The sequence below is a fragment of the Syngnathoides biaculeatus genome, chromosome 12 (genome assembly GCF_019802595.1).
Source record: "Syngnathoides biaculeatus isolate LvHL_M chromosome 12, ASM1980259v1, whole genome shotgun sequence".
NCBI lineage: Eukaryota > Metazoa > Chordata > Actinopteri > Syngnathiformes > Syngnathidae > Syngnathoides > Syngnathoides biaculeatus.
In genome coordinates, this window is record NC_084651.1 from 22,500,360 (window position 1) to 22,640,950 (window position 140,591).

The 140,591-nt window shown below is 41.4% G+C and overlaps 1 protein-coding gene and 1 long non-coding RNA gene across 7 annotated transcripts; one reads left to right on the top strand and one right to left on the bottom strand.

Annotated features, from left to right (window-relative positions):
• Window positions 1-14,151: 14,151 nt before the first annotated feature.
• On the bottom strand, window positions 14,152-114,722 carry LOC133510003 (cilia- and flagella-associated protein 46). 6 transcript variants are annotated; one of them, XM_061837639.1, is made up of 61 exons: window positions 114,430-114,722; window positions 113,944-114,000; window positions 113,726-113,847; window positions 113,416-113,547; window positions 113,144-113,208; window positions 111,107-111,271; window positions 110,440-110,563; window positions 108,557-108,651; window positions 108,099-108,224; window positions 104,296-104,395; window positions 103,911-104,009; window positions 102,204-102,394; window positions 97,994-98,219; window positions 96,222-96,339; window positions 95,351-95,480; window positions 92,400-92,524; window positions 91,853-91,968; window positions 85,041-85,127; window positions 84,823-84,929; window positions 81,792-82,004; window positions 80,900-81,089; window positions 80,468-80,617; window positions 67,870-67,974; window positions 67,025-67,206; window positions 66,587-66,718; window positions 65,512-65,677; window positions 62,051-62,117; window positions 61,755-61,890; window positions 61,487-61,670; window positions 61,025-61,178; window positions 60,913-60,927; window positions 58,080-58,303; window positions 49,808-49,906; window positions 49,534-49,692; window positions 48,902-49,050; window positions 48,430-48,528; window positions 48,290-48,350; window positions 45,374-45,514; window positions 45,093-45,293; window positions 44,913-45,019; window positions 44,535-44,717; window positions 42,100-42,238; window positions 40,416-40,610; window positions 39,127-39,315; window positions 38,774-38,893; window positions 38,231-38,413; window positions 37,884-38,057; window positions 33,616-33,713; window positions 31,307-31,377; window positions 30,560-30,732; window positions 30,362-30,468; window positions 29,916-29,992; window positions 24,454-24,627; window positions 22,154-22,224; window positions 21,480-21,585; window positions 20,742-20,844; window positions 20,526-20,638; window positions 17,047-17,125; window positions 16,736-16,872; window positions 16,551-16,628; window positions 14,152-16,395 (listed from the first exon to the last, which is right to left on the bottom strand). In XM_061837639.1, exons 2-61 carry the CDS (start codon window positions 113,990-113,992, stop codon window positions 16,286-16,288), a joined length of 7,791 nt encoding a protein of 2,596 aa, XP_061693623.1. In that variant the 5' UTR covers window positions 113,993-114,000; window positions 114,430-114,722; the 3' UTR covers window positions 14,152-16,285. The 6 variants fall into 6 exon arrangements, with proteins under 6 accessions (XP_061693623.1, XP_061693622.1, XP_061693624.1 ...); XM_061837638.1 differs by having other exon boundaries at window positions 49,799-49,906; XM_061837640.1 differs by lacking the exon at window positions 85,041-85,127 and having other exon boundaries at window positions 49,799-49,906.
• Window positions 105,522-111,090, top strand: LOC133510004 (uncharacterized). The gene is made up of 3 exons (XR_009797489.1): window positions 105,522-105,703; window positions 105,776-105,894; window positions 110,978-111,090. It is a non-coding gene; the product is annotated as an uncharacterized LOC133510004 (long non-coding RNA).
• Window positions 114,723-140,591: the final 25,869 nt, after the last annotated feature.

Consider the following 140,591-nt stretch of genomic DNA (forward strand, 5'->3'; position numbering starts at 1 on the left):
CATAGTGGACTTCAGGAGAGGGCACAGGCAGCATCCCCTGTTAACCATCAACAGTGCGGCAGTAGAGCGTGTGAGCAGCGCCAAATTTCTGGGTGTACACATTTCTGGAGACCTGTCCCGGACCACTAACACCACAACTCTAGCTAAAATAGCTCAGTGGCTCACTTTCTGTGGAAACTGAAAAGACTGAAAGCCCCGTCCCCCATCATGATCTTCTTTTTACAGATTGAGAGCATCTTGTGCAGCAGCATAACCGTGTGGTAAGGGCGATCTAACCATCTCCTGCCGCAAGATCCTGCAACACACTGCGAGGGCAGCTGACAAAGTGTCTCCCCACCATCCTTTTTGGACATTTATCATTCCCGCCTCATCTGCAAGGCCACCAGTATCACAGGTGACCCCACTCACCCATCCCACTCCCTCCTCAAATATCTTCCATTAGGGAGGAGCATGTAGAGCCTTCGGCCAAAACCAGTAGGCTGAAATACAGTTTCTTCCACAAGTGTCACGACCCATCGGAACGGGAGTAGGACCCAAATGCAAGGCTCGGAAGATGCAAGGTAGTTTGGGGAGAAACGTTTATTATTCCGTGGTCGGGGATCGGGCAGGCAGTCAAGTGCAGCAGCGGTAGTTGGGACGTCGGGCGAAGAGAGCAGGTGAGCGGGCAGGCAGGAGTCGGTACACGGGAGAACGATCAAAGCAGGCAGAAGTGTCAAAGGAGTCAGGCTTACGGGGTCGGTCGGAGAATAGGCGCAGGTCGGTACACACGGGTTGACGATCAGGGATACGGAAGTACTCGAACGGGGCATGAAGCTCAACGATCTGGGCCGGACCAGTCGTCATCTGGGTCATATAAATACACAGGATAATCAGCCCGCATGAGGCGCAGGTGTGCGCCTCCCAATCAGACAGCCCGGGCTGGAGCGGCAGGATCATGACAACAAGGCAGTCAGGATGCTCAACTCCCTCTCTGCTTTGGCCTCATGAATATTGTCCATCCCTGGTACCCACCACCATTGATTCTTGACCAGAAAGTAAGCTCATGCACAAGCCCACTTTAAGCACAGTATTTGGCTTGCCCTTGCAGTACGGTGTACATTACCCAACTGATTATTCTGATACAATGTTGAGAAATGTCTATAATTTAATACACTATCCTCAACCATGTACATTAATGCTCATAATGTCAATACCAGACTTATATGTATACTGTGTATATGAATTGCAGTTCTTGTTAGCCGATTGATTATATTGGTGATAGTCTACAGTATACAACACAATGTATACATGTTATTTATATTTTATGAATTTTATTTTTCACTGTTGAGTATTATTGCACCACACGTCTGAGAGGGATGCTATTTCAGGTATGTTGTGTGTCATGTATGTACAAAACATCTGACAATAAAGTTACTTAAACTGGAATTTGAATATTAATCAACTGCATTGTATGCTACAGAAATGTATAACCAAAGTAACATTAGTTGTTAATTTATTATTTTATTAATAATCAAAGTCTATGAAGAAGTGAAATAAGGGAAAATAGATTAATGGATGGAAGTCTGTCCTTTCAGTGTGTTGCCTAAACATCATCCCTTGTTGACATAGATTTCAAACCCACACATTATGCAACTATTTTATACTGTATATTGTCTCATGCACTCTTGTTGTTTGGGGTGCTTAATGTTTTGGTGTGAAATCAAATTTTTCCTCCAAAACCACTTGTTAATTATACAGAGAGCTTCATGTATGCTGTTGAAAGGACTGAAACACAACTGGATTATAGCCCCAAATTTGACAATTTGAAGCTCCCCGCCGATCTACTGGGTATAATTTGATGTTCGCACTTTCTCGGGGAAGATTCCTGGTCAGGAGTCATGCCCTACTCCACTATTGCTATGTTCAACACAGCCATGGTTTACACAGGTTTCATTAATATATGCCTGGAAAAAGGGTGACATGAAAATAACAATGATATACTGTACTGCCAAACAAATATGCGTTCATCTGCGATGAGACGCTGTGGCGACGCATAACGGGACAAGCCAAAAGGAAAAAAAGAAGACAGTAAACACCCATACGGTTAACTGAAATGGAAAACAGGAAGTCAGATGTAGTTAAAATTACTTCAAACACTAAAAGGATTCAGATTAGTCTGTTCATACATATATTATATTACATACAGGTAGAAGGGAAAACAGCATCATCCTCTGGATCTCTCGCAGACACCCTCATTCACTCATAAAAGGTTGCCACAGAATAATTGTATGATATGCTATCCATAAAATAGTAGTAATACGGTACTAAATGTATTATTCAATACCACACCATATCAAATTTTAAAAGGTTCCAGTTGTTAGTGGAAAGTATGTTATGGTAGCTGTACATGGAGTCTTATATAAGCTCCAAGTTGGGAAATCTGCCAGCTGAGCTACCAGTGTTGAAAATGAAACATTCACATTCCAAATTAAAGCATTACACAGGCTGCTCGGAAAAAAAAAAAATAAAAAAAAAAAAAATATATATATATATATATATATATATATATTAAACAGAGGAAAATAAATTTGTTACTCATGTGTTTATATATATCCTTGAATTGACTTGAATTTTTGGAATCAACCAACGGAATTATCGTTCGTAAGGAGTATCAAATTTCTAATGAAAAAAAAATACGATACCGGCTTTATTTTTTTCTTTGAAAACAATTGAGAGTTTCCTTCGCAGTATGTTTTACATTATGTCCACCCTCATTTCACGTTCATTAGCTTTATAGATGGACGCAGGTATTGTCAACAATGTCTCTCTACATTTGCCTATTCAATCGTCCTTCAATAATGTGACATTTACTTGGGTTGTTGCCAAAACCTGGGGACATTTTCAATGACACCTTGGAAATCTATTTAGAGAGAAAAACCGTGACATGTTAAACTTTTATTTCAGCCACTGCATTGCATTTGAAATGGAGCATTGTATATTGTCAGATTTCTGCAATGTGCTCAAATGGTCATGTTATATAATGCAGTTAACAAATTGAAAATAAAATCTGTTCAAAATCATCAAAGTTCTCCTTAATTGCATATCATATTTATCGAGATGAAGTGTGGCTGTTAGCTCTGTGAGACATTTTTAATCCCAGAAAGTCATTGGCTTTCCACTGCTGCAGAACAGTTTTTTCTGAGAATGATCAGTCTATATCAGTGGTGCTCAATGCGTCAATCGTGAGACAGTTTTAGTCGATCGCAACGGGGTACCGCGGAAAAAAAAAAAAAAAGACATCAGCCGTATTTTTCTGACCTTTAGCTCACCGCACATGTGCAAACGACAGTACAGGAAAACACGCTAGTCAGTGAGTTCACCCCTATTTTAAGCCCTTGCTTAAGAAATCTTATCAAACATGAATATGGATGCTGGAGTAAAGAAGACAAAAACGTATCCCTTTCATACGGCATCCTTTTTTTTTCACAATCTCATTTTTGAAGTGTGCTTGCCTCATCTGCCAGTGTAGTGAAATGTGTTACGGCATTTTTGGACTGTCACGAGCCATCGGTGCGGTAGAAGACCCAAATGCAGGACTCCGAGGCAAAGGCATAATATCCAGTGGGTTTTATTTCAGAAGTAGTGTTCGCACGGTAACACAGTGCAAACTCACTAACGCAAGGCAGCGGACTGGCAAATGCCAGTGACAAAAACTCCAACTTGAAAGCCTGTCTAATTACAGTCCCAATGTGAAACAGCTGTGAGCAGTGACAGGTGTCACCACCCAGAGCAGTAGCGTGGCAATGCCCCTCTTGGCAGTGGCCAAGCCTTGCTCATGACATAACCTCCCATTTAAGGCGTGGATCCCAGATGCGAAAAAAACAAAAACCAAAACAAAAACATGACCAGGGGATGGCGGAAGTGGGCCCGGGGAAGAGCACAAACCCCCCAACTCCAGTCTGTCTGGTGGTTTCCCAGGCCACCCAAAGCGAGGAGTCTGGTCGAGCAGGTCAGGAAGTCAGCCCGGAGGAGGAACTCAAAGGTGAAGCAGGAACCAGACAGGAGCAGGCGATGGCTCCAGACGAAGACCTCCCAGGACGTGGTCATGAGATGGCCGGGGATCGTGTGTCATGGCAGCGGTTCTGTTGCCACCTGCAATGTGAGCTTGGTTCTGAAACAGGTCGGTCGCTACCTTGGCATGAGCGTGATTGGTCAGGAAGTCGTTGCCACCGTGACGTGGGTGTGGCGTGACAGTGGGCCTGTTGCTACTGCGGTGTGAGCGTGCTTCACCAGGAGATCTGTCGCCACCACGACATGAGCCTGGATCGGGAGCGAATGTGTGGCTACCACGACGTGGATCTGGCTCGGTAAGGGGTCGGTTGCCACCGTGGCGTGAGCGTGGGTCAGCAGTGAGTCTGTAGCAACAATGACGTGGGTGTAGCTCGGCCGGTTATCTAATTCCCGCCGAACCTGATCCGTGAGGACCTTAAATTCGGCACTCTGCCACTCTATTTCCGCCTGAATTTAGCGAAGTCCTCGTCATCTTCGAGTCCCCTCCTTCCTCTGGACTGGAAGTTTCGCCATCAGCTCCGGGTCCACTGGCTTGGTCACCGCTGGAGCGGTCGGCTGAGGCTCGGTCGCCAGCGAGAAGGGGATGGCCAATGGCGGTGTCTTGGTCACCACGCACTGGGGGCCACAAGGGGGCACCCTGCTTGGGCGTCTCCTCTGGCCGCCACGCAGAGGACCCAGATAGATGGCCCAATGGGTTCCCCAAAAAGGGTTAGAGGAAAAGGACTTGGACTCACAGGGCGAAGCCACTTGGGAGCTGGAGGCGCGGGACTGCGAAACAAACTCATCGCGACTCATCAGGGTAAATTCACATTCATTGTCCGAGTCAGAATCAGGCACCCGGTCATATAAATTTAGGTCTTCCTCATAATCCGAAAAATTGGAGTCCAAAAGGATATGCGGTGGTGAATGGGTCGTGGTTGGCATGTAGTCATGATGCATGGGTGGTGTGGGTGAAAATAAAAAATAAGGGGGAAATATTATCTTCAATAAAATCTCTACACCTGTAAAGGAGTACAGTTACACGATGCTGTGAAGCCAAGGCTTGTGTGTGGAAGGACATCGGCTATTGTGAGTGTTTCTCACTGCAGTTGGACTAATTGACTGACGTGAGTGACACAGCCCAGGTGTGCATTTTCATTCATATGGTGTTTAGTGATCATCAATGTGAACTCAGATAGTTACAAAAAATGTTTATGGTTCACTATGTTGTGTTATGCAATATTGGCTCATGCGGTGATACAAACAAACATACATTTACACATAAAGAATCCTCAATATACTTAAAAATAAATATGTTTTGCATTTTTGTAGTGGGTAGATCTTTGTGGCTTGGTCATTCGATTTCATCATTGGTCATTCTAAAAAAAAAAAAAAAAAAAAAAAAAGATGCCAGCCCCCCAAGCTCACTCACGATTGATCACGAGAGGCTGGCTGCTTGAAAAGTTGATCTTCTTTTAAAAAAGTCTGGACACCCCTGGCCTATATGATAAGGATTTCTGTGCAGGTTGTAATCCTGTTGTCTCCTTAGAAACTGAAAAGATGATTAATGTTGGAGTTGTCTTAATTTTTTACTTTTAAAATATGAGAGAGAATGTAAAAATCCATCCATCCATGGCCTAACCAGTTGTTCCACCATTTCAACAGTCAAATCAAATCAATATCTAAAACATCACTTTATGATCTGAAAAAATATTGAGAGTTTCATGTTTCAAACAGACCAGGAGAACCACATCCATCCTTTTATCTCAAGTAGATTTGACTATTCTAATGGTCGTCTGACTGGACTCCCCAAAAAGTGCATTAAACAGCTGGAGCTCGTACAGAATGTTGCATCTTGGGTTCTGACCAGAACAAAGAGGTCCGAGCATATCACTCCAATTTTAAGGTCTTCACACATTTTTTTTTACACCAATGAGCATATGTGCTCTTGGTTGATGAAATACTCACCCATGAAAACATTGGTTTCCAGTCAGTTTTTGATTAGATTCAAAAGTTCTGATAATGTTATGTAAATCACAAAATGATTTTGATCTTGAATACATGAAATAAAAACATTTTTGAAAGTTTAATTTTGTCTTGGCCATTTACAAAATGGCAGGAAGGCTGAGTTGAAATATAAAAAGGAGTTGCTCCTATGGATGCGACTCAGAAATTTCCAAATTGATGGTTAACATTTTTGACACCAATTGAAACAATGACAAATGCATGAATGAAAGCAGGATCATGTTGAATTTGTACCACTTATTAATGACTGCCATAAAAAAACTTCAGAACTTAGCATAGCAATCCACATATTATAGTTAACTTATATTTCATTTGACTGCATGACTCCAAATGATTAATGTTAGAAATTATGTACAAGGATTCATTGGATTGGACACACCAAGTTCAGACCTTAGCAAAGCTCCCGAAATATTCATAAAGAAATCAAGATCCATTAACGTTACCACACACACTATAATATCAATTTTGCACAACAGAAATTTCCCGAAAGGCATGATACATTTTGCACATGTATACAATGGGTATGGAAAGTATTGATTCACTTAAATGATTGACTCTATTATTTTTAAGCCATTTCCTGAATTCATTTAAGCTCATATTTTTCCATCATACAACAGACAACAGACAATGCAGCCCTATGGGGGCACAAACCAGTGCAATCTGTAGGCCGGTCCCAAGCCCGGATAAATGCAGAGGGTAGCGTCAGGAAGGGCATCCGGCGTAAAAACTGTGCCAAACAAATATGAGCGTTCATCTAAAGAATCCCATACCGGATCGGTGGTGGCCCGGGTTAACAACGCCCGCCCCCGGCACTGCTAACTTGCAGGGCTTCGGTGGAAATCCAGCTACTGTGGGTCGAAGACAAAGAAGAGGAGGAAACCGGATCCATCGTCAGAAGAAAAAGAGGAATTCACAGAGCCTACAAGTGAGTGTAGGGACTTTGAATGTTGGGACTATGACAGGAAAAGCTCAGGAGTTGGTTGACATGATGATTAGGAGAAAGGTTGATATTCTGTGCATCCAAGAGAGCAGGTGGAAAGGTAGTAAGGCTAGAAGTTTAGGAGCAGGGTTTAAATTATTCTACCACAGAGTAGATGGGAAGAGAAATGGAGTAGGGGTTATTTTAAAGGAAGAGCTGACTAAGAATGTCTTGGAGGTGAAAAGAGTATCAGATCGAGTGATGAGACTAAAATTTGAAATTGAGCGTGTTATGTATAATGTGGTTAGCGGCTATGCCCCACAGGTCGGATGTGACCTAGAGTTGAAAGAGAAATTCTGGAAGGAACTAGATGAAGTAGTTCTGAGCATCCCAGACAGCGAGAGAGTTGTGATTGGTGCAGATTGTAGTGGACATATTGGTAAAGGAAACAGGGGCGATGAAGAAGTGATGGGTAAGTAGGGCATCCAGGAAAGGAACTTTGAGGGACAGATGGTGGTGGACTTTGCAAAAAGGATGGAGATGGCTGTAGTGAACACTTATTTCCATAAGAGGGAGGAACATTGCGTGACCTACAAGAGTGGAGGTAGAAGCACGCAGGTGGATTATATTTTGTGCAGACGACGTAATCTGAAGGATGTTACTGACTGTAAAGTAGTGGTAGGGGAGAGTGTAGCTCGACAGCATAGGATGGTAGTGTGTAGGATGACTCTGGTGGTGGGTAGGAAAATTAAAAAGACAAATGTAGAGCAGAGAACCATGTGGTGGAAGCTGAGAAAGGAAGAATGTTGTGCGGCCTTTTGGAAAGAGGTGAGACAGTCTCTCGATGGACAGCAGAAGCTCCCGGAAGACTGGACTACGACAGCCAAGGTAATTAGAGAGACAGGCAGGAGAGTACTTGGTGTGTCTTTTGGTAGGAAAGGGGAGAAGGAGACTTGGTGGAGGAACCCCAAAATACAGGGAGTCATACAAGGAAAGAAATTAGCGAAGAAGAAGTGGGACAGTGAGAGGACTGAGAAGAGGGGAAAGGAGTACATCGAGATGGGACATAGGGCAAAGGTAGAGCTGGAAAAGGCTAAACAAGAGGCATATGAAGACATGTACACCAGGTTGGACAGGAAAGAAGGAGAAAAGGATCTCTACAGGTTGGCCAGACAGAGGGATAGAGATGGAAAGGATGTGCTGCAGGTAAGGGTGATTAAGGATAGAGATGGAAATGCGTTGACTGGTGCCAGTAGTGTGCTAAATAAATGGAAAGAATACTTTGAGAAGTTGATGAATGAAGAAAATGAGAGAGAAGGAAGAGTTGAAGAGGCAAGTGTGAAGGACCACGAAGTGGCAATGATTAGTAAGGGGGAAGTCAGAAAGGCACTACAAAGGATGAAAAATGGAAAGGCACTTGGTCCTGATGACATACCGGTAGAGGTATGGAAGCAATTTGGAGAGATGCCTGTGGAGTTTTTGACCAACTTATTCAACAGAATACTGGCGGACAAAAAGATGCCTGAAGAATGGAGGAAAAGTGTTCCAGTTCCCATTTTTAAGAACAAAGGGGATGTTCAGAGCTGTGGGAACTATAGGGGAAGAAAGTTGATGAGCCACACAATGAAGTTATGGGAAAGAGTAGTGGAGGCTAGACTCAGGACAGAAGTAAGTATCTGCGAGCAACAGTATGGTTTCATGCCTAGAAAGAGTACCACAGATGCATTATTTGCCTTGAGGATGCTATTGGAAAAGTACAGAGAAGGTCAGAAGGAGCTACATTGTGTCTTTGTAGATCTAGAGAAAGCATATGACAGAGTACCAAGAGAGGAACTGTGGTACTGCATGCGTAAGTCTGGTGTGGCAGAGAAGTATGTTAAAATAGTACAGGACATGTATGATGGCAGCAGAACAATGGTGAGGCGTGCCTTAGGTGTGACAGAGGAATTTAAGGTGGAGGTGGGACTGCATCAGGGATCAGCTCTGAGCCCCTTCCTGTTTGCAGTGGTAATGGATAGGCTGACAGATGAGGTTAGACTGGAATCCCCTTGGACCATGATGTTCGCAGATGATATTATGATATGCAGTGAAAGCAGGGAGCATGCAGAGGAACAATTAGAAAGATGGAGACATGCACTGGAAAGGAGAGGAATGAAGATTAGCCGAAGTAAAACAGAATATATGTGCGTGAATGAGAAAATTGGAGGGGGAAGAGTGAGGCGACAGGGAGAAGAGATAGCGAGGGTGGACGACTTCAAATATTTAGGGTCAACAATTAAGAGTAATGGTGAGTGTGGTAAGGAAGTGAAGAAACGGGTCCAAGCAGGTTGGAACAGCTGGCAGAAGGTCTCTGGTGTGTTATTTGACAGAAGAGTCTTTGCTAGGATGAAGGACAAAGTCTAGAAAAAATTGGTGAGGCTGGCCACAGTGTATGGATTACAGATGGTGGCACTGAAGAAACAGCAGGAAGCAGAACTGGAGGTGGCAGAAATGAAGATGTTGAGGTTCTCACTTGGTGTGAACAGGCTGAATAGGATTAGAAATGAGCTCATTAGAGGGACAGCCAAAGTTGGATGTTTTGCTGACAAGGTTCGAGAGAGCAGACTTCGATGGTTTGGACATGTTCAGAGGCGAGAAAGTGAGTATATTGGTGGAAGGGTGCTCAGGATGGAGCTGGCAGACAAAAGGGCGAGAGGAAGACCAAAGAGAAGGTTTATGGATGTGGTGAGGGAAGACATGAGGCCAGTTGGGGTTAGAGAGGAAGATGCAGAAGATCGGCTAAGATGGCAAAAGATGACACGCTGTGGCGACCCGTAACGTGACAAGCCGAAAGGAAAAGAAGAAGACACAACAGACAACAGACAGACAAAACAAGATTTGTTGGGACTTTTGCAGCCATAAGCATTCAGACCCATTCCTGTGCCAATCATGTTTAACTCTGGTGCTGCCTATTTCTTCTGATCACTGAGATGGTTCTACACCTTCAATCCAGCTGTTTTTAAAGGGCTACTGACACAGAAACCATGATTTTTAGTTTGTTTTTAATTTAACAAAGGCAGACGGAATGGACCCATCCTTTTTTTTTTTTTTTTTTTACCACACATCATGATGTTGTCGTATATGGATTTTTGGATCTCCCGGCATGAAAATCCTCTCCAGGCATTTGTGTTGGAGAAGAACCAGGAAATTACGTTTTTCTTGCAGATACCCACATTGGTTGGTTTGTGTCTTTATACCTGTTTTACCGGCAGGAAAGTAGCTGTTTTTATCTGCGTGTTCGCCAAAATGTCGGCTCGTTGTATTGCTGGATTTTGCTCGAACCCTCGGGAGGATGGATTCACTCTTCACAATTTTCCAAAACACCCGGTTCGTTGTGAAAAATGGATTACACAGGTGGAAAGGACGAGAGCTTTGTGGGTTCTAAATGACAGGTGTATAGAGCTATTAAAAAAATAATAGTTGGGGGGGGACTAATTTGTCTGTTTATAGCATATGTTACGTGTGAATTTAGAATAAATCCCCTTGTTCAAACATATAACAAAGCACATATAACAAGGCACTTGTATTGCGCTTAAGACGATTTAATCACACACAACTGTCGCACACACAATACAACACAAAACAATAAAATAGAAGTACAAAGACAGTTTAGTAGTGTGTTACACTAGCTAAGAAACTAACAAGACATAGTCAGCAAACTCAAAACAACTTCTCCGAAAGCAGCAATAATAAAAAGCTCCGTCGACGTCCAACGACGTAATCCTTTTCTCAGAACGTAACAAAAGATCCGCTTCATATTGGTAGTGTCCATTTACTTGTTCGTTAGGAGCAGGATGAATAAAAAGCTCCGTAGGTGTCTGATGACATAATTCTTCTCTCAGAACGTAACAAAAGAGCTGCATCATGGCATATACGAGGCATATATGTATTGAAATGTACTCAATATTCTTTCCAGAATTATTCACCTTCGTTTTAAGGTTTTGAAACACATTTAAAAATACAGTATTGAATACGTGTGACTTTTTAAGACATACAAATCTGATGTGGTAGGACAAACAAGACAGTTTTTGCAACATGATTAAAATAATAAAATTATGAGCATTGAAATATTGATTACATCATCATGATGTGAATAATATTCAGCTATATAACTGCTTCAATCCCACAAACTAACAGTGATTGACTTAAAAGCATTGTTAAACATCACTTGAAAAAACACAATTAGACCTGTGCTCAGAGCAGAAACATTCAGCCTCTAATGTGATTATACAATCTAATTACAATTTAGCACAGAGTAACATGATTGTGGATACGGATCCAAATGTGAGGGGCAAAATTGTTTTCTTGCCATAAAACTGAGGATCATGGTTGGCCATTGGATTTCTGTTCTGTTGCAAGTGAGAATTTAATCCAATTTAGTGCCATGTTTGAGGCATGAGAACAGCTTTAAAATCCACCTTGAGGCATGGCAGACAGGAGCCAGATGCTTCCAGGGGTTAAGTCAAGATCAAGTCTAAACATATGAAAAGAAATCATACAACATTAGTCTAAAAAGACAGGGAAATGTTCTCATCATCATTTATGGCCTCTCTTACAGGATAATTCAAGTTGCACATTACATTTGAATTACTGTGTGGCCTGCACACAGTCAGGGCCTTTGAACACTTCTTGAAAAAGGAATCAAATGTTTGTGTATACTGTACTTCAGAGTGCTACAATTAGTCTGTCAGGGGAGCAGTCTGTTTAAGAGCCATTCAGTACAACATTTAGACTTAAAGGAGCTACTTAATACTGTGAACATTGGTACTTCTTCTATAATTGTAAAACTTATGTCCACAGAAGAAAATCCACCCAATAACTGCAATAACCTTAGTTCTGTTAAGATATTTGAATTTCTGACAGATTTACACATTTAGGTCGAAACCCGAATGATTAGCACATCAGCCTACTGAAGTCAGTGATGACATTTCCTAGTAGTATGTGTTCTGGGTTGTTTTACAAATCTATATTATTAGTCTGTCCCCACTTCATCAATTAGTTTTACCTACTAACAAATTTAAAGTAATGAAAATATGTTGGCAACGAACCTATGAATGCTCTTGAAAACTCAAAATGTCTGAGAAGTGTTGGAAAATTGCCCATTTTGAAAAGTGTTGTAAAATGCTGCCTATTTCCTTGTTCTGCAGAAGCAGGCTGTACGGCGCCGCCATTGGCGCCTATGTTGAAATTCTGGGTGTTTTCGTTAAACAATAATGAGGGAAAATTGTAAGGTTAGATACATTTTCTGTTAAAATTAATCATGTCATGCCTCAATGAGGAAGTACACCGATTGCGTTCGCTTATGGCTCAAGAACATTTGAAAGAAGTAATGGTAAATTGGAAAGATGATACGACACAATGACGTGCTTGTGTTTTAAGGTCTTTCGCGCCGTTGGTGGCATCATGGGGCTGCAGCGGACTTTGATGGGCATGCCTCGGGTTGTATTTGTACAATTTTAATCAATGACATCATAGAAAATGAAATTATTTCGATGAATTATATTAAATTAGCGATTGAACCACCTTTTGGGTTGTGTTGTGTTGATGTGTGTCACAGTATATGATAGCAATAAAAGGTATATTAGCAACTTGCACATAGTGGTATTTGGAAATCCAGGTAAGATGTTTATTTTTTATTTCTGAAAATGTGTTATTTTGGAGGTGGGGGGATTCTGGCTGACAAGGACGAAATATAAAGTATGAGTAAATACTATAACTTTATAGGATTGTACAGGGGTGTCAAACGTACGGTCCGTGGGCCGGATCCAGCCCGCAAAAGCGGTTTAATGAGGCCCGTGTGGTGACTTTGTTAAGTAAAAAACGATGGCATTGACATGGACACAAAAAAGAGCTGCAATTTTTCAATAAATGCAACTGATTGCATCCACTGGATGGCACGATAACAGTTGTGTTCAGTGAGCAAACTGTTTATACCAGGGTAGAATAAATAGGTGTTGCGGGCAGTCTGGGTGAGCTGTTTTGTGTGTTCACAGTATGTTGCAGTGGTGACAGAATATAACCTTCGTCGCCCCTATTTGAGTATTCATGCCAATAAATCAGACAACGTTCAACAACAGCGGAGAAGAAAGAAGGTGAATGCATTTTTGGTGGGTCTGAAGAATCTGTCTGTTTGCTCACAGCAGTGACATCAATAATGCTGCTATGAAGGCTAGCTATCTCATTGCTGATGAAATTGCAATGGCTTCAAAACCATTAAATGAGTGAGAATTTGTAAAAACATGCATGATGAAGGCAGTGGAGATTGTGCGCCCTGAAAGCCTGACGAGAAACACGGATGCAGACGGGATTTCCGATCTTTCAGTGGATTTATAGGCAACCAGTTACAGCCCAAAATTACGTTAATTTCATTTATTTCGTTTTCAGTTGCAATTGATGAAAAAAAAATGTTGCACACTGGCCATTTTCATCCATGGAGTTGATGACACATTGACCATCACTGGAGAGCTCGTGGAGATGGTTCAAATGAAAGCTACGACGATAGCGACTGATATTTTCACCGCACTTGTCGTAGCGATGGACAGGGTCTGAGTGGACTGGTCCCACAGTCAGCCTGGCTACAGATGGTACGTCCTCAGTGATCATGAAAAAAGCGGGTGTTGTGACAAAGTTACGAGAGAGGGTGTAATCTACAAATACAGGATGTGATTTTTTGAATTTTCATTGTATTTTGCACCAGGGGGATTAGTGTTGAAAGCCATTAAAAATGCATCATGTCATGAAGGTGGTCATCAAACGTCAATTTCATCTGATCCAAAAGCATGAATCACCATCAAGTTTGACAAGCCTTCTCAGAGAGAAAGATGATGTCTGCCATACCACACTGAGGGAAGGTGGTTAAGACAAGGTGCTGTGCTGAGGCGTTTCTTTGATTTACGAGAAGAAATTGGACAGTTCATAGAAAAGGGCAAAGCAGGGTTAGAATTTCATTCCGCAGAATGGATGCAGGACCTTGTGTTTACCTGAATAACTTGAAAAAACAGTTTCTAGCACACAACTAATTTATTACGCAGTATTATGACAGTATACGCTCTTCTTTCACTTGGGAGTAAATGTTTTATGATTAATAGTGATGATGTGCCCGTATTATTTTGGACTGTAATGAAACAAAGAAACAAACATGAAGTTTTGTTTTTTTAGTTATAAAGTACATTATACAACTTGGTATATAAAGGCCATGAATTACCGGTCCGGCCCTCTTGGTAAAAGATTTTTCTCTGTGTGAGCTGGAATGAGTTTCACACTCATGCTCTAAAGTGTACGAAAAAAGATTGCAGACAATGCAAAAGAATAACTTTGATGCACATTCAAAGCAAAAGAATGAAAAAGGCTATTCTGTGCGTGCCTAAGTGGGATAGATGCAGTGTGCACTCTGGACCAGCGAAGTAAAATTAATTTAATTTCAACACTTATTTTCTCTCTTGTGACCCTCCAGTACAATAGGTATGCATACTGAGTGCTTTTGTACTGACCCACATGCATACATGAAGTGCACGCAAAGGTCATAGCTGATGTTTCACTACATCCTCTGGATATAACTGGCCAAAACAAACAAGACTAATGTCAACTCGGTGTTTTGAAACCTGAAGGCTTGGAACGTATTAAAAGAGAGTTTGAATTAATATCTTCTCTACCTATCGCTGTTTCACTGTTCCATTTTAGACCAATTAAAAATGTTTTCTAATTTTCCTGATGTGAAACACAGCATCGAGTAAAATTCAAGTTATACTGTACAATAAAGCAGCTATCCATTTTTTATACCACTCATCCTTTTAACAGTTGCTGGGAGATGAAGACTATCCCAGGCGACTTGGGTGGAAGGAACACTACATCATGGAGTGGCCGGCAGTCAAACATAGAGCTTACAATGAGACAACCATTGACATCATCACATCACATCATCACTGAGTACGAGCTGAACCCAGATAGCCAGAAAACCCTACTACACTAACATTCTACACGATGAGTGACATAATAAAACAGATCTACAGCATAAAATACTTTGACACAAGTTGTATAAAGATTTTAGGCTTACCTCTTGAAGCGTACAGATGAATCTGTGCATTTTTTAATGGTCAAAGGCAACAAACCCATTTGGAAGTGTAATTCGCTTCTAAACTACCGTAATTTCCGGACTATAAGATGCAACTTTTGTCACATGCTTTCAACCCTGCTGTTTATGCAACGATGCGGTTAATTTATGCATTTTTTCTAACGGCCACCAGGGACACTAAAGCAGAAAAGGCAAGAGTGGAATGTAGAATGTATGTGGAATATATATATTATATATACAGGTGGAATATATGTGTCAAGTAAGACGCAAGTTAAATGTAACTTCGCGCTTTGTGCGTGAATAAAATTTGCATGAACAGACCCTCTTCATGGAAAATGCAATAAGAAATGTATATGACGCAGCTTTCAAAGAAGAAAGAAAGGAAGAAGGAAGAAGGAAGAAGGAAACAGAGCTGCTGCACGTATACTTGGCATAAATGAATCAATGCTAAGACGCTTGAATCGGCAACAGGAAGAACTGGAGCAATGTAAAGACGAAAAAAGCTATCAGAGGTAATAATAGCAGTATTGCTGCTGTGTTACTGTTCCGTCTGAGTGACTTTTACCAGTATGTTTTTTTACCCAGCCCTGTTAGTGCGGTGTTACTACCGTATTGCTTCCATGTTAGTGCTGCGTCACAGGCACTGTTTGGAAAGAAAAGCTAATGTCTATTATTAAAACTTAAAACTCTTTCTGTGTCCCATCTTTCTTTGTAAATATCTCATGTTTCAATGTGGGCACATGCGGATTATAGACAGATGTGCTTTATTTATGTATTAAATGGCTTTTTCTTTCAAAAAGTACTGGGTGAAGCTTATAATCAGGTGCGGCTTATAGTCCAGAAATTACGGTAATGCATAGCCCACAGCATGTTTTGATGTTAGGTCTTCTACGTGAAACAGTAAATGCCATGAACACTGTATAAGAAAGGTGCAAAAGAACTTTAGAATTTCAACTCGTAAGCAACTCTGCAGGGAGCATGGCCAACCTGAAACGCTTCCTGTCAGACAAATTGTGTAGGACATATAGCACATTGGTAGAGAGGATCAAGAGCTGCAAGCCAATTTAGTTCAGAAAAAAGCATTCTAATAAAAGATAAGTTGGTATCACATTATTAGTACTGTATGTATTTGGAAATGCAATGACTGAGTGCTTGAAGTCATCCAACTTATCCACAACAAAATACGAGTTAATTCAATTGCTTTATCCACCAATCATGATAGGGAGTCCGTAAAGAACACAGTTGAAGGCTGATGGTGTCAAATCAGGTTTGTGCTGAATATCTTCTTCCAAATCAGAGATAGAACTGTCATCTGCAGTGATAAAAAAAATCAATAATGGAAAAAAAATGAGAAGAGGTGACAATATTTTTTACAAGATGACCTTAAAAAACACTATTGTATAATTGTACATGCAGAAATGCAAAACTATTTGAAAAGTGAGGTGGAAAAAAAAGAATGTACTCCACCATTTGATCCCATGGCCTCCTCATCTTGCCTGAGGAAATGAACGATCTGCCCGGAGGTCTGTCTGCTGCTCAGAAAATCTACAACACAGAGTCTATTCTCATTTCCCAAGGTTCAAGAGAAGCAAATCATGCAATTAGCTTGGAATATCAAATCATGCTTGAATGACGGACTGTTTTGAACATACTGTCCAAAAAGTTAGTCATATATTCTGAGTTCTGTTGAAGGCTACTATGCCACTGGTTGAGGACAATACAGTTGACACCATTCAAGCTCAACAGTAGAGCAACCTCTGAGGGCTTCTCAAGGGTGCGTTGTCCTGCCCTGGAGGAATACAGTAGCAAGGTCAGGCTTGGGAGGGAAATATGATGCATGCATCCAATTTTACAACAACAAAGAGAAATGTGTGATGTGATTGGACACACATTCAAAGGGATACAAAATGTCAAGAATAAAGAGCTGAATGGAAACGTTTTAATAAAGAAAGACTAATTCTACCTTTTGTGTATGTTAAGGTTCGATGAGTGCAACACATTGGTACTCTGGACCAGGTCAAAGAGAAGAGCTATGTGGCATTCTGAAAAGGACAGAAAATCATCAAGAATGACTGTTTGCCATATGTCATCTACATTTTAAAAGCATATTCATTTTGGGATTATGTGTCACAGAAAAGAGAGAAACAAAAATAAAGGGATTGAATCAGCTAAACAAAATATAAGCATGAAAAACAAATTAAAAATATGCCATAGAGGCTGGATCATATTAGCAGGTATGCTGCATCTGGGCAGCCTAACAAGCAAATTGTTAGGTTTCCAGGCTATTCATGGAATGGATTCTAAGTCTATGAATTCATCGAATATTCCTATAAACAAAAAGAAAATTCACACAATAGTTTATCAACAGATTTATAGTCAAAACAATTGGTATAGTTTTTTTGTGGTGACAACAAGTTGTTGTCAAACAACACGTTGAAACAATGGCTTGCTGCAGCAATGTTGGGGAAAAAAAAGAACACAAAAAGGAAGGATAACTGGACAGTGTTTGCTCAGGTGAAGATGTTTTGTGCTGTCCTTTCAAGGTGGACTTAGGGCACTGTATGTTCGCATACTGTAATACGATAACCAGGCAACAAAATATTAGTGTTATCACTAACATTTGTCAGCAAATATAGGCGGTTCTGTCCACTCATACTCTAAGGCTTCGGTAAATATTAGTTTGTTGTGTAAATAATTGTGGACAACGACGATCAAGTATTTTGACAATGGCCAGCACAAAAGGAATTACGTTGGTGACCGTCAAGGTTTACTGCCGGACAGTTGTCGTTGATACCTCACACTACATGGACCGGATCTGGGAAATCGCCCGCTATGGCAAGTTGTGCCAATATCGGTGCTAAAATCATGTAGTGTCATCAAGGAATAAGACGTGTTTGTTTTCACTTACGGTCATTTCGGTTTGAAATGCTTTGTAAGGAAGAAGGAGAATTGGGACAAAAACGCTCGGCTCATCGGTGGCACACGTCTCTCAGCAGGCCATACGTATGGGAAACTTGACACTGACATGTCATCTGACTAGTATACTTTTCTCATGGAAGGAGGATATTGGGAAAAAAAAATCCAGTGTCAGAAATTCCCGGTACACTCACGTTAAAGAGCTGATTAGGACAGGCTATTTTATTATGCTCCCCAGCTGCCAGACTGCGGAGGCCATTTTGTTTTATTTTTTTGGGTCCGGTGACAATGCATTGTAAATTACTGATCACTGCCTCCATGGTAACAAATAAGTTACACTTCTTAACACAAAAGTGTCATGAGAAGAGGTGTAGGTAGGCGAGACAAAATTTTGAAAATATAGTAATTCACACATCCATCCATCTACACCCTGAACTGGTTGCCAGCCAATCGCAGAGCACATAGAGACAGTTAACAGTCGCACTCACAATCAGACCTAGGGACAATTTAATCTCCAATTAATGCTATTTTTGGGATGTAGGAGGAATAAAGGATAGAGATGGAAATGTGTTCACTGGTGCCAGAAGTGCGCTAAATAGATGGAAAGAATACTTTGAGGTCGATGCATGAAAAAAATGAGAGAACGAAGAGTGTGGAATTATTTTGGAGCGGTGGCTGTGGAGTTTTTTTCACCAACTTGTTCAAGAGAACACTACTGGGTCAGAAGATATCTGAAGAATTGAGGAAAGCTAGTGGGAAAGCTAATTCCCATTTTTTTTTTTAGAACATAGGTGATGTGCAGGGCTGTGGGAATTATGGAGGAATAAATTTGATGAGGCACACAATTAAGTTATGGGAAAGAGTAGGGGAGGCTAGATTCAGGACAGAAGTAAATATTTGCAAGCAAAATTACTGTTTCATGAAAAGAAAGAATACCACACATGCTTTATTTGGCTTGGGGATGCTAATAAAAAAATTACAAAGAAGCTCAGAAGGAGCTACATTGGGTCTTTGTAGATCTAGAGAAAGCCCATGACAGAGTACCAAAAGAGGAACTGTGGTACTGCATGCGGTAGTGGAGTGACAGAAAAGTATGCTAGAATAGTACAGGACATGTATGAGGGCACTTGAACAGCAAAGTGTGCAGTAAGTGTGACAGAAGAATTTAAGGTGGAGGTGGGACTGTAGCAGGGATCAGCTCTGAGCCTCCTTTCAGTTTGCAGTGGTCATGGATAGTGGGATGAGTAGATGAGGTTTGACTGGAGTCCCCTTGGGCCATGTTGTTGAAATTGTGATCGGCAGAGACAACAGGGGGACGACCAGTTAGAAGGGTGGAGGCATTCACTGGAAATTAGATGAATGAGGATTCGCCAAAGTAAGACAGAATTATGTGCATGAATGCGAGGGGTTGAGGTCAAATGCTTGGGCTACAGGAAGAAGAGATACCAAGGGTGGATGACTTCAAATATAGTACTTGGAGTCAACCATCCAGAGCACTGTCGAGTGTGGTAAGAAAGTGAAGAAACGGGTCCCAGCAGGTTGGAACAGTTGGTAAGGAGAGGAATGAAGATTAGCCGAAGTAAAACAGAATACATGTGCGTGAATGAGAAATGTGGAGGGGGAAGAGTGAGGCGACAGGGAGAAGAGATAGCGAGGGTGGAGGACTTCAAATATTTAGGGTCAGCAATCCAGAGCAATGGTGAGTGTGGTAAGGAAGTGAAGAAACGGGTCCAAGAAGGTTGGAACAGCTGGCGGAGGGTGTCTGGTGTGTTATGTGACAGAAGAGTCTCTGCTAGAATGAATTGCAAAGTTTATAAAACAGTGGTGAGGCCGGCCATGATGTTCGGGCGAGAGACGGTGGCACTGTAGAGACTACCGGAAGCAGAACAAGAGGTGGCAGAAATGAAGATGAGATTCTCACTTGGAGTGAGCAGGTTGGATAAGATTAGAAATGAGCTCATCAAAGGGACAGCCAAAGTAGGATGTTTTGGAGACAAGGTTCAAGAGAGCAGACTTTGATGATTTGGACATGTCCAGAGGCGAGAGAGTGAGTATATTGGTAAATGGGTGCTGAGGATGGAGCTGCCAGGCAAAAGAGCGAGAGAAAGACCAAAGAGAAGGTTGAGGGATGTTGTTAGGGAAGACATATGGGCAGTTGGGTGGAAGATACAGGAGATAGGCTAACATGGTAAAAGATGATGTGCTATGGTGACCCCTAAAGGGACAAGCGAAAAGAAAAATAAATATCACCGTATGTCACAGGTTTAATAAAAAAAATACCTTTTGTCCACTGAGACATTTTGAATTCATTGTGCATTAGTTTTAATTTAATTTCAGTAAGGATTATTGTAAAAAATAAAAATAAAACTAACTAACAATAAATCCATAGCTGTTTCAACATGAAACATGCTTTAAAATGCTGCCCCAATAACTTGACCGTAGTTGGAAGGAATATTTTTCAGCACAATACGCCCAAGTACATTAATAATAAATGCCTATCGTACAGTGTTAAGGAACAAACTTTACCTGACAGATTTAGGGCTGCTAGTTTGGCAGGTGGGATTGGAGACAAGAAGCGTTCAGTTCCTAGGTACATGAATCCACTGCATTGGCACAGCACCTTCTCTATCTGACTCAAACTTTTAATAAATTAGGAGATGGGATTAGGATTATTTCACTATGACATGTACATCAACTCCTTTGTCACAAAGTATACAAAAGTAAAAAATGTGCAGGACACACCTGGGTGTTTGTTTGATGTCCAGAAAGCCAGCCAACAGATGGTTGAAGTGCTGGCCGTAGACTCCCCAGTTCATCTTCATGCTCTCAACAAGACTAGTCCCTTCTGGAAAAGATTTGAAAAACAATTTTAATTCAGTAAGCAGTTCTAAAAGTTAAATAATGGACAGTTGATGTCAATTCAAGGCTGTAAAGATTCAAAAAGGAGGACAAAAAAAGTCACTTAGAGATTGAATGTTAGAAGAGGGTGATGAAGGAGTACACTGTGAAGAATGGACAATGGACTATTGTTACAGCATGTTTTTTAATTGCAGCAATCTAGAGAAATTAAATAAATTTTAACCAAAAAATAAAAAACTGCGATATTGCAACTGTGTTTTGTAATGTACTAACAGGCCCAAAACATTATAACATTAACAAACATTATTTGATCTAAAAGGATCTAATACAAGAGCATGAGAAAAACTTTATTAATGTCCAGTTTAAGATTGCCTTGATACCTCATTTACATAGTAAACTAATTTTAAAGAATGGAATACTATGGCATAGCCTACTGTAGTCTACAACCATAGGACAAACATACCATGGAGAAATGAACACGTCTTTGACAGTGTCAAACCTTTTTTGCTGTAAAGGCAATGAAGTCGATTTCATTTTACAGCGTAACCATATTTGTCCCCCTTAGTGTCTGTTTCCTGTAATGTAATAAAAATACCTACTTTGGAATGAAATTTTACTCACCAAAATTGCTGAAAGTGTTGACAATATCTTTGTCATTGAAAATGCATTTGAAGTTCCGTGTATCCACTGGGATGGTGTGTTCGGGCAGAACATGACTGGCAGGTGTCTGTGTACATTGGAAAATAGTGAAGATGCCTTGAACCCACAAAAAGTGGCCAGGGGAGTTTGTTTATTCAACTGTATATGGAGGGAAGCTGTTGTTTGTACAGACACATATTACAAATAACATTAAATAATTACAACATTAATCTTTCAAAAAATGTAAGACCATTAATTTGTGTAAGGTTTATGCAACATATCTAAATTTAACTGCTATTACCCATTTTATCTGTGGATAAAGGATGCATGGATTGAAATGGTTCCATTGGATGATGCAATAGCCACTTATTATCTGATAACACTATTCCATCACTTTTAGTAAGACAGCCACAACTTGAGGACATTAAGTTTGTGTAAGATTTTCAACTAAAATACATTCACCCTGTATGTGGCAAGATGGTAAACAAGAGGTGAGAGACAGAAGTTCAGAGTGTGAGAAAGGCAGTATTTATCAAAAATGTATTTGGGAACGGAATGATAAATACTGCCTGGCGCGAGAAGATACACTAATTACCAATGCCAACATCAGGTAAATATAATAGTCACTATCAACAGTCCCAGATCAATTTTCTCACCGCTTTGATGACTTGGCTTTGATCGGTTTTCCCCTTCATGCCTTTAGCTCCTTTGGGGTCCTTTTCCACTGCTACGAACAGGAAGCAGAATGAACAAATGCTTGTTTGTCATCTATATCATGCAACATCTCAGTTTTAAGAATATCTGCAAAATCATTGGCACTTCTTTCATTTCTTTCTACAAGTCTGCTGCTGCTCACGTTTTTCAAACAAACAGCATTGAAAACAGCTTGAATTATTTGTAATATTAATGGGCTCGTTGATCATCATCAAGTTTTGTCAATATCTGTGGTTGAATAGAATTTGCACACTAGTTACATTTTTTTCACCCAACAACATGTTTGAATAAAAGTATTAAACATTACCTAATAATAATGTAAATATTAACCCATACAACGTAATAGATTTTTGGGGCAGAGTGGAAGCAAAAATAACAGAACATTTTTCTGCACAAGTGTGCGCACCCTTAACTGGCAATGTGGCAGTGTCCAAAATTAACCAATAACATTCCAATTAATCTTAAATGCTACTCAGCACACACCTGCCACCATTAACTGTTACTCAGTTCAGATGTTCTAGTTTTTTTCTGACATTTTTTTCCAGCAGAAGCTTGAAATTACTAAAACTGGTATCTATTCATAATTCCCTCCAATTCAATTAAAGTCTTGTCCATGCTGCCACCTACATTGACATTGATGTGAATAATATTACATGTAATTTTCATAACAATATCTATTTTACAATGTGTATAGGGATGTCAGTGGTACTTTAAGGACATTATCTTGTGTCTGTCTGGTGTCAACTGCCTAGACCTTCAAGTTCTTGGGAATTACAGCTTTTAGAGGACGTGAAGTGGGAGACGAACATTAACTTCATCCTCAAAAAAAAGCTCAGCAAAGGGTATACTTCTTGCGGCTTCTGAGGAAGCATGGCCTGTCACAAAAGCTGCTGAGACAGTTCAACATAGCGGTCATCCAATCAGTACTGTGTACCTCCATCATGTTTTTTGGGGCTGCCACAAAAAAGGACAAACTCTGACTGCATTGAACAATCAAACCGCTGAACGTGTTGTTGGCACCACTCTACCCACTATTGAAGACTTGCACGCAACTCAAACTAGGTCCAGAGTGAGCAGGATCCTTTCTGACCCTATGCATCCTGGCCACAAGCTCTTCCAGCTCCTTTCGTCGGGAAAGTGCTACCGATCATTGCAAGTCAAAACTATCAGGCATTGAACAGTTTTTTTTCCCTCTGGCAATTAAGTAATTAAATTCTTGATCAGCGAACCTCCCATTTTCTGCCTTGTGCCATTGTTGGAACAAACCCTCACATCTTGCTGATCCAATCAGTATTGGTATTAGTAATATATTTTTTAGACTGTCACACGATTCACCACTTTTGTCATGACCAGAACATGGGGTTGGACCCAAATGCACGACTCGGTAGAGGTAGACATCCAAGCAGCCGCTGCCTAACGTTCCAGGGACACGTATTGAAACACCTGCGTCATTGCACACACAAAGGAGGTCTCGGTGCAGCAGGTATCGGAACCGCGGCTCCATTCGTCTGTGGCCCAGGCATCTGCTCTCCCCGTCAGGTGGGATATCATGAAGGCTATCCGGGAGCGGTCAGTGGGGAAGGCTGCAATTCAAAATGGAGATCACATTGGGCGGGGAAGGGTTTAATATTACCCGTCTCGCCGGAGAACCGCTCGGGTCGGGAAAGTGGCGTGCACACGGTCCGCTGGGCGTCCGTGACGGGTAGGTGTGTGCCTAATCGGGGGACCGGTATGGCCAGGACAGGGACCGGCAGGGCCATGACACTTTAAACTGCTCCCTTTACACAATGGTCATTGCACTGGTCTATATGGGAACCGTAAGCGGGTAAAGGCACTCTGTACAAGCTTAACACAATGTGGGTGGAACGTTGAACACTCTTATCTCTTACCTGTTCAAGACTTTACATCTTGCACATCTGTGACTATTTATAGTCTCTCTAAACAGAAATGTTTGTTGTTCATAGTAGTCACTTTATTGTTCTTTGTTCTGGATGTTGTACTAGGACAGCAGCAACTGCTGGAGAAAAATTCTGTGTGTAATTTTACACACTTGGCCAATAAAGCTGTTTCTAATCTTTTTTGTGTATTTTTACTCCCCCCTCAAATATGTGTTTTTGTTCTCAATTGAGTTGTGCAGGTTATAGATCACATTAGGTGAAATGTCTTGTTAAATAATTTATCGTAGTGTTGTTTTTTATTTGGCAATTGGAGAGGCATGTGTAAACATTTGAGTCTTTCATACCTTTTACTGGCTCTTCTCTTGGTATACGACTGCAGAGAAGCTGGAGGGAGAAATCTCGTGATACAGAGTTTAGTCTGCCTCCTTCAAGGACTGGCAATGCCTCCAAAGGCAGCTCCATCAAATTCCAGTCTGCCAGCAACACCACAAACTCCCCTGATTTTTCTGGTGTAGCTTCTAATGTACATGGACCCACAAAAACACACACACACAATTTTGTAATCATGGTGGCTTCAATGAAGAAACCAAACATCTATGTATCCTTTCAAATATAAGTTGTTAATACTATGAGTAATAGTATTGTAACAAACTTGTAAAGAATTCCAAACTACAGTATATTTAAAAAGAAACAAGATCCTAATGGTTCATTACCACGTTTTCCATCCATCCATCCATCCATCCATCCATCCATCCATCCATCCATCCATCTATCCATCCATTTTTCCATTAGCAATTATCCTCACAAGGGGTGTGGGAGTGCTGGTGACTATTCCAGATAACTCCGGGTGAAAGGCAGACTGCACCCCGGACTGGTCGCCATTCTTGAGTATGCTAATATTGCTAGTGTGAGTCAACGAACATTATATTAAATCTTAATCATCAGAAGAATCGGGAGATTCTCAAAGGGCCTGATTAACTAAGAGTCCATATGCACAAAAATCTGGTCTTAAATCATGTGTACCTATTATTGATGCATAAATCTGTGAAACATCAATATGTTCATACTTGAATTTGTAATAGACCTTACACCGATTTGATCTGATTGGTGTTGGTCGATAACCAGCATTTTAAGCTGCTTCTTTTTTTTTCGGCTTGTCCCGTTAGGGGTCGCCACAGCGTGTCAACCTTTTCCATCTAAGCCTATCTTTATCACCCACTGTCCTCATGTCCTCCCTCACAACATCCATCAACCTTTTCTTTGGTCTTTCTCTCGCTCTTTTTCCTGGCAGCTCCATCCTCACCACCGTTCTACCAATATAGTCACTCTCTCGACTCTGAACTTGTCCAAACCATCGAAGTCTGCTCTCTCTAACCTTGTCTCCAAAACACCCTACTTTGGCTGCCGCTCGAATGAGCTCATTTCTAATACTATCCAACCTGTTCACACCAAGCGAGAACCTCAGCATCTTCAGTTCAGCTACCTCCAGTTCTGCTTCCCGTTGTTTCTTCAGAGCCACCGTCTCTAATACGTACATCATGGCCGGCCTTATCACTGTTTTCTAAAGTTTGCATTCCAGCAGACACTTCTGTTACATAGAAGACCAGACACCTTTTGCCAACTGTTCCGTCCCACTTGTACCCGTTTCTTCACTTCCTTACCACACTCACCATTGCTCTGTATTGTTGACCCCAAGTATTTGAAGTCATCCACCCTCGCGATCTCTTTTCCCTGGAGCTTCACTCTTCCTCCTCCGTCACCCCTCTCATTCACGCACATATATTTCGTTTTACTTCCGCTAATCTTCATTCCTCTTCTTTCCAATGCGTAGCTCCATCTTTCTAATTGTTCCTCCGCTTGTTCCCTGCTTTCCCTGCAGATCACAATATCATCTGTGAAGATCATGGTCCAAGGGGATTCCAGTCTAACCTCGTCTGTCAGCCTATCCATTACCACAGCAAACAGGAAGGGGCTCAGTGCGGATCCCTGAAGCAGTCCCTCCTCCACCTTAAATTCTTCTGACACACCTACGGCACATCTCACTGTTGTTCTGCTGCCCCCATACGTGTCTTGTACTATTCTAACATACAGTATTTCTCCGCCACACAAGACTTCCACATGCAGTAGTACCACGGTTCCTCTCTTGGTACTCTGTCATCGGCTTCCTCTAGGTCTGCAAAAACTCAATGGAGCTCCTTCTGACCTTCTCTGTACTTTTCCACGAGCATCCTCAAAGCAAATAATGCATCTGTGGTACTCTTTTAGGCATGAAACCATACTGTTGCTCGCAGATACTTACTTTTGTCCTGAGTCTAGCCTCCACTTTCCCATAACTTCATTGTGTGGCTCATCAACTTCATCAACTATTCCTCTATAGTTTCCACAGTTCTGAACATCTCCTTTGTTCTTAAAAATGGGGACTAGCACACATTTTCTCCATTCTTCTGGCATCTTCTCTCCTGCTAGGATTCTATTGAATAAGTTGGTCAAAAACTCCACAGCCACCTCACCAAATTGTTTCCATACCTCCACTGGTATGTCATTGGGACCAACTATCTTTCCATTTATCAATCTGATCAGTTTCTTTCTGACTTCCTCCTTACTAATCATTGCCACGTCCTGGTCATTCACGCTTGCCTCTTCTACTCTACCTTCTCTCCCATTTTCTTCATTCATCAACTTCTCAAAGTATTTACCACACAACTGGCACTAGTCAACACATTTCCATCTCTATCCTTAATCACCTTTACTTGCTGCACATCCTTCTCATCTCTATCCCTCTGTCTGGTCAACCTGTAGAGATCCTTTTCTCCTTTTGTATCTAACCTGGTGTACATGTCATATGCTCTAGTTTAGCCTTCACCACCTTTACCTTTGCCCTACGATGCATCTCAATGTATTCGTTTCTCCTCTCCTCAGTCCTCTCTGTGTGCCACTTCTTCTTTGCTCATCTCTTTGCTTGGATGACTTCCTGTATTTTGGGGTTCCACCACCAAGTCTTCTTCTCCTCTTTCCTACCAGAAGACATTCCAAGTACTGCCTCTCTGAATACTTTGTCAGAAGTATTCCATTCTTCTGGGAGCTCTTCCTGTCCATCTAGAGCTTGTCTCACATCTTTCCGAAAGACCACGCAACATTCTTCCTTTCTCAACTTCCACCATCTGATTGAAAAAGAAGAAGACTGGCACCAATCAACACATTTCCATCTCTATCCTTCATCATCCTTACCTGCTGCACAACCTTGACATCTCTATCCCTCTGTCTGACCAACCTGTAGAGATCCTTTTCACCTTCTTTCGTGTCCAAACTGGTGTGCATGTCGCCATATGCCTCTTGTTTAGTCTTCGCCACCTCTCCCTTTGCCCTACGTGACATCTCAATCTATTCTTTTCGCATCTCCTCAGTCCTCTCAGTGTCCCACTTCTTCTTCTTTGATAATCTCTTTCCTTGTATGACTCCCTGTATTTTGGGGTTCCACCACCAAGTCTCCTTCTCCCCTTTCCTACCAGAAGACACACCAAGTACTCTCCTGCCTGTCTCTCTGATTACCTTGGCTGCAGTAGTCCAGTCTTCTGGGAGCTCCTCCTGTCCATCGAGAGCCTGTCTCAACTCTTTCCAAAAGGCCGCACAACATTCTTCCTTTCTCAGCTTCCACCACATGGTTCTCTGCTCTACCTTTGTCTTCTTAGTCTTCCCACCCGCTACCAGAGTCATCCTACACACCACCATCCTATGCTGTCGAGCTACACTCTCCCCACCACTACCTTACAGTCGGGAACCTCTTTCAGATTACATCGTCTGCACAAAATATATTCCACCTGCGTTTCTACCTCTGCTCTTGTAGGTCACTCTATTTTCCTGTCACTTCTGGGAATAAGTGTTCACCACTGCCAATTCCATCCTTTTGGCGTAGTCCACCACCATCTGCCCCTCAAAGTTCCTTTGCTGAATGCCGTACTTACCCATCACTTCTTCATCGCCCCTATTTCCTTCGCCAACGTATCCATTGAGATCTGCACCAATCACAACTCTCTCTCTCTGGGATGCTCAGGACTACTCTGTCTAGTTCCTTCCAGAATTTCTCTTTCAACTCGAGGTCACATCCTACCTGTGGGACATTGTCGCTAATCACATTATACGTAATACCCTCAATTTCAGATTTCATCTTCATCACTTGATCTGATACTCTTTTCACCTCCAAGACATTCTTAGCCAGCTCTTCTTTTAAAATAACCCCTACTCCATTTATTTTACCATCTACTCCATGATAAAATAATTTAAACCCTGCTCCTAAACTTCTAGCCTTAATCTCTTTCCACTTGCTCTCTTGGATGCACAATATAGCAACCTTTCTCCTAATCATCATGTCAAGTAACTCCTGAGCTTTTCCTGTCATGGTCCCAACATTCAAAGTCTCTACACACAGCTGTATGATCTGTGCATTCCTCTTTTTCTTCTGCCGACTAAGGTGCTTTCCTCCTCATTTTTGTCTTTGAACTACATTATCTGAACTTCTACCTACGCCTTGCAGATTAACAATTCCGGTGGTGGGCGTAGGAAGCCCGGGCCACGACCTAACCGTTATGGAATTCGTATGATGAACGCTCATATATCTTTGGCTATGTTTGGCACATAATTTTATGCTGATTGGCTTTAATGTCAGAATACACGATACAGTTTTTGATCAGCTTCACAAAAGTCATTTATGAGTTGCCATCCTGTACAGTATATTTGAATTCAAAATGTAGTTCATTTTTAACATTGTTGCATGCCTTTTGACATAGAACAGTACTATAAATATCTGACACCCAATAAAGTTACAGTATATAAAAAGAAAACGAGAAACGGCATATAACACGAGGATCACTCGACAAGACACATTTGGTCTTTCTTGATTGAACTATGTCCAGCTATTGCAATAAAATAAGGATCTGTGTGGATGAGTGGGCCAAAATCCCTCCTGCAGTGTGTTCAAACCTGGTGAACAACTACAGGAAATGTTTGACCTCGGAAATTGCAAACAAAGACTACTGTACCGAATATTATCACTGGTTTTCTCTGGTGTTCCAGTACTTATTTGCAACTGTATCACACAAATTAATCGTTAAAAATCATACATTGTGATTTCTGGATCTTTCTTTTTAGATTATTTCTCTCACAGTGGACATGCACCTACGAAGAAAATTTCAGACCCCTGCATGATTTCAAAGTGGGAGAACTTGCAATATAGCAGGGTGTTCAAATACTTATTTTCTTCACTGTATCTATTATGACATACAATGTATTGAAACTACATTTATAAAAAAAAAAAAAGATAACCGTTCCCAGGAATTTGCTGAGTTGAATAATTGACTTTAAAAACGTGAACTGGACACTCCTTTTTATTTTCCCCCTCGTTACTTGCCGGACTAAGTTATTCTTTGAAACTCCTACAGTAAAATGTTTTTCTGTCACCCTGCAAAATGTGATGTAAATTGATCATTTTGTGACATAACTGTTTTTTTTTAAAAGTGATTTACACGTGAACATTATTTCAACCCCACATTCAAATTGTTCAACAGTTTGAGTCCACAAAAAGGAACAAAAAAGTTCCTTCTTGTTGTTCATGTGTTCCCTTTTTGGAAATTCATTTCTCTTTTAAGATTAAGAATGTTATTAAAGTTTTGACGCTGTCTCTCGCAAGTTTAAACTTCCTGGCCTTTACTATGATGCACCAAACGGTTTCCCTTTTATAGGAAAATGGGGCACAGTGTAAGAAGACTGCAGCCTGGCGGGTGCAAAGATTAGGATACATCATTCACTGTACCTTCCCCGGTAGATACTTTCTTTTCTTCAATTTTGGTTTGGAGCTCTTGAGAAACTGGTTGAGATGACTGTTGAGAACTGTTAGAAAAGGATAAAATGGCACAAAACCACAAAAAGTACTGTACTTTCACAATCTTATGAGAACTATCACAAAGTTAATCACTGTACTACTACACACTACACCATGATGCAGTATACCAAGGAAACATGTTGAAATAAGTAACGTCCAGCATTCATCATTTTCTGTACTGCTGATTACTCACGAGGGTCGTGGAGGTGCTGGAGACTACTCCAGCTGACTATGGGCGAGAGGCAGGGTGTACCTTGAACTGGTTGGCACCCAATCGTAGCACACATATCAACAAACAACCATTTGCACTCACATTTACACCTGTGGGGATCAAGGGTAGTACAGTTACCCTGTAATAACCTGTTGATATACTATACCTCAAGAAAGTGAAGTCAAACTGAGAAATGAGTGGATCCAGGTATTCCTCCATTTGGTGAACAATTTCTCTGAAGTGAAGTGTTAAAGGATTTTCTTCTTCATTTTTCTGCTCGGTAAGTAAAAGAACAGTTTTTTTTAATTATACCTGCAAATGCATGTGTAAAATAATATTAAAGTAAAGGAGGAGGAGGACATACAGGATGAGAACTGTTGTCCTCTTCAGGGGTTTTTTGTCTTCCCTCATTTAAACACGCCTCCTTCAGGAGTGCATGTCTCATCTTTTGGTCAAAGGCCCGTGTCTGCTCTCTAAGTGCAAGTAGAGCCCTTGGGCAGACAGAAACCTTAGCCACTTTAGAGCATGTCAGTGAACCTAGAACAAATAAATTAATGCTCAGTCAGAAATGTATGCCCGTACACACATATGCAGTACAGGAATTGTAATTGGTCCCAGTGAGCACCTTCACAACCTCGTGCCAGTGTTTTCCTCCAATCCCTGTTTTTGTTTGTCTCATTCTTTATTCCTCACTAGTTTTTGTTTCATAAACTGGTCCTATTGTTAAGAAATTACAATAAGATTATACATTCCTATACTTTTCTGACTGCTGTTTTCACACTTGTCCAAGAAAAGCTAAGTGATGGAAGTATAACAGATATAATGGCCTATTAGCTAGTCATGAGTAGTGGGGGATAAAAGGTAACACGGGATACATGATACACATCTTTTTTTAGTTGAACTTTTAATGTCTTTTCAAATACCAAGTAGCTCTCCATCGAAATAACTAAAACTAGTTTAAATGCAAGACATTGTTACATTTCATTGTGTGTTACAACATATTCCAAAGAGTATTCAATTAGATAGTTGGTGTTGGTGTTTAAATGTTTTAAAACTTTTTATGAACATGTAGGAGTGGCCATAAAATTTTCTTCACTTCAACGATACGAACCTTCTGATGTCTTGGCTTTCTGATTTTCTTGCGATTCAGCCACCTTGCAGAGTGCTCCATAGAGTTCTGATCTAAAACACAACACACACAGAGGGATGTTATGTAAAAGTGATGCCGAGTGTTTTTTTTATAGTATTGCTTCTTCCACCACAATTTGTTATTTAAACATTTTAACAAGGGATTTAACCATACATTATTTAAGCTCTTTGAATACAGCCACATTTTTCCATGATGAAATAGAAAAACAGAATGAAAAAATAGATAATACGCAAAACAGGTTAATTTAACAGGAGCAATGTGATTTATTAATCCTGGTGGCCTCTTTAAATACTATGTCTGCAAGGGAGGTGCCAACTGGCATGCACAGTTGTGCCGGCAATGTGCGGGAAAAATTAGACGCCGCAGGGATAACCTTTTTATTTGTTGAAACATTATAAAAATATAAGAAATGGAAAATATTGCAACATATCTTCTATTTAGCAGTGGAACCTCTTCAAGAGCTTCGACTTGATTTAAGCGCTGACTTGGCAGCTGTCACAAAAAGACGTCATGTGAAAAAGCCGACAAAATTCTTTTCAATTTTGTATTGCCTTGGGCTTGGGTCATTTCAGCTAATTTTGCCAAATGGTGCTGACTTCTACCTCAGCAGTTTTTAGGTGTCCATTCTATTTTCAGTTATAAATGCAATGGGGAGACACAGTACTTCCAATTCACTAGCACTCACTTAAATCAAACTAAACAGGGCTTTTTTTTCGGTTGCTGAGGAAGCCCCAATTTATTGGACTAAAACATTCCTTTTCTGAAAACTTTTGTCTTTCACTATCACTTTAAATTGCAACATTTCAAACTTTATTCTGAAGCTCGCAGTAGTCTGCTGAATTTTCGAATATGAAAAACATCAGCGTTACCTGGCGCGCAAAATCGTCTTTCATGAATGGCCTTTCCACCTGTTGCCAACAGTGTCCGCAATGTGTTGAGAGTGAGTGACGAATTTAGGAATTTATCATCTGCTATTTGGGATCCAAATGAAATATTGCAATCAAGTTACACAATGTAGGACACAGCATGGCCACTAACATCACAGGAAATCTGTGAGTGTGCAATTTATTGCTAGCTATTTTGAATTTTAGTAAATTAGGCACTTTGTAATTTATTAGCCTCAATTCTCCAAATAAAATATAGGCAGTTTTAGCTTTCAGAAATGCCTAGGCTATGCTGAAAAAAGATTGTACCGTACTAATATTAATAATTATAATAATTAATAATAATACTGTAAGGACAGAATATGCAAAGGTAGTCTAGTATGTGCTAGTGTTAGAATAATTTACAGATGTGCAGTTGAAGCCAGAGACTTACATAAAATGTGCAAAAACACATTTCATTTTTTGTCTCACTGTCTGAAGTCAAATCAGACTAAACCCTTCCTGTTTCAGGTCAGTCATGATCACCAAAATTATTTAATTTTGTCAAATGCCACAATAATAACAGAGAGAATTTCTTAGAGAAGTTCATGTAATTTTCTTTGAGGTCAAAAGTTTACATATGTTTCCATTTCCAGTATCGGGTAGCATTTCCTTTGAACTGCATGACTTGGGGCACACGTTTTGGGTAACCTTACACAAGCTTCTGACAGTGCTTTGCTGGACTCCTGCCCATTTCTCCTTACAGAACTGGTGTAACTGAGTCAGGCGTGTCAGCTGCCTTGCTTCCACAAGTCTTTTCAGATCTGCCCAGAGATTTTGGATGGGGCAGTATGATGAAGCAACTGGTTAGATTGTTTGCCTCACAGCTCTGAGGACCAGGGTTCAATCCCGGTCCCGCCTGTGTGGAGTTGGGATGTTCTCCCCGTGCCTGCATGGGTTTTCTCCGGGCACTCTGATTTCCTCCCATAAACCCAAAAACATCCATTGATATAAGAATCAACATTTCTCCAAGGTGTGATTGTGAGTGCAATTATTGTTTGTCTCTATGTGCCCTGCGATTGGCTCGCAACCAGTTCAAGGTGTAGCCCACCTCCTGCCCAATGATAGCTGGGATAGTCTAAGCACTCCTGCGACCCTTGTGAGGATAAGTGGCTCAGGAAATGGATGGATGGATTTTCGATGGGATTCACATCAGGGCTTTTTGATGGTCCCTCCAAGACATCAACTATGTTATCCTCAAGCCACTTTTTAACCATTTTGGCAGTATGTTTAGGGTCATAGGAGAGGTTTAGTCTGATTTGACTTCAGACAGTGAGGCAAAAAAAAAATGAAATGTGTGTCCTTGTGCAGTGTATGTAAACTTCTGACTTCAACTATAGAAATTACCCATCCTTAGAATGCTGAAGTAAAATAATCTTCAGGTCAGATGAAAGTTCTGCAAGAAGGTTTAGGTGTTCGGGGTTGATGGTCAATTGGGAAAAGGCCTGCGAAAAGAGATTAGATTTTTTTCACAGTTGTAATCACAACATAGGGTTGGCTTTAATTTATATCAGTTTTTGTCTGTAATAAATTGTTCATAGAAAGAAAATAGTAGTTTTCAGTTTCATATCAGGAATCCGGAAGACTCATATCAAAAAAGTTGATATACAGGTCAACACACCTACACCTACACCAAAAAAAAACCTGACCTATAACATACACAACTTCCATTTAAAATATATGCTTGCGAGAGGCGAAGTGAAAATTCCAAACGGAGAAAATGTGGTTCAGCACACACTTGCCAATTAAAGTGGTTCTGATTAACCCAAAGGAACTTCAGCTGTTTTAGTAGGCTTTTCCTGAAATTAGTGTAGTCACACCTTACAGCAAAAGCCAATTTCTGTGAAAAGCTTCCACAGCATCAGTGGAATCTCATTTCAGTCAGCAGAGGGGAACAAACATATTTCCAAGGCCTTAACTATACCATTAAGCACAGTGAAAAATGTAATTATGAAGGGAAGAAAATGTCACAACTGCCAGAACTCGACATCTCTGCAATACTGAAAAAAGACAAGAAATAAACTGGTGATAGAGGAAGCCAGAACGCCGACAACACTGAAGGAAGTACAGAATCTTAAGGCAAGTTCTCACTGTGTTGTGCAGGTGACAACAATCTCCTGTATTCTTCATATACAGTGCCCTGTGAAAGTATTCGGCCCCCCCTGAGCTTCTCAACATTTCGCCACATTTCTGGCTTCAAAAATAAAGATATAAAATGTTTTTTTTTTGTCAAGAATCAACAACAAGTGAGACACAATCATGAAGTGGAATGAAATTTATTGGATATTTTCTACTTTCTTAACAAATAAACTGAAAAGTGGGGCATACAATATTATAAGGCCCCTTTACTTTCAGTGCAGAAAACTCACACCAAGAAGTTCAGTGAGGATCTCTGAATGAGCCCATTTTGACTGATGACGATAAATAGAACCCACATGTGTGTATCAAGTCTCCGTATAAATGCACCTGCTCTGTGATAATCTTAAGAGTTCTTTTTCAAGTGCAGAGAGCATCATGAAGACCAAGGAACACACCAGGCAGGTCTGAGATACTGTTGTGCAGAAGTTTAAAGTCGGATTTGGATACAAAACGATTTCCCAAGCTTTAAATATCTCGAGGAGCACTGTGCAAGGAATCATATTGAAATGGAAGGAGTATCAGACCACTGCAAAGCTACAAAGACTCGGCCGTCTAAACTTTAACCTCGACCAAGGAGAAGACTGATCAGCGATGCAGCCAATAGGGTCATAATCACTCTGGATGAACTGCAGAGATCCACAGCTGAGGTGGGAGAGTCTGTTTATAGGACAACAATCAGCCGTACAATGCACAAATGTGGCCTTTATGGAACACTGGCAAGAAGAAAATCATTTCTCAAAGATATCCATAAAAGGTCTCGTTTAAAGTTTGGCAAAAGCCACCTGGGAGACACACCAAACATGTGGAAGAAGGTGCTCTGGTCAAATAAAACCTAAATTGAACTTTTTGGTCACAATGCAAAATGATATGTTTGGCGTAAAAGCAACACAGCTCATCACCCTGAACACACCATCCCCACTGTCAAACATGGTGGTGGCATCCTCATGGTTTAGGCCTGCTTTTGTTCAGCAGGGACAGGGAAGATGGTTAAAATTCATGGGAAGATGAATGGAGCCAAATACAGGACCATTCTGGAAGAAAACCTGTTGCAGTCTGCAAAAGAGCTGAGACTGGGACGAAGATTTATCTTTCAACAGGACAATGATCCAAAACATCAAGCCAAATCTACAATGGAATGGTTCACAAATAAACTTATCCAGGTGTTAGAATGGCCAAGCCAAAGTCCAGACCTGAATCCAATCGAGAATATATGGGCATAGTTGAAGACTGCTATTCTCAAATGCTCTTCATCCAACCTCACTGAGCTTGCAAGGAAGAATGGGTAAGAATTTCTGTCTCTCATTGTGCAAAACTGATAGAGACATACCCCAAGTGACTTTCAGCAGTAATTGCATAAAAAGGTGGCGCTACAAAGTATTAATGCAAGGGGGCCGAATAATATTGCATGCCCCACTTTTCGGGTTTTTAGCCAATAAATTTCATTCCACTTCACGATTGTGTCTCATTTGTTTTTAATTCTTCCCCAAAAAATGCTATTTTTTATCTATGTTTGAAGCCTGAAATGTGGCGAAAGGATGAAAAGTTCAAGGGGGCTGAATACTTTTACAAGGCACTGTATCTAGGCTAAGAGGTACAGTAGCAGGATGGAAGCTTTGGCTCACAATGGAAAACCACGCCCAGCTACATTTCCCAAAAAACATTTCTCTAACGCATGTGGGGAGAAGTGTTTCAGTCCATTTGAATCAAACTTAACTTTTTGGTCACAATTCCAAAAGGTATTTTTGGCACAAACACAAACCCTACGTCGAAGCTTGGTGGCGGCTGCATAATGGTTTTTGGGCTGCTTTTCTTTTGCTGGAACTTGGGCCTTTAGGCTTCTTTATTCTCACGGGAGGAGCGATCCCCCTTACGTTACTGCAGCTACCCCGTGCACAGTTTGCCCTTGTACTCGAACACAACCCTCAAGCGCAGTTTTGAAAATGTACAGCAGTTCTCCTCCAGGTTGGGGGTGTACCTAGAGCTGGTATTGGCTAGGACACCACGAGGTGCAGTTTCCTCTGCATTTTTTTACCATTTCCGGTCGACGTTTTTACTTTCCTTTCCGTAATATGGAACAAAGCAACAACAATTGCGACCATGGAACAAAGTCTGCTTGAACAAATTTACCTAGATGACCAGATGATACATTTAATCAAGTGGCAAAATCGATCAAGAAGAAGGCAACGTAGGTGGTATGTGGAACCAAGGGGAATTGGGAGTACGTCATCACCCCATGTGACTAAAATGGGCCAATTAGAAGAGATGATGTCCACGAGACTCTATGCACGGCAACAATTTTTGTCAAGTCCGTGTGATGCAAAGAGGCTGCATATGGGCCGCATGGGCCAATGGTTAGCGAGTGCGGGAGTATAAAGAGGCCTTTCGTCAACATGGAGGCAGTTATGAAGGGTTCCAAATACCACTCAGTGTTAGTATAAAACCCTTGGGTCTTCATCTGGAATGCAAAACAGAAAACGAAAAACAAATACAGTGGTACCTTGACTTATGAACATCTAAAGTCATGAAAAATTCAGGTATATGATCTCTAGTTACGAAAGAAATTCAGGATATAAAAGGAAAAAATTGGCGACGGATTCTCAAAATTCCACCGAAAGTAAACATCCTGTAGCTTGGTTTGTATGGCGTGATAGAACTGGTCTCCCATTGGCTATCGCCGTAGCATCTTCCTGGGATTCCATTGGTTGGGAGGGACATCAATCTTTACTCATGATGCTTTTTGATTCCCTTGGACACTCAACTGTCACTGAATCACACGAGCACTGTCACACGCTGTCATACATTGAAAAAGTACAACTTTTTCGCTTGTGTTTTTTGCAAGTTGATTAAACTTTCTTCACCATGGCCCCCAAAAAACTTTAGCGGGATGAAGTTCTTACGTATGTTTTCTCTCGGCTGTCAAACTTTGCCACCTCCTGCCTTTTCCTTGTCACTCACCCTTCTCTTCACATAGTCGCCCAAGGTCAAAGATGAATGAACATAGATTTTTCATTATTCTTTACATCATGTACTTTGAATGCTTACTTTTAGCGGCGGGGTGAGGAGAGCTCAGAGGGCTTGGAACAAATTACACTATTTATATGTAAAATGCGCTAATACTTACGAAATGACTTCCAGAACAGATTCATTTCAAAAGTAGAGGTAGCACTGTGAATAAAACATTTTAAGGAAAATCCTTCTAGAACATTATATTAGGTTAATCAGAAGAATTTTAAATGGTAGGTGTGGTCTGACCCGCATTAAAAGTCAGTTTGACTATAGTAATTTTGTACAATTTGGGGGCAAAAACATTTCAGATAATATATTTGTGTAACTCTGCCTCCTGAAATAATTTGATAAATCTGAAGCAGAGATGATACTATCCATAATTTCAAGTCCAACCTCCAGGGAATTTAGCAACTTAGTATGACAGAAACCATTAATCATGAGTAGTGGGTGTGGTGCTGGTGACCAGTTACCTTGGAAATGCTGTTCAGGGTGTGTCTTACTCCTTCCAGCATTTTAGTGGGCCTACCATCTTGAGAAGCACAGAGTTTTCTGTAGAGGCTGAGTAGAGCGGAGAGCTGGGACACACTGGTGTCGTCACAGGCCAAACTTAAAATATCAGCCATGACATCAACAGTACAAGCACTCTAGGGATAAAAAGAAATAATGGCTACAGGGTCTCACTGGATTAAGTCAAAAGCAGAGCAAGTAATGGCATTCTTCAAGGGCAAAGATAAATTTGGTACATTTTTAAATGATTTTGTTGTAAAGAGACAATATTTTACTGTATGCTTATATGTTTAGATGCACAGAAACGTACCTGAAACAAGCAGAGATACTGACAAGCCAATTCATGATCTGACTGCCCTAGACACTCCAGCATATTGAGAGAGGCGTCGCTCAGAATAGAGACTGACAAACTGTGCTGAAGACACAAGCTAACAGTTTCAGACAGTACGTTGATGGCTTGGGCCAAAAGCTGCTCAACCCTACGCTTTTTTGGCTGCATGGCAAAGAGACATAATGGTTACACTTAAGAACTCGTTCCAAGCAGCTAATGAAATGCAAGTATCATGATATAGTTTTGATTGGTCCAAATATGACACAAAAATATAAATACACGATAAACAATTGCAGGGAGGACTAAATGACCTGAATGAATGAGAATACTCAGAGACAATGTTATACAAATAAAAGATAGTCCCCGTTATTTGTAGGTGTGCGGGAGATAGCTCAGCTCATAATTTCAGTATGACAATTACAGTGGGGTCCAGAAAATGACATATAGGGGTTTGGTCTGTGAGGTTAAAATCAGTAAAATCCCAGTCAGAAGTGACAAAGTCACATGTAAGGCAGTATGTACCTGTGGCTCAATGTTTTTGGAAGATGTCATCTTGGAGTCTTTACTATTTAAAACACTTTCCTTCTCTTTACTAGAATTTTCTTCTGTAGATGTGGCATTTGGGTCATCTGGCCCTGCCTTCTGTGGAGAACGGTTTCAAGATCATAGGTTTACTGTAAACTCCAGCATAGTTAAAATTTAAGATTATATCTTCCAAGACGTAAACAACATAGGTTGAGTTATCTTTCACTTTGTAATCAACATTACAGCGCTTTTTACGGGTCGGTGTGAAATTACAAAACATAAAAGCAACATACTATTAAGGGATTGCTTCTTTTTTTTTTTTAAGTAAATTTCAATTATGTGTTTTGTACCTTCATGTCTCTGTTCCAGAGAGAAAACATATAAACAGGATCCTCCTGGACAGCCAGCAGTCTCAGGGTCTTTCCCATCAAACTCAGACAATGTGCTCTCATCTCCATGTCGTCTAGAGAACAAGAGTTCACTGCAGCCAGCTGGCATAACGCCATCTGGCCCGATGTGCTGCCCACATTCATCCACTCCTGTACACAAGAATATTAAGTTGGATGTAATTATTCGTTATCATGTGAAAATCCTTTTCTTTGAGAGAGCCTGGATTAACAGAAAGACTGGTTGGTAAGAATTAATGGTAAAAAAACAGTAAAAAGAAATATCAGGCAGTTGTTTTGATGTGAGTTTGTTTACAGCGGTTATGGTTGTGAATGTTATCCACTATGAAGGTAAAGGGTGATATTGTTGGAGGAGGAGGGAGCAGAAACCTTAATTACAGAAAATGAGTGCTATACTTAACTCCAATGTGCTCGGACTATAACACCTCTCTGCAATTATACAATTCATTAAGTTTATTGAAACAATGCTTCAAGTTGCAACTTGTTTCCACTCATATCCTTCATTGCCGCTCTCAAGCTTCTTTGCATTCTTAATCTTCAAGCTATTCATATGGAAGGAGCAATTTACCATTCAAAGTGCTTGTCAAGGCAACTTTACTTTTTAAATGTGATTAATAATATGGCATTTCAGAAAATAAAAATGCATTGCTGCTTAGAGGTCAGGTGTTTGAATCTCTCCCCAGGACCACCTTTTTTGTATTGTGGATAAGTAACATTTTTGCCAATTGGGAGTTGCCTAAAATAACTCAAAAGTTATTTAATTCCTACTTATTTACTTTTGAAATCAATAATCAGTACGGTAACAGTTACTTTTATCCTCAAGTAATCAGTAAAAGAATGGAAGTACTTTTACAAGGTCACACATTTTCTGTCAGCCAACCAGTTGAAGGGTGTACTTGACCTCATGCCCAAAGTTAACTGTGATAGGCTCTAGCCCACCCACGACCCGAGAGAGAATATGCGGTGCAAAGAATTCACAGCATGTTGTTTGTAGAATTTTAAGAAAAAGGAAACCATAATAAAAGGAGAAAAAGCCTGCCAGATGTGCTGTGACTTACACAACAGTCCTACTACATTCCATGTTGTTGTATCTCCATGTCTTTACAGAGTTAGATGTAATCATCAAATGTTTGTAATCTTTTTGTGAAGTGTTTTCCTACTGTTGAAATGCAAAAGTGACCATTCTAATTTCCAACTGTAAAATGTGTTAACATAGTTTGTGGAGGCTCTACCTGTTCAATGGAGTTGGTTTCAGGAATGCTGCGCATGAAATCCTCAATCGCTATCTCAGCTATCGTTTTGTCTTTGGCCAGGGCTCGATTTACTATTTCTTCACAGTGCTCCTCCAGTATTGCCAAGCAAACGTCTGCCAGGGTGAGACGCAGGCGCAGTAGTGCCCACTTGGGTGACAATATTACACCACAACTCTGCCAAAAACAGAAACACACACCGCCAAGTTGATGCAAGGTGATTGAATCATAAATTGAAGATACACACTTTCTGTACTGTTTTCCATAATTTTAATAGTTCAAACCTGTAAAATTAAATCATTGTGCATACATATACACACAGTCGTGACATATACCTGCGTAATCACATGGAATGAAAAAGTGAAATAATTTAATGGGGAAAAAAAAAACACAAAAAAAGGCAAGGCTGTGCCCAGCTCTAATTTAGTATACTATATATTTAATATATATTGCAACACAGATTCTATTCAGTACCCCGAATATACTGGTTTGAAAGTCTGCTAAGCATTGACTTAGTATATGGCAAAGGTGTGTGGCAAACAAACTTGAGTTATTGACAGAAGCGACACCAGCCTCAACTGTGAATGTTTTTAAATCCTGGTTAAAAAATATTTTTTCTGTTTATAAATACAATTTCTTGCACTGTATGCTGTTTCTATTGTACTTTTATGGTTTTTTTTTTTGGAATGTTTTAGATGTTTATGTGGAGGTTTTTTTTGTTTTCAAATGCTTTTAATCATGTAAAGCACATTGAGTTACCTTGTGTATGAAATGTGCAATATAAATAATTTGTCTTTGCTTTACTATTTTTTTCTGATTGTATAATAGTGTGTGTGTGTGTGTGAGAGAGAGAGAGAGAGAGAGAGGTAAAGAGAGAAGACAGAGAGGTAGAGAGAGAGAGCGAAAGAGAGAGAGAGAGAGAGAGAGAGAGAGAGAGAGAGAGAGAGAGAGAGAGAGAGAGAGAGAGAGATCAACCACATTAAAAAAATGTGTGTATTTGATAAAGCCACTATAAGTTATTAAATATTCCTGGTCTGAAAGTATAAAGGTTTGACACAGTACTGTGCTAACGTCAATCGTGACTGCAGCCACTTAAAGATGGATGCCAGGAATGACAAGGGCAGTAGCACCATCTGCTGAGCATAAATTATCATTGTTTTTCACAGCTGAGTCCCTACTGATATATTTAATCAAAAACCCAATTGTGCTTGGGCCTCAAGCAGGTGTCAGTGTTTTTTTTACTGATTGTCCTATAAATCAAAGATTCAGCCAGTGTTGGGCTGAAACCATCCCTTGGTTTCAAGCCCTCATACATCCTCGTACATCTTGTATAGTTGACAAGTTACAGTCACAAAATCTTAAAATATTAATTCCAGAACATTACTAAGGCAGTGGTTTATAACATAAAAGGAAACTAATTATTATTTAGCTCTAAAACAATCTTACCCTTACATAAAAACAAGGAGTTCAATATTGGATTGACTGATTCCTGCAAATTTTTATTGTTAAATTACAGCCCCTCTCCATTATATTTCCACTCTCATTTCAACAAAAAGTCAAAGTCTTGGTTTTTGTAATATTGTAGCAAAAAAAAATAAATAACCACATTAGATGTTTACATGCTCCTCAAGACAATATTTGTGTGAAATTGGTGCGGTTTACTTACCGCATCTTCTAGGTGGAGCAGGTTTTCTGCATTCAAAACCACATGTTCTTGCTCTGAGATTGCTGACTGCATATGGGAGAGTCCATCAAGCAGAAAGCGCTGCTTCTCCTTTTTGTCTGTAGCTTTGTTAGCCAGAAATCTTCAGAGGGTTGATCATAGTTTTAAAGGAGAACTCAGTGTGAGAACATGTATGAGGGACATTTTTAGCAAAATACTAACACAAAACTAATTGAAACTAACCATGGCCTTTCAAGTATTTTTCAAGGTTTAAGTGTCAAAGCTCATTAACTTGAGTGCACATATTAACTTTGAATATTGTGTACTATGAATGCAGTCAAAAGAATATTTTACTATCATACAGTAACTTGGACCCCTCCTTGAGACGTCAACTTATCATGGTGGAAGGGTTTGTGTGTCGCAATGATCCTAGGAGCTAAGTTGTCTTGTCGCTTCACATCCATGTTTGGGTCACTCACGCGAAAAAGGTCATAGGTGAGGGAGCAAACAAAGTACGACTCCGCAGTCAAGTGTGTCTGTTGCCAACCAGGTGAGGAGTACAAAGACAGGTGTCAAACACAATGGTGGGAATCTCATGGTCTAGGACTGCATGAGTGCTGTTCATTGAGCACAGTTCATTGAGTCAACCATGAATGACATCATGTATTGAAATACCACAAGCCAGAGGATGATGCCCTCCCTTCAGAAACTCTGCCGGAGCCATAATGATAACGTCCCCAAACACAGCTGTAAGATGACCACTGCCTTGCTATACAAGCTAAGGGCAAAAATGATGGGAGTGGCCAACCTTATCTCCAGACCTAAAACATTTTTAGCATCTTTGGGGAAAGCGAAAACAGAAAGTGGAGGTGCACGAGGTTCTCCTCTCCTTTCCGCTCTTTCAAAGTTAGGAAAATTCGCTGTGCCTTTTCCCTTAATGAACGTGAGGCTGATATTAAACCTACGTTGATTCGGATCCTCGATCCATAACATAAGTTTTCCATCTCAGCAACAATCGAAGAATGTTGCTTTGTTTTTATTTTCTTCACAAAAAAAGTTGCTTTGTGTTCACTGTATCCCTCATTGGGCTGTAACCCTTCACGTGCGTTAAAATATGGGCTTTGTCCTGAATAATAATCGCCACAGTCCACTGACTGAAACCCTTGGGCTTCTTTATGTTCGTTATGTCCGTTGGTGTTAATCCTTTGTCCTTTTTTTTTTTTTTAATGATGTTAAGCTTCGTTTCCAGGGTCATTGCTTTTCTTTCGGTTGGACCAGCATTGCTAAAAAAAAAAAAAAAAAAAAATCAGCTTTCTTCTTTTGGGCCATAATGTGTAAAAAGGTGGGTGAAAATGGCAAATAAACTCCCAGCGCAGAAGCACAGATAACCAATATGCATGAGCAAAGCAGAAACAAGATGGTGCCGGAGCGATTATGGCAGATAAGACGAGTGTCGTAAAGTCGAAACGTTTTAGGTCAAGACCGTCTTAAACTGAAAACTCTGTTTTAATATTTGTCAACTAAAAGGTTTTGATTTGAGAAAATTTTGCATAAAGTCCTTAAGATCCTTTTGGAGGACAACCAAATAATTTAATCACCTCAACACTTCTTACATATGTTAAATTAGTTAATTTAATTGATAAAAATATTATCCATCCATTTTCTGGGTCACTTATCCTCACAAGGGTCACGGGAGAAGAGAATATTAATTTACAATTAATATAGTTTCCCATTTCAATCACTTTGGCTGACACTGACAGCAGTGGTACTGGTACTGACAAGAGCATCATTATACATTAAATTTTTTAAAGGCAATTTAATTTAATATTCTACTGTGATGGAAGGTTTTGCTTTTTATAATTCAATAATAAAATACAGATTTATTCTTCCTATCAATTCATCATAACATTTACACCTGTCTTACAGGAAATAATTATATTTTTGGTTATCCATTGTTGTGTTGCTCATACTACAGAATGATGTCTTTGTTGTGTTGAGTGAATAATGCTGAAGATAAACCTCCTCACAAAAATTTGCAACCAAAATCGCAGTGGCAATATTTGTTTGAAAGAAACAAAACCAACAACAACAACAAAACCCTTGATGACTTGGTAATTTTAATTGGGCCAACATTGTTAAAGCTTATCAGCTTTGTTCCCAGTGACAAGGACAAGCAAAGTGTTGCTCAAGGTTTAGCCACTGGTACTGGTATATGGTTAAGCCGTGTTTGTGGTTTCATGACCCAATGCCAACACTGAAAGCAATAAACAGGTGCCATCTCTGGGGTGTGCCGCTATGCTCCACATTGTTGCTGCACAAGATGATTATTCACAGGACTAATAAAAAGAATATTCTATTCAACTGTGTTCAGATGATGTTGTCTGTATTAATCGAGGGGTGACTATGACTAAAATCTAAATCTGGAGTAATTGACCCACCTCAGACCATATGTGCACTCTTCATGGCTCTTTGCAGCATGGGCTCTGTAGTTGAGTTGAGTGAAAACTCTTGCACACCGCCCCAGTGTATCACATGCAGCCTTCAGCATCTGGAGTTCTGTAGTAAAAAGTGCAACTCCGGGTTCACTGCCAGAAATGGCACATATACACTCAATGGCACCCCTGGAACACAGCGCAAATTACATTATTTGACTCAATAGCTGAGCAAAAATGTTTCAAATATCGTCACACGCTGCAGGCAAAGCCAACAAGGACAAAGCTCCTTAAAGACTTGACATTTATTAATAGTTTTAGACTCTTCCTTTAATATTTGGAAAACACCTCAAATATTTTGGCTTGCTGAATGTGTGGAATTACCTCATTTCTAAAGATGCAATTAAAAATGTGATCTCTGAGACTCGGTTGATCCGCTGCTGTAGAACTACCGTCAAAGCCTCACAACCTTGCTTGATAATTTGATCAATCTGTTATAAAGAATACATATTTACAGATTTTTTTTGGGGGGAAGGGGTTCTAATTATGTAGGGTCTTCTTCACCTTGTCTTGTAGATCCTGGAGTCCCTGGCCTACCACAGCAGCAACCTTTGTGATGGTAAACTTGTACCAAAAGTCCTCGTCCCCACCCTGGGCTTGAGCCTTGTCCAGAAGATACAAAGCCTGTGTGTGGTTTTGTTCGTCACAAGCTAGAGTAGCCATACTGAGCAAGATTCTTGATATTAGAGTCTGGTCTTCAAACTCCTAATGTGATTAAACAAAGGTAAACAAACATTACAACACCTGAACTTGGTCGAACTTAAATAGCAATTCTGTGAACTTACTAATGCAACCAACTGAGCTTCTGCCAGGAGTTGCCTGGCTCCTTGGTACAGTCCCATTCCCAGGCAGACCTCTGCTTTGTCAAGCCAAATATTAAGCTTAAACAGATTTCTCCTCTGTAAATGGGACTCCATATCAGATTTCTATGTAGGGAGAAAGATATGTAAATTTCATATACAGTATACACATTACCATGTTGTTTGAAATCTGATTGATTTTTAAGAATATTGAGCAAGAGAGAGAAATGTGAAATGAATTTCCCCTTATTTGTTCAATCTTCGGTTGATACAATAACATTAGCATCTTTCTCTAATTTCAACCATATTCCAAATTATTACGCATGCAGGATTAACACTGGATATAAAACATCTGCATACACATCCAGCCTTTTTTTTCATCGCTTATCCTCACGAGGGTCGCAGCGAGTGCTGGAAGCTATCCCAGCTGTCAACGGGGAGGAGGCGGGGTACACCCTGAACTGGTTGCCAGCCAATCACAGGGCAGATAGAGACAAAGAGCCGCACCCACGATCACACCTTGGGGCAATTTAGGGTGTCCAATTAATGTTGCATGTTTTTGGAATGTGGGAGGAAACCGGAGTGCCCGGAGGAAACCCACGCAGGCACGGGGAGAGCATGCAAACTCCACACACGTAGGTCTGGGATTTAACCCAGGACCTCAGAACTGTGAGGCCAACGGTTTACCAGCTGCTCCACCGTGCTGCCCATCTGCATACCATTTTATTCAAATACCATGTCTTTGTGATGTAAGAAAAATGAACCAAGTTAGATAATTTCTAAACTTTTTTCACTTTAATGTATGGAGGCCCCGTAGCTCAGTGGTTAGAGCACTGGTTTGGTAAACCAGGGGTTGTGGGTTTGTATCCCACTGGGGCCTCCACTCCCTGAGAAGGGTTGTGTCAGGAAGGGCATCCGGCATAAAAATTGTGCCAAACATACATGTGCGTTCATCTGAGGTGACACAATGTGGCGACGCCGAAAGGGACAAGCCGAAAGAAACTCCTCCTCCTCAATGTATGTATGACGTACAACTAATTTTAAAAGAAAGATTTAATCTTTTCAAGAGGGGAAGTAAAAAACATACATAATGTGGTTGCCCAAGTGTGCAACTGGGATTATGACGTTGTTCAAAATTAACCTTCATACACCATAATCATTTTAAATAGGAGTCAGCACACACTTAAGTCCATTTAAAGTGTCTTTGATCAACTCACAACAAAGTTAAGGTGGTTTAGTTTTCTTGATCAACTCACAATAAAGTTAAGGTGGTTTAGTTTTCTTGACAGACTTGTGGTCACATCCTATGCAGTACATACCACAGAGAAATTCCACAACATCAGAGGAGTCTCATTCTTTAAAAGTATTGTATAAGTCAGAAGCAGCGTGAGAAAGAATTTCCAAGGAATTAAATATACTGTATGAAAATGTGAAAACAGGCATCATCAAGTGAAGAAAATATGGCTCAAGTGTGACATTAGCAAGAACTGGACACACCAAAAATGATGAAAAGACAAGAAAAGTGGTCAAGGGTGTTGCCAGGACAGCAACACTGAAGCTCACTATGAAAAATTATGGAACGCATCGGTTCTTTAGGACATGTGACAAAAATATCTTGTCTTTTTCATATTTCTGGGTTTTGGGGTATAGGGTGACAAGATGCAGGCCTTATCTCACATAGCAATAACATCCGAGCTGGGCTACATTTTGAAAAGACACGCTTGCAATCTTCCAAATGCCTGCAAGTTCAAAATGTGTTAGGGACAAAAGGTATAGCCATGGTTTCATCGCAACCAAGGTGAAACCTTTTATCCATAATTCCAAAAGGTAATAAAGTCACAAGCACTCACCACCAATGAACGCGATAGTACAGTAATAGATGGTGGTGGTGACAGTACATTATTTTGCTTTGGGGCTGTTTTTCTTCAGCTAGAACTGGAGCCGAGGTCAGCTCAAGGTGTTTGGAATTGTGAAAAATTGGAAATAGCAGTCAGAGTGAGTAAAAAACGTTCAGGCCTCTACTAAAGGCACTTTAAATACTCCATATAATGTACCAACAATGTGACTGGTTAATTCTGAATATAGCCCTGGCGGGGATCTCCAGTTTATCAGCACTCATGGTTATCCTCACAAGGGTCGTGGGAGTGATTGGTCAACACAAGACAGATGGTTAACAAGAATAGATGGACAGAACTAACTGAATGAGCACACAAGATGTGAAAAATATTGAACACAGGAAAACATGAAGCAAAACCAAACACAACAAAATATGGACCAGGACATTTAATGTTTTAATACCTTTGGAAGAGAGCTTTTTTTTTGTTTTAAAAATAATTCATTCAGAAACTAATTAACACATATACAGCAAAATGTTTTTGAATTTTCTTCCTTGGACTATCCCACAGTTCCAATATTGTTGAAATTCGTTACATAGTTATAAGCTGTAGTTGTCATAGGTGGAACAATGGAGCAACTGGTTGGAAGCGTTGGCCACACAGTTCTGAGGACTGGGGCTTAAATCACGGCCCTGCCTGTGTGGAGTTTGCAATATTGTACCAGTGCCTCGGTGGGTTTTCTCAGTGCACTCCGGTTTTCTCCCACATGCCAAAAACATGCTTTAATTGGACATTGCCCCTAGATGTAATTGTGAGTGCAACTGTTGTTTGTCTCTATGTGCCCTGCGATTGGCAGGCAACCAGTTCAGGGTGTACCCCGCCTCCTGCTTAATGACAGTTGGGATTGGTTCCAGCACTCCCCGCGACCCTCGTGAGGATAAGAAAATGGATGGATGGATATATGTAGGTGTGTACATATGTGTATGTACGTGTGTATATATAAAATATCACTGTTTGTGAATAGATTTGTGAATTTCCTGTACTGAAGAAAATCTTTTGGGCTGACCTGATTATGTGATTTGTAGAGACGTCTTCTCTCTTGTAAAAGAGTGATTTCTCCATGGCACCTAAAGCATTGCGGTGCAATTTACTATGGGTGAATGAAGCTATATTTATAAAATAAAACACATATTTATTCTTAAATACCTGATTTGTTCTTCTTCAGGCATTTTCATCAGATTCAAGAGACTCTCATGATATGGGGAATGCGTCTCCATACCAAGTTGACAGCAGGTCTTTACTATTCTAATGAGATAAGAAGGGCAGCAAGAGAAATCTGTGACGGCCATGTTTTACATTATGTTTGATGCATAGCATTACCTATTTTGAAAACGAGCCGCCACAAAATAAAAAGGTTTTATTTAAATCTCATCTATAAATTGTTGCCTTATCTATCTATCTATCTATCTATCTATCTATCTATCTATCTATCTATCTATCTATCTATCTATCTATCTATCTATCTATCTATCTATCTATCTATCTATCTATCTATCTATCTATCTATCTATTTAGATCCGCTGTCTTTCATATGTGCCTTTCACCATTTTGACTTATTCAGCTGTCAGTGGAAGGATCTGGTGTCAACCATACAGAAGCAATGTCTCAGTGTTTTCACCTGAGTCTATATAAGTCAGAAAGGCTCCTCCTGTCCAAAAGGTCATGAGCAAATGTCTCAGCTAGGTGCATAACGGGTAGGGTTAGGTGGCCCAGTGAGAGAGAGTGAAGCTCCTTTTCCAGAAGGTCAAGATAAAACAAGCTCTGGGTCTAAAATCAGAGGCAGAAAATAAGTACTGTCATTTCTCATGTATTGTGTGATATACATTTTACCCACCTAAAATTTCAAGTCAATAGTGTACATTTTACATAGCTGTAGGGGAAAATGGGAAAACATCCTGCACATTTAAAAAAAGTAAGCCGGCATCTAGAGGTAATTAAAAAGCAGTACGCTTTCCTTCTAATATGCCACCGCCACCTTGCTGTTATGAAAAAGGTACCGGCTTACACACTTACATCCCAATATGTATGACTACATATGTATACATCGGTAGAAGGGCTTTCCAACTTTGGGGCAGCATATTATACACGGGTGTCCATGATTATACAAAAAATTATGGTATTTTTTTATCATTAAAAATGAAATTACTTTCTTTTCATTGGAGAAATTAATGTGTTGTTACAATCTTAACATCTTACAAGTGGTAGATACAATATGACATTATATGAAAGAGTTACACTAAGTAGCCTTACCGGATTTGTAATGCTGTGAATACTGATGCACTGCGGGTTACAATTTGTTTTGAATGTGTAACGGACCTGCTCAGAGCAAGTGTATTTAACCCAATACTCCAAAGAAGAAGGAAGCGTGAGATCCAAGACAGGTTTGGGATTCACCTGTGGTGGGGTAGGCTGGGCAAGTAGATGAGACACACAAAAATGTATATCATGCTGTGTTTCATCGAAACCATATATCAAAGTAAATCAATCAAATGAGGAAATGTAGTGGTAGGAGTACATCTTTCACTTTTTTGCTTTTGCTCTTGTCTTTTTTGGCCCCAGCAGGAGTGGGAGACTGGCTTTTGGCATGCTCACTTGGAGTTAGAGAAACAACTGCCGTCGACATCTGGAGAGATAAGTAAAGAATTCCAAAGTTTGGCATCATTTGACTAAGAAAAGACTTATTTGTGGGTGGAAATGTGGGGTGCCACAGGGTTTACTCTTAAAGCCAATTCATTCTATTTGTATATAATCTGCCCATTTTCTCATCATATTCTCATAGTTATCCAGATGTATGCATAATCATTATACTAACCCAATAACCTCCTCTTTCATCATCTTAGCAGCTGAGGTTCTCTTAATTGGTCTCACAACTTGCACCTTCACTTGTTGGTTATCTTTTAATTTTAAGTTATTGTCCAAGTAATAAGATTGTCTTATTTGATTTATGGCACCTGGGTCAGATAACCTGTCAGTAAATGGCATGAACAACATTTTCCAAATACAGTGCAAAACATTTATTGCACAGGTGTGCCTTATTCCAGTGTTTCCCAACTGATATTGAGCCAAGACACCCATTTGACATTGGAAAACGAAACAACTACCCAACAAAAATTTCACAAAATGTATAAATACTTGAACAATGATGATCTAGCCTAATTTCATTCACAAATTTAGTTTCTCAGTTTGAAATCTGTGTCTGATAAATTAACTAACTAAATGAAATTAACTAATAGTGAAGAAAATAAGTATTTGAACACCCTGCAATATTGCAAGTTCTCTCACTTAGAAATCATTGAGTGGTCTGAAGTTTTCATCCTAGGCACATGTCCACTGTGCGTGAGATAATCTAAAAAGAAAAATCCAGAAATCACAATGTATGATTTTTTTAACAGTTTATTTGTGTGATACATGTTTTTATTATTGGAAGTGATTTATTTGTAGAACTTATATAACTACAGTGAAGAAAATAAATATTGAACACCCTGCTATATTGCAAGTTCTCCCACTTAGAAAACATGGAAGGGTCTGAAATTTTCATTGGAGGTGCATGTCCACTGTGAGAGAGATAATCTAAAAACAGAAATCCAGAAATCACAGTGTATGATTTTTTTAAATGATTTATTCATGTGATACAGCTGCAATTAAGTATTTGAACACCTGAGAAAACCAATGTTAATATTTGGCACAGTAGCCTTTGTTTGCACTTACAGAGTTCAAACAATTCCTGTAGTTGTTCACCAGGTTTACACACACTGCAGGAGGGATTTTGGCCCACTCCTCCACACAGCTCTTCTCTAGATCAGACAGGTTTCTGTACTGTCACTGATAAACACGCAGTTTCAGCTCCCTCCAAAGATTTTCTATTGGGTTTAAATCTGGAGACTGGCTAGGCCACGCCAGAACCTTGATATGCTTCTTACGGAGCCACTCCTTGGTTTTCCCGGTTGTGTGCTTCGGGTCATTGTCATTTTGAAAGACCCAGCCACGACCCATCTTCAATGCTCTGACCGGGGGAAAGAGGTTGATCCCAAAATCTCCCAATACATGGCCACGGTCATCCTCTCCTTAATATAGTGCAGTTGTCCCATCCCATGCGCAGAAAAACACCCCCAAAGCATGATGCTACTACCCCCATGCTTCACAGTAGGGATGGTGTTCTTAGGATGGAACTCATCATTCGTCTTCCTCCAAACACAGTTAGTGGAATTATGACCAAAACGTTCAATTTTTGGTCTCATCTGAACACAAAACTTTCTCCCACGACTCCTCTGTATCCTCCAAATGGTCATTGGCAAACTTAAGACAGCCCTTGACATCTGCTCATTTAGGCAGGGCAACCTTCCGTGCCATGAATGATTTCAAACCATGATGTCTTAGTGTATTACCAACAGCCACCTTGGAAACGGTGGTCCCAGCTCTTTTCAAGTCATTGACCAAGTCCTGCTGTGTAGTCCTGGGCTGATTCCTCACCTTTCTAAGGACCCCACGAGGTGATATGTTGCATGGGGATCCACTCCGATTGAGATTGACCATCATGTTTAGCTTCTTCCATTTTCTAATGATTGCTCCAAGAGTGGACCCATTTTCACCAAGCTGCTTGGCAATTTCTCCGTAGCTCTTTCCAGCCGTGTGGAGTTGTACAGTTTTGTCTCTCGTGTCTTTGGACAGCTCTTTGGTCTTGGCCATGTTACAAGTTTGAGTCTGACTGATTGTATGGGTGGACAGGTGTCTTTATGCAGCTAACGACCTCACACAGGTGCATCTGATTCAGGATAAAAAATGGAGTGGAGGTGGACTTTTAAAGGCGGACTAACAGGTCCTTGAGGGTCAGAATTGTAGCTGATAGGTGTTCAAATATTATTTTGCAGCTGCATCACACTAATAAATTGTTAAAAAATCTTACATTGTTATTTGTTGATTTTTCTTTTTAGATTATGTCTCACACAGTGGACATGCACCTACAATGAAAATTTCAGACCCCTCCATGATTTCTAAGTGGGAGAAGTTCCAATATACCAGGGTATTCAAATACTTTGTACATCATCCCACAAGGTAAGTGGTTGCAGATTCATTTCCACATATATCAAGAAGTTTCCCAAGATACATTTTGTATTTATTGCATTACGTATGCCTCAAAGATATTTAAAAAGGGGGTTTCTGTCGGGTGCATGATAACATTGGTGGCTGCAGTGTGAGCAGTCATGGACCGTGGCCATTGTCTGCCTCATGAGGTCCTCAGTCACAGAATGTGGGTCTTCTTACACCACTACACTGGGACTCTGTGCCATTATCCTGTGACTGCAGTTGCCCCCCCCCCCCCAACCCCAGTCTGGTGGATCCAGGCCACCAAACGCGAGGCGTCCGGGTGGACAGGTCAGGAGGACGACCCGGACGCCAAGCACCAAGATCCCTACGGGGTGATTTGGGTGGACGACCACAGTGAGGAACCAAACGGCGAAGCACGAACCAGACCAAGGCAGGCAACTGCTCTGGACGAGGACCTCCCACGCTGTGGTTGCGAGATGACCAGGGATTGGTCGCCGCTGAGTCTTGGTCAGAAGGCAGCCGTGGATTGGTCACCTACGAGGCCAGGTCATGAAGTGGCTGGGATCCATCAGGAGCGAAGAGGATGATCGAGAGAAGGACCAAAGCCATGACCGCCACCATCACAGCCATCCCGAAGTCTCTCCAGCTCCAGGGTGGCTCATCAGAACTCCCCAGCTCCTGTTGCCATTGAGACAGGGGCTTGGGACGGCCGTGGACCGGTCGCCGCTGGTACTCCTGGACAGGAGCGTGAGGCGGCTGGGGAACCATCGCCACCTCCTGGACGGGAACATGAGAAGGTGGCGGCAGCAGCATCACCACCTCCTCCTGGATGGGAATGTGAGAAGGCGGCGGCAGCAGCATCACCATCTCCTCCTGGACGGGAACGTGAGAAGGGGGCGGCGCCATCGCCACCTCCTTCTGGACGGGAAAGTGAGAAGGCTGCGGCGTCCTCGCCACCTCCTCCTGGACGATAACGTGAGAAGGCGGCGGCAGCGCCACCATCGCCACCTCCTCCTGGACAGCAACATGAGACGGTGGCGTCAGCGCCACCTCCTCCTGGAAAGCAACTGAGAAGGCGGCGGCAGCGCCACAATCGCCACCTCCTCCAGGACAGCAACATGAGAAGCCAGTGGCACCATCCCCACCCCCTGGACGGGAACGTATGGGCGTGCCCGTCGCCGACGAAGCAGGAGCGTGGAGCGGCCACGGGCCGGACGCCACCGGTACTTGTGGACACGGACGAGAAGCGGCTGCGGAGACGTCGCCACCTCCTGGACAGCAACGTGAGGTGGCGGATCGGTCTCCACTGCCACTTGAGCTCTGCTCGAAACAGCCAAAACTTCGACGTGGGAATGGCGAGGAGGCGGATCCGTTCCCACAGCTACGTGGGAATGGCGGGGAGGCGGATCCGTTCTCACTGTCACGTGTGCTTGCAGTGCATTCGTTGATACAGCAACGTGGGCGTGGCGTGGTGGCGGATCTGTTTCCACCGCGACGTGAACGAGAGTAGGCAGAGAGTCAGTCGAAACTGACACGTGGGCGTGTCTCGGGAGCGGGTCTCTTCCAACTGCCGCGTGAGCATGAGTCAGAAATGAGTCCGTTGAAACCGCAACGTGGGCGTGTCGAGGTGGCGGATCAGTTCCCTCTGCAACGTGCGCCTGGCTTGGTAGCGGATCAGTTGCCACTACCGCGTGAGCAAGAGTCAGTAACGAGTCCGTCGGAACTGTAACGTGGGCGTGTCGAGGTGGTGGACCCGTTCCCACTGCAACGTGCGCTTGGCGAGGTGGCGGATCCGTTCCCACTGCAGCATGAATCTGCGTCAGCAGCGAGTCAGTAGTAGTCGCAACGTCAGTGTAGCTCGGCTGGTTCTTCAATCCTTGCTGAACCTGGGCCGCGAGAGCCGCCAATTCGGCACTCTGCCGCTCTATCTCAGCCCACATTTCGCGGCTCCTTCTCCCTCTGGGCTGGAAGCTTCACCACCAGCCGCGGGTCTGCCAGTTTCACCTTTGCCGGCGTCTTTGTTGACGCGCAGCGGGAGGCACAAGGGAGCGAACGGCCTGGGCATCTCCTCTGGCCGCCACGCGGAGGTCCCGGGTAGATGGCCAAGCGGGTTCCCACAAACGGGTTTGTGTACTCGGACCTACCGGGCGAAGACGCTCGGTGCTGGAAACGCGGGGAGTTGAAGCGAACTGACTGGGATGAAAGATCGGTCGAAGAGATTCATAATCAAAATAATCTGAGTCGTACTCAGGCAGCTGGTCATATAAATCAAGGTCCTCCTCATAGTCCGAAAAATCAGAGTCCAAAAGAATATGCGGTGCTGGATGGGTCGTGGTCGGGACGTATTCATAGCTCGCCGGCGTAGCATATGACACGGAAGCGGAGGAAGTCATGGAGCCTACCCGGATCGTCGGTCTACCTTGCGTCGGTCCCGGTGACGCCGGGTCTTTCCTGCTGGGTCCTGTTTTGGCCAGATCGTTCTGTCACGACCTATCAGAATGGAGGTAGGACCCAAATGCAGGATTCGGGAGATGCAAGGTAGTTCGGGGAAAAACGTTTTTTCTTCGAAGGTCGGGGATCGAGCAGTCAGGTGCAGCACCGGTAGTTGGGACATTGGGCGTAGAGAGCAGGTCAGCGGGCAGGCAGGAGTCGGTACACGGGAGAATGAGCAAAGCAGGCAGAAGTATCAAGGGAGTCGGGCTTACAGGGTCGGTCGGAGAACAGGCAAAGATCGGTACACACGGGTTGACGATCAGGGATACTAGAGTGCTGGAATGGGACATGAACCTCAATGATCTGGCGGAGAACCAGTCGTCACCGGGGTCCTATATATACACAGGGGATAATCAACCCACATGAGGCGCAGGTGTGTGCCTACCAATTAGCGCAGCCACGCAAGCACCCGCACAGCCCGGGCTGGAGCAGCAGGATCATGACAAATTCCATTTAAAAAGTGAAAATTTAATCCATTATAGATTAAGGGCCCCCAATTTAAACAATTTTAATTATTTGTTTATTTTCACATAATTTTGAGTTTCTAGCTCATTAAACTCACAAAATCAGGAATTAAAAAAAATAATACTATGAAGAACTCGGGCTAAATATTGTTGGCCATAAATATTGTAAATTGAGTGTCACACAGTTATCATCTACTAAATCGAAAGCACCTGCACACCTTTTCCCGGGTTAAATTTCTTCACTTAGGTTCAATTGTCCCAATTGGGTTGAATATGGGGCAGACTTCAGACTTGACTACGAGCCAGAAGACCATCATTCATACCTTCTATTAGTAAGCCAGAAATGTTCAAAGCTCAGAAAGCTAGCCGTTCACAGAGTGCGGTGTGCAAGAATATCAATAGAATGACAAAGTGTGGCAGAAGAGCATGCACTTGTACAAGATATGACCGTGGGCTTCATCGGGTTATCAAATGACGATTCAAGAAACTAGCAGACAGCCACAAAGCCTGGAATGAGGCAGGAGTCACAGCTTCAAAAACCAACACATTCAGGCATATTGGGGAGATCGGCTACAAATGTTGGGTTCCTTGGTTCAAGCTACTTCAGACCTTGACCCAACATAGGAATTATCTCAACTGGGCCAAGGAGAAGAAGGATTGAACTGTTGGGCAGTGGTCCATGATACTCTAATTCTGATAAAAGTAAAGTGTGTCTGTGTCATTTAGGAATCAAGGTCCAAAGGTTTGGAGCAAGATAGGTGAGGTACATAACCCAAGCTCCTTGAGGTCCGGTGAGAAATACCCACATTCAGTTATGATTTGGTGTGCAATTTCCAATGGAGGTGAGGGTAAACTCTGCTTTCTTAAATCCAAGGTCACCACAACAGTCTACCAGAAGTTTGAGATGACTTCCTGATTCCTTCTGCTGAAGATCTGTATGGAAATGCCAGACGCTGACTGTTTTGTGACACCCAATGACCACCACCATAACGTAAAAGTGGCCTTTTAATGTGGGCACCGTTTAAGGCAAATAATCATGCTGTCTAACCAGCATCATTATATGCCATATTTGTGAGGTGGATGGATAATCTCAGCAAAGGAGAATTGACCCCTCCATAGAAATTGCGCAATCCGCGTCACTGACCAATCAGAGGCCAGAGATCTGCATAAACCACACCCCTTTTTTGGACCCGAAGTTTTCTCAGACAACGCTGGATGGTCCAGTATAGCTTCTGTTGGCGTTTTATCGCGTATTTGGGTTCTTTAACAATAGATATGGTTAAGAGGTGTAATCACGGACTTTATAATAGTGACGACAGGTATCCTGAAAGGCTAGTTGGTGGAGTTCAATTCGTACCCTTTCCAAAACGGACCCAGTATGAAAAATGTCTTTGATGGATCAAACTTTGTGGAAGACCGCATCATCAACTGAATCCATCTAAAATCAACCGGAACAGAAGACCGAGTACGAAAAATGTCTTTGATGGATAAAACTTTGTGGAAGACCGCATGATCAACTGAATCCATCAACCGGAACAGATATGTTTGCACGAAGGTAAGTCCTTTATTTGATTTTCAATACATGTCTCATATAAATGAATTAGCAGTTCTTCGCTTGCATAACATAGCTACGTGTGAATGATTGACACACTTGATCTGTGTTGAGCGATATTTTGCGATGATCTGACTGCACAAACATGTCCCTTTGTTCGCGGCTACGATAAACCGGACTGTGTTAGCACGAAGGTATGCTCTATATTTGATTTTCAATACATGTCTCATATAAATGAATTAGCAGTTCTTCGATTGCATAATATATCTACGTGTGAATGATTGACACACTTGATCTGTGTTGAGCGATATTTTGCGATGATCTGACTGCACAAACGTGTCTCTGTTCGGCGGCTAGGGAGCTAAGCTAAACCGGACTAGCAGTCCTAAAAGCCTTCTACATGCACCGAGACACCAAGACTGAAGCAAGGATGTTTGAGGACACTAAAGTAGTGATTGTTGTACTTGGTCGGGACTTACGTTGGTTCGGCACTAATTCAAGAATAATTATTGAAGGGAGCATGTGACGTTACACAAAGAAAACGAGAGAAACAACTCGTAAATCAAGCCTCGCCTTCTTCTTTTCCTTCATACGGTGGTTCACAAACGGCTATACAGATACACATACAGATTCTGCACACAAGTGTGATATGTAACACGAAAATGGGAAACTGTCAATGACGAATTCGTCTTTGGGTTATAATACATTATATTATGTGGCTTTTCGGTCTTCCTCTGACTCTGGAAAGATCTCGCTCTAATATTAATGGTTTCTCCGTCGATATGCATGGAAATACCATTGAAATACCCCTCGCTGAAATACTTGAAGCCCTGCTCTCTGCTTTTCAATGATATTTCACTAAGAATGCGAGTGAGAAATCAGCCGGTAAATCGGACAGTTTCGCTCTATTCTTTTCTTCCTGCGCCGATATTTTTGCTAATTGTTTGTCTGACGTCAGCGCACGTGGCGTGACGTCACTTCAGGAGGTGTGGTTAAGTGCCCTGTACGGAGGGGTCAGTTGCACACTGACACAGATTTGGAGATTTGTGAACAATATGAGAGAACTACTCCGTGCCTTTTGTGTATGTATGAAGTCTTACATCATTGAGTTAAGATCATGAAGATTAGTAGCACAAAATTAAGTGTATTTATATTTTTTATTCAGTATATCTTACCGTCCATTGACCTTCTATTAATTTGTTTTAAAAAGTGTTTAATGAAGCAAACATTTATTCCCTCACCTGCCATATTTGAAGTACAAAGTCATATGCTCGAAGCAGGTTAAACTGGTGCTCGGGTGAATTCCTGTCTGCCATAACAGCAAGCAGAGTGTGTGCTTGTACCAAGCTGTCAAGGCGTTGCACCTCCCTCAGACTGGACACACTCTGTGTAAATGACAGTCCCTGAACAACAGCCAGAGTTTCACATTTCACTGAATCTGTATCCATCTTCTGAGACTCCACATCTATAGAGGAAAGTCACAAATTCCAATGGGGAGTTGTCTCACAGAGAGAGCAAGGATATACAGAGACTACTTGACAGAACGGGAGGAAGATAGAGGTGTGGGGAAACCTGTAAATCCAATGACATCCACACTGGTACATACAGTGTTTACAAAAAATAATTCACAGTGGTACATATTTACAAAAACTAAATTAGCAGTAAGCAAGCAAGTAAATGCGTACTTACAAGACAAGCAACAAAATGTTGATACAACATATTTTCTTTAGGCTTTTAGCCGCAGAGGAACACTATTAACAAACAAACTGGAGGATGTCAAGAAAAACCTGGGTGTCTTTTTTTCTCCCATAACAAACTATTAAACACCCAAAAAAACACTTAATGAAAATATCAAAAACATCCAAAATTTTGAATCTATTTCTTGACATAATTTGTAGGCTCCCAAAAACTTGTTCTTTCCCAAATGACAAGAGCTGCTCCTAAAATACTTTATATGTACAAAACCAGCTTATTGCAGCCATCTAATGCAGTCAGTCCAGAATTTGAATCCACCAGTTGTAATGGAATGGAAAAAAATCCATGACACCATTTCATCCATCATCCATCAACCATCCATCCATCCATCCATCCATCCATCCATCCATCCATCCGTCCATTTTCTTACCTGCTTTTCCTCACAAGGGTCGCTGGAGTGCTGGAGCCAATCCCAGCCCTCATCGGATGGAAGGCAGGGTACACCCTGAACTAGTTGCAAGCCAATTGCAAGGCACATGGAGACAGACACTCACAATCACACCATAGGATAATTTAGAGTCTCCAATGAATTCATGTTTTGGGGATGTGGGAGGAAACCGGAGTGTCCGGAGAAAACCCATGCAAGCACAGAGAGAACATGCAAACACCACACAGCCGGGGCAGGGATGAGAACTCCGGTCCTCATAACTGTGAGGCCAATGCTCAAACCTGTGCCACCCGATACTTGTTTTCCTTTCTGCTTGTCCTGATTAAGGGTTGCCACAGCATGTCATCTTTTTCCATCTAAGCCTATCTTGTGCATCCTCCTCACTGACACAGTTTTCATGTCCTCCCTTCATAGATACATGAACCTTTTGTTTGGTCTTCCTCTCACTCTTTTGCCTGGCAGCCACATACTCAGCACCCTTCTACCAATATACTCACTCTCTCACCTCTGGAGATGTCCAAACCATCGAAGTGTGCTCTCTCGAACCTTGTCTCCAAAACATCCAACTTTGACTGTCCCTCTCGTGAGCTCATTTCTAATCCTATCCAACCTGCTCACTCCGAGTGAGAACCTCAATATGTTCATTTCTGCTACCTCCAGTTCTGTTTCCTGTTGTTTCTTCAGTGTCACCGTCTCTAATCCGTACATAATGGTCGGCCTCACCACTGTTTTATAGACTTTGCCCTTCATCCTAGCGGGGACTCTTCTGTCACATAACACACCAGACACCTTCCGCCAGCTGTTCCAACCTGCTTGGACCCGTTTCTTCACTTCCTTACCACGTTCTACCCCGCTTAGACCCGTTTCTTCACTTCCTTACCACACTCTCCATTGGTCTGTATTGTTGACCCCATGTATTCGTCCAACCTTGCTATCTCTTCTCCCTGGAGCTTCACTCTTCCCCCACCGCCCCTCTCATTCATGCACATATATTCTGTTTTACTTCGGCTAATCTTCATTCCTCTTCCTTCCAGTGCGTGCTTCCATCTTTCTAATTTTTCCTCCACCTGCTCCCTGCTTTCACTGCAGATCTCAATATCATCTGCGAACATCATGGTCCAAGGGAAATCTAATCTTACCTCATCTGTTAGACTCTCCATTACTACCTTAAATTCTTCTGACACATCCACGGCACATCTCACCACTGTTCTGCTTCCCTCATACATGTTCTGTACTATTCTAACATATTTCTCCGCCACACCAGACTTGCGCATGCAGTACCACAGTTCCTCTCTTGGTATTCTGAAATAGGCTTTCTTTAGGTCTACAAAGACGCAATGTAGCTCCTTCTGACCTTCTCTGTACTTTTCCACAAGCATCCTCAAGGCAAATAGTGCATCTGTGGTACTCTTTCGAGGCATTAAACCATACTGTTGCTCGCAGATACTTACTTCTGACCTGAGTCTACCGTCCAGTACGCTTTCCCATAACTTCATTGTGTGGCTCATCATCTTTATTCCTCTATAGTTTCCACAGCTCTGAACATTGCCTTTGTTCTTAAAAATGGGGACTAGCGCACTTTTCTTCCACTACTCTGGCCTCTTCTTTCTCGCTAGTATTCTATTGAATAAGTTGGTCAAAAACACCACAGCCACCTCACCAAATTGCTTCCATACCTCCACTTGTAAGTCATCAGGACCAAATGTCTTTCCATTTTTCATCCTGTTCAGTGCCTTTCTAATTTTTCCCTTGACTAATCATTGCCACTTCCTGGTCATGCACGCTTGCCTTTTCTTTTCTTCCCTTTCTCCCATTTTCTTCATTTATTAACTTCTCGAAGTACTCTTTCCATCTTATTAGCACATAATTGCCATCAGTCAACATATTTCTATATATCCACCATAATATTAGTAGAGAAAAAGTACACTCACCTGACACAGGTACAGCTATGCAAATGAAAGCCAAAAAGAGTAACAAAATTCAACAAATCAACAAGTTTAAGGGTAAAATTAATCGTGAGCAAGGTGAGTCACCAAGTTGTACCTGATTTTTCTGATTGCTCTGTTTCTAAATGTAGAAGAATATCAATTGCCCACTGGACCTGGTGTTGTGCCTCCTCTGTAGACAAGTTGTGACAGTACAGCCATGCTCCAAATGCAAGCAGGAAGCCAACTTTTTGAGACTGATTTTCTTCAGACTTCAATATCATCACGTACACACAATGTAAAATAAAGAAAAGAGAAAACACATGCAATCATCATTGTTCTTTTACTACAGCCTCGTAAAATAGCTGTAATGATATCATTATTCCACAAGATGGTGGCAAGACGTTGTCTTTTTATTTTTTTTTTTTATGGAGACCAAGCACCAGTATTTCTAACAGAGCTAAGAAATCATGTTTTTATGGACCCTAGAGACTGAACTTAAAATAAATGTTTTGATCAGTACTAAAATCTGTAACAAAATAATAAAATAAATGTCCTGCAGAAGACAGCCTTTACTTACCATTAGAGAGGTGACTGATTTCTGATAGCAGGTCAGCTGCTGTGTTACATTGCAAGAACACAGTGCTGCCTTGTGCCACATTAACGAACAGTTCTGCTCTTCTTTGCCTTGTAAAGTCTGCATGTCCATCAATACGCTTTCCCCTAGCCGAGCCTTCATTTGTATGCGATATTTCAGCAGAAGTCTTTGAAATACAGATAATAAATGATCAGGTTTGTGATGTATTCTGAGTTTATTTAGTATTATTTATATATTAGTTTTCACTTACAATCTGTGTTTAGTACCAGGCATATCCCGAACAGCATTATCCAACAGCTGCAATGCACCATTGCAATCTGTTCTATCAATGTATATTTGAAGCAGCAGACAGTACATCGATGATCTCAGGGTTAGAACTTCTTCATCTGCTCAGAAGCACACACACATATACAGAGGAGAAGAAAATCAAGGCTGAAATGTAAGTTTAGAAAGTATGTTTGATTCACATTAATCACATTATTCGAAGCTCTTCCAAAAATACGATTCATATAAAATGAACGATGTCAGGAAGCATGTAGCTCTTACTTTGTGCTTCGGGTTTAGAACTCCCAAGAGGAACTCCTTTCTGCAAATGTTTCACTTTGTCCTGTTTCTGGAATAGTAAAAGGGAAAAAAATTAGTACTACAGTGGAATTTTGGGAGAAATATGGTTTGATTAGCACAAATTGACACTTTCCTATATTTGACTTATTTGTACTGAGTCTTTTTCAGTTTTTTTTTTGTTTTTTTCATACATGCTTGTTTCCGTGACTGTTTTACTACATTGCACCATATATATAATCAAACTCTAAATTGCCCATAGAGGTGAAGGTGTGAATGGTCGTTTGAATAGACAGCGGGTGAAATATTTAACACCTCACCATTTTTCACATTAAATACATTTCCCAAGGTGATATAGACATGAAAATGTAATTTCATCAAATATTGGGAAGCGCCCAAGTAATCCATACACACAAAAAATGTAGAAAAAAAGGTTCGGAAATTGTGAAGATTCATGTAAAATGAATATTGAATACGCCAATTGGTATTTATTCAATACTTTGTACAAAAGCCTTTGTTTCCAAAGACAGGTTCAAGATGCATCCTGTATGGAAAAACTCATCACATGCATTGTTCTAGTGTGATTTTGCCTTATTCGTCCACACAAGCAGTCTTCAAACCTTGAAGGTTCCATGGGCCTCTTTTATGGACCTCGAGTTTCATTTCATTCCAGAGATTTTTGATTGTATTCAACTCTGGTGATTCATCAACTTCTAGTAAATTTACTCTTTTGTCTTTTAAACCAATTGAATTTCCCTGGCAGTAGCTTTTGGATCATGACCATGTTGAAATGTCTACCATCGTTTAATTTTTACTATCCTCGTAGATGGCAGCACGTTTTTGTCAAGAATGTCTCGTCACAATTGACCATGTATACTTCCTTCGATAATGTGACATTTACCAGTACCATTTGCTGAAAAGCAGCCCCACACCATCATGCTCCCACCGCCGAACCTCACTGCTGGTAAAGTGTTTTGCGATGTAGAGTGGAATTCCTTCTCCAAACGTGGTGTGCACTATGTCATCAAAAGAGTTCAATTTTGCTCTCATTCGACTTCTATTTTGCTCTCATTCGAATTCAATACATTCTCCTAGTATTTACCTGGCTAGTACAAATATTGTTCAGCAAACTTTAGATGAGCTTTGACATACGCTTTTACAGCAATCGGGTCTTGTGTAGTGAGAATGCACGCATGCCATGGCAGCGGAGGTATATTACTTGTTTTGCTAATTGCGGGTCTTTTTGAAGCTCTCCATGGATGTTCCTCGGCTCTTGGACAAGTCTTCTGATTATTCTTTGCACACTGTCAAAAATCTTGTGACAATTGAGGCACATTTATGGTGCGATGATTGGCTTACCATTTATGTATTGTGGTCCCTACCATACTCACTGGAACGTTCAGAATCTTAGATATGCACTTGTAACAATCCCATTCTTATGTTTTGCAAAAATGTTTTGCCATGGTCTAGACACTGCTGTGGCTGTGTTCTTACCCATCATGAGATGTCTCTTGACACCTCGGAAATGAGACCTTTTTGTCGGCCATGAATATGCTGATATGCATTTGCACTGACAAAGGTCTGAATGACTGTTTGATTATTGAGAAATTTTAGGTGTTGCTTTGGCTTTACATGCCTTTTGGTACCTCCCTTTCGTCATGTGTTCAATAATTTTTCCCTGTTCTGAGTTATTTTATTCTACCAGTATTTTCTTTATGTGTATGGATTACTTAGCATATGTGGAAGTATACTTTGTGAGAAAATGGTGATTTGTTAAATACTTATTTCAGCCACTTTTTGTGCCCTGCAATTGGCTGGCGACAAGTTAATGGCCCATAGTCAGCTGGGACATGACCCAGCATCGCTGCGACCTTAGTGACAATAAGTTGCTCAGAAAGTATGTAATGGATGGAATGTATATATCCATCCATTTTCTGAGACATTTATCCTCACAAAGGTCACAGGAGTGCTGGACCCTATCCCAGCTATCATCGGGCAGGAGGCGGGGTCCACCTTGAACTGGTTGCCAGCCAATCACAGCGCCCATAGAGACAAACAACAGTTACACCCACAATCACACCTAAGGGCAATTTAGAGTCTCCAATTATTGCATGATTTTTGGTATGTCGGAAGAAACCCGAGAGCCCGGAGAAGACCACACAGGCGGAGGGAGAACACGCAAACTCCATATAGGCAGTGCTGGGATTCGAACGCCAGTTCTCAGAACTGTGAGGCAGACCCTCTAATCTAGGGGTGTCAAGACTAATTTTTGTAGTGTAGAAGTTTGTAGTTGGGGTTTCTCTCAGAGAGCCGTTCTGACTCCCAAATCACATAAATATTGAACCGCCAGCTTCCGTATTATATTGTCAACAAATTATTACTTTTGAACTCAAAAGTCAAGGGTAATACTTTTGTTCAAGTTACGATACTGTAAAAAGGGGAATGAAAAATGGTAGACAGATAGATAGAGAGAGAGAGAGAGAGAGAGAGAGAGAGAGAGAGAGAGAGAGAGAGAGAGAGAGAGAGAGAGAGAGAGAGAGAGATAGATAGATAGATAGATAGATAGATAGATAGATAGATAGATAGATAGATAGATAGATAGATAGATAGATAGATAAGATAGTCGGGTAACGGGGGTATGCTTTAGCAGGGACGCCCAGAATTCCCACTCCGCAGCCACATCATCCTGCACTTTCGGATGGATCCCAAGGCCAGGAGAGTGTGTCCTGGGCCCTCCCCAATGTCTCTTCCCGGTGGAATGTGCCTGGAACACTTCAACAGGGAGGCGTCCATGAGGCATCCAAATCAGATTCCCTAGCCACCTCTTTTGGATCCTCTCAATGTGGGAAAAACAGCGGCTCTGCCACTCCATTTCACTATTCATTATTTCATGAATAATAAATTGTTTTGGAGCCCGCCCACCTAACAATGACTGGTTAGAGTATCTGGCTCACAGTTCTGAGGACCGAGGCTCAAATCCAGGCCCCTTCCCAGCGTGGGTTTTCTCTGGGTACTCCAGTTTCCTCCCACAACCTAAAAACATGCATTATTTTAAGACATAAATTGCCCGTAGGTGTGAATGTGAGTGCGAATGGTTGTTTGTATATGTGTGCCCTCCGATTGGCCAGAAACCAGTGCAGGGTGTGCATCGCCTCCTGCCTGAAGATATCTCGGATAGGCTCCAGCATTCCCGCGACTCCTTGAAAGGATAAGCGGCTGAGATAATGGATGGATGGATAGTTTTGAGCCCTACTGTCTGTATACTCAGATCAAGTGTACTCAGATCAATATGACGGAAGGCAATTTAATTTGAAAAAAAAAATACTGGTATTTACAAAAATACTGGCTGTAAAAATCTGCAACAGAATCTTCTCAAACAAATTCCCACCATGTAAAATAATTGTATTGTTGCAGGTGTCAGTGTGGTGAAAGAGAAACATTCATACATTTGTATGTTTGGGATACGTTTGGAGGAGGGCATTGAGAATCGCCTCCAAGGGCTCTTTGAACTGGTGTCTTTCCTCGGGTGAATTTGTCAGAGGGAGGCAATTGTTCCAGTAATGTCTAGCAGCTGTAAAACATAGTTCTGGATGCCCAGCCTTTTGTGCATACCTGTGAGGAGAATAATAAAATATAACATTTCTCATCAATGGAAGATGGGGTAACTGAATAAGAATTCTCAAACAAGTGGACTAGAGGTGGTAAATCATCACATACAGTACATTTCGACCATGCCATAACTTTTGTTTTCCCTGTTTGATGAAATTTGAGTCAATTATAGTTATACAGTATGAACATAGAAATAAAGTGCAGAGTCTCATCTTTGATTTGAGGGTTTCAACATATCAACCTGCAAACTCAGGTACCACCATCACCAAAGGAAATTGGACATTTGACTCAAAAGCCATTTCATGGGCAGGTTTGGCAATTTTCCTCAGAAGGTTTGTTGTCAGGGGAACATACAATCAAAGGAGCTCTCCATGCAGGTGAAAAAAATACATTCCTACGCTGCAAAAAAAAAAAAGGCCACAGAATTGGTATAATAGGGGTTGCAAAATCTATTGTTGGGTACATTCTTTGAATGGAAAAAAAAAACATCTGGTTTGGTTGGCTCAATTAGCCTTCACTTAAAAAAAATCCACAAGTGCTCGCACAGTCTTGGAAGAACAATCTTTGGACAGATGCATCCAAGCTCTACCTCTTTCAGAATGATGGCAAGAAAAAACATACAAGCAAAGTATGGAAAATGCATGGTTCACCTCATGAGCCCAAGTTTACCACACTATTTGTAAAAGATGGCAGAGGTAGTGTGATGGTTTGCAGGGCTGTCAGTTCTTTAAAATTTTCTGCAATCTATTTCTTCAAGTCATTGAATAAAGCTGATGGTGTCTCCACTTAAACTGTATTTGAAGAGTTTTATTTAATTAATTGAATCATGGTGGTCCTGTACATAACTAAAATTAGAAAAAACGTTGTCTCTGTCCATGTATGTATTGACCTAACTGTAAGTAAACACAGCACCTGACACTTGACAGAAGCATGTCCATAGCGGTCTTGTAAATATGTACATCTCCAATGGACTCATGTATTGAGCTCAAACCCCTCAAACAGGCTGCCGTGCTCAGCATCTCATTCACTGCAGGTAAGCCATACCTAAGAATGTGAGGAGATTAATTAGTAATAGGTCAATGATAATAAGGCACTAGAATCCCAAAAGTTGGAACATGAGAATTTCCTAATTTCAAGAAACCTACAATTTAAAAACTGATCACAAAATCAAAACTGAAATCCTACATAACACTTTCCTTTCCCCAGTGATATTTGCCAATATCTTACCCACTTATTTATAAATTATTTCCGTATATACACACGTATGAAGGGCTTCACATACACGTTTCTAGGTCTAGCTTCCACTTCAGGTATGTGATTAAAATGATTCTAAAAGATCAATGTGCTTACAAAAGGCAAGGTGTAGTGTTGAGACACTTTGATGCTGCATCCTCGAGCTGCATCGCTCTCTCAGTGCAGCTCAGGACCAAGCTGTACTCCTTGGCATGGTGGCAGAATGCAGCAAGCTGACACCATGTCTGCAACTCCACCACAGCATCAGTCCAGTTACAATTACACACCATGGTCACCAGCTTTTTGTAGGATGAGAGACAAAGGTAAAAAAAAATGAGAATGAGGGGCAGAAAATGTGTCAGTACAGGATAGTATATGAGTGTGCTAAATGAGTGATTAAGTGAAATATTAGAAGGATTTAACAAATGTCGCAAGCAAATAATAGACAAAACGACAAGAGACAGACACAGAGTGAGAGAGAGGGACATAAGGAGAGTGATGGGAGAGTTGAAGTGATTTGACGATAAGTGCAAAAGTCAAAAGTTAATAAAACAGTCTCATCAAGAACAGGGAATAAAAGAACATGAAAAAAATACATTACTCAAAAATAGGGAAGTTGAAGAAAGCAGATATTGAGTTGTGGGACAGCCAGTAGAGAAAAGCAAAGAGCAATTGATAAATAGGGGATTTACTTTAAATAAGAGAGCAAGGTAGACTTGGGGAGAAGAGGATGTGTGGAAGGTTAAAACAATGTTGGGACATCGGTTAAGTTAGAAAAAAGCAAATCATTATCAGGGTATGTGATAGAACAACGTATCCATCCATTTAATTTACCCTCACAAGGGTTGCGGGAGTACTGGAGCCGATCCCAGATAATTTCAGGCAAAAACGGGAGGGGTCAAATCAAAGTATGGTCATCCATTCAACAAGTGAAACTGGAAAACAAAGATGGAGGAACATACTGTTGAGAGACTAGGATCATAACCCTCCAAGTGACTGGAATTTTTATAGGACTGAAGCATCTCCACTGCAATCAGCACTCGAGTCATAGGTGATATTTCTTCATTCTGAAATGTTGGGATGAGAACATCTTTGAACTTTTAAGTTGGTAGCATTGCTTTACTGAACACACATAAAACTCTTGTATTCATGGTTCGTTATGAATGAACATGCAGTGCGCACATCATAAGGTAAACCTGTACAATAGTTAAGATTCAATAGAAGAGATTAAATCTTTGGCAAACAAAATAACAGTCAACTTTAGCTGATAAAATGTAAAAGGGCTATAAGAGATTATGTTAAGGTAATTAAATGGCAGCTTTAATGAACACCTAAACATATAACAGAAGGTAAATGTCGGGTTCACCAATCAGACATTGATTAAACAGGGCAAAAAAGGTAACAAAGACACCAGTTCAAGTCTCGCGGGGAGAGAGGAGAGGAACTGTCTCGTACAATTCACCATTGCACTCTCTGATTATCCTCTCCTCAGCACCTCTATTTAGTTTTAAGACACCCCTTATTTACATGGATGTTACAAAAAGGAGACGACAAGCAAAACAGTTGGAAACAAAGTGTACATGTTTGTTCATGTGCGTGTGCATGTGTGGAAGATTGCTGAATACATGTGTGGTCATCATTTCTTTAACAGGCAGCAGTTCTAACAGTTCTGAGGATTAGATGTTTTTGTTCTTGCTATCTCCTGCTAGGAGGCTGCCATGTTATCTAGAGCAGAGCAAAGCATTTCTTTATTGGAAGCAGATGGATGATAATTATGATCACAATTATTCCTACATTTATTGTTGTTATTGTCATTCTGTGATGATGGTGATGATTATAATTATTAAACATAGCTGCAAGGAGAGCAGAAAAGAATAAACCTCAAAATATGAAGCCTGCTCACTAGAACTGTATCTAATTACATTACTGCAGGTTGTAACATACAATGTAATTATGAAATGTTATTTCACAAATACTGTGCATATCAAATTATAAAAAAAACAAAAACCTCACTTGTTTCGAATGCAAGACAAGCAAGTTGAAAGAATAATTGGTTGATTGGAATCATAAATAATAAAACATTTTATTATAACACTGAAGTTCTCAGTATGCCTGGGAAGAAGCATCTGATTAGTTTGGACAAAAAAAGGAATATAAGAATATGGTGCCCTGTTAGTCAATTTTAGTGACAAATAATTATCCTCTTAACCTAACTCTTTTCATTTTTTGTATCGAGAAATGTGACAATGGGAAATTATCAAGACACTGCTGTGAAGATATTGCTATTGCAGTTCAGGTATGTAAACATGGCAATAATAATAACATACAGCATAATCAAAACATCTGCGAATGGCCCATAGTACAAAACAAATACCAAAAGAGATATGTGCTGCAATGGTCTTTTAAAAAGCACTATAGTAAGTAAGTTTCTTTCGGCTTGTCCCTTTCGGGGTCGCCACAGCGTGTCATCTCAGATGAACGCACATATATGTTTTGGGGACAAGCCGAAAGAAACTTACTATAGTGCTTTTTAAAAGACCTTTGCAGCAAATATCTCATTCGGTATTTGTTTTGTACTATGATACTTCCTTTTTAACATCATAGCAAACCAATTTGTGCATTGTTGTGCTCATATGTTTAAAGCCAAATGTATTGTTGTGTTAAAGTTCAACCCCCCCCCCAAAAAAAAAGAAACAGCAAAGTAAAGTATGTGGGTACTGTAATGGGTGAATGTAATGCCAGAAAAAGCAGCAACTCTTTTCTTACTGTGCTGCCAGGGCGAGTATTACAATAGAGGTGTCACAGATATATAACGCCAAAAACAGTTGCAAACCTTTCTTCAGTTTTATACCATAGAAAGCAAAGATTTAATGCAGTGGCATCTTCTTCCATCTTTCTGAGTAATGTAGGCAGTCCTTCTAGTTACACAAAGAGAAACCTTTGTTTTAAACTGCATATCAGCAACAAGGCCGAAAACTAACATTGAATGCCCATGACCTTCGATCCCGAAAGTGCCACTGCATCAAAAACTGCCATCAATGTTTATACCACCACATGGGCTCAGAAAACCAATGTCAGTAAATACAGTTTACGTCTACATCTCTAAGTACAACTCAAAACTCGAGTATCCAAAGCAAAAGCCATTTATCAACAACACTCAGACATCTAAGATGGAAAGATGCAAACTGGAGCTCTCTGGTCCAAAATTGGTTTGGGAAATTGTGGACGTCGTCTCCTGCGGGCCAAAGAGGGGAAAAAAAAAACATCCAGACTGTTTTGGACACAAAGCTCAAAAGACATCATCTGTGATGGTATTGTCCTGTGTTAGTGGGAATGGCATGGGTAACTTACACATCTGTTAAGGCACCATTGATGTTGAAAGGTACATACAAGATTTGGAGAAACATATGCTGCCATCCAAGCAACATCTTTTTTATGGACACCCCTGCTTATTTGAGGAAGACAAGTGCAAACAACTTTCTACATCTGTTACAACAGCGTTCGTATTAAAAGAGTGAGAGCACTAGAGAGGCTTCTCTGTAGTACAAACCTGGCTGCCATTGAAATGTGTGGCGCATTATGAAGCGTAAAATACGACAACAGAGACCCAGGACTGTTGAACAACTGAAGCTGTACATCAAGCAAGAATGGGAAAGAATTCCACCTACAAAGGTTTAACGATTAGTGTCCTCTGTTCCCAAATGTTTATTGATTCTTGTTACGGAAAACGAGATGCAACAGTGGTAAATATGACCCTGTCTTGGCTTTTTAGGAATGTGTCGCAGCCATAAAATTTTGTTTGAATATTAAATATATTGTCTTTGTAGTGGATTCAGTCAAATACAGGTTAAAAATGTTTTGCAAATCTTTGTAATCTGGTTTCATTTGTTTACCACAACATATCAATTTCATTGTAATTGGGTTTGTAATTAAACATGATATTTGTTATTGACAATCTGTAATGAGCTCAGAACCACGCTAGTTCTAGTAGTTGGAGAAGTTCCTTCCCATTATGTTCTTTGAGGTTTCAGTGTGATTGCTAATGTGAGCGGCGGGACCTCCCAGGGTTAGGGTCCCTCACCTTGAGCCACACAAACCCCAGACCCACAGTAAGGTGACATCTCAGGGAGGAGGGATTATACTTACAGTATAGAAAATAAGTAACACCCTGGTATTTTGCAAGTTCTCCCACTTAGAAACCATGGAGGAGGCTGAAATTTTCATCGTAGGTGCATGTCCACTGTGAGAGATAATCTAAAAAGAATATTCTAGAAATCACAATGTATTATTGTTTAACAATTTATTTGTGTAATACAACTGCAAATAAGTATTTGAACACCTGAGAAAACCAATGTTAATATTTGGCACAGTAGCCTTTGTTTGCAATTACAGAGGTCAAACGTTTCCTGTAGTTGTTCACCAGGTTTGCACACACTGCAGGAGGGATTTTGGCCCACTCCTCCACACAGATCTTCTCTAGATCAGACAGGTTTCTGGGCTGTCGCTGAGAAATACGCAGTTTCAGCTCCCTCCAAAGATTTTCTATAGGTTTTAGGTCTGGAGACTGGCTAGGCCATGCCAGAACCTTGACATGCTTCTTATGGAGCCACTCCTTGGTTTTCCTGGCTGCGTGCTTGGGGTCATTGTCATGTTGAAAGACCCATCCACGACCCATCTTCAATGCTCTGACTGAGGGAAAGAGGTTGTTCCCCAAAATCTCATAATACGTGGTTGTTGTCATCCTCTCCTTAATACAGTTGACAGCACTGTCCCATGTGCAGAAAAACACCCCCAAAGCATGATGCTACCACGCCCATGCTTCACAGTAGGGATAGTGTTCTTGGGAAGGAACTCATCATTCCTCTTCCTCCAAACATGGTGAGTGGAATTATGACCAAAACATTCAATTTTGGTCTCATCTGACCACAAAACCTTCTCCCATGACTCCTCTGTATCATCCAAATAGTCATTGGCAAACTTAAGATGGGCCTTGGCATGTGCTGGTTTAAGCAGGGGAAACTTCCGTGCCTTGCGTGATTTCAAACCATGACATCTTAGTGTATTACCAACACTCACCTTGGAAACCGTGATCCCAGGTCTTTTCAGGTCATTGACCAAATCCTGTCGTGTAGTCCTGGGCTGATTCCTCACCTTTCTAAGGATCAATGAGACCCCACGAGGCGATATCTTGCATGGGGCTCCACTCCAATTGAGATCGACCGTCATGTTTAGCCTCTTCCATTTTCTAATGATTGCTCCAAGAGTGGACCCTTTTTCACCAAGCTGCTTGGCAATTTGTCCGTAGCCCTTTCCAGCCGTGTGGAGTTGTATAGTTTTGTCTCTCGTGTCTTTGGACAGCTCTTTGGTCTTGGCCATGTTACAACTTTGAGTCTGATTGATTGTATGGGGTGGACAGGTGTCTTTATGCAGCTAACAACCTCACACAGGTGCATCTGATTCAGGAAAATACAAGGAGTGGAGGTGGACTCTTAAAGGCGTACTGACAGGTGCTTGAGGGTCAGAAGTCTCACTGATAGACAGGTGTTGAAATATTATTTTGCAGCTGTATCACACGAATAAATCATTAAAAAATCATGCATTGTTATTTCTGGATTTTTCTTTTTAGATTATCTCTCTCACAGTGGACATGCACCTACGATGAAAATTTCAGACCCCTCGATGATTTCTAAGTGGGAGAACTTGCAATATAGCAGGGTCTTCAAACACTTATTTTCTTCACTGAACGTGTATGTCCATGCCATAATTACTGCCGTTAACATTTTTGACAGAGAATGTGGTATGCTTTACAACATGACTTGTCTGAAGAATCGGACTCCCAAAGAGCAAATGTTTTAATTATTGACTGTAACGCTAACTGAAAGATTCAGCAAATGAAGGTTGTGCAGTGATGGTATTATTAGTATTATTATTGTTGTATGGACTGTGTGTGTTATGTCTTATAAAGTGGGATACTGCATTTGAAATACTTTCCTTTCACTGGTACGTTTATTTGAACTATCAGATATTGGGTATGTTATTGTGTCCAACAGGGGGCATATCATTATGGTGACTGTGAAGTAGTGAAAAAAGCCTTAGTTGAAGGTAAGTGTTTATGCCTTACGATTGGCTGGCGACCAGTCCAGCGTGGATCCTCCCTCTCACCCGAAGTCAGCTCGGATAGGCGACCCTAGTGAGGATACGCGTTAAAAATAAAAGGATGGATTTCATGGATGTATTTATGGATGGATGGAGATAATGTTGATCTGTCAAGACAGTTCTTTGTGTTTTATTGTGTTTGTAAAATAATGCTGATTTTCAAACTTGGACAGATTTAAGTGCATTTCTTACAAGGAGAGGCCAAATTACCATAGAAGCACATAAAATCAAGCCTGGAAAAGCTTCTCCAGGGAGGAAACAAAGGGAGTAATTTACTAAAGGTTTGCATGTGCAAAAATGGTCACACATACTTGGGTTAGGGTTAGGGTTAGCAATACAGTGGACCACTACTATTTGCAGAGATATAGACGGGGTCAGAATGCCCAACTAACACGCCCTATAAATGCATTTAAGACAAAAACACTCTTGAATAGCAGGGATAAACAAGCAATAAGGATTTTGAGGGTTGATTACCCCACAAATTTGAAAAAATAAAGAATAAAATAAAAGCTGCAAATAAGTCCACAGATTCTGAACCATGAGTATGCAGGTGTCCACTGTACTGAATATGTCCTGATCTACAAAACAAGCATACTAAGGATTTGGTCTCCCAAATGTTCAACTGCTGTGAAAGGAAGTGTTAATTTACGTCAATCTAAATTATCAAACCTATGACTACTACCACATATTCCGATGATACTTCATCTTTAAAGTGGTGGTGACACAAAAATCAAAGCTTAAAATAGGTATCGTTATCAAAAGTACAAATAATATCAATCACTTTGATGATAACAGTCGGGAAAAGTGAGCTGAGAGCGGTTTATAAAAGCGGAAAGTTGCGTCAATCTGACTGGATACAATGCGTATCACAGTGGCGGCCAAATTTGTCTGTGACATCATGACATCGCACTTGAGCCCTTGGCATTGAAAACGCGCTGCGCCAAATGTAATGGCAGATGAAAGAGAGCGATTTTTTTATTTTTCTGATGCCTCTTCAGAGACTGAAGCTCTTTTTAAGAAAACATCTCAGAAACGAGTGAAGTGAATGGGGCTATTTTACCATATCATTTTGAGCCATATTTAGACGATATGCACATCACTTCACCACTTACACCAGACTCCCCTACAGACACAGACGTGTGGGCCGACGAGGAGGACGAGGGATGCAATGAAATAGTCTAAATGACTGGCCCATAATTGTTCATACAAGATGCACAATGTCAGGACTCGATCTTTTGTTACGTTGTGAGAGAAGGGGACTCTTATGTCGATGGACGCGGATTTCTGGAAAGTTCCTATTTAGGACGAGGATTGCTTTCGACGGAGCTTCTTACTACCACCGCTGCTTTCGGGTAAATACACAAGTACTCAGACGCCACAATGCCTTCTGCCTTTCATCTTTTGGACATTTATGGAACATTCCCCTACTTGGAACATTCGCTGGAAATAACATTCAAATATTTGGAACATTCATAGGACTTTGGTGACTATACGTCATTTGGCTAGTTAGCTCATGTTACACGCAACTAAATTGTCTTTGTACTTCTATTTTGTGTTTTTTTTTCGTTAGTTTTGTGTTGTATTGTATTGTGTGTGATTAAATTGTCTTAAACCCAATGCAACTGCTTTGTTATATTTTGCTGGTTTGGCAAAGGGGATTTATTCAAAATTCACACGTAAAATTTGTCATAAACTGCACCCCCCCTTACTATTTTTTTTTTTACTAGCTCTATACACACCTGTGCAATCCATTTTTCACGACAAATCAGGCCTTTTGGAAACGTGAGATGACTCAATCCATCCTTCTGAACATTCGATCAAAATTCAGCAACACAACGACCCAGCATTTTGACAAAAAAAACAGAAAAAACACCTAATTTCTCGCTTTACAATAGGTAAATACAATCAATTCTGCAGCTGAAGTTATCTGCCCAATACGTCACTTATGGCTTCTTCTTTAACTCCCCACATTCCACAGATTTATCATGGCGTGAGATTAAAAATATATATCCGGGAACATTCTGACATGCTGTGAACAAATGGATAGTTCCATTCCGGCTGATTTTTTTGGGGGTAAAAAACATACTAATTTTCATGTTTTTATTGTCACGAGCACTTTAAATACAGCGTCAGAAAACCAGGTGAAAATGTCATTGGAGGCATTGGCAAAATGAGAGGGAATGTGATTCCAAACGTTTTCTGCTTGTCTAAACATTTTTGAAATGCCAGAAACAAAATCTATTGTGACATATCATTTATTCATCTTGGGCCAAAATGCAGAAAACCCCATTATTCATATACGTGCACTCTCTTTTGGACTACACAATCAAGGATAGGGATGCCCACTGCGTCGATCGAAATCATTTTAGAGGACAACAAAACAATGAAAATTAAGGATTTCGAAGAAGTTGCGAAAAATGCAGTATGACTGGAAATATGGTTGACAGAAGCTAATAAGCGAGAAAAGAGTCGAAATAATTTAGATAAGGGAAAAGTGAAAAAAGTAAAAGAGTGCAAAGAATCTGATGACTGTGACACTGTATCTGCGGTTGCCTGGTGGAATACGTCTGGACGACACCAGTGATTGGGTACCCCCATATCTTCTGCAATTAAAACAGCAACCTGAGAAGCGGCAATGACGACCAGTGGTCAACTCCTCCGCATACAGCAACCTGAGCAGCCAAGCGGCAATGATGACCAGTGGCCCCCTACTCCGCATGAGCACCAGTGCTTCCAACTGCTATGCTCCCTCCCCCTCTGCACACAACCTGCTGCTGCTCCCTCCTGCTCTCAGCCTGTTCAACTTGCTCCTGCTGCATGGGACAGGAAAAATGTGCCCTGGGTCTACCATCACCAGAAGTTACCAGACAGAAGGCAAAGATAGATCCGAACTTCCGCATGCCAATGATCGAGTTCCCCAGCCCAGACGGGTCAACCTGTCCTGGCATACGACAATGGAGGCTCATCGGCATTGAGGTCCAAAACCTTTTCTCCTCCATCTTGGAGCGGAGAATTTTGGCAAAAATGCTGAGATAGTGGCGTTATGAGCAGCTGCAAGTGAGCACTGCCTCTTGGAACTCAAATGGACCACGGGAAGTCCGCATGATAGCCATAAGGGAGGCATCAGAGATGCACTTCCAAGTCATGGATGCCTGCCTGCGTGCAAGGAGCAGAGGAACCAGCACCTGAGTACTTGCAGCCCCTCATGGACGTTTTTGAAAGGCATTCAGGACTTTCTAAACCAGCCAGTTTTGACGACGAGGAGAGTCCTTTCGGGTCCATCGTGAAAGCAGCATTTGTGGATGGTCTACGTTCCCCAGTGAACAAAATCATGGCTAGTACCATGATTGGCAGTTGGTCAAACAACAACCTAGAAGAAATTATGTGCTATGCCAAACACGCTGAGACCAAAGAATGCAAAGAGAAGAAGAAAAACAAGATAATTTAGTGGAGGCATCGCTGAATGCACACCTAATGATGGCTCCACTCACTCAAGGAAAATTTCAAAGCTGAGGACAGGGTAGACAAGGCATGAAATGTGGAGGGGAAAGAAGACGCCACAACACTGCCAACTGGGAGAGTGGTGACTTCGATGATGACACTTGCCACTACTGTGGAGTCGAGGGACATCGGCAAAGAGACTGCCCAAAAAGATGTCAAGATGGCATTTCTGACCGTCAGAGACGGTATGTGAGGCTCAACTAACATGGCGTTGCATCTGACTGATTCCTAATGGGCCCTGGAGCAGCGCAGTTCACCGGTGATACACAAACACACCTGCTGCCAACAGTCACTCTCCGCAATGAAGGAATGCTTGCTACTGATCATTGCATGCTGAGTTTCAAGATAAGATTATTGCTTGAGGGAAAGAAATTGCACCCCAACCACCAGATATTTACACAATTAGAAAATTGCCACCTATAACTCTTGTCAGGTGGTAGAAAAACCACATATCGTCTCTCCAGTCCGACCGATGAGTAATATCAGTTTCATTTACAAATATGGATTTCAATGTTTTGTAGTTGTTAATCAAAAAAATACTCATTGTTTGGGGAGTTTGTATTGGTTCTAGATCCTGGTCTATCACTAAGCATAGGATTCTGTCCAGGACGTGGTGTTGGCAGCTGATGAATTGAGGTGCCTACTGGCCTCTGCTGGTGAACAATCTTTGAAGCCTCACCGCAACTCCAAATTGCTTCCCAGTAGTGACACTGGTGGAGTCAGCTACAAAAATGTTGATTGAACTCCTAAGCTTTTATTCGTTGATCATATTAGAGGTGACATTTGTAATGCTTTCGGCCTTTCCCTCATTCAGATCCAGCATGTCGTGGTGTCTCCTCGTGGACCAGTGAGCACCATCGGGCTGGTAGCGCTTATCTCTCTCCTTTCTGATTCAGTGTTAGTCTCCTACACTGTGTAAAATGAAGGGCTGACATTCTAACAGGTGTGCTCGCTTTCAGTCTTTTAGATGGATATATTATATCCATGTCAGCACATTTTCTAGTGGAGTAGGCCACTTATTCAGGGGATAACTTTCTTGTATCCTGTACAGTTTTGTCCTTAGCATTCAGCTATTCCCAAACCTATTTTGTGACATCGAAAACCTCATCTGAACGTCCATAATTTGCACGTCAGGTGCATTCATGAAAAACTTGCACAACTTTCTCCAACTTTGCACTGACTGCTTGATCAAAGATTATTGGAAAGTTCAATTGTTCAATCCACAACAGCTTCACCTCCTTGGAAATTTTCTTCAGCCTATCTTTCTGGCCTTTGATCCCTGGTGCCATGTGTTTCACGTCGCCAATTATGTCTGTCTGTCTTTAGTGGCATTCTTGTTCTGTCCATTAATGGTGTTTGCAAAACTGGGAATGGCCCTCTCACCATTGTGGATTTCTTGAAGTAAATGACATTTTTTTCCCAAATGTTCTCGTTCCTCTCAACTTTGCTGTAACTCTTTCTGTGTGACATTCTGAGCCAACTATTCACTATGGAACAGCTTGAACAACACAATCTTCACCAATTCGCCATGGCTTATATACCTGATATGGCTTTAGGTATATAACAAATGACAACATATAACTAGTTTAACAAAACAGATTTCTCTACTCTACTTGGTTTATAATGTGAAAGTGAGATTAGAAACTTAAAAAATCAAGGATTCCGGGATAGCTATAGGCTATGATATATCACTAGTAAACAAGACAGATTTCCCCTCATTTACATGGCTTATACAGTGAAAGGAAGAATAGAAACTGAAACTACAGTATATTATGATGGCAGTACAACTTACACCTATCGTGGATTCAGTGCATCGCAGATTTCTGAGCCCAAAAAAAAAACCCGGATCGCTACATACTAATGCGCCATCTCCGGCGCAACGACATGGACCAATGAAGCAAAAAAAAAAAAAAAAAACATACATTAGTGCAGTACTGTAGCAGGAAGCCACATTGATGGGGTACAATGTGGCATCCCCAGCAAGCGTTCATTAGTAAAGTACAGTAGGGGGAAGCCGCATTGATCGGGTATGATGAGGCATCCCCAGCAAGACGCCAAGGACCTGTTAAGCAAAAAAATAAAAAAATAAAAGAAAGAAAAACAACAGCATACATTAGTACAGTCCTGTAACATCCCCGACGCAACGACATGCTGTACATTGCAGCACATACAGTGGCAGGATCATCCCTGGGTGATGTCAACCCCACTGCAACATGGACCAATCAGAGCATGTTTGAATTTAGTATTTCGGGAGCTGATCATCAAATGCAAACCAGCAACTCTTACTCAATTCCTGCTGTTCATTGTCCACCATTCCGACACAGTTCGATAATTCAACAGTACGATACTAGCGGAGGAGGAAGATGATGACAAAAGTTAAACTGCTGAATATGACCAAAGATTGCAGAAGTTACGCTTCCGTCGCGCGCCATGATGGCGTGGAGGAATCCATGGTTCATTACATAAAAAAAGATGAGGTAAACATCCGTAAAACCGCATTGTTAATCTTCAACAAGGAAGTGAAATGTGTGGTGACTCCGCCGAATGAGAGGCTTGTACGTATGGAAGCCGCGCCAGCTCTATGAATTGAAGATTGTCGAAAGAAAGCAGTGAGTTTCGACACAAACATGATCAGGATCAAAGCGAAAGCCCTCTATGAACAAATACTGCTCAATAACAACAATGAAGAGGGTGAAGAAAGTGCCGACGAACCTCAAGCCAGAACTAGCACTGGAAGGAGTGATTCTCCCCCTGGAGGACTTGGCTTTCCCGCCAGCAAAGACTGGTTTGCCAAATTTCAAAACTTAAAAAAAATTGTAATAGTGTGTATATTATATTTATAAGGTTCTATAGATAAAGATTTAACTAAGTACTTTTTTTAGTTTCGAATATGCAAGGTACAAATAGTTTTAACATATTTTACACTGTCTGGTACCTATATAAACACACATCCCCACTACTTCGCGGTTTTTCAATTAAATGTAGCAATATATCATAGTTTCTAGCTATCCCAGAATCCTTGACTTTCAGTTAAATTACTACTGTGTTTGTGGAAATCTGGGACCTTGACTCGGAATGGTTAGAGTGGCATAACCTATGAATACCACTTGCAGGCCAAACATCTTTTGATTGTTAAATAGTTCACACGTTGTGTAAATGATATGCACGATTGTCATTCTTGCTTTCCAAAATTGAAAAAAAAAAAAAAAAAAACTTTTTGGAAATTTACAAAAATTCAAGGAATCGGTAACTGGAACCAGTTCTCAACTCATGCCCCTCATTCTTAGGAAAACCTACTTCAGGGATTAATTTTAGAAGAGTTGGAATTTGACAAGTGATATACAACAAATCCTCCCAGACTGCGTGCACCATGTCATGGGTCATAAACACATAAGGACACACCGTGATTAAACATGATCAAACAGCTACCGTAGACCCTGGTTTGCTATGAAAGCCGAGATGAAATGTGGCAAAACAGAACACAATGCACCAGAACGTGACAAAACTTATACAGGACAATGGAAAGGCAGGTAAATACATACGCTTGAAATCCCACCACGGACCATCTCTAAGTATTTATAAGCCTCATTATGTGCTTGTACATTTTGTTGCATTTACCCTGTTGTACTTTGTTCAATACATCTGCACCATGATTGCGGTGACAGTCTTTAACAGTTTCAAATTTGTCCAGGTATCTAACGCAATCATGGCCTGTTACGTTAGCTCATCCTATTCCCTTGCGCTGTCTCATGATAATCTTGTTTTGTCCAAGGTATCCTGAATAGGAGCTGCCGCAGATGTTGGAAGCAAAGTAATTGCAGCATTGTTATACATTTCACAAACTGTTGATTTGGAACAAACGGACCAATCTGGACTATTCTGTACCAACAGAGTGAATGCTACCTTTTCATCTGTCTCTGTAGAACAGCCAGTCTGCTGCTGTAGGAGGGTCTTTATCCGCACCCATGTAGCCACCAGTTGCTTCTGCACAGCAATGGGTACTGTCTCCCCTGTGGTGTTGCAGTTGGATATAGAAAGGGCGTAGTTACACAGCTAAGAGTAAAGACAAAAAAACAAGTTATTTTTTTATAAGATATACAGCATAGTGTATTGTGTGACTGAAAGAAATAAAGCTTTTGAAAATATTGTACGGTATATTCAGCCAGATGCACTGCATAATCTACTGTTAATTGAACTGTAAATTGAGTATTTGTTTTAAAATCATCCTCACAAAATAATTATATCTCAAGGGCTTTAATATTATTTAACTGAGCGCAAAGAGTACAAAGAAATGTGACAAAAAAAACAGCATTTCACAGGCCAACACTGGAATACCTCAAAAGCTTTCTGGACCTTAAGAAGGGCATCAGGCTCGAGCACTGTAGCTTGGCCACCATTCCCCTTGTCAGATTTGACTTTTCCCTTGTCTTGTGGAGAGTTTTGCTCCATGTTGTCTGGTACAGCTAGATGCTGATACAAACCTCGAGCCACAGCATCACACAGGAGCACCAACAGAGCATGATTTCTACAGATGACAAAATGAATGTTCTATACTAAATATTTTGGGAAGGTTAAGTCATTAAAACATGGGGTTTAAGACAAAGTGGATGGACCAAATGCTTCACTCCTGCTCAGTGCTTCATATCACCTCACCAGCCGCTCCTGGAGGTAATAAGCTCAAAGCAGAAGCTTAAAGTGTGTATGGGTTTCCCTGTTGCTAGTCCCATTCTATTAGATGACATCCCGATACATACTAGAGGTGCACCTATGCTGTCTATTTTAAAAATTAAGTTTAAAACCCATGTTTGTTCCTTGATGTTCAACACAGCATGAGACTTAAGGCCTTGTTTTTGTGTCTTATTTGTTTTTATAGTTTTTAACTTTCTGACTGACTTTTTGTTTTTTAAATTGTCATGTTCAATGATGTTATATTTGATTTTTATTCATGCACTTTGTTTAAACTGAGTTGAGAAGATTCTTTTAAAAATACACCGCATGGGCAAAACCTGCCTTCAGCACATAAGACATTTTTAGTGGTCATTGTGGTGTATATATAGTTCTCTGAAACTTTGAAGGACTCAGCTTTTAATATTGAATTTAATTAGCAGCAGTTAAAATATTGACTTTTTAAAATACTGCTACTTTTTCTTAAAACATATAGTATCCAGCTACAATCTCACAAAGAGGACAGAGGAGATTAAGAGAGTCATGTACAACGCATTCCTACCCAGTGCACTCTGTCTTTTGGAACATCTCTACCAGGCTTTGGAAGGTGGGGATGAGACAGTTGTAGTGTCCAGTAATCAGCAAGTGCCTGTTGTAATTCCACAAGTAAATTGCAGAATTTGCCACAACCCAGGGTTCTCTGATGTGTGTGCCAAGCTCTGCGGCTCGCAGGAAAGTTGACGTGGCATAGGCAGAAAGATCCTGGATCCAGTCTCTGTGTGGAGTTGGGCAGAGAAGAATAACAATAGAAAAATTATTAACATGCTATAAACGCCAGTTAGAATTCAAGATTGTTTAATATTTTGAAATGTCATCAGCAGTAGACATGCTGTTGTTACACAATTGAATGGGATAGATCATGTTTAGGGTGGTCAATATCGGACAGATGCCATTAACAAGTGGCAGCTGATCAATAGAGGGTGCCCACCACTTGGAGTGGTCGACACATTACCTTGAATAATAATATTTAACTGAAATGCAATTGAAAAAGCATGGTCGATAACTGGTTAGTACATCTGCCTCACTGTTCTGAGGCTGAGGGTTCAAATCTGGGCTCCGGCTTTCATGTGTGGGGTTTTCCTGTTCTAGCATGGATTTTCTCTGGATACTCAGGTTTCCTTTCAATTTAAAAAACATGCACGGTAGATTGCTTGAAAATTCTAAATTGTCTGTAGGTGTGAGTGGTTGTTACTTTATACAGTATGTGCTATGTGATTGGCTAAAGACCAGTTAAGGCAATCGCCTCCCCTCCTCCCCCAACCTTGCCCAAAGTCAGTTGAGGTACGCACGAGCACAACCTTGACCCAATAGTGAGGATAAGCAGTAGAGAATGAATGGATGGCAATAATAACATAACATTTCAAAATATATTTACTGTGATTTCTGGTCTATATGCCGCACCCGATTATTAGCCTCACCCAGTACATTTTTAAAGGAAAAACCATTTTGTACATACATAAGCCGCACCTCTCTATAATCCTCATGTGCCCACATTGAAACATGAGACATTTACAGAGAAAGACGGGACAGAGAAAGAGTTTTAAGTATTAATAATATACCTTAGCTTTTCTTTCCAAACAGTGCCTGTGACGCGGCAGTAACATAGCAGCAATACGGTAGTAACACAGCACTAACATGGCTGGGTAAAAAAAACCTACCGGTAAAAGTCACTGAAACGCGGCAGTAACACAGCAGCAACACGAATCAGGCTCCTGAATCACGTGCTTTTATTACATCTGAAAGCTTTTTTAATATTTTTACATTGCTCAATTTCTTCCCACTGCCGTTTCTGACGTCTTCCCATCGATTCAATTATACCAAGTTTACGTGCAGCAGCTCTGTTTCCTTCTTTATCGGCCAGCTCGATTGCTTTTAACTTGAAAGCTGCGTCAAATGCATTTCTTCTTGCATTTTCCATGATGAGGGTCTGTTCATGCTAATTTTATTCATGCACAAAGCGCAAAGTTACATTAAACTTGGGTCTTCCTCGACACATATTTTCCACCTGTCTCACTCTTACCTTTTCTGCACAGGCGCCCCTGGTGAAAAATGCATAAATTAGCCGCATTATTGCATAAACCACAGGGATGAAAGAGTGTGACAAAAGTCACAGTTTATAGTCTGGAAATTACGGTACATCTATTTTAGGATGAACAAAGTAGTATTATGTAGAGTAGTTATAATGGTGTGACAAGTTGGTTCGTTCATCTCTGTTGTCTGGTAAGTGACGCAATGTTTATCCCGTCTGGGGCACACAATTCTTACATTACCTAAATAGAACAAATATAATCTATAGTAAATCCATGTTTAACACATAAATAATCCTAAATTGGGGGGCACAGTGGATCAGATTGTTGAGCGTTGGCCTCACAGTTCTAAAGTCCCAGGTTCAATCCCAGACCCACCTGTGTGAAGTTTGCATGTTCCCCCCGTGCCCGCGTTGGTTTTCTACGGGTACTCCAGTTTCCTCCCACATCCCAAAAACATGCAACATTAATTGGACACTCTAAATTGCCCCTATGTGTGATTGTGAGTGCGGCTTTTTGTCTCTATGTGCCCTGCGATTGGCTGGCAACCAGTTCAGGGTATATCCCACCTCCTGCCCGTTGACAGCTGGGATAGGCTCCAGCACTCTCCGCGACCCTTGTAAAGATAAGTGGCTAAGAAAATGGATGGATGGATGTATAATCCTAAATTGGATTTTTGGTGCAGATCTCAAATTGAATCACACCGAATGCCATCAATTCCTCCATTTCTTAATTGTTCTCCTCCTCCTGACTGAGAATGAGATATGTTAACGACTATCCATCCATCCATTTTCTCTCAAGCTCTCAATTTACCCGTTGATCTACGTTCCTACCCTAACCAGTGGGCACGAGTTGTGGGTCGTGACTAAAAGAACAAGATCCCGGATACAAGCGGCCAAAATTAGCTTCCTCCACAGGGTGTCCGGACTCTCCCTTAGAGATAGGGTGAGAAGCTCAGTCACCTGGGAGGGGCTCAGTGTCGAACCATCGCTCCTTGCATTCAGAGGATTGCATTGAGGTGGCTAGGATATCTGATCCGGAGGCCTCCCAGACGCCTCCCTGGTGAGGTGTTCCGGGCATGTCCAACCAGAAAGAGACCCCGGGGACGACCCAGGACACGCTGGAGAGACTATGTCTCTCAGCTGGCCTGGGAACACCTTGGGAACCCTCCAGAAGAACTGGAAGAAGTGGCTGGGGAATTGGAAGTCTGGGTATCCCAACTGAAGCTACTTCTCCCGCAACCTGACTCGGAGAAGTGGTACAAAACGGATGGATGGAAAATTCTTGAATAAGATGGGAAATCTTGCCAATATGCATTTTTTTCTTTCGGGTTGTCGCTTTGGACAGGCCCATAACCCTTGTGGGGATAAGCAGTATGGGAAATGCTTGTATGAAAAAAAATCTGCAAATAGGTGACTCCACAGTGCTCAAACTGCGAGCATATGGGACACAACTCTATGTTATATTGGGCACCATGTGTTTTAATTTTTTAACCAAACCTTTTACCTGTAAATAATCCAATGTGGATCATCTTCAGACACATCTACATCCTGTGGGAGGACTGCAGGACTGTTGAGCTGCACACCTTGCATTTGTAGCTTTTGGGCAGTAGCCTAAACAAAACAAATGATTTCATTTAAAACAAATAAAAAGGAGCACCTTGTTCATCACATGGGTTACATTCCAGAACTCAGAGAAATCAGCAAACCATTTATGCATCATACCAATAAAAATATGCATCTGATGTGTAGGTATTGTTTTGTCCAATTGGGGTTGCCATCCTCATGTTCTATACAGTAGTAGTGGGGAACCTGTGTGGCAAAATAACAGTGCTCTTATTTGCGTACAATATTTGGCTCGTCTTGTTCACTAAAGCAATTGAAAGTGTTGAGGGTTGTAGGCTATTAAATATAAGATCATGTTTACTGTAGACATGGATAGGGTTAGTTAGTTCTGCTTTTCAGTTCCAAATCAGCTTCATCTTTTTTTAAATGGAAAGGAATGTCAAACTTTGGAAATACATTCTTTTATGCACTCTTTCCTTCTGCCTAGTTGCTCCATAACCCTGCAATAACATTAGTCTGTGATAAAAAATGATCACAGCAAAATCCCATGGGAAAAATCTGGAATACGAAATGAGGTATGTTAAATTTAAAAATGGGCAATACAATGAGATCGCAAAACATAGAGCATTATATGGCAAGGGATGAATACACAGAATGGAGAACACAAAACAGAATAATGGAATGACCAAATACCCTCCAAGCTAATGTCTATTTCCTCATCCTTAAAGCATTGGTCCAAAATCCACACATGGACGATAGGAAAGAGTGAGGAGGCTAAACAGTTTCACACACCAATCAGTTAGGGAATTGTAGGAATAACTGTGATCATAATTATCATACATCTGCTTTGAATAAAGAAATCTTTGCTCTGCTCTAGATGACGTGGCAGCTTCCTGGCAGGAGATAGCAAGAACAAAAACATCTAATCATCAGAACTCTTAGAACTGCTGCCTGTTAAAGAAATGATGACCACACATGTATTCAGCAATCTTCCACACAGGCACACGCACATGAACAAACATGTAGACCTTGTTTCCAACTGTTTTCCTTGTCGTCTCCTTTTTGTAACATCCATGTAAATAAGGGGCATCTTAAAACTAAATAAATATAGGTGCTGAGGAGAGGATAATCAGAGAGGGCAGTGGTGAATTGTACGAGACAGTTTCTCTCCTCTCTTCTCGCGAGACTTGAACTGGTGTCTATGCTTCCTTTTTTGTCCTGTTTAATGAATGTCTGATTGGTGAACCTGACATTTACTTGGTCCTTCGAGCCGGATTTCAAGATACCTGAGGTTTCCAGGGCTGAGTTGACGTCCAGGCTTTCCGGGACTGGGCCTTGACTTTGCATCTGGAGGCTGAGGGTTGAAGAGAACCCGAAGGAAGTAAAGGCATCTCTGGTGAGTAGGACACTCCTACACTCATGAGGAATGAGTGAATGCGTGTCTGGGTGACTGCGGCAGAACCAAAGCTTGAGAATACTAGTCTCTATCGAGTAGACTAATTAGTCTATAAAACTGAGAAAAGGGCAAGGTCTGTCCTGTACGTGAGATCTGTGAAACGTGTGAATGTGTAAAAGTGTGAGCGGAGGTTCGCTACCTCATTTGAACAGGAAATTGAGTGACAACTGTTTGAGGATGCAGAGGTAAGAATTCTCCGCCACTTGTGGTAGAAGCTTGAGAATTACCTCAAAAAGAACGTAATTGTCACCCTGTTAACAGTGGCATTCCTGAAGATCACACTCCAGGGAGTGTGTATCAAGGGCAATTAAAAAATGCTCTTCATGCGAATTCAAATAATCCTACAAAACAATGAATTGAAAAACATTGGGTTGACAAACCGACTGGCAGCCTGTAACATTACATTAACCAAGCATTACACACAGAAAGAGTGCTACAAAATAAGAAAAAGAAAGTTGACACCTTTCTGACACAGGACGGAGAAATTTATGGAGATGAGGAAGAGAGCAGCCATCTCTCCATCAAAAATGTCACAACTAATGCTCCCAAAATGCAACTTTGCCCCGTATGTTTGTTGGGAAGAGATGGCTTGCTGAAACTAGGACTGGGCTCAATTCCCTCTCTGACAAGAAAAATAGAAGTAAAAAGAAAAAAAGGAATTACTGGGAGGACAGTTAATTATCTTACAAAATAGGAATCCAGCACTCTATTATTACACCTTAGATATTCCAAACAAACCTCCCACAAGAACAGGAGATTTCTTCCTGCAAACAGCTCAAGACGTGATTGAACAACCACAAAATGACGTAGGAAGTGACTCATTGCATGTGACTATGTAGTATAAGATACTGTAAACCTATAACAGCCCACAGCAGACAAAATGATGATTATGTGTACTCAGTTGGTATATCAGTTGTGGTGGCAGGAACAAGACTGACTGACAAACTAAATGCACTACACAAGGAATGGACACCACCACACACGTCATTACAACGGGAGTGGAAGAGTTTGGGACAATTTTTTTGGTAGTACGAAATGTTCCTGATTCAACAGAAAAAGAACCAGATTTGGATTGGGACGACTGAACTGTACAGACAATATCTTATTGGACAGTCTTAAACAATCTGAGACCAGATGTTGCTGTATTCACGGTGGTATCACAATCTACACAGACAATACTGGAAAAATGGAGGAATAGCGACAACTACATGGAACACAGTGACACATGCAGAGCTACTACAAAATGTGCTCATAGCAGTTCAATTACCAAAAGAAATAGCCATATGTAAATGTACAGTACATACATAAAAAACAGACAAAGAATCATTAGGAAATGGATTTACAGATAAAAAAGAAGCAGCAGCCAAAACCTTTATGGGATTAGCTGACCATAGAACAAATGAAGACATACTTTGAGATGATGTGTTAAACAAAATGCAATGACAAAGCTTACCAGCAGAACTAAAAATGTGGAAAAAATAAGGTACTACATTACAAAATGGGAATTATGTCAGCACAGATACAAAAAAATTCTACCAAAAACATTTAAGTGGGCGGCAATCTTGAGCCATGGGAAGTCTCAGGTCTCAACAGGCGGAATGGTAGCCCTGGTACACAGGCATTACATGATCCGTGGATTTAACTTGTATGCAAACATTTTTTTTTGTTGGGCTTGTTTGATCTGTGTGCGACATAATCCACAAGGGAATGTGCATCCAAAACGTGGTCAGTTTCCTCAAGCTACACATCCATTCATCCCTCCATCCATGTTCTTAGCTGCTTATCCTCACAAGGGTCGCGGGGAGGGCTGGAGCCTATCCCAGCTGTCTGAGCAGGAGGCAAGGTACACCCTGACCTGGTTGCCAGCCAATTGCAGGTCACATGGAGACAAACAGCCGCACTCACAATCACACGTAGGGGCAATTTGGACACAATGATAGATTTAGTCTAACTACACATAGATTACAAGCACGTAAGGGTCTCATTCCATTCAAAACATGTTTGGGAGACCATACAAATGACTACAAATAATTTCCACACAATGAGAGATAGACGAATGATGAAGGAAAAAAAAACAAAAAAAAAATACACAAGTGGGTCCCTTTCAGGAGTTATTAAGAACCCCAAACATCTTAAAAAATTGCAAAAAGGTGCACTTGAATTCATTTGTTGATTGTAGGAAAGTTATTGCTTTTGAAACCATTGTTAACACGAACAAAACTAATTTGTTTTTATTGGCCACTTGTAAGATAGCCGTTCTCATTCCCACTGCCAAGGTCGCTGTAGTCCGGTTACACACGGGAGGGAGACTGCTGTCATACTGGCAACTAAACAGTTAAATGTTACTGTTGGCTGTTGGATGAAAACGCTACCCATTATTTTCATTTTTCTGTTCGAGTGGTACTTGTGGGAACCACTCAAGGTCCCACCCAAAAAAAAAAATAGATAAAATAAAATAAAAACAAAACAAATTGGTTAAGTACATACAAAAAAAAATGTGTCCAAAAGATTGTGTTGTTTGCACAGATCCACAGATAATACCAATGCTATGAATTGATAACGAATGCAAAAAAAAAAAAAATAAAAAAGTTGGGGGATTCTGTGTATCCAATAACATCTCTTGAAAAACAAAAAAACTGTTTTCTAATGGCGTGTCACTAGGAAATTTCACATGCATCAATTTGATAGGACTAGAAACAAATTGGGAATTTTATCAGCATTGATGTGTAAAGCCATTTTTGTGCCATTGTCATGGTGGTGCGGCAGTAACTGTCTTTTTTATTTTTTTTACGCCGTATGCCTTTCCTGATGCAACCCTTCTTCATTTATTCGGAGAGAGAGCTGGAGCCAATCCCAGCTAACATCGGGCAGCGGCAGATTACACCCCGAACTGGTCGCCAGCCAGTCGCAGTGCAGATGTCGACACCATCACTGAGCGGGAATCGATCTCACGCTGCCTTCACTTGAAATCTCCCTCAGAAGGAAACCCGAACTACAACGTGGCCCTCAAGAGAAATGAGTTCAACATCCCTGCACTACACCATCAAAAAAAAAAAAAAAAAAATGTAACAAGTTACTGTGCTTTAATAACCTTATTACTGCCATTTGTTTATTCATCCTATTTCTGTTTATGAATTAACATCTACTCGACATGCAGTTTTATCCGAACACTGGCATAGACTGAGCAAGAGCTGAATGACATGGACAAAATAGCAGAAAGAAACACGTGGATACACCTTACACACTGTAAAAGGTCATCTCAGCTGAGTCATCCAAGGGGAAAGGTGAGCAAAGACCACCATACGGTGGGTGCAGATTTATAGTAACTGAAAATACCTGAAGGCTGGTGAAGATTTAAAAGACACTTGACTCATTTAGGGGTGACTTGGTCGACATGACTTCAAAATGGCTAAATAATATGATAGCATGTTGGGCTGCAACATTGACAGCCGTAATGATATTTTTGGTCATATGCTACTTTTGGACACCTGTAAAGATGACAAAAATACATAACAACAGAACCAATAATTATACTCAGTCAACTATGCCTACCACACATAAGATAAAGAGGCGCAACCTCATTTCAAATAACTTTGGTAAACAACTATGCAGGAGGCATGAGGCATGGGAGGAGGACTCCATGTGTGCCTCCCAGTGAATCAGTTCAGCACTTTTTCAATTCCTTGGCAGAGTCTAATTGCTGGGCATTCAGTCCTTGAGCTTATGCTAAATGAAAAACTCCACTTTCTTCTCATCATTTGCCAATTTAATGCTACCTTAAACCCAAATGCCATACAAAAGAGTACGTATACTATGGAGGGAGTATTTTAACCGAAAAAGCCTGAGGAACATTTTTTCATTATTATGATTATCATTTTTACAAATAGGAAACAAAACTGGTTGTTATTAATGAAGAATCCAGCTAACAAGGTAAACTATAGTTACAGCACATGGATGGGCCCTGGGCCACTAATGCGTGTAATTCCAACAGAAATCCCAACACAATGTACCCTGGAGGTAATGACTAAAATACCTCCTAACACCACTTCTCAGAAATGGAAAAGTGTTTATCCAACAACTAAGGCAGTAAATGATAAACTGATATTTTCTACTCATGTTGCATTGGATAATTTCTCCTGTGTTAGCTTTACAGGGATGGATTTTAAGGTGGGAAGTCTCAACAAAATATGGTGTCATGATATCCATCTGCAAACTGCTCCACTGCTCTCATGCAGCGATTTGTTGTGGTGGTGTGTTGGTCGAAAGTTGTATGACACACTGATAAATGCAGCAGGAACGTGTACACTGGTATCACTGCTCTTATCTGTGACTGTGTTTCCATCAAAAGCAGAGGATATACAATTGGCCGCATCCATCTTTGGACCTCCCCTTGGGTTCTCCCGAAGGCGAAGGTCCTCTTGGAAAGATGGAGATCTGACATACATTGATGCAAATGGCATCCCAACGGCATACCAGATGAGTATAAGTCAGTTAACGAGATTGCTGCAGGATGGGAATCAATCTTGTTATGGATAACTCTGAATAAAAACGTTGACAGAATCAACTATTCACAATTGTGTGAATGTTGTTGTATTCCCTGCATAAAGGCATCACTTAACCAACTTATAACCACTGCTATTGCCCCGACAAATTCAAAATTGGCAGAAATGTATCCACTATTGGCATAGGAGAGTAATGACAGTGATATTGTTGACCACGATGATGACGTTATGACTTCTCTTCAAGACCTGTTCTCTGATCCAAAAGATATAATTTTCCTCCGAGTGTAAGCTGAAAAGGTGATCTATTAGATGAATTAAGGATTTGAGAAAAAGTAGGATAAACACGAGGATAATGTAGAAATAATTGGAAATAGTATTAAGTAACTGCTTCTGACTGCAATGAAGAAATGCTTTGCTCTGATCCAATTCAGTTACTGGTCTGCCTGCAATGAAGAATGCTTTGCTCTGCTCTAGAAAATGTGGTAGCAAATGTAGGATAAACAGGGGGGGGAAATGTAGGAATAATTGTGATCATAATTATCATAGATCTGCTTCCAATAAAGAAATACTTTGCTCTGATGTAGATAATGTGGCAGCCTCCTAGCAGGAGATACCAAGAACAAAAACATCTTATCATCAGAACTGTTAGAACTGCTGCCTGTTAAAGAAATGATGACCACACATGTATTCAGCAATCTTCCACACATGCCCACGCACATGCACAAACATGTACACCTTGTTTCCATCTGTTTTGCTTGTCGTCTCCTTTTTGTAACATCCATGTAAATAAGGGGCATCTTAAAACGAAATAAATAGAGGTGCTGAGGAGAGGATAATCAGAGAGGGCAGTGGTGAATTGTACGAGACAGTTCCTCTGCTCTCTCCTCACGAGACTTGAACTGGTGTCTTTGCTTCCTTTTTTGTCCTGTTTAATGAATGTCTTATTGGTGACCCTGACAGGAATTAAAAACAAAATGTGTAATTTCTATCCATTTTCTGAAAGGCTTGCCTACCTCAGCGGTGATAAAGCATATTTCAGCTAAAAGGCGCAACTTCTTGGGACAGGGTTGGTTTTCTTCATAGCTGCTAAGGTTTTCGGTAGAGCTTTCTTCCTCTGAACATTTTGATTCTGCATATCAAATTAGACAGTATATCAGTTAACCTTGTTTCCTGCGCATGGTACTAAAATAATTTATAAAAGGCATAAAATCCTGGGAACACCCAAAATATGACATAGACTATATAATAACAATCCAGCTCTTTTAATTTATTAATTCTTGTATTATTAATAATATTTAATTCACCAATTATAAAAGAGCATGGTATTTTTTTGGGGGGGTGTAATGTCATTAAGGTGAGGGTTTTCATTTAATGTAATGATTATATTAATGGAATAATTCATTACATTATAAATATTGGCAGAGGTCCCTAATAGAAACAATAACTGAGTAGTTCCACTGTAAAAAAAATAGATATGCAATTGCTTTGTTCTTATATAAATATGTTGTTTTCTGGTCTATACTTCCTGTCTTAGAATGCCCTTTTCATTAAGCATCTTACTGTGACACTTGGACATCTTGGATTTCGCTTCATCATAGAGTAAACAGAATCGACAAGCCACTCTGCATACATCCCAGACTTCTTGTTTTCTTGCTGTCTTTGCAAGTGTAGCCCACAACCTCAACCTAGATGAGAGAAGTTAAACAAACCGCATTGTAGATTATGAATTAGAATAAATATGGCTGTTTGCACATTTAACAGGTCCATTAGATTTTGTCCATTTGCAATTAGGGAAGCAAGTGTACAATTAATTAAGGTCAAATTACTTGAGAGTCGATGGTTTGGTGCTTGTAAAGTGAACCACTCATTCTAATCTTCCCACTTTTTTTTTTTTTTTTTTTACTACAATGATCTTAGCTGACGGCGGCATAGTGGAGCAAATGGTTAGAGCCTTGACCCACAGTTCTAAGGAACGGGGTTCAGATCCAGGCCCCGCCTGTGTGGAATTTGCATTGTCTCCCCGTGCCTGCGTGGGTTTTCTCCGGGCACTTCGGTTTTGTCAAACATCCTAAAAACATGCATTCATTGGAGACTCTAAATTGCCCCTCAGTGTGATTGTGAGTGGGAAAGGATGCTGGTTAATATGTGCCCTGCAATTGGCTGGCAATAATTAGTATTTTTACATTTTTTAATTTATTGGCCATTTCAATTTAGTTCATTCTGTGTTTTGACATAAACCTTGCCATCCATAAACTAATTAGAAAATTGTAGGGACATTTCCTAATTAATACAAAATCTACCAGAGGATAAGTTCTTGTCTTGTCGCGCTTCCATCGTGACCACAACTAGGGCCACGACCTGCAGCACCTCAACGAGAAAAACAACAAAAGACCAGTGACAAGTACGGCACTGGTTGATCTGATGAGCTCAAATGTTGCTTAAACGTAAAAGTAAATAGATGATAACCACTGCAGATAATATTTTTAGCAAGGTAACATGTAATTGTAACCAACTACATTTCCAAAGTAATCTTCCCAACACTACCATCCAATCGCAGTGCACATACAGTGAAGAAAATAAGTAGTTGAACACCCTGCTATATAGCAAGTTCTCCCACTTAGAAAACATGGAAGGGTCTGAAATTTTCATCGTAGGTGCATGTGCACTGTGAGATAATCTAAAAGAAAAATCCAGAAATCAAAATGTATGATTTTTTAACGATTTATTTGTGTGATGCAGCTGTAAATAAGTATTTGAACACCTGAGAAAACTAGTGTTAATATTTGGAACAATAGCCTTTGTTTGCAATTACAGAGGTCAAACATTTCACACTTCACCACATTTGCACACACTGCAGGAGGGATTTTGACCCACTCATTCACACAGATCTTCTCTAGATCAGACAGGTTTCTGGGCTGTCACTGAGAAACACGCAGTTTCAGCTCCCTCCAAATATTTTCTATTTCGTTTAGGTCTGGAGACTGGCTAGGCTTCACCACAACCTTGATATGCTTCTTACGGAGCCACTCCTTGTTTTTTCTGGCTGTGTGCTTCGGGTCACTGTCATGTTGAAAGAACCAAATCTCACAGAAGATGGCCGCGGTCATCCTCTCCTTAATACAGTGCAGTTGTCACGTCCCATGTGTAGAAAAACACCCCCGATGCATGATGTTACCATCTCCATGCTTCACAGTAGAGATACTGTTCATGGGATGGAACTCATCATTCGTCTTCCTCCAAACATGTTTAGTGGAATTATGAACAAAAAGTTCTATTTTGGTCTCATCTGACCACAAAACTTTCTCCCTTGACTCTACTGTATCATCCAAATGGTCATTGGCAAACTCAAGATGGGCCTTGACATGTGCTGGTTTAAGCAGGGGAAGCTTCCGTGCCATGCATGATTTCAAACTATGACATCTTAGTGTATTGCCAACACTCACCTTGGAAACCGTGATCCCAGCTCTTTTCAGGTCATTGACCAAGTCCTGACGTGTAGTCCTGGGCTGATTCCTCACCTTTCTAAGGATCAGTGAGACCCCACGAGGTGATATCTCGCATGGGGCTCCACTCCGATTGAGATTGACCGTCATGTTTAGCTTCTTCCATTTTCTAATGATTGCTCCAACAGTGGACCTTTTTTCACCAAGCTGCTTGGCAATTTCTCCGTAGCCCTTTCCAGTCGTGTGGAGTTGTACAGTTTTGTCTCTCGTGTCTTTGGACAGCTCTTTGGTCTTGGCCATGTTACAAGTTTGAGTCTTACTGATTATATGGGGGTAAACAGGTGTCTTTATGCAACTAAGGACCTCACACAGGTGCATCTGATTCAGGATAATTCATGGAGTGAAGGTGGACTTTTAAAGGTGGACTAACAGGTCTTTGAGGGTCAGAATTCTCGCTGGTAGAAAGGTGTTCAAATACATATTTGCAGCTGTATCACGCAAATAAATCATTGAAAAATCTTACATTGTGATTTCTGGATTTTTCTTTTTTGATTATCTCTCTCACATGAACATGCACCTACGATGAAAATTTCAGACCTCTCCATGATTTCTAAGTGGGAGAACTTGCAATATAGCAGGGTGTTCAAATACTTATTTTTTTCACTGTAGAAACAACCTCTCATACACACACAGAATCCATACATCAGGAAAACGTCGACTCTTCGATTAACCTAACATGCACGATTTGGAAATATGAAAGGAGGATCCAGAGAAAACCCACACAAGCACGGAGAGAACATGCCAACTCCACATGAGCCGAATTTGAACCCATTACTCAGAACTGTGCTCACCACTATACCATCATGCCAAGATGCATTGGTCTTAAGTAGTTACCCAGATAATAAAAGACACTTAAAAAAAGCAATAATCTGAGCAGCTTGACAAATATAATGATCATACAAGTAGGACTTATACAGGAAGACACATGCGCCTTTGTTGTCATTGTTTGTACATATAGTACGATGAGAGTTATACGATGGAAAGAAGATTCCCATCACTCACTTATACCTCTCTGTGTTGTCTGCATTTTCTCCTTGTCGATCCAGGTAGCCATCCAACTTCTGTACAGCTGCATAGTAATTGTGAGCTTCAGCAGAAAGCTGAGCTATTGGGCCACATCCAACACTGACTTTGGTGACTAGTCAAACAAAAGTCAATTATGTTGCAAAGTTGTAATTTCACATTTCATGAGGAAGGTTCTGTAGAGGTCATGAAAGCACAAAATAACATTTGTGCTTTCTTAGACTTAGTGTAAGTGACTGACTATACTTTATCTAAAATTGACCAAATGTACATGTTTATGCAAAGCAAAAATATACAATTCAGTAGGAGGAAATGTGTGTATCAAAGCTCCAGTCATGTTAAAAAGAACTTCAAACGTGACGTGAAAGACACGCATTCAAGTTTCTTGTTTCGATCTCATTTAGACAGGCCATGAATTGAGCAGCACTCGGGGCATTTCATATATAGTAAATCAATTATGAAGAACGCTTGGTAAATGCAGTGTTTCAAAGAGTGCTGTTGCTAATTCTTCACTGTATTTTTTACCTATGTTCGTTATTAACCACATTACTTTTAAAGTAATCTCCCTCACTGGAATGTCTTTTTGAATACAATGATAACATAGTAAATGTGAAACAATGTTAATGTATATTTTTATGCTCGCCTATAATGCTCTTCAAAAAGGAAATCCATTTCCTCATTGTAAAAGAGGAATGTGACAATCGCGTGCCATTTTGACACAAGTGCATGCAAAATATTGGGCCCGAGTATGTTTGTGAAAGGTTTTCTTTTTAAGTTTTGAGAAAAAGATGTGTGAGGTGTGTTGAGAGCCAACTACTGTGAATGAAAACTGAATATGAGGAAGAGGAATTTGTACTTTTCGAGATGTTGTCTGCATTCAGGACCATCTGGAAATCAGCAGGTGCCAATAGCTGACCCACAGTAAGCAGTAAGGGACGGCAATCTGTATTCTGTTGAGGCTGCCTGTCCTTGACCTGAATGAAAAATGAGAGTTTACACTATATAGACAAAAGTATTTGGCCACATCCATCCATCCATTTTCTTAGCCGCTTATCCTCACTAGGGTTGCGAGATATTTGGCCACAGTTAAAATCAAAATATTTTGCCACCAAGACACAATAAATCATAACCCTAAAATACTGCTCAATGTCTCCAATGTTGAGTCCATTCATTAAATCCTTCATTCAGTCTCAATTTGTATACTTATGAATAGGAAATAAATATTCAATAATTTTTAAGTATATTGTACGAACTGGTATGGTTAAAATTAGCCGTTGTGTGAGTTTGTGCTTTCAAGACATATGAACTTGGTTTGAAACCACACAAGCATAGTCAATAAAATTTGAAACCAGACCTGATCAGACCACATGAAGTACCATTGAGCTATATTTACACTTGAAGCCAGAAGTTTACATACACTGTGCGAAAAAACACATTTGATTTTTTTTGTCTCACTGTCTGAAGTCAAATCAGACAAAAATTCTCCTGTCCTCCTCCAGTCAGGATCCGCAAAATTATTTAATTTTGTTAAAAGCCACGGTAGTAAGAGAGAAATTGCAAAGAGAATTTAATATTTTCTTTGAGCCTAAAAGTTTACATATATTTTCTTACTTTCGAGTAGCAACTCCTTGAAACTGCATGACTAGGGTCAAACGTTTTGGGTAACATTTCACAAGCTTGTGACAGTACTCAGCTGGAATTTGACAGTATGCTCAGGGTCATTGTCCATTTGGAAGAACCAATTGCACCCACGTTTTAGTTTTCTGGCTGATGACTTGAAATTTTGCCTTAATATATTCATGTAATGTTCTTTCCACATGATGCCACTTTATGAAGAGCCCCAGTTCCTGCTGCACAAAATCCACCCCACAATATGATGCTGCGACCTCCGTGCTTCACAGGTGGTGTTCTCAGGTCTCCAAGTGATTCATTCTGAAATTTTCAGGCCGATTTCTTTTTATTTTCCCATGATTTCAAACAAGTATGCAGTGTGTGTGAGGTGTGGCCTTAAATGTATCGCCAAGTGTAACATCAATTAAATTACATGTTGTCAGTTAAATGTTGTCAGGAGTGAAGGAGCCATGACCTCATCATCTGGACCTCCCTGTATTCTTTAAAAATATAATGTGGTATTTTGTGTGTGTAAACTTTTGACCTAGATGACAACAATATTATATTCTCTAAGAAATTATCTCTCTCGTTATTGTGACATTTTAGCAAAATTTATTGACTGGACAGGAAATGTTTAGTCTGATTTGACTTCAGTGAGAAAAAAATAAAATGTGTTTTTGCACAGTGAATGTAAACTTATGGCTTCAACTGTAACTGAACCCGTGAGCAGGGTTACTGTGAACCTGACTACTGACTGAATTGTAGTTATAATTTAAATAAAATAAAAAATAAAATATAAGGGATTCCTCTCTACTTTAAAACTATTTCACTCTGAACAACATAAATTAAATTGTCTGAATAAAGTCAGATTTACAGGTCAATGTATAATTTTTTTTATATTCTCTTGTATTCCATCCTATTAAATGTGGGGTAGTATCCTTTCCCTCATACACACTGCTTTGTGTAGCACCCAGAAGTATTAAAAAGTTAAAATATGGGACACAAAGTCCTGCAAACCTGCTGCATAAGCATCGCAGCTTTATCCTCAGTCCGTGAGGGTGATTGATAAAGGTTTCTTCTGAGCTGCAGGAGGTGGAAAGCTGATGACAGTCTTTCTTTTTGTGTGCCATTATCCAGCAGCATGGCTTTCTGGAGGTGACTCATTGAGGCTTCAAGGAGTCCATCCTCCTCTTCAGTCACCGCAAGCTCTGCATGGACCAGACATCGAACTGGGAACAGCATGCTGGAAAGAGGAATTCTTATTATAATAATAATTATTATTATTATATATACCATCATTCACCATTCTGGACAAACAAACCAGGTATATTTTTACTTTCCTTACCGGTTCTTATTTATACAATACTTATATTATACTATAAAAAAAAAACAATCAAGTACACTCAAGTAATGGTATACTTTTGTTACTATACAACCATCAAATACTATGACTTACTGAATGATTGACGGATTGACTGATTGATCAATCTGTTATTTAAACCAGCCTTACAGTTAATGTTCTAATGTGTATTTACATCTCTGCTTGAATTAACATTACTTAAGAGAAGTCGGAAGGAAATACAGTCACTTCGGCAAAGTGGAGCCTCCTTTATAAGTAAACAGCATCCAGACCTGGAGTGGCCATCTTACACTAATGTTATTGTGTTATTTTTATAGTCCCCGGTCCTCAAAACAATGAAGCAGATGTGCTAACTAGTTGACCAGGTATACGTACACAAATCCAATTAGAATCAAGTTGGGAAATTGTGTTAATACAAAACAGAATACAAAGATATGCAAATCATCAATCCATCCGTTTTCTTAGCCCCTTATCCTCATGAGGGTCACAGGAGTGCTGGAGCCTATCCCAGCTGTCAACGGACAGGAGGCAGGGTACACCCTGAACTGTTTGCCAGCCAATCGCACGGCACAACGAGACAAATAGCCGCACTCACAATCACAACTAGGGGCAATTTAGAGTGTCCAATTGATGTTGCATGTTTTTGGGATGTGGGAGGAAACCGGAATGGCCAGAGAACACCCACACAGGCATGGGAAGAACATGCAAACTCCACACAGGTGGGGCCAGGGTCTAACTATGAGGCCAGCACTTTACAGCTGGTCCACTGTGCCGCCCTAAGCAAATCATGTTCAACCTATATTTAATTGAATACACAACAGACCTTTAAAGTTCAAACACAAACTTTGTTTTTTTAGGAAATACTCGTTAATGTCACCGATGGTGTAGAGCAGGGCTCAGCAACCTTTTTGAGTGTGAGGGCTACTTGATGAGCACTGATCGTATGAAGGGCTACGTGACCTGTTTGCGGCAAATTTCAGACTCAGTTCATTACACGTACATAAAATATTTTTGTTTTAATTTATTGTAGTAAATGACATTACAGGTATTTTAAAAGCAAGCAAGCAAGTAAGCAAGTCAGATTCAGAATTTAAAGCACAAATATTATATTATAAATAAATAAATATAAATATGTATATAAATATTATAAATTTGCGGCCTATGGTATTTTTAGAACATACCACGCGGGCGCCTTATATGGTCCTCGCGGGCTACCAGGAGGTAGGAGTCATGGGAGAAAGATTTGTCTTCAGATGAGACGAAAATGGAACTTTTTGGTTATAATTCCACCAGCCATGTTTGGAGGAAGACGAATGATGAGTTCCATCCCAAGAACACCATCCCTACTGTGAAACATGGGGGTGGTAGCATCATGCTTTGGGGTATTTTTATGCACATGGGAAAGGTGACGCACTGCACTGTATTAAGGAGAGGATGACCGCGGCCACGTATTGTGAGATTTTGGGGCACAACCTCGTTCCTTCAGTCAGAGCATTGAACATGGGTCATGGCTGGGTCTTTCAACATGACAATGACCCGAAGCACACATCCAGAAAAACCAAGGAGTGGCTCCGTAAGAAGCATATCAAGATTCTCGCATGGCCTATCCAGTCTCCAGACCTAAACCCAATAGAAAATCTTTGGAGGGAGCTGAAACTCTGTGTTTCTCAGTGACAGAACCAGAAACCTGTCTGATCAAGAGAAGATCTGTATGGAGGAGTGGGCCAAAATCCCTCCTGCAGTGTGTGAAAACCTGGTGAACAACTAGAGACAACATTTGATCTCTGTAATTGCAAACAAAGGCTACTGTACCAAATATTAGCATTGTTTTTGTCACGTATTGAAATACTTGTTTGCAGCTGCATCACACAAAAAATCCTTAAAAAAATCATACATTGTGATTTCTGGATTTTTCTTTTTAGATTATCTCCCTCACAGTGGACATGCACTTACAATGAACATTTCAGACCCCTCCATGTTTTCTAAGTGGGTGAACTTGAGAATTGAGAAGTTGTTGAACCTTCTTGATGATCTCTGAGATGTTGTCTGTCCAGAAGAGGTCCTCAGAAATCAGGACGCCCAGAAACCTGAATGTGCGGACTCTCTCGACACACCTGCCATTGATGAAGAGCAGAGCTGGTTCAGTTCTGTTCCTCCTGAACTCGACAATAACCTCCTTTGATTTTATTGTGTTCAGTGCCATATTGTTGTCAGCACACCAGGTTGTCAGCTTCTGGACCTACTCTTTGTTGGATGCCTTCTCTCCCTTTGAGATCAGCTCAACCACTGTTGTGTCGTCAGTGAATTTGACAATGACAATGACAAACTTATTAACTGGGCTGCAGTCCTAGGTGCAGAAACAGTGCAGAAGGGGGCTCAGCACTCAGCCCTGTGGTGAGCCAGTGCTCGGTGTGCGCGTGGAGGAAATGTGTGAGATGATTCTTACAGTCTGGTGTCTGTTGGTCAAAATGTCCTTGATCCAGGTGCATGTGAGATGAGAGATGCCCTGGATGTCCGGAGTTTAATCATCAGAATGTCCATAATGATTGCATTAAAGGCCGAGCTATCATTAACAAAGAGCATCCTAGCGTAACTCTGTGATTGTTACAGATGACTAAACACAGCTTACAGAGCTATGGCGATGCTGTCCTCTGTTGATCTATTTGCCCGGTATGTGAACTGCAGCAGTGGGATAAAAACAGCTGCAGTCGTGGCTACAGTTAACTCCCTTCGGACATGAAAGGCCTCACATTTATTGGACATGTACTCAATGCAGGTGAACAGTGTCTCTCAAAAACTACACTTGTTGCACTAGTCATCATGCACCCACGCATAGAGCTACCCACCTCTGCTTTTGCTGGAGTTTCCAGTCCAATCCCACCAGTGCAGCCTGCTAGCTACATGTTAAGATCTGGACGGTTCAGGTGAATCCAGATCTCTATTTTAATGAGGACACAGCAATCACAAACACAGTGATCATCTGGACATTGTAATTCCAGCTCCTCCATTTAGTTGATGATAGATCTGGCGTTGATGAGGTACAGGCTTGAACGAGGTGGTCTGTCTCTGTTGTTTTCTAGCCTGAGCAAACAGTCAGACTGATAGCCCCACTTCTGCTTCCTTTCCCTTCTCCGCCTCTGCCACTTCGTTTGCCTGACAACAATCCACAGGGAGCCCGGCAGCCTCGCCACCTCTTCTGGAATGTTGTGGTTATGGTGAAAGTCACTTGAAACTGATATTTCGTGTCGGTATCCTAAGTCGAAAAGTTCCTGCTGGGTGTAGCAGTGTGGTGGCGAGGTGTACATGAGCGAAGAGCCCCCCAAAAAATACAAAACTCCAATAGAAGCACTAATAAGGACCATCGTGACCATCTACGCCGCCATCTTGGCAAGTTTAACACAATGTCACTTGACGTCATCGGAATTGGGTTTGCACAAAGCAATTAATAATACTGTACTGTGAATAAAGATAACATTGTGAATTGCAAAGTAAATCCAGAGGACCGTTATTTATTTCAGATATCATGTCAAGTCCTATCACCAAAAAAAAGACTCAAAATTACATACCATATCCCACGAGTATTGGTGTACTAATTTGTTTCCCACACACATCGATGCATAGCTACAGTGATAAATACCCAGAAAGAAAGACAGACAGACACTTTGTAAGGAGTGATAATTATTATTTCTTGTAATCAGATAATTGCCGTTAGCTATCTCCATAAATTGGTTCATTACATTTTCAGTGAGAGCTTTCTATCTTACCATTATAATGACCAAAAAAAAAAAAAAGTTTATGGGACAACAGACTAAAGGCTACAATCATTTTTTCATTGTATTAATGAATAAAATCAATGAAATTAATTACCATTGCATGTCCTCCAGTGCTTGGGCTACCCGTGACAGTGACGTCTTAACATGTCTGCGGAGATTATGCTGCAGCAGTGGAAGACAGAAGCTCCACTGGGTCGCACACACCGCCTGCACGGCTTGAGGGTCCCCTTCTCTAACAGCAGCCTGCAGACACTGATTTAGCTTTGCAATCGCTTTTAGACGGGCCTAGGGGAAAAATAAAATCTTCTGAAGCAATGACAACAGACAACCCATCACTGACTGTGCTAAAAAAAAAAAAAGGGATATGATCTAAGTAGGCGCCACGGTGGCGCAGCTGGAAAGCGTTGGCCTCACAGTTCTGAGGACCTGAGTTCAATCCCAGCCCTCCCTGTGTGGAGTTTGCATGTTCTCCCCGTGCCTGTGGGGGTTTTCTCCAGGAACTCCGGTTTCCTCCCACATCCCAAAAACATGCAACATTAATTGTAGACTCTAAATTGGTGTGATCGTGAATGCGGCTGTTTGTCTCTATGTGCCCTCCGGTTGGCTGACAATCACTTCACTTCACTTCCCGCCTCCTGCCTGTTGACAGCTGGGATAGGATCCAGCACTCCCCGCGACCCTTGTAAAGATAAGCGGCTAAGAAAATGGATGGGTGATCTAGAGAATCTGATCTAGAGCAAAATAAGTGTTTTCGCAAAGGCAATAAACATTCAGTAACAAATATCGCCAACACCAAAAATGAAGAATTCCAAACCAAAAGACAAAAGGTCGTCCAAATCAGCTGTCAATAATACAGTCACGACATACTGCGACTAAATACAATGACCAAAAGCCAGAAGGTCTGTAATAACCTAATTAGCAATAGCTTCATAAATCAGATCTGCATTGACAGAAACTGGTGGTCTTTGTGTTTCTTGAATGAAAAATTAGAACCTCTAATATCGAGGAAAAGCTCAAATTTCATTAGTGTAGCAACCCTTCAGAAATGTATTGAGGTTTTTTCATTGCTAGGATCTGTTCATAACAAAAGCAATGTGTTGTTGTCCAACACACTCGGTTATGGAAACAGTTAACAGTTTATCTGACTAGTGGTTGCAGGGAGTACTGATGTTGGTAACCTTTGTGAATTTACACCATCCATCCATCCATTTCCTGAGTCGCTTATCCTCAAAAGGGCAGCAGGAGCGCTGGAGCCTATCAGTGCTATCTTCGAACAGGAGGCGGGGTACACCCTGAACTGGTTACCAGTCAATCGCACGGCACATTGAGACTAACAGTCACACTCACAGTCAGATCTAAGGGCAATTTAGTGTGTCCAATGAATGCATGTTTTGGGGATGTGGGAGGAAAACAGACTTCCCGGAGAAAACCCACGGAGGCACGGGGAGAACATGCAAACTCCACATAAGGATTTTCACCCCATTTCTCAGAACTGCCAACAATCTAATCCGATGTGCCACCGAGCTACTGAATGTAAAACAAATTTAGTTAATTTAATGCATACCAAACGCACACTAAAACAATAACAATAATACTTGAGTCGAACAGGGATTTCAACATTTACTTCAAGTACAAACAAGTATTTTTTTCAAATGTTTTGATGTTTTCTATTTTTTTCTATTTTTTGTGAAGTATTTTTTTCTAAAAACAGTGAAACTATTAACTTTGAACTGCTGACCAAACTACTAAAGTTAGTGATTGGTTAATAATATGTTCAGAGAAGTGTTTGATGATGAAGCACCTCAACACTGGATTTGGAGTAGTCATTCATCTTGGTCTCTTTCTTACGGAGATTTATTTCACAGTTGATACACTCCATTATTATTTGTTCACCGATACTCTAAAGGAAAGAAGAATTTAAGAGTCAGTGTTTGATGGAACTAAAAACAAATGTTACACAGCATTTTAAACCCAAGTTGCTATTTATACATTAAGTATGGGAAGGCTATTTGTGGCATCGTTTATTATTTTTTTTTTTTGTCATCAACCACTCATACAAAACACTACACAATGAGTACACCATTAAAATTTTGCTAAGAACAAGAGAATTACAACAGTGTACATATCGATCTATTTTTCAATGCCTGGTGCTGGTTTACGATTTTAGGACTGTATTCGCCACTCACAGTCTCCCCTGTTGACTTTAGCTTTTTTAAGCATTTTGTAGCCACTTTGTGATTCTTCCCTTGCAAGGCCAGCAAAGCCAGCTCCAGGAGGAAGGAGACTCTGCAATCCAAGACAAAATATAATACTGTAGTATATACAATTCGGGTTGTGATGTAATGTATATCCATAAATGAGTCAGAAGACAATAAAGACTAATGAGTATAAAATTTAGAGGCAGTAGCCCGAGCCAAATTATGTCCACCTCTGGCTGGAGAAGCTCTGACATCAGAACAAGTGTTATTTGACCAATCTTTACTTCAATTGCATTATTACACGGCACTGAAGGATTGTACTTTATCCGAAACAAATGGAAGTCTCACTTAAAAGGGACTAAGAAGAAAAAAAAGCTGTGAATAGTCCTTTTCATAATTAATATCTGTGGTAAGGGTTAGGGTTAGTCTGTTGCATTATGACAACACTGACAAAAACCTATAGCTATCAATTTTTTGAGCAGCCTATCCTCACAAGGGTCACGGGAGTGCTGGAGCCTATCCCAGCTGTCAACGGGCAGGAGGCAGGGTACACCAGCCAATCACAGGGCACATTAAGACAAACAGCTGCACTCACAATCACACCTAGGGGGAATTTAGAGGGTCAAATTAATGCATGTTTTTGGAATGTGGGCGGAAACCAGAGAACCTGGAAAAAGATCCATGCAGGCACAGGGAAAACAAGCAAACTCCATAAATATGAGACTGGGATTTGAACCCCAATCCTCAGAACTGTGAGGCACACAGTCTTAACAGTTGTTCCGCCTGAGAAAAACACTTTATCCAAAATGTATTTAAGTATATTTAACTGAGTATATATAGTGTATTACCAACTTCAGCTTTTCAGAGATGTTGCATAAAATTACCTATTATTTTTCCAACATTCAAGAGTGCAGGTTAACCAGAGAATTACACACAACCTAAAAAGTGTATTTGGCCGATGCCAGTCCACTAGTAGATATGGAGAGGCTATTTGCTGCACTTAAAACTGTTACATAATGAAAAAAAATACGGTGCCACGCTCATGTTTGAGCCCGAATAGTAAAATTGTCTTAATACTTCATACAAAGACCTATCACTTTCATACATGAGGCGTACTTCTTTTTACGATGTCATTTCTGAAGTGTGTTCGCCTTTTCTACCAGTGTAGTCAAATGTGTCGTGGCATTTTCAAACTGTTTATGGAAAATACGACACCGACATTTCGCCGAAAAGCAAGCTGAGAATGAGTAAAGTGAACGCATTAAAATCCCAATTGGCTGGACAGCAGTCACTTTTCACACAATATAGTTCAACAGCGAAAGCCACCACTGAAGAATCGTTCCGGGTTCGTCACATCATTGTTCATAACAGGAAGTCGTTCCAAGATTGAGAGATGGTAAAAGATGCATAGCTGACTCGTTGTTCCGAAAACAAGGCGTAAATATTATCTTCAATAAAATCCTTGCAGCTGTAAAGGAGTACAGTTACACGGCACTGTGAAGCCAAGGCTGATGTGTGGAAGGACATCGGAGATTGTGTTTCTCGCTGCAGTTGGACGAATCCACTTACGTGAGTGACACAGCCCAGGTGTGTTTTGCATTTTTGTAGTGGGTAGATCTTTGTGACTTAGACATTCTATTTCATCATTGGTCATTCTAAAAAAAATAATAATAAAAAAAAAAAGATGCCACCCCACACTCACGATCGATCACGAGAGGCTAGCTGCTTGAAAAGTAGATCTTGGAGTAGAAAAGTCTGGGCACCTCTGCTGTACATGAATTGTTTGATTTTTCGAAAGTGAAGAGACCACTTTGTAACCAACTCCCCTGTTTCAGGTCAGTCAGGATCACCAAAATTATTTTGATAATCTCCGCAATAATGAAAGAGAGAGAATTTCTTAGATAACGTTATTTTATTTTATTCGAGATCAAAAGTTTATTTAAAGTTCCTTAGTATTGACTAGCATTTCTTTTGAACTGCATGACTCGGGTCAAACTATTTTGGGTAACATTGCACAAGCTTCTGACAGTACTCTCCTGCAATTCTGGTCCATTCGTCCTGACAGAACTGGTGTAACAGAGTCTGGTTTGTCTGTTGCCTTGCTTTCACATGCCTTTTCAGATCTGCCCACAAATTCTGGATGGGATTCGGATCAGGGCTTTGTGATGCCCACTCCAATACATTGGTTTTGTTATCCTCAAGCCACTTTTTAACCATTTTGGCAGTATACTTAGGGTCACTGACCATTCGGAAGGCCCATTTGCCCCCAATTTCTATAGCTTCCTGACTGCTGTCTTGAAATCTTGGCTTAATAGATTCATGTGAAGTTCTTTCTTCATGAAGCCAAGTACTTTATGAAGAGGTCCAGTTCCTGCTGCAGCAAAACAGCCTCACAACATGATGTTGCCACTTCCATGCTTCACAGTTGGTATGGTGTTCTCAGGTCCACAAGCTTCCCCCCTCAGCCCCCAGATGCAATGTTGGTCATCATGGGCAAACAGCTCCACTTTAGTTTCATCAGACCACTGGACACAACCCCACAAGTTAAAATATTTGTCTTGGTGTCTTTTTGCAAACTTTTTTACGTTTATTTTTTAATAATGGCTTAATTTCGGGCCATGTTGGTGCAGGATAATGAAGCTTTCTTAACACCTTCATCCAGCATTTTCACAAGGTCTTTGGCTTTTGTTCTGGGATTGATTCAAACATTTCGGATCAAAAGACATTCATCACTCAGACAGAGAGCTTGTCTTCTTCCTCAGCGGTGTGATGGCTGGACATTCCCATGATATTCCTACTTGTGTATTTTGAACAAGCATTCCCATATTCTTTAAATACATAGTACTTTTTGTGTATGTAAACTTTTGACCTGAAAGAAAATAATATAAGGTAATGATATAAAAATAATGTAAAATTCGCTCTGTCATTACTGTGCCATTGGACAAAATTAAAAAAATTTGGTTATCCTGAGGTACGGTGGAGCAAATGGTTAGACCATTAGCCTCACAGTTCTGAGGACCAGAGTTCAAATCCCGGTCCTGCCTGTGTGGAGTTTGCGTGTTATCCCCGTGCCTGTGAGTTTTCTCCGGGCACTCTGGTTTCCTCCCAAATCCAAAAACCATGCATTAATTGGAGACTCTAAATAGCTTTTAGGTGTGATTGTGAATGGTTGTTTGTTTCTATGTGTCCTGCAATTGGCTGGCAACCAGTTAGAGTGTACCCCACCTCCTGCCCGATGATAGCTGGGATGGGCTCCAGCCCTCCCGCAACCCTTATGAGGAGAAGGAGCACAGAAAAGTGATGGGTGGGGATCCTGACTGACCTGAAACAGGAGAGGTTTTGCATGATTTAACTTCAGACAGTGAGACGAAAAAATTAAACATCTGTTTTTGCACCGTATATGTAAACCTCTGGCTTCAACTGTATCTGGTGCAAGACAGTCATCAATGGGCCAGGCCAGGAGGCACCAGACTACAAGGAATGCATGACAACATTATATTAAATGAAAAACACAAGACTGAAATAGTTGGATTCTGGCTGTGAAATTCTATAGCGAGCCACATTTACTTGGGTACAGAATGCACTTTTGTTATTAATTATTCTTTCATTTAAGATAAAAACGTTTTTTTTATTTGTGTCCAATAGAATTTAATAGAATACATTTATAGAATAGAATATATTTATTCGAATTTAATAGAAAACATGAACTAAAAATTAAGCTAGTACATGTAAATATGTCACAGAAACATTTTCACTAATAAGTACTTATAAGGGAACATAAGGTTCAATACCTGTTAGCTGGTGGGATGGGTGTCCGAAGAGAAACTTTTGTGGAATCCCCTAGCAGACTAAAAATCTCCTCAAGCTCATTGAAATCCTTTTTTGCGAGTTCATCCTCGCTTATTTCTCCCAACCCCCTAAAAACAATCGAGAGTATTTGAGTACATAAATCTATGCAGAGTGTAGGCACACTTCCCTTGTTTTTAAACAAATAAAGTAAAATACAATAAAATAAATAAAATTGCTTATTTGTGATGGACTGTACTGCACAAATCATAATAAAGTTTCACATCAAGATCATAATTTGTAAATATCATAAACTCGGATCTCATCTCATCAGTCAAATTAGCATAATGTGAAGTCAATGTTTTGACTGGCAAAGTTCACACTCTAAAACACAAGCAGAGAAAAAGCAATTAACAAGAAATGCATTCCCAATACTGGCACATAGTTTACCACATTTCCTTACCTTTTAAATTGTAGCATTTTGTAAATGACAGTTAGGGTAGTAGACTGACGGCTTTTTTTAAGGAGGATCTCCCGTTTTGACAGGTTATGCCACACCTAAGGCAAGAGGCCTGTGGTTAGAATAGTTGCTGTTTTGATTAAAGTACATTGTAATGCAAGAAGTCGCTACATTCATGGCTGATATCGGAGTGTGTGTATTGTATGTGCATGCATGCGTGCATACACGCGTTATCTACACTCAATCAACACCAATGGTAATATCAAAATGTTTTGGAGGGGTTTTTTTTTGCTTTCATTTCATATACTTTCTGAAGGATCTTTTCTAACAGAAATTATACATTTAATTCTGAATTATAATTGGCACCACGGTAGTTCAGCTGGTAAAGCGGCCTAACAGTTCTGAGGTCCGGGTTCAATCCCGGACCCACCTGTGTGGAGTTTGCATGTTCTCCCGTGCCTGCGTGGGTTTTCTCCAGGCACTCCCGTTTCCTCCCACATCCCCAAAAAAACATGCAACATTAATTGGCCACTCTAAATTGCCCCCAGGTGTGATTGTGAGTGTGGCTGTTTGACTCGATGTGCCCTGCGATTGGCTGGCAATCAGTTCAGGGTGTACCCTGGCTCCTGCTCGTTGACAGCTGGGATAGGCTCCAGCACGCTCGTGCCCTCGTGAGGATAAGCGGCAAAGAAAATGGATGGATGAATTATAATTATTTGGTGAGGATAAGGGGAACAGAAAATGGATTGCTCTTCAAATTTTGTAATTTACCATTTTACAAGGAAAACAAATTGTAAAGAACAGCTAAGCGGAAAACGATCAATCGATGAAGATGTTACATAATATAATTCCAGCCCCTCTGCAGAGAGGACATAGTTTTGGTGGTACAATGTTAATCTTGGTTGGAGAATAAAAAGGTGGAGTCAGTTTAATATTCCTGTTCGAAATAAGGCACTGACTGGCCACTGAAATAAAACAGGTGAAAAACGTGCAAAGGGTTGCAATACTATCCATTCATACATCCATTTTTTGAGCCGCAAGAGTGCTGGAGCCTATCCCAGCTGTCAACGGGCAGGGTATAGTCTGAACTGGTTGCCAGCCAATCCCAGGGCACATAGAAACAAACAACCATTTACATTCACACCTACGGGCAATTTAAAGTGTCCAATCAACGCATGTTTTTGGGATGTTGGAGAAAACTGGAGTCCCTGGAGAAAACCCTCTGAAGCATGGGGAGAACATCCAAACTCCACACAGGCGGGGCTAAGATTTGAATCCCGGTCCTCAGAAATGTGAGGCCAACGCCACGGTTGCTCCACTGCTCCACCTCCAATGCTAAGGAAGTAATGAATATATTGTTTTACATGTATTTGTATATGTCAATAGTTTGCATACATTTCAGATTTAATGAAGTGCAGTATTTTGAGTACAGTAATTTGACTTAAGTAGTTCATCAATGCCAGCACATCTGCCTCACAGTTCTGAGGACCAAGCTTAAAATTCCAGCCTTCATGTTCTCCTCGTGCATGTGAGTTTTCTCTGGGGTACTCTGGTTTCCTCCCACAACCCAAATACATGCATTGTAGGTTGAAGACTAAATATCCCAAAGGTGTGAATATGAGTGTGAATGGTTGTTTGTTTCTATGTGCCCTGCAGGAGGCTGGTGACCAGTTTAAGGTGTAAACTGCAGCTCGCCCAAATATAGTTGGGAGGCTCCAGCACGCTTGCAACCCTAGTGAGGATAAGCAGTATAAAAATGGATGGATAATGAAGTTTAAACAAATTTTCTCTAACAAATCTTATTGTTATATTTATTTTTTATTCCAACAATATTCCACATTGCTATCAGGTTTATATTTTTATTTTAAAGACATTGCGTTCTATACCTGTAAACGAAAAACATTTGAATAAAGATGTGGGCAGTGTTTTTTGATGAATTCCTCTGTAACTCTGGCATAACTTGCAGCATCATCAGTTCTCCCAGCATCCAAAAGAGAGTCAATGACATGCCTGAACAGAAACAGACAACAAAAGGATATTATTTAAAAAGAGGGCAGAATATATTTAAGTCCAAAACACAAAACAGTATCCAATGTTAATTATCAAATTACATTAAGTTATTTGTCAGCTGGTATCAGTTTTCTGTTGAGAGTGCTGCTGAATTGTGATTCTGCATCATTTATTTAAGATGAATATGACATTCAGGAACACGGTATACTGTGACTCTGTACTGGGATAGAAAAATGTCATCCACTGTCTCTATCCTGTCAGAAACAGTGAATCAATTTAAAATTCACATCACATCACAATGTACACACATTGTTCATTGTATCTGGTCACCAAAAAATAGAACTAGCTTTGGAACCTGAGGTGTTTTCATGACCACAAGAAAGCTTACATCAGCACACTTCCTCCCTCTATTAGATGAGAAGCAAGCCAATTAATTGGGGAGCCACAAAGCTGTTGCATCACATGAAATGCTGCTTAATTAGTCCTGTACACCATCGCCATGAATGCAGAATGAGCAGCAGAGTGCAAAGGGGTGCCACTTGCATCATGAGTTCAGCCCTCCAGCTGTGGTCCTTGTCTCCCACCAATTCCAGACTTTTGACCACCTGCCGGAGGGAGGATATGAGGTGGCAGCATCGCCCTGGCTGCAGGAGAGGGCGCACCATCTGGAGGTACAGCACTGAGGCATTGAACACAATGAAGTGAGATCTGAAAGAAACAAGACACAAGTTAGTCAAAGGAAAAAATACAATTACTATATATAAATGGGTCCATCCATCCATTTTCTGAGGCGCTTATCCTCACAAGAATCACTGGTGCGCTGGAGCCTATCCCAGGTATCTTCGGGCATGAGGCGGGGTGCACCCTGAAGTAGTTGACAGCCAATCACAGGGCACATGAAATCAAACAAGTTGCACTCACATTCCCACCTAAGAGCAATTTAGAGTCAGTCTCCAATGAATACATGTTTTTGGGGTGTGGGAGGAAACCAGAGTGCCTGGAGAAAACCCACGCAGGCACAGGGAGAACACGCAAACTCCACACAGGCAGGCAGGGGACAGGATTCGAACCCGGATCCACAGAAATGTTTGTCGTGGTCATGCCACTGCCTTGCGAGCGGCTGTTCCTGGCAGTCTTCTTGTGAGTGATTTGCCTCGTTGCCACGTTCCAGTTTGCTTGTGCCACCATAGTCATGTTTTTGTTCATATGCCATGGCTTGGCATCCTCGCAGATCTCCTGAACTCCTCAGCCAAGCGCCTCACTTTGGGTGGCCTGGACAACCATGAGATTAACTTGGGTGGGGGTCTTTTCTTCATGTTCTATGTTTTTAACTGTGCCATTATCTGACTCTCGTTTTATGTTTTTAAACTTTGCCTTTTGCCATGCGTTTTTTTTTTTTTGCTTTTGCCTTTTTTAACTGCTACCTGTGTTTTTAACCTGAGCATGAATTAAACATCCCTTGGAAACAATGTCACTGCCTCACAACCCTGCATTTGGGTCCTACTGCTAGCCATAGAAACTGTGAGGCCAACTCTCTAACCAGTCACTCCACCATGCCGCCTACTACAAAAGTATATACAGTATATAAATATATTCACCTGCAAGTTTAGTACAATTATAAACAGAATTAGAAGCTGAAAGCCCAAGTTCTCTGACATGCAAATGACTGAAATTTAAACTATTTATCTAATGAGCCACAGTAGAGAAATAATTTGTTGTGTAAAAGTAAATGTATGTGTTAATATTAAATTGACTGTTTTTGCACTTCTAATTTATCCACCAGAGAGTATATTGTGTACTCGTTTAGGCTGGTTTTCACATAAATATTCCCTTAGCTACTAATTGGGTGTTGGCTCATTTGACCCTGTTCTTAACAACTTCTGCATTTCTTAGTGGAGCGGCACTGCTGATGTCCAAACATCTTACACAGAAACACCAAGGAATGAATTTACTGCCATCTTCAGGACCCGTAAAAAGTTTTTTTAATTAAACCAACACACTATAGATGAGCCAAATGTAAATAAGTCATCATGTTAAGTTTATATTATAAAATTATTAATTATTTGCCAGTCAAACATTCATATTGTGGAAAATCAGACTTAACAACAACCAAACACTCCATTGTAAACTTGCTACATGCACATGGTAGGCTATATTTTATATTGTCTTAATGTACATGCATAGGCAGAACAATAAATGAGCACACCTGCATCACAGTTCTGAGGACTCAGGTTAAGTCTGCCCTCGCCTGTGATGAGTTTGTGTTTTACCCTTGTCAGGTACTCTGGTTTCCTCCCACATCCGAAAATGATAATCAGTAGGTTAATTGAAGATTTTAAAATGTTTCCAGGTTTGAACGTGTGTGCAAATGGTTGTTTGTTTTTATGTGCCCCACGACAAGCTGGTGGTCAGTTCAGTGTGTACCCCACTTCCTGCTCGCAGTGAGCTGGAATAGGCTGCAGGATACGTGCGACCCCAGAGACAATAAGCAGTGTAGAAAATGAATAGATAGAAATACATGAATATAGGTAAAGATGTGATAACCTGTATATGGCAACAATTTTTTGAAGGGTTACTAACCTTTTCTCTCGCTTTGAAATGTCAATAGCTTTCAGAAAATATTGTACGTTCTCTTTAAAGTCCCCCTAAAATAAACAATCAAAAGAGCAGCACTGAGAACTCTTCTCTTCAAACATATAGTATAATTAGCCAACAGACATTTCATCAAATGACATTGATTGCTTAGACAGCTCCTTGTATTTAATCGTAACTATAAAGCTATTGAGTCTATCTCTAGTGTAAGTAAAAGTGGGAACTTCACCAAGAAGTTGTCCCTAATTTACTGTACTCACCATGCTCCCTGTAGGCGGGGGACACTTCAGCTGGCTCTGACATAGGAAGGCTCGACACAAATATTGATCAGCTGGAGGATTGCCATTAAAGAACTTCTTCAGACAGGCCGCAGTTATGTCTAAACAACCCAGCTAAAACACAAATATAACAAAATGATCAAGTCAATGTGTGTCAGTTGTCGTTTGAATTGGACACACAGTCATGTACTCGGCCTGGACACAGGAGTGGCATAAAACTAACCATAAAAGTTAGCATTGACATTAAAATACATTCTGTTTTGTTATACAGGACACAACCCTTGTGGCCTACCTCCAGAGCAACTTCTGCACAGGAGATGTACATATGTTGGTCAACACTAAGTGTTCCTCCTGAGTCTTCAGCTTCTGTCATCTCTTGCAATTCATTGAAGGCCGAGTGCAAAGCTGCCGAGTCTATATACAAAAATAAATAAACAAATACATTTGAAACTGTGCAGTATACCTTCCATAATGACTTTTACCCGTAATTAAGCATAGAGGAACACAAACCTTGTTTCTTTTTGGCCTTGGCCAAATACTGGATTACATCCAAATCCATATTTGGATCTGTTTGCAAAGCATGCATTGTTACAGCAGACATAAATTGATTCTTTAAAAGTATTTACTCTATTTTCTCAACAATCATAAGTGACTTTCATTTAGCCAAACGAAGCTACACTAAGTATAACAATGTGAACTTCGGAATAAAGTCCATTTGGGACTTTTTCCACGCTTTAATAATAACTTGAAAGACGCCAGATTAAGCGGATTTCCGAACCTGATTATGCTGGGTCAATTCTTATTCTTGCTTGAACATTTCAAAAATATAAAAATTCGATTTTAGTGAAGAATGATAACTGTAAGAATACAACTGTTGGCGCTAATAGTATTGTAATTAAAACGTAAACAATGGGTGTAACGAGGTACTTCGTCAAACGTTAAATATTTTAAATACCTGTGTGACATAATTTAGGTAGGAAAGTTTAAATCGTATACCGTTTTTGTTTTTGTTTGCCCCAAGTTGTGTCGATCAATGCTGAGCTGTTGCAGTGCCGTTTAAAGTTTGGGAGTGTTGCTTAGCAACAGAGCCTGCCCTACGGTAACGCAAGAAAGACAAAACTATCACATATCTCAATCGCTCTCTTAGCCCAGTTGTTCAATTAGCCCTCTCTAGTTATGTGTCTGCCTATGTTTGTGGGAGACAAATGAGCAAATGCTATTTTATTGTGGGATATCAAGAGATGTTTCCCGTTTTGATCTTATTAAATAAAATTGAAAATAATGGGGGAAAAAATACATATCCTTCTGACCCTGATTTACTTTGCAATTCTATTGGATGACTGGTTTGAAAGAAGTATTTATAGTATTAGGTTGCTCAAGGACATTTGACCTGGAAGTGCTTACTGGCTTATGTTGTCAAAATGGGGAATTTAACATGCCTAAAAGAAAAGTAAGATCTTTAGGTTTAAAAAAAAAAAATCAGTTTGGTGAATACATTGACTTTAGCGCAGTGCATGAAGGTGGAATTAGCTCTGAATTATGCCGAAAATAGGACCTGGTCAGTCACATAATGAGCAATTTTAACTTCACTGTCTTTTGGCTGCCAATAAAACGTAATGTAACGCTTTATTTGGCAACTACTGCTCCTTAGTCTGATATTAGTGTATACTGACAATTGTAGTGGACCTGAGCAGGGTTGGTACTGGCTTGGGAAAACAATTTGCTGCTCAGTCAGCAGCACACAGATGGTCCTAAATCATTATGATTATGCCTTTACAATGAAAAATGTGTTTTCCCATCACTCATTATGTCACATGCATGCACCTGTTCTGCAACATAACCGTTCAATACCCACACAGCAAAGAAGCCAATAATGTTACAGCAGAGCATCAGTGAAAAGTGAGGGATATTTTCTAAAATGGTTCATTAAAAAGGATCAAGCAACCAGAAAACAACCAGAAAATTCGACTTACAAGGACAAAGCAACACATCTGAATCAAAATAGATACACACCAAGGTATAAAATAAATACTACTAATAAAGCATTTTGTAAGTTCATGATTACTTTGGAGATGCAAATCTGCAGGAAGTTGATGCTACTGTGTTTAACTGCAGGGGTTCTCATTGTTATTATGCATTTCAATTAGGAGGATGGAACATGAATTTACTATACCAAAATGAAGGAGTTCTAGTGGCAATATAATCTATAATGTAGAAATGCCATGCGAAAATTAAGTGAAAACGTCTATCCCAGTCTGTCTGGTTGCCATACAGGCCACCCAAAGCGAGGAACTGACCTGAGCAGTTCAAGAGGTTGGCTAGGACGTCAAGTACCAGGGTCTCAATGGCAAAGCAGGAACCAAACAGGAGCGCGTGACAGGTGATGACGAAGCCCCTCGGAGGCATGGTCGAGAGGCAGCGACTGCTAACACTGATGCTGGTTGAGCACCGCCGAGGAATGGTCGAGAGGCAGTGGCCAATGCTGGTCGAGTGCCACCGTGGCATGTTCAAGAGGCGGCAGCTGCTGCTGGTCAAGCACCGCCAAGGTGTGGTTAGAGGCGGCGGCTGCTGCTCCTGCTGGTCGAGCACCGCCGAGGCATGGGTAAAAGACGGCTGGGCTCGGGCCCTGCCGAGGCGTGGGCGAGATGCCAATTGGTCTCGGGCTCTGCCGAGGCGTGGACAGGAGGCCACTTGGGGTCAGTCATCGGCAAGGCATAAATGAGAGGCGGCTGGGGTTCAACCGCCATCTCCTCAGCCATCTACCATCATGGTTTGGTAGACATGGACACGAGGGTGGCAGAGTGCACACGGACTCGGGAAGAGGTGGCGGCCAGTCGATTATTCTCCTTCTTCAGAACCCGGTCTACAAAAACCGCAACCAGCGAGGCCAAACTCCTCCGCTCCCATTATTTGATGAAACTGAGGCAGAAACCAGCAAATTCTTCGACCCGCTGCGCTTGAAGGGCAGCAAATTCTTCATCCCACTGGTCTTGAAGTTCCACGTTTATTGGGTCTGAGTTCGCTGGGTCCATGTAGGGCCAGTTCGTTCTGTCACAAGCACGTGGCAAGGGGTTGGACCTAAATGCAGGACTCCGAGGCAGGGACATGATTTTTGAGGGTAGTTTAATTCAGGCAGAGTTCATACACAGGTAAGCTGTTCAAAGAGGCATAAGCACAAAAACACATGACAAAAAGAAAATCCTGAAATAAGGTCCGATAACTATGAGGCAAAACTTGGAACATGAACAAAACAAGACTTGACGATAGTGGTGCAGGAACGCTGTAACGAGGGAGATACACTAACAAGAGACTTGTGTACTCAAACACAATGATGTAGTCTCAAACATGACAAACTGGCAACTGAGAATACAACACAGAAGGCTCATATGCATTGCCTAACTAGAGTCAATGAGGTGCAGGTGAGAAGCTGCTGCCAAAGGCAGCTGCACACAGGGCAGTGACTTTGTCCTGCACATGAAAAGCATGCCTTTTGTTTACATTTGTTGTGTCACTTGTCCAATGAATTGTACTTGAACACACTGGTTGTACCGTTACCCTCTATGCTAACTCATGTTTCAGTGTATATGCAAGCTACCATATGATCGCTCTCACAAAGCAGAGAGAAACAATTGGTTTTTACATCTGTAAGCATAAAAACGTGCATTGCCCTACACACTGCCTATGTAGGCAGGTCATTAGAGAAGATGTTCACACTCACGGTGTCACATCGATACTGAAATTATCACACCACAGCAAACATGATAGCATAACTAACAGATGAAAATCAAATAAAAGAATGACTCAATAAATAATTGACATGTTATTCGTGTTAACTTTTAAATTTCTCTGTGATTCAGGCAGAAATTATGGACACCATTTTTTGTTTTACAGGGATCCATATTTCATGGAGTGCTCAATATTACCCTCCATCATGGACTTGACAGTATGTACAGTTTCACAAGATAATCCTTTATTCAAGTGTTACAGCCGTTAGGGGTAAAGAATCAGCAGGACTGGAAAAAAATACCAAACAAAATAAAATGAATAGGAGAAGTCAGTCTTTGTGTAAAATGGGAAATGTCTATTCTGGTCTATTGGTGATGCTGTCATTGAAGGTGATTGATGCCCCTGGTTGGTTGCTCAATGGGGATGGGTGCTGCATTTGATAGCACCCGGGAAGTCTACTTAGCAGTAACTGACAGGATTCCAAATCCCTTTAGATAAGCCATTTCAACAGAATTAAAACAGCACTTGATGTGTCAAATGTGAATTTGAAACTTCTTTTTTGTCTGTTTATAAAATGGATGGAGGTATGAATTTCCAAATTTTTGAAGAACTTTTGTATGGAACTTTCGGACTGGTATGTCTATAAGCACCACACAAGTAGAAGAAATATTAATTAATGGATTAACTAACTTATTAATTAATTGTACACATTTCTGTGCATTAGTTGTTATTATCTATTTTAAACAAATCTGGTTAGTTGTCTTCTCCTACACAGCTCAAAATCAATATTATATCCAATATTGTATGGATTGAGTCCAGTGCAACTGAAAAAGTATGTTCTAACCATAGTGAAAATGTTTTAATTATTGGAAGTGATTTATTTGTAGAACTTATGTAACTACAGTGAAGAAAATAAGTATTGAACACACTGCTATATTGCAAGTTCTCCCACTTAGAAAACATGGAAGGGTCTGAAATTTTCATTGGAGGTGCATGTCCACTGTGAGAGAGATAATCTAAAAACAGAAATCCAGAAATCACAGTGTATGATTTTTTAAAGGATTTATTCATGTGATACAGCTGCAATTAAGTATTTGAACACCTGAGAAAAACAATGTTAATATTTGGCAGAGTAGCCTTTGTTTTCAATTACAGAGTTCAAACATTTCCTGTAGTTGTTCACCAGGTTTACACACACTCCAGGAGGGATTTTGGCCCACTCCTCCACACAGCTCTTCTCTAGATCAGACAGGTTTCTGGGCTGTCACTGAGAAACATGCAGTTTCAGCTCCCTCCAAAGATTTTCTATTAGGTTTAGGTCTGGAGACTAACTAGGCCACACCAGAACCGGGAGATGCTTCTTACGGAGCCACTCCTTGGTTTTCCTGGCTGTGTGATTTGGGTCATTGGCATGTTGAAAGACCCAGCCCCAAAATCTCACAATACATGGCCACGGTCATCCTTTTTCCTTAATACAGTGCAGTTGTCCTGTCCCACTTGCAGAAAAACTCCCTCAAAGCACGAGGCTACCACCCCCATGTTTCACAGTAGGGATGGTGTTCTTGGGATGGATCTCATCAATTATCATCCGGTTAGTGGAATTAAGACCAAAAAGTTCCATTTTGGTCTCATCTGAACGCAAAACTTTCTCCCACGACTCCTCTGTATCCTCCAAATGGTCATTGGCAAACTTAAGACGGGCCTTGACATGTGCTGGTTTAAGCAGGGGAACCTTCTGTGCCATGCATGATTTCAAACCATGACGTTTTAGTGTATTACCAACAGTCACCTTGGAAACGGTGGTCCCAGCTCTTTTCAGGTCATTGACCAAGTTCTGTCGTGTAGTCCTGGGCTGATTCCTCACCTGTCCAAGGATCATTGAAGACCCCACGAGGTGATAACTTTTTTTGGGGCTCCACTCCGATTGAGATTGACCGTCATGTTTAGCTCCTTCCATTTTCTAATGACTGGTCCAACAATGGACCTTTTTTTTCAGCAATCTGCTTGGCAATTTCTTCATAGCGCTTTCCAACCATGTGGAGTTGTACAATTTTGTCTCTTGTGTCTTTTGACAGCTCTTTGGTCTTGGCCATGTTACAAGTTTGAGTCTTACTGATTGTATGGGGTTAACAGATGTCTTTATCCAACTAAGGACCTCACACGAGTGCATCTGATTCAGGATAATACATGGAGTGGAGGTGGACTTTTAAAGGTGGACTAACAGGTCTTTGAGGGTCAGAATTCTAGCTGATAGACAGTGTTCAAATATTTATTTATAGCTGTATCACACAAATAAATTGTTAAAAAAGTCATACATTGTGATTTCTGGATTTCTCTTTTTAGATTATCTCTCTCACAGTGGACATGCACCTACGATGAAAATTTCAGATCCCTGCATGATTTCCAAGTGGGAAAACTTGCAATATAGCAGGGTGTTCAAATACTTATTTTCTTCACTGTACCATTTAGGGAGTGTATACCTGTCTATGTAGTATACTGCATACACACATGCAGTATATAATTAGTGCCAAATTATTTATTTCCCCAGGGATCACACACTGGGAGAAACACCAGAAACTGCCTTTGTATTACTACATGGTAAACTGTGACTTTGACTTTAAAACAATGTAACACGACACTTGAGTGCCCCAAAACAATAACAAAGAAATAGGCTGTCACGCATATGAAAAAGAGCATTGTTGTATTTAGTCACATAAGAATGAGAGAGGATACAGAATTAAAGTGTTTTAACATTTTGTTAAATGCATCTTTGTGAAATGAACAAATGAAGGAACAAAAGAGAATCAGACAAATGATTAGAATGTGATGTCAATAAAGATGTAGCTGTTTTCAAAACATGCAATACATAAAATGACTTTAAAATATTTTAGTTGAACCATTACACAATTTTAAATTGCATAATTGTGGTCAAAGAATGTAATGGACACCAATGCCAAGATGGCACTTTTGAATAGCTCCAGCACTTCAGCGTCATTTTGTTTTGGGCTGTAGCCTTTTCCCAACATCATCCAACTCAAACTCAGAAGGTCCTGATGACTGTAAGTAGGCTTTACCCAAAATGAAGCGGCATTTCCAAACAAATATACACAGAAATTCAAGAAAAAGAGCTTCTAGTCTGCCGTGATGTGACGGCAACTACACCATCCGTAGTGATACGTACAATTGTGCAAAGAGAAACATTCATAAATTGTTGGACTATTTGCTCAAGCAGATATTCACAGAGTGGTGAATCTTACCAAATTTTTTCACCCCGTTACAGTTGTCAGTGTGAAAATAACCGATAAGCGACTCGGAAAATGGATGGATCCGGGTCGGGTCCCGGGGGAAGTAGCTTCGGCAGGGATACCCAGGCTTCCCTTTCCCAGCCACGTCTTCCAGCTCTTCCGGAGGGATCCCGAGGCGTTCCCAAGCCAGGCAAGAGACATAGTCTCGCCAGAGTGTCCTGGGTTGTCCTCGGGGTCTCTTTCCAGTGGGACATGCCCGGAAACCTCACCAGGGAGGTGTCCAGGCGGCATCCGAATCAGATGCCCCAGCCACCACATCTGGCTCCTCTCAATGCGGAGGAGTAGCGGCTTGACACTGAGCCCCTTCCGGATGACCGAGCTTCTCACCCTATCTCTAAGGGGGAGCCCAGACACCCTGCGGAGGAAATTCATTTCGGCCACTTGTATCCGGGATCTTCTTCTTTGAGAGCTTCGCCTTTCGACTTGGCTCCCTCTTTACCACAACGGACCAATACAAAGTCCGCATCACTGCAGACGCTGCACCGATCTGTCTGTCGATCTCCCGCTCCATTCTTCCCTCACTCGTGAACAAGAACCCAAGATACTTGAACTCCTCCACTTGGGGAAGTATCTAATCCCTGACCTGGTGAGGGCACGCCACCCTTTTCTGACTGAGGACCATAGTCTCTGATTCAGAGGTATTGATTCTTATTCAAGCGGCTTTGCACTCGGCTGCGAATCGCTCCAGTGAGACCTGGAGATCACAGCTTGATGAAGCCAACAGAACCACATCATCTGCAAAGAGCAGAGATGCAATGCTGAGGCCACCAAACTAGATGCTCTCTACTTCCTTGTGGGAAGGCCTGTTGGTGGAATTGAGGAGGTCTTCAGAGTATTCTCCCCACCGACTCACAACATCCCAAGTTGAGGTCAGCCCGCCCCGTCCCCACTATACACAGTATTAACGGTGCAGTGCTTCCCCCTCCCAAGATGCTGGATGGTGGACCAGAATTTCCTCGAAGCCGTCCTGAAGTCCTTCTCCATGGCCTCACCGAACTCCTCCCACGGCCGGGTTTTTGCCTCAGCGACCACCGAAGCTGCATTCCGCTTGGCCAGCTAATACCTATTAGCTGACTTGAGAGTCCCACAGGCCAGAAATGCCTGATACAACTCATTCTTCAGCTTGACAGCATCCCTCACTATTGGTGTCCACCAACGTGTTCGTGGGTTGCCGGCACAACAGGCACCAACCACCTTACGGCAACAGCTCCGGTCGGCTGGCTCAGCAATGGAGGTGCAGAACATCGTCCACTCAGATTCAATGTCCCCCGCCTCCCCTAGGATGTGAGCAAAGTTCTTTCAGAGGTGGGAGTTGAAATTCCTTCTGACAGGGGAATCTGGCAGCCATTCCCAGCAGACCCCCACAATACGTTTGGGCCTGCCATGTCAGACTGGTATCTGCCCCCACCATCGGAGCCAACTCACCACCAGGTGGTGATCAGTTGACAGCTCTGCCTCTCTTCACCCGAGTGTCCAAGACATGTGGTCACAAGTCCGATGACATGACCACAAAGTCAATCATCGAACTGCAACCTAGGGTGTCCTGGTGCCAAGTGGACATGTGAACACCCTTATGCATCAACATTGTGTTTGTTATGGACAATCTGTGATGAGCACAGAAGTCCAGTAACAGAACACCACTCGAGTTCTGATCAGGGGGGCATTCTGTCTCTTAATCTGAGCCATTTTGGGGCCTTTACACAAACACACAAATGGAAATGAAATGGCACACTTCGCGCAGTCATATATCCCAGCATGCACCGCGCGCTACTTTTTCTACAGGGGAAAAATGGAGTCGGCGGCTGCTTACCATAGTTGCGAGATGTGTTGCGGCTCACTATTGATCTTGATCTATTGAGCTTGAATACACCCAGAACTGGTAGCCACCCAATCGCGGAGTACATAAACAACCATTCTCACACACATTCACACCTACAGGCTACTTAAAGTCTTCAATCAACCCACCACATGTTTTTTTGGGTTTTTTTTTTTTTTTTTTGTGGTGTGGGAGGAAACCAGAGTACTCGGAGAAAACCCAGGCAGACGCGGGGAGAACCCCGGTCCTCAATAGTGTGAGGCAGTTGTGTTAACCAGTTATCTACCATTCCTCTAGTGTGTGTGTGTGGTGTGTGTGTGTGTGTGGTGTGTGTGTGTGTGTGTCTGTGTAATAGCGAGAGAGAGAGAAACTTGAAATACAAGTTCTGTCATACGGGAGGTGGCTACTCTCACTTCACAACAAGCAGCAGTACATCCATCCATCCATCCATTTCTTTGCCGCTTATTCTCAAAAGGGTCACGGGACTGGTGGAGCCTATCCGAGCTATAAACGGGCAGGAGGCAGTGTACACCCTGAGCTGGTTGCCAGCCAATCGCAGGGCTCATCGGGAAAGAGAACAGTCGCACTCACAATCACACCTCGGGGCAATTTTGAGTTTCCAATTAATGCATGTTTTTGGAATTTGGGAGGAAACCCAGAGTGCCCGGAGAAAACCTACGCAGGCACGGGGAGAACATGCAAACTCCACACTGCCAGGGCCAGGATCAAACCCGGGTCCTCAGAACTGTGAGGCCAATGCTTTCAGGCTGCACCACTGTTCCACCATCAAGGAGCAGGTTTGCTGATAAATTCATAAATATACTTCAAAGAGGCTTCAAGCTGTAGCCAGTCACTAGCAGATGGAGTTTACTGTCAAAGTAACCAAAAAAAAAAGAAAAAAAAATGGAGGCTGTGTATTTTAAACAACTCCATAGCCTCCATTAAGCATACATGAAAAACAATGCAGCCAAACTATTGCAATTTAGAGTGTCCAATGAATATATGTTTTTGGGATGTGGGAAGAAATCACAGTCCCAGGAGAAAATCCACACAGGCATGGGGATAACTCCGCACAGGCGGGGCCAGGATTTGAAACCCCACTCCTCAGAACTTTGAGCTTAACGCTCTAACCAGTCTCTCCACCATGCCGCCATTTATGAAAAGTAAAATATATTTGTTCATCTGTCCATGCCAGGAATGTAGGGTGACAGACAGAACAAATAAATACAAGTCAATGCTCTTCTATTTGATGTTAGAAAGTACATTATTGACAGGCATTGACACAGACTGAGGTAGGAAAATAAAAAGACAGAAGTTGTTGCTGAAAAGTATAACTTTGATTGATGTTATTCAGAAGTATTATATTTGCAGACAAGTCTTTTTTTTTTTACTGTGGCATACAAGTACTTACATTGTTTTACATTTGATTACCTATTCAATAGTTATATCAAATAGGAGAATGATTGATTGAATAATTTTTGCTGAGAACATTCTTCTTCTTCTTTTTCTTTCAGCTTGTCCCATTACGGGGTCGCCACAGCATGTAATCTTTTTCCATCTAAGCCTATCACCTGCATCCTCCTCTCTAACACCCATTGTCCTCATGTCTTTCCTCACAACATCCGTCAACCTTTTCTTTGGTCTCCCTCTCGTGCTTCTTGTTCTTTGCCTGGTAGCTCAATCCTCAGCACCCTCTACCAATATACACACTCTCTCCCCTCTGAACATGTCCAAACCATTTAAGTCTGCTTTCTCTAACCTTGTCTCCAAAACATCCAACTTTGGCTGTCCCTCTGATGAGCTCCTTTCTAATCCTATCCAACCTGCTCCCTCTGAGCAAGAACCTCAGCATCTTCATTTCTCCTACCTCCAGTTCTGCTTCCTGTTGTTTCTTCAGAGCCACCTTCTCTAATCTATACATCATGGCCGGTCTCGCCACTGTTTTATAAATTTTGCCCTTCATCCTAGCGGAGACTCTTCTGTCACATAGAACAACAGACACCTTCCACCAACTGTTCCATCCCGCTTGTACCCGTTTCTTCACTTCCTTACCACACTCACCATTGCTCTGTATTGTTTACCCCAATTATTTGATGTCATCCACCCTCGCTATCTCTTCTCCCTGGAGCTTCACTCTTTCTACTCCGCCTCTCTTATTCATGCACATATATTCTGTTTTACTCCAGCTAATCTTCATTCCTCTCCTTTCCAGTGCATACCTCCATCTTTTAATTGTTCCTCCGCCTGTTCCCTGCTTTCACTGCAGATCACAATATCTGCGAACATCATGGTCCAAGGGGATTCTAGTCTAACCTCGTCTGTCAGCCTATCCATTACTACCGCAAACAGGAAGGGGCTCAGCACAGATCCCTGATACAGTCCCTCCTCCACCTTAAATTCCTCTGTCACACCTACGGCACATCTCACCACTGTTCTGCTGCCCTGTACTATTCTAACTTATTTCTTTGCCACACCAGACTTGCGCATGCAGTACCACAGTTCCTCTCTTGGTACTCTGTAATAGGCTTTCTTTAGATCCACAAATATACAATGTATCTCCTTCTGACCTTTTCTGTACGTTTCTATTAGCATCCTCAAGGCAAATAATACATCAGAGGTACTCTTTCCAGGCATGAAACCATACTGTTGCTTGCAGATACTAACTTCTGTCCTGAGTCTAGCCTCCACTACTCTTTCCCATAACTTCATTGTGTGGCTCATCAACTTTATTCCTCTATAGTTCCCACAGCTCTGAATATCGCCTTTTTTCTTAAAAATGGGGACTAGCACAATTTTCCCCTATTCTTCTGGCATCTTCTCTCCCTCGAGTATTTTATTGAATAAGTTGGTCAAAAACTACACAGCCACCTCACCAACTTGCTTCCATACCTCCAATCGTATGTCATCGGGACCGACTGTCTTTCCATTTTTCATTCTGTTCAGTGCCTTTCTAACTTCCCTCTTACTAATCATTGCGACCTCCCGGTCATTCACGCTTGCCTCTTCTACTCTACATTCTCTCCAATTTTCTTTATTCATTAACTTCTCAAAGTACTCTTTGCATCTACGTAGCACACTACTGGCACCAGTCAATATATTTCCATCGCTATCCTTAATCACCTTTACTTGCTGCACATCCTTCCCATCTCTATCCCTCTGTCTGACCAACCTGTAGAGATCCTTTTCTCCTTGTTTTGTATCCAACCTGGTTTACATGTCATATTTTTCTTCTTTAGCCTCTGCCACCTCTGTACATTATAAAAAAATGATGGAGGGATGTTCATTTATGTAAATGTTATTATGTTATGTGACAGAAGAGTCTCTGACAGGATGAAGAGCAAAGTTTACAAAACAGTGGTGAGGCCGGCCATAATGTATGGATTAGTGACAGAAGAACTTAAGGTGGAGGTAGGACTTCATCAGGGATCAGTTCTGAGCCCCTTCCTGTTTACAGTGGTAATGGATAGGCTGACAGATGAGGATAAACTGGAATCCCCTTGGACCATGATGTTTGCAGATGATATTGTGATATGCAGTGAAAGCAGGGAGCATGCAGAGGAACAATTAGAAAGATGGAGACATGCATTGGAAAGGAGAAGAATGAAGATTAGCCGAAGTAAAACAGAATATATGTGCGTGAATGAGAAAGGTGGCGGGGGAAGAGTGAAGCTACAGGGAGAAGCGATAGCGAGGGTGGAGGACTTCAAATATTTAGGGTCGACAATCCAGAGCAATGGTGAGTGTGGTAAGGAAGTGAAGAAACGGGTCCAAGCAGGTTGGAACAGCTAGCGGAATGTTTCTGGTGTGTTATGTGACAGAAGAGTCTCTGCTCGGATGAAGGGCAAAGTTTACAAAACAGTGGTGAGGCCGGCCATGATGTACGGATTAGAAACGGTGGCACTGGAGAAGCAACGGGAAGCAGAACTGGAGGTAGCAGAAATGAAGATGTTGAAGTTCTCGCTCGGAGTGAGCAGGTTGGATAGGATTAGAAATGAGCTCATTAGAGGGACAGCCAAAGTTGGATGTTTTGGAGACAAGATTTGAGAGAGCAGACTTCGATGGTTTGGACATGTTCAGAGGCAAGAGTGTGAGTATATTGGTGGAAGGATGCTGAGGATGGAGCTGCCAGGCAAAAGAGCGAGAGAAAGTCCAAAGAGATGGTTTATGGATGTGGTGAGGGAAGACATGAGGGCAGTTGGGGTTAGAGAGGAAGATGCAGGAGATAGGCTAAGATGGAAAGAGATTACACGCTGTGGCGACCCCTCACGGGACAAGCCGAAAAGGAAAAGAAGAAGTTCAATTATGTCAAGAAAAACACTGCTTTCACTGTGGTGGTATTGCTAGTGGAAAGTAATGATGGCAGTAGCATGATTATTTTTATAATTATATTATATTGATATATTTTATAATTTTATAATTCAGTATTAATTTATACCCCAGCAGTGCAATTACATCCTTTTAAAATGTTTCTCTTTTAAAAGTCCCATCCAAATGAGGTAGCTTTGATGTTTTTTAACTATTGTCAATTAATTTTTACCTTAACTAGCTATATTTCTCTGGTTGATGACTTCAATGTAGTTAATCTCCATTCAGAGTAGAATAGCATGAAGCCTTGCTCACTACATTTTAGAAGTAGCTATCCCAACATTGCCTTTAGAATTGTTTCACACTTTTCACAATTCAGAAAGCTATTGTTCCATCAGACTAAATGACACAGATGACGGCATCCATCCATCCATCCATCCATCCATCCATCCATCCATCCATCCATCCATCCATCCATCCATCCGTCCATCCGTCCGTCCGTCTGTCCGTCCGTCCATCCATCCATCCATCCATCCATCCATCCATTCATTTTCTTAGCTGGTTATCCTCACAAGGGTCTTGGGGAGTGCAGTAGCCTACCCCAGATGTCAGTGGGCAGGAGGCAGGATACACCCTGAACTGGTTGCCAGCCAATGACAGGGGACATAGAGACAAACAGAAATCCTACCCAAGGGCAATTTAGAGTGTCCAATTAATGTTGCATGATTTTTGGGATGTGTGATAAAACCGGAGTGCCCGGGGAAAACCCACGCAAGCACGGGGGGAACATGCAAACTCCACACAGGCGGGTCCAGGATTGAACCTGGGACCTCAAGAAGTGTGATGCCAACGTTTTCCAGCTGCACCACCGTGCCGCCAGATGACGGCATTTCCCTGTCAATACAAAACCATACTTGAGGGAAACACTTTATGTAAGACAACAAAGGGCTATCATGCTTCTTAATGTTTATCCCCTGTGAGCCAAGCCTTCAATTTAATGCATTCTCTCATCATATCTTCTTATATACCAACCCTTCTAAGTTTGATTGCGTTTTAGTATCTCCCTCACTCATTTCCATATTCTCCATACTGTTGCAGAGTCTGAGCCTCAACATAGTGTGATAAGAAAACATCTCCTTTGTTTTCAGCATATTTTCAATGAACATCCAATGCAATGTTTCTTACACTAAAGACTGTGATAATGACATGGCTACAAAGAATTTTAAACTTGTGTGGACCACACATATTTTCCGTGGACATTTCCACTTTTGGACCTACAAACAAAATTTCACGGGCATTTTCCAGTTGGCCTTGCCAGCAGCATTTCTTGTTAAGTCCTATGTTTTTTGCATGGACTCAGAGTACCATGTTTGCCAGGATTTTTAGTTGCTGTTGATGCAACACTGATGCACAAAATAGATCACTACAGGAACAATGATCAATTCTGCTGTAACAGATAGACTCGGTTGCAACAAATAACATCATGGACCACTTTTTAAAGTAGCACATCATCTGGAAAACCATGTACGGAGGAATGAAAGTGCCAAAAAAAGACAATGATTTTTCAATGGTATGCAGTTCATTTAAAAATGTGCATTGCATATTATCTATCAATTCTCGTGGAATTATTACCTGCTCACCACAAGAACTTCAACATCTTTATTTCCGCCATCTCCAGCTCTGCTTCCTGTTTCCTCTTCAGTGCCACCATCTCTAATCTGTACATTATGGCAGGCCTGACCAACCATCCATCCATTTATTTTTGCCGCTTATCCTCATGAGGGTTGTGGGGAGTGCTGGAGCCTATCCCAGCTGTCAACGGGCAGGGTAGACTCTGAACTGGTTTACAGCCTATCGCAGGGCACATTGAGACAAACAGCCACACTCACAACAAGTGTTCAATTAATGTTGCATATTTTTGGGATGTGGGAGGAAACCGGAGTGCCCGAGGATAACCCACTCAGGCACGGGAAGATCATGCAAACTCCACCCAGAAGAGCAGGGATTGAACCCGAGTCCTCACCAACTGTGTCCTCACCACTGTTTTTTTTTTTTTTAACTAAACTTATAAACTTCTGTCACATAACACAGCAGCTGTTCCAACCTGCTTGGACCCGTTTCTTCACTTCCTACCTCGTCGGCCACCCACGCTATCTCTTCTGCCTGGAGCCTCACTCTCCCCCCCCCCCACGCCTCTCATTCACGCACATATATATGAAGAGTTTGTTTTCAAAACGAGACATAGGCATTTTTTTCAGATTTACGAAACTCGCGCCAAAATTATCCATTCGGAGCTGGATAATTTTGGCGCGAGTTTCGTAAATCTGAAAAAAATGCCTATGTCTCGTTTTGAAAACAAACTCTTCATATTTTTTTTAATTCAGCTAATCTTCATTCCTCTCCTTTCCAGCGCATCCCTCCATCTTTTTCATTGTTCCTCCACCTGCTCCCTGCTTTCACTGCATATCACGATATCATCTGCAAACATCATGGTCCAAGGGGATTCCACTCTAACCTCATCTGTCAAGCCTACCACTACCTTTGCAAAGAGGAAGGGACTGAGAGCTGAGCCCTGATGCAATCCCATCTCCACCTTAAACTCTTCTGTCACACCTCAGGCACACCTCACCATTGTTCTGCTGCCCTCAGACATGTTCTGTACTATTCTAACATATTTCTCTGCCACACCAGACTTACGCATGCAGTACCACAGTCACTCCCTTGGTACTCTGTCATAGGCTTTCTCTATATCCACAAAGACACAATATAGCTCCTTCTGACATTCTCTGTAAGTGATTTTTTTTTTTTTGCCAAAGAGGTGCTCTCGTAAAAATGCTTGTAATGTAATGTAATTTCATTATGAGTGGGATGAGTTGGCTATAAATAGTACTTCACAGACAATGGCAATACAGGAAATGTGCCCTTGCAAAAAGCCCATCCTTTTCCAGCATCCTTATAGACACACACACACACACACACCACACACACACACACACCACACACACACACACCTAAGCATACGTACGTACGCACACACACACACACACACACTCACATGCACACTAACACACACAGACACAAAACGCTCAATTTCAATTGTAAACAAACAATCTCCTCACGAGTAGCTTCACTTATACAAACTGTTGGTGCCTCACGGATCTTGAGATTTTAGCTTTTTATTCCAAGTCATGTGAAAAGTAAATATCCAAGTGTTATTCAAGAATACAGTAAGGATGACCTTGAAGCATGTTATTCGATGTAACTTTTATTTAATTATGTACTCAGTCGACTTATTTAAAGGGCTACTGTCATGAAATTGATTATTTTTAGTATGTTATTAATGAATAAACGGCAGCCAATGTGGGCCCGTGCGTTTTCTTTCACCACAAAACAGGATTTTTACGTATACAATTTTTTGGAACTCCTGCCATGAAAATCCTTTCGAGGGATTTGTTTTCGAGAAGAAGCAGGAAGTGACGTAAAGAGACGCACCTCATTGTTCCTTCGTGTTAGCCAAAATGCCGGCTTGTTGCATTGGTGGACATTGCTTGAACACTCGGGAGGATGGATTTACCCTTCATAAGATTGCAAGAGACCCGGTTCGTCGTGAAAAATGGACTGCACGGATGGAGAGAACGAGAGCTTCGTGGGTTCCAAATAACAGTTAGGTCTGTATACAGCTACTAAAAAAAAATAACACGGACCACGTAATCGGTCTCTCATAACGTAATAAAAGATCCACGTACGAAATAGGTCGATGTGCGCGTCGGACGGCGATGGGCTGCGCGTTAGGCTTGCGGACGGCGGCAGCTCTGAAGAACCCAGCCAAGAATGGCTCACTCAGCTGGATGCGCGCAGTAAAGCGCCCCGGCTCGATGGTGTTGTTCATCTCGTACTGTGGCGGCTATAAACAGCCCCCTAAAGCAGCACGGTTCGGCTCCATTATAAGCCACCACGGAGCCGAAAATGAGCCACACCGACTGAGACGCTGCCTTCAGCGGTCACGGCTTCTGCAAAGGCTGTGCGTCAGGCTTTGAGGACGGCAGCGGCTCCGAAGAACCCAGCCGAGAATGCCTCACTTAGCCGCGTGCGCGCAGTGAAGCGCCCTGGCACCACGATGTTGTTCATCACGTACTGCAGCGTCTATGAACAACCCCTTCCAGCAGCACGGCTCGGCTCTGCCTCACTCAGCTGTGCCCCGGCTCGATGGTGTTGTTCATCACGTACTGCAGCGTCTATGAACAACCCCCTAAAGCAGCACGGCTCGGGTCTGCCTCACTCAGCTGCGTGCGACCACAACACAGTAAAGCGCCACGGCTCGACGCTGTTGTTCATCGCATACTGTGGCGTTTATGAACAACCCCTGAAAGCAGCACGGCTCGGCTCCGTCATGAGCCACACCGGCCAGCTGCGATAAGCCGTGATGGCTCATCGCAGCCGCAGAAGTGGATCGAACGGGCATGCGGCTTGGCCGTGATCGCATATCATCTGATATGGCTCGAAACAATAGTGTAATATTGCCCTGAGGGCTCGACAACATAGTGTAATATTGCCCCGGTAACTTCACTCGTTTGTGTGGTGTTCTCCTTTTTGAAAAGAGCTTCCGTGTCAGAAGGAACATGTTCGTCTTCCATAGTTAGGGTGCACCGCGTGTTTTCATTGGCGAATGTCCGGGTGACGTCACGGACAGAGGATGCAGCCAATATGGCAACCACTCGGATATCGTAGAATGACACTTCTGCAACTTTGCGCATGGATGACGCGCTCTCCACTCACATTTATTTTTTCGTATAGACATTGAAGTGAATAATGTTATATGTATTTTTCATTACAATGTCTATTTTAGAATGTTTATAAGGATGACACTTGAGCTTTAAAGGCTCATGCTGTACTTGTCACTGTCTGCATACTTGTATTAATGTGTGTCCTTATATGGTTTAATGGGACTGGTATGGCAGACCCAGGATGGTTTTGATTTTACAGTGACATTCATTAAAGGGTATATTACGATTGTTTAATGAATAAATGTTTGGTTATGTCATAGTGATATTTCTGTGACATACTTTCATCAAATCCAATACTACTACTACTACTACTACTAATAATAATAATAATAATAATAATACCCCTTCCTCGAGCCGTCACCCTATTGTGTTGGAGTGATTTGTGTCTCCTGATGATCCTTGGAGCTAAATTGTCTGGGGATTGAAGTCCCTGGTAGGGTCACCCAAGGCAATCAGGTCCTAGGTGAGAAACCAGACAAAGTACGACTCCCAAACCGCTATGATGACTACAAAAACTGGATCTTGATTTCCCTTGCCTGGACCCGGGTCACCAGGGCCCGCCTCTGGAGCCAGGCCTGGAGGTGGGGCTCGAAGGCGAGTGCCTGGTGGCCAGGCCTTCACCCATGGGGCTCGGCCTGGCACTGGCCGAAAGAGTAGCATGAGTCCCCCTTCCAGAAATGAGCTTTCGGGACATGGAATATCACCTCTTGGGCAGGGAAGGAGCCTGAGTTGGTACGTGAGGTCGAGAAGTTCTGACTAGATGTAGTTGGACTCACCTCTATGGATAGCTTGGGCTCTGGCACCACTTCTTTTGAGAGGGGTTGGACTCTGTTCACTCTGGAGTTGCCCACGGGGAGAGACGTCGAGCAGGTGTGTGTTTACTTATTGCCCCCAGGCTCAGGGCCTGTACGTTGGGGTATACCCCAGTGGATGAGAGGGTAGCATCCCTCTGTCTGCAGATACGGGGACGGGTCCTGACTGTTGTTTGTGCTTATGCACCAAAACCAGTCCAGAGTACCCACCATTTTGTAGTCCTTAGAGGGAGTGCTGGAAAGCGCCCCCTCTGGTGACTCCATCAATCTGCTGGGGGATTTCAATGCCCTTGTGGGCAAGGACAGTGAGATCTGGAAGGGCGTGATTGGGAAGAAACCGTCGTCGGAGCTGTCAACCGATCACCACCTGGTGGTGAGTTGGCTCCGATGGTGGGAGAAGATACCAGTCCGACGTGGCAGGCCCAAACGTATTGTGAGGATCTGCTGGGAACGGCTGGCAGATTCCCATGTCAGAAGGAATTTCAACTCCCACCTCCGAAAGAACTTTGCTCACGTCCTGGAAGAGGCGGGGGACATTTAGTTTAAGTGGACAATTAGTCTGCTCTGAGGTGGGATCTTCTATATCTGGGGTTGAGGTCCTTGGTGGCCGGGCCCCATGGGGGGATGAGAATCGCCCAGAGTTCCTAAAGGCTCTGGATGTTGTGGGGCTGTCCTGGTTGACACACCTCTGCTACATCGCGTGGACATCAAGGACAGTGCCTCCGGATTGGCAGACTGGGGTGGTGGTCCCCCTTTTCAAGAAGGGTGACCGGAGGGTATGGTGGTCCCCCTTCTCAAGAAGGGTGACCGGAGGGTGTGTTCCAACTTTTGAGGGATGACATTCTTCTGTCTCCCTGGTAAGGTCTACTCAGGGGGTGAATAGGAGTTCGCCCCACCAGTCTACATGTGTTTTGTGGACTTGGAGAAAACATTCAACTGTGTCCCTTGGGGAGTCCTGTAGGGGGTTCTTCGTGAGTATGGGGTACTGATCCCCCTGATATGAGCTGTTCGGGCCCTGTACGACCGCTGTCAAAGTTTGGTCCGCACTGCTGGCAATAAGTTGTCTTGTTTCCGGTGAGAGTTGGACTCCGCCAAGGCTGCCCTTTGTCACCAATTTTGTTCATAATTTTAAGGACAGAATTTCTTGGCGCAGCCGAGGTATAGAAGGTGTCTGGTTTGGTGGCCTCAGCACCGCATCTCTGCTCTTTGCAGATGATGTGGTTCTGTTGGGATCATCAAGCCGTGATCTCCAGCTCTCATTGGAGCAATTTGCATCTGAGTGTGAAGCAACTGGGAACAGAATAAGCACCTCAAAATCCGAGGCTATGGTTCTCAATAAAAGGGGCGCCGTGCCCTCTCCAGGTCGGGGATGATATCCTTCCCCATGTGGAAGAGTTCAAGTATCTTAGGGTCTTGTTCAAAAGTGAGGGAAGAATGGAGCGGGAGATCGAGAGACGGATCGGTGCAGCGTCTGCACTGATGCAGACTTTGTATCGGTCCGTTGTGGCAAAGAGGGAGCTAAGTCCAAAAGCGAAGCTCTCAATTTACCAGTCGATCTACGTTCCTACTCTCTCCGATGGGGATGAGCTGTGGGTCATGACCAAAAAAACATGATCCCGGATACAAGCGGCTGAAATGAGCTTCCACCGCAGGGTGTCCGGGGTCTCCCTTAGAGATAGGGTTAGAAGCTCAGTCATCCAGGTTGGGGGGCTCATTGTCGAGCCGTTACACCTCCGTATTGAGAGGAGCCAGATGAGGTGACTGGGACATCTGATTTGGATGCCTCCTGGACGCCTCCATGGTGAGGTGTTCCAGGCGTGTCCTACCGGAAAGAGACCCCGAAGATGACCAAGGACATGCTGAAGAGACTTTGTCCCTCAGCTGGCTTGCGAACGCCTCGGGATCCCTCAGGAAGAGCTGGAAGAAATAGCTGGGGAAAGGAAAGTCTGGGTATCCCTGCTGAAGCTACTTCCCCCACGACGCGACCCGGAAAAGCAGTGGATAATGGATGGATTGATAATAATAATAATAATAATAATAATAATAATGTAGGCACGGTGGTGCAGCTGTAGAACGTCAACATCATAGTTCTGAGCACTGGGGTTCAAATCCCTGCCCTGCCTGTGCTGATTTTGCATGATCTCCCTGTGCCTGTTGTTTTTTTCTGGGCACTCGGATTTCCACCCACATTCCAAAAACATGCATTCATCGAAGACTGTAAATTGCCCCTAGTTGTGATTGTGAGTTTGATTGTTGTTCATCTCTATGTGCCCTCCGATTGACTGGCAACCAGTTCAGGGTCTACCCTGCCTCCTGCCCAATGACAGCTGGGATAGACTCCAGCACTTCTGCGACCCTCGCGAGAATAAGCGCCTCATAAAATGGATGGATGGATGGATGGATGGATGGATGGATGGATGGAAGGATGCTGTTAATTTACCTTCAACTCCCTCCTGGCACGATGCACAATATTCACACATATGGATTGATGGACAAGGACCAAGGATGACGGACCACAATAACTTTGTGAAATACAGAAGACATGGTTGATGAGAAAAGTATAAAATATTCAGCTTAAGTATTCTTAACACATTTAGTTAGCTTGCATTGGCTCGCCAAGGTCCCCATCATGTATCTTGGGGTCTTGTTTACGAGTGAGGGAAGAATGGAGTGGGAGATCGACAGGTGGCTGGGTACAGCGTCTGCAGTGATGCGGATTTTGTATCGGTCCGTTGTAGTAAAGAGGGAGCTAAGTTGAAATTTACCAGTCGATCTACGTTCCTAACCGAACCTATCCTTACGAGCTGTGGGTCATGACTGAAAGAACAAGATCACGGATACAAGGGGCTGAAATGAATTTCTTCCGCAGGGTGTCCGGGCTCTCCCTTAGAGATAGGTTGAGAAGCTCAGTCATCCGGGAGGGGCTCAGTGTGGAACCGCTGCTCCTCCGCATTGAAAGGAGACAGTTGATGTGGCTGGGACATCTTATCCGGATGCCTCCCGGGCGCCTCCCTCACCGAAAAGAGGTCCCGGGGACGCCCCAGGACACACTGGAGAGATCATGTCCCTTGGCTGGCCTGGGAAAGCTTCAGGAACCTTCCAGAAGAGCTGGAAGAAGTGGCTGTGGAAAAAGAAGTCTGGGTACCCCTGCTGAAGCTACTTAACCAGTGACCTGACCCAGATAAGTTGTAGAAAATGGATGGATGGACGGATGGATGGATAGCTTGCATTGGGTTTTTGCAAGTAAAGAATTCTGTGTGCCACAAACACTCAACCTTTGAGATATACATGGAATAATAAATGAACAGCCATTTACAGTAGTAACTTCAATGTTTCATCATAATATTTTGTAACAGTAGACATTTTAAATCCAAATGACATGCTACATTTTCCTATTTAATGTGGACCATATCAGCACATCTACAAAGAGATCCTGTCGCATTTACTTTGTTCAATGTGTGAGAAGTGCATGACAACTGGTGGCTGCTTCACTATGACAACGCACGTGCTCGAAATGCCTGAGCAGTTCCTGCCCAAGGACAAAATATCCATGGTGGGCCAACCTTACAATATAGCTAGGGTTCACCAAATACATATACGGCAAGGATATTTTATGACCATATTTTGCTAACTTTATGCAGCAAATATTTTTCTTTTCAATATCAAAGCGAAACACAACTGCACTCTGTAGTCACTATACTTCATCATTTAAATACTCACTGAATCCATCGTGCCCACGCAGGACAAAATAATGTGGCAGCTGTAGCTGGCCTTTGGGTCTATTTTGTCATTCATGAGTATGACTATGAAAGATGTAATATTTGTATTTATTTGAAAATGGATGAAGTTTATATACATATGTATCTATATTTATATATATTAAAGTTGATGTATTCTCTCAAGTCACATACCAGTACAGAAATGGCTACATTCTCCATCCACCCAATATCCAAATCTAATTCTGGGTTTGTGTGGGCATATGTGAAAAAAAAACAAGGAAAAAGGACAAAAGCAAGAAAAAAAAAATTGAATCAGCCGGCGATTGGATGAAAACCTGTTTAGAGGAAGGCTGAAGATGTCACAAGAAATGAATCGAGCAAGAAACAAGTATATATAAAAAAAATATATGATTTGTTGGTATTTGAAATCGTTTGGATTGATGTCTTTAAATAGCACCCACCCAAATGATTGTATCCTTTCCTCCAGTTCAAAAGCACCTTTCACAAAAAGTGAGCATGTAAAACCAGTGGGGGATGGTGACACATTATTCAAAATTATTTTATTTTTTTATTCTTGTGCAAGTATCTTGGTGTCAGCAAACACTCAACACAATTTAATATGAACATATTAGAAAATGAATAAAGAAATACTCAGGTCGAATGACACGGACGTCTGGCTTCCTATGACATCTGTTCCTGGAAGCAAGGCTGCTCCAAATAGCTGTGATAGCAGTTATATATTGGCACTGTGATAGTAGCACAGTTGATGACTGATTTAAAAATTCTTGACACAAAATGTTTTTCATTTTAAAAAGTTTTTGATACCTCAGGATTGTGGTAGTTTGTATCAGCTGACTGATGCCATAAAGCAGTCTACAACCTGCATCATAAGGAAGTCTTGCGAATAAACGCCTACATTATCAGCAGTTTTTTTCTTTTTTTGCAATTTCAAATAACCCATGACAGCTGATTGTTCAGAGAAATTGAGGTTTTGGTGCATAAACAATGGACACTTTCACATCTGAATGTGCTAACACTTTGGAGCAGCTTACTTTTAAAAAATGAATTCATTCATTCATTTATTTTGGGCTTCAAGCTGATATCTTTGAGGCTGATCAAACACGCACCCGTTTTGCTTTTGCCAGATGTTCATAGTTCTTTTCCCATTTATTTCTTGTATACATTAAAAAGAGTACTATCTTCCTGACCTTGAACTTAATATGCCGTTATATGTGATCAGCAAAATTAATCGAAATCCACTAATATATGAGCCTGAGACTGGAAATGTAGGATGACATAAGAGAACCAGAAACCAAAACTTATCCATTTTGCAAGCCTCCTCAACACAGTGTGGGACTGCTCAAACTGAATTAAAGTGAAGCAGTTCACCTCCTCACTTTCCATCTTGCCCATGTATGTGGACAGGAAAACACACAAGTTTAGAAATTCCCACTATGAACGGAAGGACGCGATTGGATTAGAAAAGAAAATCAATCCAAATCCAAGCCAGAGAACTAAAACCGAAAATTAAATTTTATCTGTATTTTACTCTTCATGATGCACGTGAAGCTCTACAAAATTTCCTTGATTTTTTGTTTCTACACATTTTGATCTTATTTTTTTCATCTGTTCCGAGGCCAACTTTGTCCATCTATTGTTATTTACTCCAGGAAGCAATTTGTAATTTATATGTTTTAATGTCGGGCATTTTTTTTTCAAGCATTTTCTGTCTGCTGTTTTCCAAACGATTTGACGTATGTGTTTGTGAACTAAAATGGCCACAGAATGACAGGAGTCATAATTCAATGTAGTTCTTTTTTTCATTGCAATTTACAAAAGTTTTGCTGCTTCAATTTTGCTAATGTCAATATTGATTTTGTCATGCCCGATTCATTGACAATCCAATCGATGCATTCGGTTTGTGACTTTAAACTTGGTTTGCAATACATATATGGTCATGCTACAAATTGTGGATGAATAATTTCTGAAGCTTTGCACAGAAATCCATCAGCAAGATGTGGAAGAAAGACAAGGTCACCCATCTGAACAGGTGAACTGTTTTCCTGAATCCATTGTAGAAAATGAAATGTTGCATAATGCATGACCATGTCAATATTGAAGCAAGCCCACTTGCTCTGTGGTTACATGCTAAATTACTGGAAGGGACAGAGGCTCTCTTTAATCTTTGGGTGATGATTCGACCTTTGTCAATCACATCACAAAGACGCCTGGGAAAGAAAAACATAATCATGTCATGATTTCCAGTGTCTTGCAAATCACCTTGCGTGAATAACATTTCACACATTTTATCAGGTGAGAGCCTAAAACATCACTGAAAGAATTGTAGATGTGTTGGATTTCAGTGCGTACCTTTAACACAACTTAAAAAGATGGCACACAGGGCACAAAAACCATGAATACAATATTCAGATAGAGCTATCACCTGAGGTAAAAAGCTGCAAATTAATGAAGGTTCAGGTGCATGTGGAAACGTTTCTCAGCAGAATGATAATGGCAGGGAATGGAGTGTTGCATTCATCACAACGAAGAGATTGGACCTTCGATGGCCTTCAAGTAGCCACTGGTCTGTCATGCATAAACAAGTACAATAAAAGGGGCACCGCTGGAACTTTAAGGATGTCCAGAAATTCCATTTACTTGTCCATACCACTTGGCCTCATTGGGCTCGTAAGTGAGCAGGATCATATCACTCTTGACTTTGGGAGGAAAAGCTGAGTACATCCTATACTGGTTGTCAGCCAATCAGCATGCACATGGGGGTTGAAAGTGTTAATGAAATGTGAATCTGGCAAAAAAAATTAAAAACAACAACAAAAAAAAAACAGAATCTGATAGTCCACAAATCATATTTTGTGTGTGTGTTTTGTTACGTGGACAGAGAAGAATACCCATAATGGCCAAAAAGGGCTAGCCACCTGTTAAGGGTGTAACCTACCTCTCATACAAAGTCACCTGGGATAGGCTCCAGCTCCTCAGCAATCCTTATTAGGAAAATAGAACACTGATGGATGGAAATAAGAAGTGAACCAGGACTGTTTGCAGTAAACTTGACCACAATTCTCCATCACAGCAAAGGGCAAATGTTACATAACAATAATAGCCATCCATCCATTTTCTTAGCCATTTATCCTCACAAGGGTCACGGGAGAGCTGGAGCCTATCCCAGCTGTCAACAGGCAGGAGGCAGGGTACACCCTGAACTGGTTACAAGCCAACTACAGGGCACGTAGAGACAAACAGTCGCACTCACAATCACACCTATGGGCAATTTAGAGGGTCCGATTAATGTTGTACGTTTTTGGGATGTGGGAGGAAACACGAGTGTCCGGCGAAAACCCACGCTGGCATGGGGAGAACATAAAAATCCACAGAGGCGGGGCCGTCATCGAACCCTCAACCTCAGAACTGTGAGGCCAACACTACAGCGGAGCCACTGGGCACCATAACAATAATAATAATCATCATAAAAACAAAAATAACAACAATAACTCAAAGTTGATACAGGTAAAGCTACTTCATCCGCTGATTCAAGCTTTTCTTGATGCTAAGATCGTGGCTTTCCCTGACTTTCTGTCAACACCTGCTCCAGACGTTATTTTGTTTTCTTCAGTGGTAGTGATAGCTGAACTTCCGTTAAGTGTTTTGTCAAGAACTGACACTGTTTTGAGAAATTTGCCTAGGATAGCTGAAATGGTATTAAGACACGTAAGTAAGTAAGTTTCTTTCGGCTTGTCCCTTTCGGGGTCGCCACAGCGTGTCATCTCAGATGAACGCACATATGTTTGGCACAATTTTTACGCCGGATGCCCTTCCTGACGCAACCCTTCTCAGGGAGTGGAGGCCCCAGTGGGATACGAACCCACAACCCCTGGTTTATCAAACCAGTGCTCTAACCACTGAGCTACAGGGCCCCTCTTATTATTAAGACACGTGATGGGCATAAAATTTCTCAAACTGGCATGAAGCTCCAGTCTGGGACAGAAAAAAATATTTTGCTAGGAGGAAATTTTGTCATGCTGCTCCATCCAGAAGAATACCTTTAAAATATTTTTTTAAAATATGGCAGTGTTTCTTCTTACTCTTTCAAATAAAACTGTTATGATTTGTTGAGCTATTTACAACAGCTTTTGGTTATTTCTGTTTGTTGGCACCACCCTACCCACCCTTAAGGATTTCCACACCACCTGAACTAGGACATGAGCAGGCAGGATCCTATCACACCCTTCACATACTGGTCACCTTCTCTTCCAGGTCCTTCCTTCGAGCAGACGCTTCTGAACAATGCAAACCAAAATTAGCAGACATTTCAACAGCTTCTTCGGTCTTGCAATTAGAGTATATTCTTGAACAGCTAACACACAATTCAAGTGCAATGTGCTGCCATTTTTTTGTCTTGAGTTTGCATCCTTTGCACAAATGTGATTTACAAAAAAATGTTCCCTGTCAATTGACTGTTTTTCATACTCATGTGTGACATGTATATTGTACTAGGGTTGGCTCCAACTACCGGAGACAAATTCCTTGTGTCTTGTTTACATACTTGGCCAATAAAGCTTATTCTGATTCTGATTGTTGGTGCTGTTTTTGTTTTTCGCTATTGCTAGATTGGGAGGAGCAGTGAAGGCCACTGACCCCTCAATTTGAAGTAGATGTTAAGTAACTATTTGGCA

Excerpts from the sequence above, each read along its gene's own strand:
- LOC133510003 (XM_061837638.1), bottom strand. The coding sequence starts at position 113,992 with ATGGATTTGGATGTAATCCAGTATTTGGCCAAGGCCAAAAAGAAACAA. Across the intron at positions 104,396-108,098 it reads CCCATCCCACCAGCTAACAG|AGTCTCCTTCCTCCTGGAGC; the intron begins GTATTGAACCTT and ends CTTGGATTGCAG. Across the intron at positions 38,058-38,230 it reads AGTATCTCTGCTTGTTTCAG|AGTGCTTGTACTGTTGATGT; the intron begins GTACGTTTCTGT and ends TTTTATCCCTAG.